We start from the raw sequence: 144179 nt of genomic DNA on the forward strand, positions 1-144179 counted from the left end.
TTGCGTTTGCAGAGCCCCTGATGTGCCTAAACAGTAGAAACCCCCCACAAGTGACCCCATTTTGGAAACTAGACCCTGAAAGGAACTTATCTAGATGTGTGGTGAGCACTTTGAACCCCCAAGTGCTTCATAGAAGTTTATAATGCAGAGCCGTGAAAATAATAAATACGTTTTCTTTCCTCAAAAATAATTATTTAGCCCAGAATTTTTTATTTTCCCAAGGGTTACAGGAGAAATTGGACCCCAAAAGTTGTTGTCCAGTTTCTCCTGAGTACGCTGATACCCCATATGTGGGGGTAAACCACTGTTTGGGCACACGTCGGGGCTCAGAAGGGAAGTAGTGACTTTTGAAATGCAGACTTTGATGGAATGGTCTGCGGGTGTCACGTTGCGTTTGCAGAGCCCCTGGTGTGCCTAAACAGTAGAAACCCCCCACAAGTGACCCCATTTTAGAAACTAGACCCCCCAAGGAACTTATCTAGATATGTGGTGAGCACTTTGAACCCCCAAGTGCTTCACAGACGTTTACAACACAGATCCGTGAAAATAAAAAATCATTTTTCTTTCCTCAAAAATTATGTTTTAGCAAGCATTTTTTTAGATTCACAAGGGTAACAGGAGAAATTGGACCCCAGTAATTGTTGCGCAGTTTGTCCTGAGTATGCTGGTACCCCATATGTGGGGGTAAACCACTGTTTGGGCACACGTCAGGGCTCGGAAGTGAGGGAGCACCATTTGACTTTTTGAATACGAGATTGGCTGGAATCAATGGTGGCGCCATGTTGCGTTTGGAGACCCCTGATGTGCCTAAACAGTGGTAACCCCTCAATTCTAACTCCAACACTAACCCCAACACACCCCTAACCCTAATCCCAACTGTAGCCATAATCCTAATCACAACCCTAACCCCAACACACCCCTAACCACAACACTAATTCCAACCCTAACCCTAAGGCTATGTGCCCACGTTGCGGATTCGTGTGAGATATTTCCGCACCATTTTTGAAAAATCTGCGGGTAAAAGGCACTGTGTTTTACCTGCGGATTTTCCGCGGATTTCCAGTGTTTTTTGTGCGGATTTCACCTGCGGATTCCTATTGAGGAACAGGTGTAAAACGCTGCGGAATCCGCACAAAGAATTCACATGCTGCGGAAAATACAACGCAGCGTTCCCGCGCGGTATTTTCCGCATCACGGGCACAGCGGATTTGGTTTTTCATATGTTTACATGGTACTGTAAACCTGATGGAACACTGCTGCGAATCCGCAGCCAAATCCGCACCGTGTGCACATGGCCTAATTCTAAAGGTATGTGCACACGCTGCGGAAAACGCTGCGGATCCGCAGCAGTTTCCCATGAGTGTACAGTTCAATGTAAACCTATGGGAAACAAAAATCGCTGTACACATGCTGCGGAAAAACTGCACGGAAACGCAGCGGTTTACATTCCGCAGCATGTCACTTCTTTGTGCGGATTCCGCAGCGGTTTTACAACTGCTCCAATAGAAAATCGCAATTGTAAAACCGCAGTGAAATGCGCAGAAAAAAACGCGGTAAATCCGCCATAAATCCGCAGCGGTTTAGCACTGCGGATTTATCAAATCCGCAGCGGAAAAATCCGCAGAGGACCAGAATACGTGTGCACATTCCTAACCCTAACCCTACCCCTAACCCTACCCCTAACCCTAGCCCTAACCCTACCCCTACCCCTAACCCTAACCCTACCCCTAACCCTACCCCTAACCCTAACCCTACCCCTAACCCTAACCCTATTCTAACATTAGTGGAAAAAAAAAAATTTCTTTATTTTTTTATTGTCCCTACCTATGGGGGTGACAAAGGGGGGGGGTCATTTATTATTTTTTTTATTTTGATCACTGAGATAGATTATATCTCAGTGATCAAAATGCACTTTGGAACGAATCTGCCGGCCGGCAGATTCGGCGGGCGCACTGCACATGCGCCCGCCATTTTGGAAGATGGCGGCGCCCGGGAGAAGACGGACGGGACCACGGCTGGATCGGTAAGTATGATAGGGTGGGGGGGGACCACGGGGGGGGGGATCGGAGCACGGGGGGGGGGATCGGAGCACGGGGGGGGGAATCGGAGCGCGGGAGGGGTGGAACGGAGCGCGGGGGGCGTGGAACGGAGCACGGGGGGGCTGGAATGGAGCACGGGGGGGTGGAACGGAGCACGGGGGGGGGTGGATCGGAGTGCAGGGGGGGTGATTGGAGCACGGGGGGGTGATTGGAGCACGGGGGGAGCGGACACGAGCACGGGGGGGAGCGGAGCACAGGGCGGAGGGGAGCCGGAGCAGTGTACCGGCCAGATCGGGGGGGTGGGGGGGCGATCGGAGGGGTGGGGTGGGGGCACACTAGTATTTCCAGCCATGGCCGATGATATTTCAGCATCGGCCATGGCTGGATTGTAATATTTCACCCGTTATAATGGGTGAAATATTACAAATCGCTCTGATTGGCAGTTTCACTTTCAACAGCCAATCAGAGCGATCGTAGCCACGAGGGGGTGAAGCCACCCCCCCTGGGCTAAACTACCACTCCCCCTGTCCCTGCAGATCGGGTGAAATGGGAGTTAACCCTTTCACCCGATCTGCAGGGACGCGATCTTTCCATGACGCCGCATAGGCGTCATGGGTCGGATTGGCACCGACTTTCATGACGCCTACGTGGCGTCAAAGGTCGGGAAGGGGTTAAGAGAATGCCAAGAGTGTGCAAAGCAGTCAACAAAGCAAAAGGTGGCTACTTTGAAGAACCTAGAATATAAGACATACAGTGGGGCAAAAAAGTATTTAGTCAGTCAGCAATAGTGCAAGTTCCACCACTTAAAAAGATGAGAGGCGTCTGTAATTTACATCATAGGTAGACCTCAACTATGGGAGACAAACTGAGAAAAAAAAATCCAGAAAATCACATTGTCTGTTTTTTTAACATTTTATTTGCATATTATGGTGGAAAATAAGTATTTGGTCAGAAACAAAATTTCATCTCAATTCTTTGTAATATATCCTTTGTTGGCAATGACAGAGGTCAAACGTTTTCTGTAAGTCTTCACAAGGTTGCCACACACTGTTGTTGGTATGTTGGCCCATTCCTCCATGCAGATCTCCTCTAGAGCAGTGATGTTTTTGGCTTTTCGCTTGGCAACACGGACTTTCAACTCCCTCCAAAGGTTTTCTATAGGGTTGAGATCTGGAGACTGGCTAGGCCACTCCAGGACCTTGAAATGCTTCTTACGAAGCCACTCCTTCGTTGCCCTGGCGGTGTGCTTTGGATCATTGTCATGTTGAAAGACCCAGCCACGTTTCATCTTCAATGCCCTTGCTGATGGAAGGAGGTTTGCATTCAAAATCTCACGATACATGGCCCCATTCATTCTTTCATGTACCCGGATCAGTCGTCCTGGCCCCTTTGCAGAGAAACAGCCCCAAAGTATGATGTTTCCACCACCATGCTTTACAGTAGGTATGGTGTTTGATGGATGCAACTCAGTATTCTTTTTCCTCCAAACACGACAAGTTGTGTTTCTACCAAACAGTTCCAGTTTGGTTTCATCAGACCATAGGACATTCTCCCAAAACTCCTCTGGATCATCCAAATGCTCTCTAGCAAACTTCAGACGGGCCTGGACATGTACTGGCTTAAGCAGTGGGACACGTCTGGCACTGCAGGATCTGAGTCCATGGTGGCGTAGTGTGTTACTTATGGTAGGCCTTGTTACATTGGTCCCTGCTCTCTGCAGTTCATTCACTAGGTCCCCCCGTGTGGTTCTGGGATTTTTGCTCACCGTTCTTGTGATCATTCTGACCCCACGGGGTGGGATTTTGCGTGGAGCCCCAGATCAAGGGAGATTATCAGTGGTCTTGTATGTCTTCCATTTTCTAATTATTGCTCCCACTGTTGATTTCTTCACTCCAAGCTGGTTGGCTATTGCAGATTCAGTCTTCCCAGCCTGGTGCAGGGCTACAATTTTGTTTCTGGTGTCCTTTGACAGCTCTTTGGTCTTCACCATAGTGGATTTTGGAGTCAGACTGTTTGAGGGTGTGCACAGGTGTCTTTTTATACTGATAACAAGTTTAAACAGGTGCCATTACTACAGGTAATGAGTGGAGGAAAGAGGAGACTCTTAAAGAAGAAGTTACAGGTCTGTGAGAGCCAGAAATCTTGATTGTTTGTTTCTGACCAAATACTTATTTTCCACCATAATATGCAAATAAAATGTTAAAAAAACAGACAATGTGATTTTCTGGATTTTTTTTCTCAGTTTGTCTCCCATAGTTGAGGTCTACCTATGATGTAAATTACAGACGCCTCTCATCTTTTTAAGTGGTGGAACTTGCACTATTGCTGACTGACTAAATACTTTTTTGCCCCACTGTAATTTCAGTTTTTCACACTTTTTTGCTAAGTATATAATTCCACGTGTTAATTCATAGTTTTGATGCCTTTAGTGTGAATGTACAATTTTCATAGTCATGAAAATACAGAAAAATCTTTAAATGAGGTGTGTCCAAACTTTTGGTCTATACTGCACTGTATCAATTATATATTTTGGGCACCTCTTTTTTTCTTATTTGATTGGTCATTGACCCCTTGCGAAGACTAATTGAATTTCTTATTATGGCTGGCTTCCTCACTACTGGAATAGACACTAATCATTGGCTCACGGAGGTCAAGGACATATTTTCTGATCGGGAATTCCAACAAAAAAAGTACACTCCTACCTTTAAGGCTACGTTCACATTAGCGTCAAACGACGCTGCGTCGTCAACGCACGACAACGCATGCGTCATGCGCCCCTATCTTTATCATTGGGGACGCATGCGTTGCGTTGTGCGTTTTCGGTAAAACGCACGACGCATGCGTCGTTTCACCGCACCTGGGTGGCGTCGGAGACGCTACCATGTTGCATTTTTCTAGCGTCCAAAAAACGCACGTGTCGCACTTGCGTCGCTCGTGCGTCGTCAATGCGTTCAATTTCCCATTGAAACCTATTGACAACGCACTTGCGTCGCGGGTGTGCGTCGTGCGTGCGTTGTGCGACGCATGCGTCGTTAGATAAAATGAAACAAAAAAGTGTCTAGACAGTGCAAACAGTGAGAAAAACATCCCCCATATATAAAGAAAATGTTGGATTGTTTGTCACTTCTGCTGCAGGCTACACAACAGACTAGACACACTACTACAATACTGTCTTTTCATCCGCTGTCCAGAGATGTAAGTATAGAATGATTCTGTGCATTTTCTACATGTTTTTTAAAATTATTTTTGCAAGTTGTATATTATATTCTGCACTGTGGTTAAAGATATTGTGGTATTTTTAGTCTGGTTGTGATGTATGGCGTTGTATAGGATGGCGTTTCATTGTCTGCGGCCTTGATTATTGTTCTTTCCAGGATAGATTTTTCTTTTCCATTTTTTGGTTTGGTGGTGTTTTTTGTATTCAGTTGTGATGTTTTATTCTTGCGTTATATGATGGCGTTTAATAGTCTCCGGCCCTGTCGGTTTTATTTTTTAAATTATGGTAGTATAGAATGATTCTGTGCCCTGTTATTACATTTATTAATTTTTTATTGCAAGTTGTGTATTATGTTCAGCACTGTGGTTGTGTAAAGACATTGTTGTATGTTTCTGGTTGTGATGTATGGCGTTGTATGGCCTTTTATTGTCTCCGGCCCTGTCGGTTTTATTGTAAAGTATGGTGTGTTTTATTAATGTTTCTGCCCTTAATTTTTGGGAGTTGTTAATTTTTTCCTTTCAAAAATCTATTGTGTTTTTTGGGTTGCTCCATGCATACTGTACTTTAAAAAAAAAAAAAAAAACTCTTTTGGGATTACTACATAGGGTCTGTTGTAGATTAGTTTTCTTATCTTTAGGCTTTTGTACTCTGGCATTGGGTTGTCTCTGCCATTGTTTCTTTAATTTAATCAATGTGGCCGTGTTGTTTGCTCAGCGTAAAGGTACCGTCACACATAGCGACGCTGCAGCGATACCGACAACGATCCGGATCGCTGCAGCGTCGCTGTTTGGTCGCTGGAGAGCTGTCACACAGACCGCTCTCCAGCGACCAACGATCCCGAGGTCCCCGGTAACCAGAGTAAACATCGGGTAACTAAGCGCAGGGCCGCGCTTAGTAACCCGATGTTTACCCTGGTTACCATCCTAAAAAGTAAAAAAACAAACGCTACATACTTACCTTCTGCTGTCTGTCCTCGGCGCTCTGCTTCTCTGGTCTGGCTGTGAGCGCCGGGCAGCCAGAAAGCAGAGCGGTGACGTCACCGCTCTGCTTTCCGGCTGACCGACGCTCACAGCCAGAGCAGGAGGAGAGCAGAGCACAGCGCTGGAGGACAGACGGCTGTAGGTAAGTATGTAGTGTTTGTTTTTTTACTTTTAGGATGGTAACCAGGGTAAACATCGGGTTACTAAGCGCGGCCCTGCGGTTAGTTACCCGATGTTTACCCTGGTTACCAGCAAAGACATCGCTGAATCGGTGTCACACACGCCGATTCAGCGATGTCTACGGGGAGTCCAGCGACGAAATAAAGTTCTGGACTTTCTTCCCCGACCAGCGATCTCCCAGCAGGGGCCTGATCGCTGCTGCCTGTCACACTGGACGATATCGCTAGCGAGGACGCTGCAACGTCACGGATCGCTAGCGATATCGTCTAGTGTGACAGTACCTTTAGTTCAGTTGCAGTGCAATGTTCTTTGTGGTTTAAATGAATAATTTTTTTTTTTTTTTTTTTTTTTTTTTATATATTGCTGGATTGTGCATAGGAGCATAGGATCAATGTTATTTTGTTCTTTATTTCAGAATTGCATTAGTCATGGCCAGCGGCAGCGATTCAAGCAACACCCCACCGCTGAGGAGTCCGGTGAGTACATGATCTACTATTGCTTACTATATTCGCTGTCATTTGTAGATGGGTCACTCAACTTTTTGGTAAACTATTTTGCAGGCTTCTTCAAGTGAGGAGGAGGACCAGGAGGAACAGAGGGAGCAGGAGCAGGTACCACGGGGCCAAGCTGTGGTTGCAGGACGGAGAGTAAGTTTTTCTTTCAAACCTATTCATTTTTTTTCTGTAATTTTTTTGTTTTTGCGGGTATGGGGGGTGGTGGGAGGGGTTGGTGGTGTTTGTGGTAGGTGGTGTTGGAGGAGGTAGGGACAATTATTTTTTTCTTGCAAACATTAATATTTTCCATTTATTCTAGGTTTCACAACGGGCCCTGGATGAACCATTGGATATTGACATGATGGTGGCATCCATTGAAGCACGGGGCCTTTTGTGGGACAGCCGTGACCCCCGGCACGCGGACCAGGGCATATTGCGGCGTCTGTGGTTAGAGGTGGCACAATCGCTGTGGGATGGCTTCGACAGCGCTTCCCCCAAGGCCAAAGCTAGTTTCCGTAAGTATTTCCAAAATGCTGCTGTGACCCATCATGCCAGGATTACACAACCGTCTGTGATGTCTTCTATTGGGATTGCACACGGTTGCGTAATCGCTTTCAATATATTATCTAAAACCTTTTTTATTTTTTATCTTTATACACAGTTAAACAATTGAGGACCAGATGGCGCTCCATGAAGGACCGCTTCAGGAGGGGCCTGAAAAAGGAGGGACAGACCCGTAGTGGTGCTGCCGCTTCAAGGACCTCGGTGTACAAGTACAACCGTATACTGCAGTTCCTGCGACCGGTCCTTGAAAGCAGAGAGTAAGTATAGTACCTATGCACACACCTAGTTTTTACAACATGCATATTCACATACTACATTCCAGCCACGTAGCTTATTGCCCAGCCATTTATTTTGGCAAGTACAAAGTATAGAAATGAAGAAAAAAAGGCAAGTTCACCGAGGCGTGAAACATAAAAAATACATACTTTTATCCTCTTCAATCATAAGCAGAGGATGAAACATCAGCACAATACAATAGACACTATCTACGCGTTTCAGGAGACAGGGAACATCAGACCTGAAACGCGTAGATAGTGTTTTTATTGTATTGTGCAGATGTTTCATCCTCTGCGTCTGATTGAAGTGAATAAAGTATTTTGTTTTTACTTTTCACGCCTCGTTGACCTCGAATTTTTTATTCATTTCTGGTCTTCTCACACTTGACACAGCGGCTCCCTTCTGGGATTACTACAATGGTGAGCTTGACTTACTAGCAATTTCCCTGAAATCTGAAGTATACAGAACACAGAAAGATAGTAGATTGGCCATGCCCAGCCAATATTTCATAGTGGAGTAGTATAGTGGCTATCCAGGTGTATCCCAGATTTTTTATACACAAAAAAGTAAAATATAATAGATATGGCATACATTCCACTGCAAAGCAGGTTATGTTCCCATGGTTGCTCAGCACACAGGACCTGTGATGACATCTTGGTCACATGACCGTGACGTCATGGCAGTTCCAACGTAAGCATAATTGTCTGGCGTTACAAACCGCAACCATGGGTGACTATTTTGAATAAATAAATGAATTTTTTTTTTATATTGATGGTGCATATGCAGTGTCAATATTAAAAATAGGTTAATATTAATGGCGGCAATGGATACCTGGCGGTAAAGTTTATTAATGACGCATGTGAAATGTGATATTTAGTATACTAATGGTTTCCTTATGTTTTCACAGAACACACAGCAGCACCCGCGAGACTGTCCGACCCTCTGGAGCGGTCCTTTGTGAAGCGCCATCTGAACTGTCGCAGCCATCCCACAGCGAGAGCAGGTCTGCACCACCACAATCTGGCGAACCGGCAACCGGTCCATCAGATGTTCCCCTGGCCGAGGCCTCTGTCCCTCTTTCCTTCGGGTCTTCCCGACAGCGTCAGCGGGCCTCGGACAGGGCGGTCATGCCCGAATTTTTACATTTGAGCACCGTATTTCAGAATGGTTTCAAGGCGCTGTGCGATAAAATGTCCAATATCGAACGGCGTCTTGAAAACATCGAAACGGATCTCTCGAGGCCGGCCAAACATTTTTTTAATGCCATTCACAACGGCATGGTTGAACATCTTACGCCGGAACTCCAGATTTCGGTCATGCAGGGCTGCAACAATGTATATGTCACTGCTCTGCAGCAGGCTCGGGTCATGCAGTCGGCGACAAATGTGCCCGCAGTACCATCGCTGGCTGCCATGACTCCGACTCCTGCTGCAGAGCACCACCACAGAGCTCCACGTGCCGAGGGCCACCGCCACCACAGAACAGAGCCCCAAAGTTCAGAGCATGACAGGCCTTCAAGGGCACACAGACGGGAGGCCGACCCACACCCAGAGGGAGAGAGGAGGAAGAAAAAGAAGAAGACGACGACGACAAGCACTACGACCTTGGCTATGGCTGCTCCCCAAACTACCACCAGAACACAGCCTGGGTCGACCCGGAGCACACCAAGTACCCAGGCTGGGTCTACACGGAGTACACCCAGTACCCAGCCTGGGTCTACAAGGAGTACACCATCTACACAGCCTGGGTCGACCCGGAGCCGGAGTAGCCAGCCAAGGACACTGGTCGTCCCTCCTCCTCCCTCACCTCCTGCTTTGGCAGTCTCGCCACCACCAACTGCCTGGATTGATGTCGGCATCCCGTCTAGTGTGATAGAGTATGCTGCTTCCTCCCCCTCGTCCTCCTCCTCGTTCTCCTCAACACCCCCAAAAAGTGGGGGATATCAATCCCCTTTAATAGCAGATGTAGATACCCCCTAATTACATTTTCCCAATTTTTATTTTGTGTCCCTAAATAAAAATGTTATTTTTTTTTTAAAAAAATGTGTTTTGTCTCAAATACAGTTTGCACCAAATCACACCTTGCGCCGTATACACAAATCTTGTCTTTGTAACACCTGATGTGCAATGTCTGACAATATGTTATCAATTTTTTTTTTCATTGTTTTATAGGGCTGTCGCTCAGTGTACTATCAGATGTTACAAACACAAACAGCATTGCTCAATATGTCAAGTTTAAAATGTACCATCACACAACGATTTCAGTATAGATAAAGTTGGTTTTTGTGTGTAACCAACGTTATCTTTTCTGAAATCGTAAAACGATTGAGCACCTGCTGTGAGATTTTTGGTGTCAGCGAATGATTTGGAATTTTTTGGGGTAACTGATCACACGCTGTCATTGTTGGATCGGCGAGTTAGACACCGATCCAGCGATGTCTTTGTTTTAAACAAGGGAATATTGGGTTAGTAGCGCAGTGTTTTAAACACTCAAATAAAAAGTGAACAATACCCCACAAATATAAAAAGGTGTCAACCACGTCCCTCGCCGTCATCTTTCCGCACTGACACTGTGATTCCCGCCCGTAAAGCTGAGCACACCGTTGACTTAATAATAAACGCTGTGCTGTGCTTTAGGGCTGGCACAGTACGGGAAGCTGACGGCGATGGACGTGTCACACACCGGAATATGTTTTTTTGTATTTTTTAACATTACATTTACAATGGTAAACATCGTGAGTGCGGCCATGCGCTTCATAACATTACCCAGATTACACGGGACTTGCTCTTTTTTGGTCGCTGGAGAGCTGTCTGTGTGACAGCTCTCCAGCAACCAGCGACAACTAAACAACGATCTTGGTCCAGTCGTATCACTGGTCGGTATCGTTGGATAATAGTTTTATTAATGTACCTTAAGAATATTGGTCAGGTGAGGTGGAAGCAATGTTCACAGTGTCGCCACTATTTGACTCTGGACGTATTCTAGCATCCTGAGTACAATAGTGTTAACTCTGTAGAGTTTTGCAAACATGATCGTCTCCCTCCTTGTCAAGCCAGGTTCCATATGAAAATAGTCTGCAGGATTAAAAATGGTTGACAAGGTGGGAGCCGATCATGTTATACGTTCAAAACTATGGTACACACGGCTGAAAAATGTATTTGTTTTGTCACAGTCCATTTGGGTACTGGTGCTCACATAAATTTTGTGGGACACACATTACTTTCACTAAAAATGGATTTTACAATTCTATTACTATGGAAAAACATATGGGAGATTTTTTTTGTGAAAACGGAAAGGCACAAGAACTTTATTTCAAAACACAACGCATTAGAAAATCAGGGGACATAACAATAACCAAACATAGGATGGTTAAATGACATGGACTCCACAGTGTTTACATGACATCATAATAACAAGATGAATTAAACCATTTGATCTTGCCATGAAACACGCCCAACATCAGAAACAAAGTATGCAGCAAATTGGTCCCTCATATGAGCAATCTCCACAGTTGTCCGCAGAGGATGATCTTGATAATCAGGCAATGGATTTGGTATGGGTTCATCGAGTTCCATGTTGACTCTCTCTTTATCAATAATAAAATTGTGAAGAACCACACACGCCTTCACCACCTCATCCACTGTCTCAATTTTCAAATTTATGGCGGATCCTAAGATACGCCATTTGGAGACCAGGATGCCAAAGGCGCACTCAACAGTTCTTCTGGCCCTGGACAGTCTATAATTAAAAATAGTTTTGGTGCGGTCCAACCCCCGACTGGAGTACGGTTTAAGTAGGTTGCCACTCATTTGAAAAGCCTCATCCCCAACCACAACAAATGGCAGGGCCGGGCCTTCGGTGTTGGGAAGAGGTCGTGGCTGGGGGAAATTAAAATTGTTCTCGTATAATCTTCGGCCCATGTCTGACTCCTTAAATGTCCGTGAATCATTTGCACGGCCAAACGCTCCAATGTCCACAGCGAGAAACCTGCAGTCCGCACCTGCAATTGCCATGAGCACGGTGGAAAAGTATTTTTTATAATTAAAAAAAAGAGATCCACTTCTTGAAGGCTTTGTAATCCTAATGTGCTTCCCATCCACGGCTCCAATACAGTTAGGGAAAGAACACACTTGTTCGAATTTTTGGGCGTTGGCCTGCCATATTTCTGTTGTAGGGATGGGTAAAAATTCCTCCCGGAGGTTGTCCCACAATGCGCGGCATGTGTCGGCAATAATACCAGACAGTGTGGAGACTCCAATACGAAACTGGAAATGCAGTGATCTCAAGGTCTCTCCGGTAGCAAGGAAACTGACAAGAAGAAAAAGAAATAAATGTAATTAATTACATTGTTATGAAAGAATTTTTCATTTTTAATTACAATCCCCCACCCCACAAAACAAAAACACGTTACTTTAAAAAATGGCAAGAACATATAAATCCTTCACATTCCATTACGTACCGTAGAGTCACCAGCAGACGTTCCTCGGGGGAAATCGATTTACGGAGCTGCGTGTCCTGCCTGGAAATGCTTCCTTCCACCAGACGCAGCAGATATCAGAAGCTGTTTTGAGACATCCTGGTGTACTCGAAGTATTTCTCCTGGTTGTGATTTAACTCGCCAAACAGACAATGGTAGGCTCCACGACTCTCTCGGACTTCCACTATAGGGTGTAGCCAAAAACGCCGACGACTCCTTCTCCGTAGTTTGTCTCTTTTCCTCTGTTCATGACAGGCAATAGCATAGGCAATAGCAAGGGCTAATTCCAGCTCAAAATTGAGGTAGACACTCTCCATGGAACGATCCATCTTGATGCTCTATGGTTGGAAATAATGTATGCCGGGGTATATATACCACTATTACATTAATACCCACCCTCATCTACCCATTGGTGGCATTATCGATTGTCTAGACACTAGACCCACCCTCTTCTATTCATTGGTGGTGTTATCTAGTGTCTAGACACTAAATTGTGTGTAAAGATATAATCATTGTTTGACAAGGCATGCGTCGTAAAACGCTGCGTTTTTTGTAAAAACGCAACAAAAACGCACAAAAAACGCTGCGTTTTACGACGCATCCGTCCGACGCTTGCGTCAAAAAAGGTGCGTTTTTGCGTGCGTTTCCGATCCGTCGTGCGTTGCGTCGGCGACGCAGCGTCGCATGACGCTAATGTGAACGTAGCCTAATTCTGCTTTCAGGGAACTTAGACGAGTATATAAGAATCAGATTATCTTGTGGTGGGAGGTTCAGGGTTTAGAGAGTTATATCAAGACTGGTATAGTGCCACATCATCTAAGGATTTCTTTGGCACCTGGACTTAGATATAAGAGCCCTGACCTACTCATAAAATGGGAAAGAGAGGCTAAAAATAGTTCATTAAGGCTACTTTCACACTAGTGTTTTTCTGCAGACGTCGAAATGCGTCGTTTCGTGCAAAAAACGCATCCTGCAAAATCTCCCGCAGGATGCGTTTTTTTTCCCATAGACTTGTATTGGCGATGCATTGCGACGGATTGTCATACGTCGTGTACGTCGTACGACGGATGTGTCGAAATTTGGCGACACGTCTTCTGGAAAAAACGTAGATTGTAACTTTTTTGTTGCCGCCTAAAAAATGTGTTGCGACGCATCCTGCGGCATGCGTCGTTGGCTACAATGGAAGCCTATGGACGCAGGATGCGTTGAGACACGTCGTACGACGCAATGTAGCGCTGCAATACGTTTTTTTACACTGAGCATGCTCAGATTCAGGATTTTGTAGCAAATTCACCAGACAACCCCAAATCTTCAACCCCACATATGCCAGCAAGAACACAGAGAATAAGCCTCCAGACAGACTCCAGCCTGCCAGCAAGACCCAGCCTGCAAGACCCAGCCTGCCTGCAAGACCCAGCCTGCAAGACCCAGCCTGCCAGCGAGACTCCTGCCACCATAGAGCCAGTGTGAGTATTGCCCTTTTTGTGTGCACGTGTCTGCATGTCCATGTGTGCGTGTGCATTTGTGTCTGTATGACGTACTGACTACAGCAAGAGCTAAAAACCTGAATATAGGCAGAGGCCTGCCATCGTCCTGCAACGGCCAGCGTCCTGCCAGCGTCCAGATCCACCCTGAGGCCTGCCACTGAAGAGATCCATCTCCAGCCGGAGGCCTGCCAGCATCCCAAACAGTGTGATTTGTGCCTTTTTTATGGGTGTATGTGTGCGTGTCTGTAAGTGTCGTGTTTGGGTCTGCCTGTGTGCTTTTGTGCTTGTGTGTTTGCATAATGTACGTTTCTGTGTGCATGCACCTGTGTGCTGTCAGGCATGTGTGTGTGCGTCTTGTTGATTGCATGAGCATGCGTCCGTGCAGCATGTGGTTTCAATGTGTGTTGTGTGTTTTTTTTTAAATTGTTGTTTTTATTTTTAATCTGATGTATTTTAGTGGTCTGTGCAGCATGTGGTTTCCATGTGTGAGCGTGTTTTTTTTTTTTTTTTTCTTTTTAAAATTGTTTTTATTTTTAATCTGATGTATTTTAGTGGTCTGTGCTGCATGTGGTTTTTATGTGTGAGCATGTGTCTTGTGTGTATTTCTTGTTTCTCTTTAAAATTGTTGTTCTTTTTTTTACTGTTGACACCATTCACTGTTGATGTACTTGTATTTAAAATAAAGAGCATTTTAGCTCCTAATTGTGATGTAAAAAAAAGAAATTAAAAAAGAAATTAATAAAATGTGTTTAAAAAAATGTACGTTGTATCATTTCAGGTAAAGGTAAATTTAAAACTGGTCTATGTACAAATGGCCACACATGCAATACAGAGTTGGTTGAGGGTTTTTTTTTAATAAAGGTAATTTTTAAAATGTTTTTTTTGGGTGGGGGGAATTTTTCAAGGGATATTTGAAAATCAAATATGTGGCAAATACCTTTGAAATGGTGGGTTGACATTTCAATTCCTTTTTTTTTTGGAGGGGGGGGGTGGTAGAAATGGTTAGGTACATCTGGTGTATTTGGTTTTGGGTGTTGGCCTGCATGAACATTGCTCACAACATTTGAGCTGGGTGGTTATTGTTAACATTACCTAGTTCGGGTGGTGGGTCTAACTATAAATTCTTTATACCTACAGATCCACCAGATACCCAAGCCAGCCCACAGGGACCACCCAGACGTCCACACAACTTCATCTATTTCCTTCAATCAATCAATGTGTATAGCAGATTACACGTGTCTTTTTACTTAAAGAGCCAACAGGACCACAGCCACCTCTGCCATCCCACAGGACCACAGCTACCTCTGCCATCCCACAGGACCAGGGACCACAGCCACCTCTGCCATCCCACAGGGATCACCCAGACGTCCACACAGCTTCAACTGTTGTGAATTCTGTGATCAAGCTCCCTCCTGTGGTCACAAGTGGTACTGCGGCTTCTGAGTTTCCTTCCTCAGGTGATGAGGTTAAGTCGTTAGGTGCTGCTCTATTTAACTCCACTTAGTGCTTTGATCCTGGCCTCCAGTCAATGTTCTAGTATTTGTCTTGCTTCCTTCTGGATCGTTCCTGTGGCCTGTCTGCTCAGCATAAGCTAAGTTCTGCTTGTGTTACTTTTGTTGCTATATTTTCTGTCCAGCTTGCTTTAATTTGTTTTTCTTGCTTGCTGGAAGCTCTGAGACGCAGAGGGAGCACCTCCGTACCGTTAGTCGGTGCGGAGGGTCTTTTTGCCCCTCTGCGTGGTTGTTTGTAGGTTTTTGTGTTGACCGCAAAGCTATCTTTCTTATCCTCGGTCTATTCAGTAAGTCGGGCCTCGCTTTGCTAAATCTATTTCATCTCTGTGTTTGCACTTTCATCTTAACTCACAGTCATTATATGTGGGGGGCTGCCTTTTCCTTTGGGGAATTTCTCTGAGGCAAGGTAGGCTTATTTTTCTATCTTCAGGCCTAGCTAGTTTCTCAGGCTGTGCCGAGTTGCATAGGGAGCGTTAGGCGCAATCCACGGCTACCTCTAGTGTGGTGTGATAGGATTAGGGATTGCGGTCAGCAGAGTTTCCACGTCTCAGAGCTCGTCCTATGTTTTTTGCTTATTGTCAGGTCACTTTGTGTGCTCTGAACTTCAAGGTCCATTGTGGTTCTGAATTACCTATTCATAACAGTACTGGAGGCCCAAAGTACTATGCTTCTCAATAGAGGGAAAAAAGAAGTTCTGAGACCATTTTTTTTCCTTTGCACTGTGTTTTGCCTTTTTTTCCCCCTAGACATTTGGGTGGTTCAGGACACAGGTGTGGTGATGGACATTAAAGGTCTGTCTTCATGTGTGGATCTTCTCACTGCAAGAGTACAAAATATTCAAGACTTTATGGCTCAGAATTCTATGTTAGAACCAAGAATTCCTATTCCTGATTTGTTTTCTGGAGATAGAGCTAAATTTCTGAGTTTCAAAAATAATTGCAAACTGTTTCTGGCGTTGAAACCTCGCTCCTCTGGTGACCCAGTTCAACAAGTTAAGATCATTATTTCTTTATTACGTGGCGACCCTCAAGACTGGGCATTTTCCCTTGCGCCAGGAGATCCTGCATTATGTAATATTGATGCGTTTTTTCTGGCGCTCGGATTACTGTACGATGAACCTAATTCAGTGGATCAGGCAGAGAAAAATTTGCTGGCTCTGTGTCAGGGTCAGGATGAGATAGAGATTTATTGTCAGAAGTTTAGAAAGTGGTCTGTGCTCACTCAATGGAATGAATGTGCTTTGGCAGCAATCTTCAGAAAGGGTCTCTCTGAAGCCCTTAAGGATGTCATGGTGGGATTTCCTATGCCTGCTGGTCTGAATGAGTCTATGTCTTTGGCCATTCAGATCGGTCGACGCTTGCGTGAGCGTAAATCTGTGCACCATTTGGCGGTATTATCTGAGCATAAACCTGAGCCTATGCAGTGCGATAGGACTTTGACCAGAGCTGAAAAGCAAGAACACAGACGTCAGAATGGGCTGTGTTTCTATTGTGGTGATTCCACTCATGCTATCTCCGATTGTCCTAAGCGCACTAAGCGGTTCGCTAAGTCTGCCACCATTGGTACGGTACAGTCGAAATTTCTTTTGTCCGTTACTTTGATCTGCTCTTTGTCTTCCTATTCTGTCATGGCATTTGTGGATTCAGGCGCTGCCCTGAATTTGATGGACTTGGAGTTTGCTAGGCGCTGTGAGTTTGTCTTGGAGCCCTTGCAGTGTCTTATTCCATTGAGAGGAATTGATGCTACGCCTTTGGCCAAGAATAAGCCTCAGTATTGGACCCAGCTGACCATGTGCATGGCTCCTGCGCACCAGGAGGATATTCGCTTTCTGGTGTTGCAAAATCTGCATGATGTGGTCGTGTTGGGGTTGCCATGGCTACAAGTCCATAACCCAGTATTAGATTGGAAATCAATGTCTGTGTCCAGCTGGGGTTGTCAGGGGGTACATGGTGATGTTCCATTTCTGTCTATCTCATCATCCACCCCTTCTGAGGTCCCAGAGTTCTTGTCTGATTACCGGGATGTATTCGATGAGCCCAAGTCCAATGCCCTACCTCCGCATAGGGATTGTGATTGTGCTATCGAGTTGATTCCTGGTAGTAAGTTTCCTAAGGGTCGACTGTTTAATTTATCTGTACCTGAGCACGCCGCTATGCGGAGTTATGTAAAAGAGTCTTTAGAGAAGGGTCATATTCGCCCGTCGTCATCGCCATTGGGAGCAGGGTTCTTTTTTGTGGCCAAGAAGGATGGTTCGCTGAGACCTTGTATTGATTACCGCCTTCTAAATAAAATCACGGTCAAATTTCAGTACCCCTTGCCGCTGCTATCTGATTTGTTTGCTCGGATTAAGGGGGCTAGTTGGTTCACCAAGATAGATCTTCGTGGTGCATATAATCTTGTGCGTATTAAACGGGGCGATGAATGGATAACTGCATTTAATACGCCCGAGGGCCATTTTGAGTACCTAGTTATGCCATTCGGACTTGCCAATGCTCCATCAGTATTTCAGTCCTTTATGCATGACATCTTCCGAGAGAACCTGGATAAATTCATGATTGTATACTTGGATGATATTTTGGTCTTCTCGGATGATTGGGAGTCTCATGTGAAGCAGGTCAGAATTGTGTTCCAGGTCCTGCGTGCTAATTCTTTGTTTGTGAAGGGATCAAAGTGTCTCTTTGGTGTTCAGAAGGTTTCATTTTTGGGGTTCATTTTTTCCCCTTCTACTATCGAGATGGACCCTGTTAAGGTCCAGGCCATTTATGATTGGACTCAGCCGACATCTCTGAAGAGTCTGCAAAAGTTCCTTGGCTTTGCTAATTTTTATCGTCGCTTCATCTGTAATTTCTCTAGTATTGCTAAACCATTGACCGATTTGACCAAGAAGGGTGCTGCAAAAATTTCAGGCTAATAAACCTGATCGTTGCCCAGCGGAGAAACTGTTTGTCCCTGATAGGTGGACGAATAAAGTTATCTCTGAGGTTCATTGTTCGGTGTTGGCTGGTCATCCTGGAATCTTTGGTACCAGAGATTTAGTGGCTAGATCCTTTTGATGGCCGTCTCTGTCGCGGGATGTGCGTTCTTTTGTGCAGTCCTGTGGGATTTGTGCTCGGGCTAAGCCCTGCTGTTCTCGTGCCAGTGGGTTGCTTTTGCTCTTGCCGGTCCCGAAGAGGCCTTGGACACATATCCACATATCTCTATGGATTTTATTTCGGATCTCCCCGTCTCTCAAAAAATGTCGGTCATTTGGGTAGTTTGTGATCGCTTCTCTAAGATGGTCCATTTGGTACCCTTGTCTAAATTGCCTTCCTCCTCTGATTTGGTGCCGTTGTTCTTCCAGCATGTGGTTCGTTTACATGGCATTCCAGAGAAAATCGTTTCTGACAGAGGTTCCCAGTTTGTTTCGAGGTTTTGGCGAGCATTTTGTGCTAGGATGGGCATTGATTTGTCTTTTTCCTCGGCTTTCCATCCTCAGACAAATGGCCAAACTGAACGAACCAATCAGACCTTGGAAACATATCTGAGATGTTTTGTTTCTGCTGATCAGGATGATTGGGTTTCCTTTTTGCCGTTGGCTGAGTTCGCCCTTAATAATCGGGCCAGCTCGGCTACCTTGGTTTCGCCGTTTTTCTGCAATTCTGGGTTCCATCCTCGTTTCTCTTCAGGGCAGGTTGAGTCTTCAGACTGTCCTGGTGTGGATACTGTGGTGGACAGGTTGCAGCGGATTTGGACTCATGTAGTGGACAATTTGACATTGTCCCAGGAGAAGGCTCAACGTTTCGCTAATCGCAGACGCTGTGTGGGTCCCCGACTTCGTGTTGGGGATTTGGTTGTCATCTCGTTATATTCCTATGAAGGTTTCCTCTCCTAAGTTTAAGCCTCGTTTCATTGGTCCGTATAGGATTTCTGAGGTTCTTAATCCTGTGTCTTTTCGTTTGACCCTTCCAGATTCTTTTTCCATCCATAACGTATTCCATAGGTCATTGTTGCGGAGATACGTGGCACCTATGGTTCCATCTGTTGATCCTCCTGCCCCGGTTTTGGTGGAGGGGGAGTTGGAGTATATTGTGGAGAAGATTTTGGGTTCTCGTGTTTCAAGACGGAAACTCCAGTATCTGGTTAAGTGGAAGGGTTATGGTCAGGAAGATAATTCCTGGGTCTTTGCCTCTGATGTCCATGCTGCCGATCTTGTTCGTGCCTTTCATATGGCTCATCCTGGTCGGCCTGGGGGCTCTGGTGAGGGTTCGGTGACCCCTCCTCAAGGGGGGGGGGTACTGTTGTGAATTCTGTGATCAAGCTCCCTCCTGTGGTCACAAGTGGTACTGCGGCTTCTGAGTTTCCTTCCTCAGGTGATGAGGTTAAGTCGTTAGGTGCTGCTCTATTTAACTCCACCTAGTGCTTTGATCCAGGCCTCCAGTCAATGTTCTAGTATTGGTCTTGCTTCCTCCTGGATCGTTCCTGTGGCCTGTCTGCTCAGCATAAGCTAAGTTCTGCTTGTGTTACTTTTGTTGCTATATTTTCTGTCCAGCTTGCTTTAATTGGTTTTTCTTGCTTGCTGGAAGTTCTGAGACGCAGAGGGAGCACCTCCGTACCGTTAGTCGGTGCGGAGGGTCTTTTTGCCCCTCTGCGTGGTTGTTTGTAGGTTTTTGTGTTGACCGCAAAGCTATCTTTCCTATCCTCGGTCTATTCAGTAAGTCGTGCCTCGCTTTGCTAAATCTATTTCATCTCTGTGTTTGCACTTTCATCTTAACTCACAGTCATTATATGTGGGGGGCTGCCTTTTCCTTTGGGGAATTTCTCTGAGGCAAGGTAGGCTTATTTTTCTATCTTCAGGCCTAGCTAGTTTCTCAGGCTGTGCCGAGTTGCATAGGGAGCATTAGGCGCAATCCACGGCTACCTCTAGTGTGGTGTGATAGGATTAGGGATTGCGGTCAGCAGAGTTTCCACGTCTCAGAGCTCGTCCTATGTTTTTTGCTTATTGTCAGGTCACTTTGTGTGCTCTGAACTTCAAGGTCCATTGTGGTTCTGAATTACCTATTCATAACATTCAACTTTTTCCTTAAGTACCGTATATACCCAAGATTTTCAGCCCAAATTTTTGGGCTGAAAGTGCCCCTCTCGGCTTATACTTGAGTCACGGTGGGCGGCAGGGTCGGCTGGTGAGGGGGAGAGGGCGCTGAGGCATACTCACCTAGTCCCGGCGATCCTGGCGCTCCCCCTGCCGTCCCACGGTCTTCGGTGCTGCAGTTCTTCTCCTCTTCAGCGGTCACGTGGGACCGCTCATTAGAGAAATGAATACGCGGCTCCACCTCCCATAGGGGTGGAGCCGCATATTCATTTCTCTAATCAGCGGTGGCGGTGGCCGCTGATAGAGGAAGAGGCTGCGGCACCGAAGACCGTGTGACAGGCAGAGGGAGCGGGACGCCGGGAGCAGGTAAGTATGTCATATTCACCTGTCTGCGTTCCACACGCCGGGTGCCGCTCCATCTTCCCGGCGTCTCTCCGCTCTGACTGTGCAGGTCAGAGGGCGCGATGACGCATATAGTGTGCGCGCCGCCCTCTGCCTAATCAGTCAGTGCGGAGAGACGCCAGGACCGGACGCTGGGAGCTGCAAGCAAGAGAGGTGAGTATGGCGTTTTTTTTTTTATTGCAGCAGCAATGGGGCAATACTGAATGGCATAGAGCACTATATGGCAGCTATGGGGCAATAATGAACGGTGCAGAGCACTATATGGCAGCTATGGGGCAATACTAAACTGCGCAGAGCACTATATGGCACAGCTATGGGGCGATAATGAACGGCGCAGAGCACTATATGGCACAGCTATGGGGCAATAATGAACGGTGCAGAGCACTATATGGCACAGCTATGGGGCAATAATGAACGGTGCAGAGCACTATATGTCACAGCTATGGGGCAATAATGAACGGTGCAGAGCACTATATGGCACAGCTATGGGGCAATAATGAACGGCGCAGAGCACTATGGCACAGCTATGGGGCAATAATGAACGGTGCAGAGCACTATATGGCACAGCTATGGGGCAATAATGAACGGTGCAGAGCACTATATAGCACATCTATGGGGCAATAATGAACGGCGCAGAGCACTATATGGCACAGCTATGGGGCAATAATGAACGGTGCAGAGCACTATATGGCACATCTATGGGGCAATAATGAACGGTGCAGAGCACTATATGGCACATCTATGGGGCAATAATGAACGGTGCAGGGCACTATATGGCACAGCTTTATATGGAGCATCTTATGGGGCAATAATGAATGGTATGGAGCATCTATTTTTATTTTTGAAATTCACCGGTAGCTGCTGCATTTTCCACCCTAGGCTTATACTCGAGTCAATAAGTTTTCCCAGTTTTTTGTGGCAAAATTAGGGGGGTCGGCTTATACTCGGGTCGGCTTATACTCGAGTATATACGGTAAGTATTAAAGACCCTAAATCTGCCAAATCAATGTGTATAGCAGATTACAAGTGTCTTTTTACTTACAGAGCCAACAGGGACCACAGCCACAATGTCCTCTTCTGACAGCTCTCCACCAGAGCAACAGCATGTATCCGTAAGTGACCAAAAATTTTAAAATGTTTTTGTTTTTACACTTTACATTTATGTTAATCATTACATGCATTATGTTTAAACAGGAAACTGAAGCGGCCGAGGGCCTGTCAGAAGGGGACGAGACGGGTGGAGAGATGCAAATAGCGGAGGAACAAAGTGTAAGTTGTGGTGAAAAAGTTGCTTCACACATCACAGTGCACCTAACACAAAAATGATCTTCATACATCACTGTACACATAAAACATGTGCCTACATTAAAGATTATTTTCCTTTTTTTCAGTCTGCTGCTGCTGCATCTGAACACCGTGAAGGTCCTCCCAGCCGCTCCCAGAGTCGGCGTCATCGCCGCCGCGGTCGGCCAGCGGTGAGTTGTATTTTTTTTTTTCTTCTATTGGAAGTTTTGTGTTTCAGTGTACTAATTATTTTTTTCTTTAATTTTCAGTCTTCACAGCGTGCTCCCGAAACAGATGAGGAGGAGGGCATGAATGTGGATAGCCTCATTGAGGAGGTCCGCGAGCGGGAGCCGCTGTGGAACATGGCTGACCGCAGGCATGCTGATACCCATGTCACCCGTCGGCTCTGGTAGGCTCTGGTAGGAAGTGTGCCAAAACCTGTTTCCGAGGTGGGAGGACCTTCATCCAAGGCAGCAGAGTAAAGAACGTAAGTATCACTTTTCAGTGATGTTTTGAGCTGAATGTAATGTATTGTAATTAACAATTTTTTTTTACTTAATTCTTGTCTTCACAGGTGAAAGGGTTAGGAAGTGGTGGCGGTCACTCAGGGATCGCTTTAAGAGGGAGTTTAACGAGGAGATGCAGGCCCCGAATGGCTCAGCAGGAAGGAAACATACGAGATATAAACACGGCCCTGCCCTGTCCTTCCTCAGGCAAACCATGCTGAGTCGAGTGTAAGTATTCAACAGCCCATTAAATAACCATGTTAACCAGTCTAACTTTGTTTGGTTTCAGTCAGGGCTTTTTCCTATCAATATATTTTATTTTTTCTTTCACAGTACCTTCAGCAGCAATCGGGCGCCTGCATCGACCTCGGCGCCCTCTGGAGCGATCTCTCAGGAGTCCGCCACCGAGGGCCACGTCGGTAGGCCCCACACCTCTGACCCCTCTGTCCCATCCACTTCCACCGCCCCTGGAGCATCATTGCAGCCTTCCTTACTTGCATCTGATGCTCAACAGTTAGCGTTCCCTTTACCCCACCCCTCTGATCCTGCCACCTCTAGACCACCATTAGGTTCGTGGTGGCAGCGACAGAGGGGTCATGAAAGGAGCTATGCTCCTGAATACTTACATCTGAATGCATCCTTCCAAGGATCTTTCAAAATTTTGGGAGAACAAGTGACTGCTGGTTTCAACATGGTGCAAGCTCGCATCAGTGAAACCAGCAGGGAAACCAGCAGTCGCTTGGATAGGCTGCATTCAGATGTAAGTCAATCTCCAGCCAACCTTTTTTTTCAATCCATGCTCAGGAGCATAGAAAAGCTTTCTTTTGAGCAGCAGATGCGGGTAATGAATAGCTGCCATGACGCTCTTCTTAAGGCCCTGTCCGAACCCCAAACTACCCCCACACAGCCACTACTACATTGCCACCCCAGGCCCCATTTCCACACCACGCCCCATCCCATGCCCGATTTCAACACCAGGCCCCATCCCAGTCCCCATTTCCACCCCAGTCCCCCCATTATCAAACCCAATCCCAATATCCACCCCAGTCTCAATATCCACCCCAGTCCCCCCATTATCAAACCCAATCCCAATATCCACCCCAGTCTCAATATCCACCCAAGTCTCAATATCCACCCCAGTCTCAATATCCACCCCAGTCTCAATATCCACCCCAGTCTCAATGTCCACCCCAGTCACAATATCCACCCCAGTCCCAATACTCATCCCGGCCCACAAACCAAATGCCTTCCCCACTGTTTTCTTCCTTGCCCAGCTTTTCTTCCCCATTAAGTATACCACCTACCCCAACACCACCCCCTTCTGGTCAGCTTCCTGCTCCCCCCCCCTTCCACTGCACCCCAACCCAGTAGGCTTTCCCCACCTATCGACGTGGTCCAACCTTCCAGCCCCTCCGCTACTATCTCCACCCCCCACTTTGAAGACATGTAATGTTGTTTTTTTGTTTGATAATATGTAAATATCTTTCTAAAAAACAAATTAAAAAAAAAAAAAAAAAAGGTTAAATATATTTTTCTGAAAAAAAGTTAAAATATCGTTATCAGATACAAAAGTTTATTTCTTAAAAAGAGAAAATGTTTTCACTTAAAAAAAAACCATTTAAATAAATTGTTTTTTGATTTAAACTCTACTCTTTGTGTCTGTGCCTTCATTTAGGTAAGCTGGTATGGTAACTAATCAAAGGTAAAAAAAAATTCAACACCACACATTAAAAGGTATAACATATTGGGTTTATTACCAAGAAAACCACACTTTTTGAAACTGATTTTTTTTTTTGGGGGGGGTGGGAGGGGGTAAACACAATTTGTACAGAAACAAATCCATGAAACATTACATAAAGATGTCACACAATTGTGTCTTGCCATGGAGCCTGACCGACAGGTGACACAAAATACAAAATACTCCGCAAACTGGCCCCTCATTCTTGTAACAGAACCAGCGGAGCGTACGGAGCTGCTGCGGTAATCCCACAAGGTTGTCTCCAATTCTTCATCATCAACCGAAACTGGCTCCTTTGAAATTACAAAGTTATGGAGCACCACACAGGCCTTCACCACCTCGTCAATTGTTTGGGTGTGCAGTTTGATGGCATTGAGCAGAACTCTCCACTTTGCAGTTAATAATCCAAATGCACACTCGACCACTCGTCTGGCTCGAGTAAGGCGGTAATTAAAATACCCTTTTTGTTCTTGTTAAGTCTCTGCTACCATATGGTTTAAGTAGGTGTGGCGATAACTGGAAAGCCTCATCACCAACACATAGGTATGGCATGGGTGGTTCAGTTGTTCCCGGGAGTGGTCTGGCTGGCGGGAAATCGTATGCATCTCCATAGAAGCAACGGCCCATCGGAGAGTTTTTGAAAACTTGGGAGTCGTTGGACTGGCCATAGGCTCCTATGTCCACAGCCAGGAATCTGCAGTTGGCATCTGCTATAGCCATGAGTACGATAAAGAAGTACTTCTTATAATTGTAGTACTCCGATCCAGATCCTGCTGGTTTTGCAATCCGTATGTGTTTCCCATCGACGGCACCAACACAATTTGGGAAATTGCAAATTTTCGCAAACAGGTCTGCGCTTGTCAGCCAGATGTTCATTGTTGGTTGGGGGATATACTCCTGCTGCAAAGTGTCCCAGATCCCAGAGACAGGTCTCTTTCACTATTCCGGAAATAGTAGAAATCCCAAGCCAGAATTGATAATGGAGTGACGTCAAGGATTCACGCGTAGCAAGGAAGCTGTGAAAAAAAAATAAACATGTTAAAATTAAATTGCACAGACCAACAACTTTTTTTTTTTTTATGGTAAAGTTTTAATAAATGGCACTGTGGAAAGTTTTGTTCTGACGGGACGCACAATAAAAACTGCATTGAACAGGTGTAAAACAGTTGTATGGCCAGAAACAATAAAAAAAATTACCATATATACTCGAGTATAAGCCGAGATTTTCAGCCCAAATGTTTGGGCTGAAAGTGCCCCTCTCGGCTTATACTCGAGTCATGGTCGTCGGCGGGTGGGGGGGGGGGGAGAGAAGACTGTCGCATACTCACCTGCTTCCGGCGCTGTCCCTGCCTGTCCCATGGTCTTCGGGTGCTGCAGCTCTTCATCTGTTCAGCGGTCACGTGGTACCGCTCATTAAAGTTATGAATATGGACTCCACTCCCATAGGGGTGGAGCCGCATATTCATTCCTGTAATGAGCGGTGCCAATGAACGCTGACAGAGGAAGAGGCTGCAGTGCTCGGAGACCATCTGTCCGGGATAAGGAGCCAGGGACGCCAGGAGCAGGTGAGTATTACATATTTACCTGTCCGCGTTCCACCCGCCGGGCGCCGCTCCTGTTATGTTTGCTAATGACAGGTGTTATGAAGGCAATCCAGAAACACAGTGTGCTTAGAAATCAGAGCGCACACAGTGATCTGACAAATACCCAAAAATACAAGAACGAGCTCTGAGACGTGGAAACTCTGTAGACTGCACACCTGATCCTATCCTAAACACAACTAAAAGCGGCTGTGGATTGCGCCTAACAACTACCTAGGCAACTCGGCACAGCCTAAGAAACTAGCTAGCCTGAAGATCGAAAAATAGGCCTGACTTGCCCCAGAGAAATTCCCCAAAGGAAAAGGCAGCCCCCCACATATAATGACTGTGAGCAAGATGAAAAGACAAAACGTAGGGATGAAATAGATTCAGCAAAGTGGGGCCCGATATTCTAGGACAGAGCGAGGACAGTAAAGCGAACTTTGCAGTCTACAAAAAACCCTAAAGCAAAACCACGCAAAGGGGGCAAAACAAAAACCCACCGTGCCGAACTAACGGCACGGCGGTACACCCTTTGCGTCTCAGAGCTTCCAGCAAAACAAAAGACAAGCTGGACAGAAAAAAAGCAACAAAAAAGCAAAAAGCACTTAGCTATACAGAGCAGCAGGTCACAGGAACAATCAGGAGAAGCTCAGATCCAACACTGAAACATTGACAAGGAGCAAGGATAGCAGCATCAGGCGGAGTTAAGTAATGAAGCAGTTAACGAGCTCACCAGAACACCTGAGGGAGGAAGCTCAGAAGCTGCAGTACCACTTGTGACCACAGGAGTGAATTCAGCCACAGAATTCACAACAGTACCCCCCCTTGAGGAGGGGTCACCGAACCCTCACCAGAGCCCCCAGGCCGACCAGGATGAGCCGCATGAAAGGCACGAACAAGATCGGAAGCATGAACATCAGAGGCAAAAACCCAGGAATTATCTTCCTGAGCATAACCCTTCCATTTAACCAGATACTGGAGTTTCCGTCTAGAAACACGAGAATCCAAAATCTTCTCCACAATATACTCCAATTCCCCCTCCACCAAAACCGGGGCAGGAGGCTCAACAGATGGAACCATAGGTGCCACGTATCTCCGCAACAACGACCTATGGAATCCATTATGTATGGAAAAGGAGTCTGGGAGGGTCAAACGAAAAGACACAGGATTGAGAACCTCAGAAATCCTATACGGACCAATAAAACGAGGTTTAAATTTAGGAGAGGAAACCTTCATAGGAATATGACGAGAAGATAACCAAACCAGATCCCCAACACGAAGTCGGGGACCCACACGGCGTCTGCGATTAGCGAAAAGTTGAGCTTTCTCCTGGGACAAGATCAAATTGTCCACTACCTGAGTCCAGATCTGCTGCAACCTATCCACCACAGAATCCACACCAGGACAGTCCGAAGACTCAACCTGTCCTGAAGAGAAACGAGGATGGAACCCAGAATTGCAAAAAAATGGAGAAACCAAGGTAGCCGAGCTGGCCCGATTATTAAGGGCGAACTCAGCCAACGGCAAAAAGGACACCCAATCATCCTGGTCTGCAGAAACAAAACATCTCAGATATGTTTCCAAGGTCTGATTGGTTCGTTCGGTCTGGCCATTAGTCTGAGGATGGAAAGCCGAGGAAAAGGATAGGTCAATGCCCATCCTACCACAAAAGGCTTGCCAAAACCTTGAAACAAACTGGGAACCTCTGTCAGAAACAATATTCTCAGGAATGCCATGCAACCGAACCACATGCTGAAGGAACAAAGGTACCAAATCAGAGGAGGAAGGCAATTTAGCCAAGGGCACCAGATGGACCATTTTAGAAAAGCGATCACAGACCACCCAAATGACTGACATCTTTTGAGAAACGGGAAGGTCAGAAATGAAATCCATCGAAATATGTGTCCAAGGCCTCTTTGGGACCGGCAAGGGCAAAAGCAACCCACTGGCACGAGAACAGCAGGGCTTAGCCCTAGCACAAATCCCACAGGACTGCACAAAAGTACGTACATCCCGTGACAGAGATGGCCACCAGAAGGATCTAGCCACTAACTCTCTGGTACCAAAGATTCCAGGATGACCAGCCAACACCGAACAATGAAGTTCAGAGATAAGTTTATTAGTCCACCTATCAGGGACGAACAGTTTCTCTGCTGGACAACGATCAGGTTTATTCGCCTGAAATTTTTGCAGCACCCGCCGCAAATCAGGGGAGATGGCAGACACAATGACTCCTTCCTTGAGGATACCCGCTGGCTCAGATAAACCCGGAGAGTCGGGCACAAAACTCCTAGACAGAGCATCCGCCTTCACATTTTTAGAGCCCGGAAGGTACGAAATCACAAAGTCGAAGCGGGCAAAAAATAACGACCAACGGGCCTGTCTAGGATTCAAGCGCTTGGCAGACTCGAGATAAGTCAAGTTCTTATGATCAGTCAATACCACCACGCGATGCTTAGCTCCTTCAAGCCAATGACGCCACTCCTCGAATGCCCACTTCATGGCCAGCAACTCTCGATTGCCCACATCATAATTACGCTCAGCGGGCGAAAACTTCCTGGAAAAGAAAGCACATGGTTTCATCACTGAGCAATCAGAACCTCTCTGTGACAAAACCGCCCCTGCTCCAATCTCAGAAGCATCAACCTCGACCTGGAACGGAAGAGAAACATCTGGCTGACACAACACAGGGGCAGAACAAAAACGACGCTTCAACTCCTGAAAAGCTTCCACAGCAGCAGAAGACCAATTAACCAAATCAGCACCCTTCTTGGTCAAATCGGTCAATGGTTTGGCAATGCTAGAAAAATTACAGATGAAGCGACGATAAAAATTAGCAAACCCCAGGAACTTTTGCAGACTTTTCAGAGATGTCGGCTGAATCCAATCCTGGATGGCTTGGACCTTAACTGGATCCATCTCGATAGTAGAAGGGGTAAAGATGAACCCCAAAAATGAAACTTTCTGCACACCGAAGAGACACTTTGATCCCTTCACAAACAAAGAGTTAGCACGCAGGACCTGAAAAACCATTCTGACCTGCTTCACATGAGACTCCCAATCATCTGAGAAGATCAAAATGTCATCCAAGTAAACAATCAGGAATTTATCCAGATACTCACGGAAGATGTCATGCATAAAAGACTGAAACACAGATGGAGCATTGGCAAGTCCGAACGGCATCACTAGATACTCAAAATGACCCTCAGGCGTATTGAATGCAGTTTTCCATTCATCTCCTTGCCTGATTCTCACCAGATTATACGCACCACGAAGATCTATCTTAGTGAACCAACTAGCCCCCTTAATCCGAGCAAACAAGTCAGATAACAATGGCAAGGGATACTGAAATTTAACAGTGATCTTATTAAGAAGGCGGTAATCAATACACGGTCTCAGCGAACCATCCTTCTTGGCTACAAAGAAGAACCCTGCTCCCAGTGGTGATGACGATGGGCGAATATGTCCCTTCTCCAGGGATTCCTTCACATAACTGCGCATAGCATTAAATAATCGACCTTTAGGGAATTTACTACCAGGAATCAAATTGATAGCACAATCACAATCCCTATGCGGAGGTAGAGCATCGGACTTGGGCTCTTCAAATACATCCTGATAATCAGACAAGAACTCTGGGACCTCAGAAGGGGTGGATGACGAAATCGACAAAAATGGAACATCACCATGTACCCCCTGACAACCCCAGCTGGATACCGACATGGAATTCCAATCCAATACTGGATTATGGGTTTGTAGCCATGGCAACCCCAACACGACCACATCATGCAGATTATGCAACACCAGAAAGCGAATAACTTCCTGATGTGCAGGAGCCATGCACATGGTCAGCTGGGCCCAGTATTGAGGTTTATTCTTGGCCAAAGGTGTAGCATCAATTCCTCTCAATGGAATAGGACACCGCAAAGGCTCCAAGAAAAACCCACAACGTTTAGCATAATCCAAATCCCTCAGATTCAGGGCAGCGCCCGAATCCACAAACGCCATGACAGAAAACGACGACAAAGAGCATATCAAGGTAATGGACAGAAGGAATTTGGACTGTACAGTACCAATGACGGCAGACCTAGCGGACCGCTTAGTGCGCTTAGGACAATCAGAAATAGCATGAGTGGAATCACCACAGTAGAAACACAGACCATTCAGACGTCTGTATTCCTGCCGTTCAACTCTAGTCATAGTCCTATTGCACTGCATAGGCTCAGGTTTAACCTCAGGCAGTACCGCCAAATGGTGCACAGATTTACGCTCGCGCAAGCGTCGACCGATCTGAATGGCCAAAGACAAAGACTCATTCAAACCAGCAGGCATAGGAAATCCCACCATGACATCCTTAAGAGCCTCAGAGAGACCCTTTCTGAACAAAGCTGCCAGCGCAGATTCATTCCACTGAGTGAGTACTGACCATTTCCTAAATTTCTGACAATATACTTCTATATCATCCTGACCCTGGCACAAAGCCAGCAAATTTTTCTCAGCCTGATCCACTGAATTAGGCTCATCGTACAGCAATCCGAGCGCCAGGAAAAACGCATCGACACTACTCAATGCAGGGTCTCCTGGCGCAAGAGAAAATGCCCAGTCTTGAGGGTCGCCGCGCAAAAAAGAAATAATAATCAAAACCTGTTGAATAGGATTACCAGAAGAATGAGGTTTCAAGGCCAGAAATAGCTTACAATTATTTTTGAAACTTAGAAACTTAGTTCTATCTCCAAAAAACAAATCAGGAATAGGAATTCTTGGTTCTAACATAGATTTCTGATCAATAGTATCTTGAATTTTTTGTACATTTATAACGAGATTATCCATTGAAGAGCACAGACCCTGAATATCCATGTCCATACCTGTGTCCAGAATCACCCAAATGTCTAGGGGAAAAAAAAAAAAGTGAACACAGAGCAGAAAAAAAAAAAAAAAAAATGATGTCAGAACTTTTTCTTTCCCTCTATTGAGAATCATTAGTTGGGCTCCTTGTACTGTTATGTTTGCTAATGACAGGTGTTATGAAGGCAATCCAGAAACACAGTGTGCTTAGAAATCAGAGCGCACACAGTGATCTGACAAATACCCAAAAATACAAGAACGAGCTCTGAGACGTGGAAACTCTGTAGACTGCACACCTGATCCTATCCTAAACACAACTAAAAGCGGCTGTGGATTGCGCCTAACAACTACCTAGGCAACTCGGCACAGCCTAAGAAACTAGCTAGCCTGAAGATAGAAAAATAGGCCTGACTTGCCCCAGAGAAATTCCCCAAAGGAAAAGGCAGCCCCCCACATATAATGACTGTGAGCAAGATGAAAAGACAAAACGTAGGGATGAAATAGATTCAGCAAAGTGGGGCCCGATATTCTAGGACAGAGCGAGGACAGTAAAGCGAACTTTGCAGTCTACAAAAAACCCTAAAGCAAAACCACGCAAAGGGGGCAAAACAAAAACCCACCGTGCCGAACTAACGGCACGGCGGTACACCCTTTGCGTCTCAGAGCTTCCAGAAAAACAAAAGACAAGCTGGACAGAAAAAAAGCAACAAAAAAGCAAAAAGCACTTAGCTATACAGAGCAGCAGGTCACAGGAACAATCAGGAGAAGCTGAGATCCAACACTGAAACATTGACAAGGAGCAAGGATAGCAGCATCAGGCGGAGTTAAGTAATGAAGCAGTTAACGAGCTCACCAGAACACCTGAGGGAGGAAGCTCAGAAGCTGCAGTACCACTTGTGACCACAGGAGTGAATTCAGCCACAGAATTCACAACACGCTCCGTCTTCCCGTCCTTTGCTGTGACTGTTCAGGTCAGAGGGCGCGATGACGTACTAGTGTGCGCGCCGCCCTTTGCCTGAACAGTCAGTGCAGAGAGACGGGACGCTGAGGAGCTGCGGGCAGCAAGAGAGGTGAGTATGTCATTTTTTTTATTGCAGCAGCAGCATTATATATGGAACAGCTTTATATGGAGCATCTATGGGGCCATAATGAACGGTGCAGAGCATTATATATGGCACAACTTTATATGGAGCATCTATGGGGCCATAATGAACGGTGCAGAGCATTATATATGGCACAGCTTTATATGGAGCATCTATGGGGCCATAATGAACGGTGCAGAGCATTATATATGGCACAGCTTTATATGGAGCATCTATGGGGCTATAATGAACGATGCAGAGCATTATATATGGCACGGCTTTATATGGAGCATCTTATGGGGCAATAACGAACAGTATGCAGCATTATATGTGGCACATCTTTATATGGAGCATCTTATGGGGCAATAATGAACGGTATGGAGCATCGATTTTTGAAATTCACCGGTAGCTGTTGCATTTCCTATCCTAGGCTTGTACTCGAGTCAATACGTTTCCCAGTTTTTTTGCGGCAAAATTAGGGGGGTCGGCTTATACTCGGGTCGGCTTATACTCAAGTATATACGGTACATGCTGCAGAAAATGCAACGCAATATTTCAGCGCAGTATTTTCTGCAGCATGTTACATGACATTAAATCTGAGCAATGAAATAAAAAAAGAGGCAGTGTAATGTCCAGAAACAATAAAAAAAAAAATTACATGCTGCAGAAAATGCAACGCAATGTTTCAGCGCAGTATTTTCTGCAGCATGTTTTACATGACATTAAATATGAGCAATGACATTACAAAAAAGAGGCTTACCGCAGTGTCACCATCAGCCGCTCTGCCGGTGTGATGGCAAGCCTCATCCGTGTGTCCTGCCTCTGGATGACATCCCCAAGTATTTCCAGCAAATAATCAAAATGATCCTGCCTCATCCGAACATAATTGTAAAATTTGTCTGGGTTCTGCCGCAACTCCAGATAGAGGGTTGACTGAACGCCCCGGGTCATCCGCAGTTCATTAATAGGATGTATCCATAGTCTTCTCCGTCGACGTTGCTGCAGAAGAATCCTCCGTCTCGCTTGTTCCTCCTTCTCTCGCACTATAATATCCAGGCGATTTGTCTCGAAAATAACATCAGTTACCACACTCGCAATCCTCCCAAGTACTCCGTCCATCTCTCCAACTTTCTCTAAACCCTTTCAAAGATGGGCTGTAAATACAGTCAGTATGTAGTTTTTCCCTATTTTCCAGTAGCCAATCACATTTGGGAGACTCCCATTTTAAAAACGGATCCGTCATAAAAACGGATGCAACGCATACAGTATTTTGACGGAACTGTTTAGCGGATTTGCGACGGATCCGTCGAAATGGTGTATGCGTTGCATCCGTTTTTTGCACAAAACGACGCATTTTGACGTCTGCAGAAAAACGCTAGTGTGAAAGTAGCCTAAGATTCATGCAGATCTGATTAGATGAAGAGCGGGTAATTCTCAATATACAGTTAGGTCCATATATATTTGGACAGAGACAATATTTTTCTAATTTTGGTTATAGACATTACCACAATGAATTTTAAACAAAACAATTCAGATGCAGTTGAAGTTCAGACTTTCAGCTTTCATTTGAGGGTATGCACATTAAAATTGGATGAAGGGTTTAGGAGTTTCAGCTCCTTAACATGTGCAACCCTGTTTTTAAAGGGACCAAAAGTAATTGGACAATTGACTCCAAGGCTATTTCATGGACAGGTGTGGGGAATCCCTTTGTTATGCCATTCTCAATTAAGCAGATAAAAGGCCTGGAGTTGATTTGAGGTGTGGTGCTTGCATTTGGAAGGTTTTGCTGTGAAGTAAACATGCGGTCAAAGGAGCTCTCCATGTAGGTGAAACAAGCCATCCTTAAGCTGCGAAAACAGAAAAAACCCATCCGAGAAATTTCGACAATGTTAGGAGTGGCAAAATCTACAATTTGGTACATCCTGAGAAAGAAAGAAAGAAAGCACTGGTGAACTCATCAATGCAAAAAGACTTGGGTGCCCACGGAAGACAACAGTGATGGATGATCGCAGAATAATCTCCATGGTGAAGAGAAACCCTTTCACAACAGCCAATCAAGTGAACAACACTCTCCAGGAGGTAGGCATATCAATATCCAAATCTACCATAAAGAGAAGACTGCATGAAAGTAAATACAGAGGGTTCACTGCACGGTGCAAGCCACTCATAAGCATCAAGAATAAAAAGGCTAGACTGGACTTTGCTAAAAAAAAATCTAAACAAGCCAGCACAGTTCTGGAATAACATTCTTTGGACAGATGAAACCAAGATCAACCTCTACCAGAATGATGGAAAGAGAAAAGTATAGCGAAGGCGTGGTGCAGCTCATGATCCAAAGCATACCACATCATCTGTAAAACACGGCGGAGGCAGTGTGATCGCTTGGGCATGCATGGCTTCCAGTGGCACTGGGTCACTAGTGTTTATTGATGATGTGACACAGGACAGAAGCAGCCGAATGAATTCTGAGGTATTCAGAAACATACTGTGTGCTCAGATCCAGCCAAATGCAGCAAAACTGATTGGTCGTCGTTTCATACTACAGATGGACAATGACCCAAAACATAAAGCCAAAGCAACCCAGGAGTTTATTAAAGCAAAGAAGTGGAATATTCTTGAATGGCCTAGTCAGTCACCTGATCTCAACCCAATTGAGCATGCATTTCACTTTTTAAAGACTAAACATCAGACAGAAAGGCCCACAAACAAACAACAACTGAAAACTACCGCAGTGTATGCCTGGCAGAGCATCAAAAAGGAGGAAACACAGCGTCTGGTGATGTCCATGAGTTCAAGACTTCAGGCAGTCATTGCCAACAAAGGGTTTTCAACCAAGTACTAAAAATTAACATTTTATTTAAAATTATTGAATCTGTCCAATTACTTTTGGCCCCTTTAAAAACAGGGTGGCACATATTAAGGAGCTGAAACTCCTAAACCCTTCATCCAGTTTTAATGTGGATACCCTCAAATGAAAGCTGAAAGTCTGAACTTCAACTGCATCTGAATTGTTTTGTTTAAAATTCATTGTGGTAATGTCTATAACCAAAATTAGAAAAATATTGTCTCTGTCCAAATATATATGGACCTAACTGTATCTAATGATACCCTGAGAGAACAGGTTGAGATTACTAAAAAATTCTCAAGTGAACCTGCGTTTGCCACCAAAGAGTTAAATTTACAAAACAGCATTGAGGGCTTCCAGTTTCAACTAAAAGATAGGAAGCATAAACAATTCATCTGAGATCTGCAGGACTTTAGAGATAATAAAGCCTATCTTTACCCTGAGACTCTAGGGTACCTGAAGTAGATTATACATCAACTGATACTGAGGCATCAGATGTTGAGGGTCGTCAAGATACAGAGAGGGAGACAGAGGGGACGTGGGGATAATCGTGGTAGAGGTAAGGGTTATAGACAATCACCCCCTACGCCTTTTTTAGACCAGGTCTACACATTACGGAACAGACTAAACCCAGGGGAGACTCCGAATTTAAACACCAACCCCAAGTCATGAATTTATCATCCAGAATATTGACAGCAGATGAGATGAGTGTTCTAATCAAATTCAAGGGCTTGTATTTTGTTCCATCTGGTGATTTTAATACATTTGAAGCGATTAAAGATCTCCATCTATTTATTCGTAAACTTAAATGGAAAAAACGTCATATTCAGGAGAATAAGAAAATGAGTATGAGTTTAGGGTGCCTGACTCGATGTTGGAGGACATCAGGTTGCGTTATGGTCTAGCAGATGAAGATCTTAATATTAGGGGTGAAGGCCCTTTTACGGATCTTAAAGGGAACCTGTCACCTGAATTTGGCGGGACCGGTTTTCGGTCATATGGGCGGAGTTTTCAGGCATTTGATTCACCCTTTCCTTACCCGCTGGCTGCATGCTGGCCGCAATATTGGATTGAAGTTCATTCTATGTCCTCCGTAGTACATGCCTTGCGCAGGTGCCCCGTCCCCAAACAGACCTAACATCTATGGATATTTTCCTTAATTTGGTGTCAAAAGACATTGAAGGTCTTGATAAATCTCCCTCCTTTGCACATTTCAATTTGACATGACTTGAGATGTCTGCATTGGGTTGTCTTGAAAAGGACCACAGCGTTACAATTAAACCCTCGGACAAAGGGGGTAACGTTGTGGTCATGGACACCCCAGATTACAAACAAATGTGTTTACGTATATTACGCGATAAGAACTGCTATATTGTACTTTCATCAAACCCTACTGAGCGATTCCTTGGTGAATTAAGGGACATTATTACACATGGCCTCTCTGTAGGTCATCGATAAAGCTGAAATGGATTTCATTATACCTAAGTTTCCTATTACAGCCACTTTTATTGCCTCCCCAAGGTCCATAAGGGTCTGTCTCCTGTGAAAGGTAGACCTATTGTATCGGGTATGGGGAGCCTAACAAAAAATTTGGGGATCTATTTGGATAAGATACTAAACCCCGTTGTCTTGGCCCTGAGTTCATATACCAGAGATACAACAGACCTTTTGAGGAAGATTGAGGGCCTTGTGTTGGACTCTGACACTATCCTTGGGAGTATTGATGTACAGGCCCTTTACTCATCAATCCCAAAAGGGATTAGAGGCGGTTGATTATTATCTGAAGAGTAGAGGGCGCCATCTAAAAAATCATAACAATTTTGTATTGGAGTGTCTTGAGTTCCTGTTGACACATAACTATTTCACCTTTGACGGGAAGTACTTCCACCAGCTCAGGGGCACTGCGATGGGAAGTCCTTGTGCCCCTTTGTATGCTAATTTGCTCCTGGGCTGGTGGGAGGAAACCGTAGTCTTTGGTGAGAAAGGCATGGCAAACAGTGATAGGACTTTGCTTTGGCTCAGATTTATCGATGACGTGTTTGTGGTATGGAGAGGGACTGGAGAGTCTTTTTCTGAATTTGTCGGTATTTTGAATTCCAGCAATCTTGGGCTTACCTTCACATTTGAATGGGATCCTGTAAAACTATCTTTTTTGGATGTGATGATTGAAAGGATGCCTGATGGTTCCCTCGGCACCAGTGTTCACAGGAAATCTACCGCCACAAACTCCCTTCTTGGATGGGAAAGTGGACACCCTTTGGCCTTGAAAAAGGGTATCCCAAAAGGACAGTACATGAGAGTACGTAGAAACTGTAATAATAATAACTTTGTGAGACAAGCACATGATCTCCAAAACAGATTCAAAGAAAGGGGTTACCCAGACCGTATTTTGCAAACAACCTTTAATGAGGTTAAAAAGAGAGAAAGAAGTGAACTCCTGACACCGGTTCAAACCAGGGAAGATAAATTCTCTGGTTTGCGGTTTATAACTACATTTAATAATGGTGCAAAGGATCTTAGGCAAATCCTGAACAAACAATGGTCAATATTGAGAATGGATCAGGATATTGGGGATTCCTTACCACCGTTTCCATAGATCACATTTCAGAGAGGAAGATCCATTAAGGATCGGTTGGTACATAGCCATTTTTTAGAGCCACAACAAAATACTTGGCTAACTTCCAATGTAACTAGTTGCTACAGATGTAGTGGCTGTATAGCCTGCAAAAACATTGAAGTAGGCAAGTTTTTCTATTCAACTAACAAAGTGGACAGGTTCGAGATCAGATCCTTCATAAATTGTAAAAGTGAGGGTATCATTTATAGAGCAATATGTGACTGTGACCTCATAGGTTGGCAAGACGATCAGGGAACTGAGGAGGAGGGTTGGAGAACACCTCAGAGACATCACAAAGAAGAGGGACACCCCGTTGGCAAGACCTATGAATGCTGTCCATGGGGGTGACCTAATGGCAGTGAAATTTATTGGGATTAAAAAGGTCACCAAGCCATTACGGGGCGGTGACTGGGATAAATTGATTCTTCAACATGAGACACGATGGATATATAAAATGGGTTCTATTCACCCACTAGGACTGAATGAGCAACTCTCTTTTGCTTCTTTTCTATGAATATGTGAGGGTTTTAACAGGGGATTCTAGTAAGGGTGAGCTGTCGTCGAGTGGGGGCGCCACTGCGCAGGTCTAGGGTGCCAACCTCCGCTGCCAGGCAGGGCGCATGTAGTATAGGAAAAATATTAGGGTAATCTATAGGCTTTTGTAACTCTATTTTTTCCTGTGGTGGTGAGATTTAAATCTAAATGTGTAATTTCCCCTTCCTCATAATCCTCACAAAAGGTTCTTGTCCCTCTGAGACTGAGTTTGTCTGTTCGTGTCGTATATGGGAAGCCAGCCAAAATACTTTTTTGTATACTGATTATATTAATCAGTTTTCTCATGCTTCTGGGTCTATTTATATTCTTTTATGACCTGTGAGCATGTTTTTCTTTGACACAACTGTGTAATGCCCTTCACCATAGCCTGGTATTATTTCTCTCCTGTTGCAATATGCCTAGTTTTTATTGCACTTTTAGCTATATATGTATAAATCCAAAGGCAGAGACATTTATAGGTCTGAAGGATTTGATATGCACATCTCCTGAATATGCGATATATAGAAATTGTGTACTAGTTTCAATGCTATACTGAGAATACAGTGAATATAATAGTCTAATTAGAAAAGAGAGATGTGAGCATTGATCTCTGCCATATGGTGATTATAGATAAGGATCTGGATTTAATATGCTTATCTTCTAAATATGTGACATATAAAGATTTGTGCCAATCTGGAATAGTGTGCGGAGACGCAATAGTTTAATCAGGTTAGGAGACTAATTAATGTGAGCATTAATCTTGGTATATGGCTATTGTGTGGTGGTTGCGGTGTGTGCGCAGGCGCAGCTGGGCGGCCGGTGGATGCACTGCTGTGCTCTGATGTTGGACGGCTGAGCAGTCTAACCGGAAATTGTCATCGGCTTGGCACACACCACTCTTTGCCGCTTGCGTTCCAGGGCTTGCATTGCGCGGTTCAGTGACTCACTGTCTTGAGTCATCAGCGCGCATCCTGGGACGCTTTCTTTGGCGTGCGTTCCACTGGGAGTATGAAGCGCTTTCAGCTTTGAACCCCTGAGCTACCAATGAGGTGAGTGTAATTACTGGGCACCGGCTGGCTAACTGATCTCTGATAGGTTATTGGCCAGCTGGGATATGATGAGTGTGCATTACCCCTGATGAGAGTACCTTATTTAAGAGATGTCATTATGCAAACCACTTATGAGAAGCTCCTTTGGAGATGCCAGTGACGGCGGAGCACTCCATTATCATGACCGCAGATTGACTGCCTTGTCCCCTGATGATTCCCCCCTGGGATGAAACGCGTAGAGAGGTGGTCTTGAATATGGATAATAATCTATGGGATTGCGAGATGACCCACTGAATTTATGTCTAATGCAAGTGAGAGGGACACATTCTTCGTACGGCTTCGTCATGATTTGGTGAGACCGTTCTATTTATTTATGCATTCCTCTCTGTGACAGCATAATATATGGGGGATCATCAGTGGTATTGATATAGTCACCTCTTATATGCTTTTTTTGTTGACAGTAGCACTAATGTCTTTTTTGGATTTGTGCATCTGGTTTTCTTGTGTTACCTACTTAGATGTCTCTGGAATAGAGTCTGTGGTAGAAGTACAGTAAACTAGTCTGTCATTAAGATACATTTTTCTGCCTCTGGACTTGTCAGATTACTGTCTGGTTAACTGTTAGTTAACATACAGGTTTGTCTTTGTGTGTTGTGTCATGTAATTTTAATAGTTCTAAATTAAATGTTATGTTTTAGGTCCCCCTTTTTTTGCTATGTTTGAATTTGTACTGTACACCTAACAGGGGCCTATACATTCTGATTAGTGATGAGCGAATATACTCGTTGCTCGGGTGGTCTCCGAGTATTTGTTAGTGTTTGGAGACTTAGTTTTCATCATGGCAGCTGAATGATTTACAGCTATTAGCCAGCTTGAATACATGTGGGGATTCCCTAGCAACCCCTACATGTACTCAGCCTGCTAATAGCTGTTAATCATTCAGCTGAGGTGATGAAAACTAAATCTCCGAACACTAACAAATACTCGGGAGACCGAGTATTTTGCAGCGGTACGCGTAGGTTTCTTTTCCCACATCTCCTTCCCTCCTCTTTTCCATCGGTACACACATGGCCTTAGCCTGATCTCAACATTTGGATCCCACATGATGTATGTATTTGATTCTTTTTCTGACATGCAGGACCTTATCATACTTTGTGGTCCCTTCATTTAGCATTCCTGCATTGGGTACAGGCGGTTTAGGCATTGATGTTTATTTGCCTGTGGGGTCCATTGTTTTCTATTGATACCTGTAGGGCTATATGGTACTGTGATATTAGCAGGTCTACACTTACGGTATTTGCTCATATTATTGTGTTTTTTTGATCTGTGAACCATGTATATATAACTGTTTTTGTATACTAAACACATTGTATATGTTATACCACAGGCCATTATATTGTATTGTATGACCATGCTGGAGTAGTTGGGGATGTGGGTTGTCACTCTTTTCCTACATTATCATATTAGGATATGACTTGTGTACTAGATTTGTGCTGTTGTTACACTTTTAATGTTTTTATCCGTTTTTCTGTGTGATGTATCTTTTTGTGTGTTGCATTATTTTTTGTAAAAGCTTACTAATAAAAGATTTTGTATTTTTTACATATGGTTGTGGTGCTCCCTTCCGTGTGGACTTGATCTTTTTCTATGGGTTTAGTTGCTATGTTTCCAAGTCCACGGTGAGCCCCAACAGTTATATATTCAGCGGTGCCCTCCGCCCTCACAAATTTATAGTCACGGTCATGTGACTGCGATGTCATCACAGGTCCTGCGCGCCAAGGACCTGCCATGACGTCACGGTCATGTGACCGAGACGTCATCACGTCCTGCGCGAGAAGGACCTGTCGTGACGGTCATGTGACCGCGACGTCATCACACCCTGGGACTGGAAGCTGCCGACAGAACTACAAGGGGCCCTCGGATCTGAAGGGGAGTATGTTTATTTTTTAACCTGTGACATACGTGGCTGGGCAATATACTACCTGGCTCTGTGCTGTATACTACGTCGCTGTGCAATATACTATGTGGCTCTGTGCTGTATTCTACGTCACTGGGCAATATACTACGTCACTGGGCAATATACTACGTGGCTGGGTAATATGCTCTGTGCTGTATATTACGTGGCTGGGCAATATACTACGTGGCTCTGTGCTGTATACTACGTCGCTGTGCAATATACTACGTGGCTGGCCAATACACTACGTGGCTGGCCAATATACTACGTGGACATGCATGTTCTAGAATACCCGATGCGTTAGAATCGGGCCACCATCTAGTCTACAATAATATATACCTGACAGGGAGCCCATACATTCTATATCTACAATTATACCTGACAGGAGCCCATACAGTCTGTATCTACAATAATATATACCTGACAGGAGCCCATACAGTCTGTATCTACAATAATATATACCTGACAGGAGCACATACAGTCTGTATCTACAATAATATATACCTGACAGGAGCCCGTACAGTCTATATCTACCATACTATATACCTGACAGGAGCCCGTACAGTCTGTATCTACAATAATATATACCTGACAGGAGCCCGTACAGTCTGTATCTACAATAATATATACCTGACAGGAGCCCGTACAGTCTGTATCTACAATACTATATACCTGACAGGAGCACATACAGTCTGTATCTACAATAATATATACCTGACAGGAGCCCGTACAGTCTATATCTACCATACTATATACCTGACAGGAGCCCGTACAGTCTGTATCTACCATAATATATACCTGACAGGAGCCCGTACAGTCTATATCTACCATACTATATACCTGACAGGAGCCCGTACAGTCTGTATCTACAATAATATATACCTGACAGGAGCCCGTACAGTCTGTATCTACAATAATATATACCTGACAGGAGCCCATACAGTCTGTATCTACAATACTATATACCTGACAGGAGCACATACAGTCTGTATCTACAATAATATATACCTGACAGGAGCCCGTACAGTCTATATCTACCATACTATATACCTGACAGGAGCCCGTACAGTCTGTATCTACAATAATATATACCTGACAGGAGCCCGTACAGTCTATATCTACCATACTATATACCTGACAGGAGCCCGTACAGTCTGTATCTACAATACTATATACCTGACAGGAGCCCGTACAGTCTATATCTACCATACTATATACCTGACAGGAGCCCGTACAGTCTGTATCTACAATAATATATACCTGACAGGAGCCCGTACAGTCTATATCTACAATACTATATACCTGACAGGAGCACATACAGTCTGTATCTACAATAATATATACCTGACAGGAGCCCGTACAGTCTGTATCTACAATAATATATACCTGACAGGAGCACATACAGTCTATATCTACAATTATACCTGACAGGAGCCCGTACAGTCTGTATCTACAATAATATATACCTGACAGGAGTCCGTACAGTCTATATCTACAATAATATATACCTGACAGGAGCACATACAGTCTGTATCTACAATTATACCTGACAGGAGCCCGTACAGTCTATATCTACCATACTATATACCTGACAGGAGCCCGTACAGTCTGTATCTACAATAATATATACCTGACAGGAGCACATACAGTCTGTATCTACAATAATATATACCTGACAGGAGCCCGTACAGTCTGTATCTACAATAATATATACCTGACAGGAGCACATACAGTCTATATCTACAATTATACCTGACAGGAGCCCGTACAGTCTGTATCTACAATAATATATACCTGACAGGAGTCCTTACAGTCTATAGCTACAATAATATATACCTGACAGGAGCCCGTACAGTCTATATCTACAATAATACCTGACAGGAGCCCATAGTCTAGTGTCTTCACCAGTGAGCTGGCTACACTGTATGGGCTGCAGTCAGGACCTGGCAGGAGCCCATATATTCTGCTGGCTTTAATAATTTATACCTTGAAGGAGCACATACATTCTAGTGTCATGTATGGGCTGCAGTCAGGGCCAGGCAGCAGCCCAAAAAGTCTGCTATGTTCAAGAATATATACCTGGAAGGAGCCCACACAGTCTAGCATCTTCACAGTGAGCCGGCTAGAGTGTATGGGCTGCAGTCAGGAAACCAGGAAGGAGCCCATACAGTCTAGGCTCAACCGAACCGTCGCGTGAAGCAGGGAGATGACACCAGTGGCTGCTAGTAATGACGTCAGAGGGAGAAAGGCAGCGGCATGGGCCGTGCGTGTGCGCGCTAGTCCAGGGCTTCCCTGTGCCTGGGAGGAGCACGGCGCCGTCCTCACACGCCACCGTGTATCATGGCCACTCACAATGTCACCGCTTGTGTGGAGAGTGGGGAGCGCCGAGAGATGCGTCCGAGCCAGCCCCTTCAGCCATGACCCGGAGAACCCGTGACTGCCGGGGGCGGGGTCACATGGCTGAGTGGCTAGTTGTGAGAGGATCACCAGTACGAGGTATGAGGGAAAACAAAATGGAGTAAAAGATTTGGAGGTGGGGGTGATGCTAACATGAGACTGGCGAGGGCGAGCGCTGGGCGGCACAGCAGCTTGGCACTAGTGGGAAGTTTCCTCGGGGAAGTTTGGCTGGCAGATGTGTCCGGTTATGTGGGCATAGTTGTAGGAAACGTGAGCCATGTCCGCCTCACTGCCCACAATGGTGTGTGTGGGAAGTTTGAGGGCGCGGGGCTGGACCTCTGCCCATCACATAGTGCCCGGCAAGGGAACAGACCTTCCTCGGTGCATGTCCCAGTGCCTGGTGCAGTGGTCACTATATCCTGGCCATAGCAGAGGGACGAGTGATACCAGGGTGAGGGGCCATAAGCGCTGCTTGGTCCCCCTTTGTATCTGGTCAGGGCGCAGGGCCTGGTGCAGTGGTCACTAGATCCTGGCCATAGCAGAGGGACAAGTGATACCAGGGTGAGGGGCCATAAGCGCTGCTTGGTCCCCCTTTGTATCTGGTCAGGGCGCAGGGCCTGGTGCAGTGGTCACTAGATCCTGGCCATAGCAGAGGGACAAGTGATACCAGGGTGAGGGGCCATAAGAGCTGCTTGGTCCCCCTTTGTATCTGGTCAGGGCGCAGGGCCTGGTGCAGTGGTCACTAGATCCTGGCCATAGCAGAGGGACAAGTGATACCAGGGTGAGGGGCCATAAGCGCTGCTTGGTCCCCCTTTGTATCTGGTCAGGGCGCAGGGCCTGGTGCAGTGGTCACTAGATCCTGGCCATAGCAGAGGGACAAGTGATACCAGGGTGAGGGGCCATAAGCGCTGCTTGGTCCCCCTTTGTATCTGGTCAGGGCGCAGGGCCTGGTGCAGTGGTCACTAGATCCTGGCCATAGCAGAGGGACAAGTGATACCAGGGTGAGGGGCCATAAGCGCTGCTTGGTCCCCCTTTGTATCTGGTCAGGGCGCAGGGCCTGGTGCAGTGGTCACTAGATCCTGGCCATAGCAGAGGGACGAGTGATACCAGGGTGAGGGGCCATAAGCGCTGCTTGGTCCCCCTTTGTATCTGGTCAGGGCGCAGGGCCTGGTGCAGTGGTCACTAGATCCTGGCCATAGCAGAGGGACGAGTGATACCAGGGTGAGGGGCCATAAGCGCTGCTTGGTCCCCCTTTGTATCTGGTCAGGGCGCAGGGCCTGGTGCAGTGGTCACTAGATCCTGGCCATAGCAGAGGGACAAGTGATACCAGGGTGAGGGGCCATAAGCGCTGCTTGGTCCCCCTTTGTATCTGGTCAGGGTGCAGGGCCTGGTGCAGTGGTCACTAGATCCTGGCCATAGCAGAGGGACAAGTGATACCAGGGTGAGGGGCCATAAGAGCTGCTTGGTCCCCCTTTGTATCTGGTCAGGGTGCAGGGCCTGGTGCAGTGGTCACTAGATCCTGGCCATAGCAGAGGGACGAGTGATACCAGGGTGAGGGGCCATAAGCGCTGCTTGGTCCCCCTTTGTATCTGGTCAGGGCGCAGGGCCTGGTGCAGTGGTCACTAGATCCTGGCCATAGCAGAGGGACAAGTGATACCAGGGTGAGGGGCCATAAGCGCTGCTTGGTCCCCCTTTGTATCTGGTCAGGGCGCAGGGCCTGGTGCAGTGGTCACTAGATCCTGGCCATAGCAGAGGGACAAGTGATACCAGGGTGAGGGGCCATAAGCGCTGCTTGGTCCCCCTTTGTATCTGGTCAGGGCGCAGGGCCTGGTGCAGTGGTCACTAGATCCTGGCCATAGCAGAGGGACAAGTGATACCAGGGTGAGGGGCCATAAGCGCTGCTTGGTCCCCCTTTGTATCTGGTCAGGGCGCAGGGCCTGGTGCAGTGGTCACTAGATCCTGGCCATAGCAGAGGGACGAGTGATACCAGGGTGAGGGGCCATAAGCGCTGCTTGGTCCCCCTTTGTATCTGGTCAGGGCGCAGGGCCTGGTGCAGTGGTCACTAGATCCTGGCCATAGCAGAGGGACGAGTGATACCAGGGTGAGGGGCCATAAGCGCTGCTTGGTCCCCCTTTGTATCTGGTCAGGGCGCAGGGCCTGGTGCAGTGGTCACTAGATCCTGGCCATAGCAGAGGGACAAGTGATACCAGGGTGAGGGGCCATAAGAGCTGCTTGGTCCCCCTTTGTATCTGGTCAGGGTGCAGGGCCTGGTGCAGTGGTCACTAGATCCTGGCCATAGCAGAGGGACAAGTGATACCAGGGTGAGGGGCCATAAGAGCTGCTTGGTCCCCCTTTGTATCTGGTCAGGGCGCAGGGCCTGGTGCAGTGGTCACTAGATCCTGGCCATAGCAGAGGGACAAGTGATACCAGGGTGAGGGGCCATAAGAGCTGCTTGGTCCCCCTTTGTATCTGGTCAGGGTGCAGGGCCTGGTGCAGTGGTCACTAGATCCTGGCCATAGCAGAGGGACAAGTGATACCAGGGTGAGGGGCCATAAGAGCTGCTTGGTCCCCCTTTGTATCTGGTCAGGGTGCAGGGCCTGGTGCAGTGGTCACTAGATCCTGGCCATAGCAGAGGGACAAGTGATACCAGGGTGAGGGGCCATAAGAGCTGCTTGGTCCCCCTTTGTATCTGGTCAGGGTGCAGGGCCTGGTGCAGTGGTCACTAGATCCTGGCCATAGCAGAGGGACAAGTGATACCAGGGTGAGGGGCCATAAGAGCTGCTTGGTCCCCCTTTGTATCTGGTCAGGGCGCAGGGCCTGGTGCAGTGGTCACTAGATCCTGGCCATAGCAGAGGGACGAGTGATACCAGGGTGAGGGGCCATAAGAGCTGCTTGGTCCCCCTTTGTATCTGGTCAGGGTGCAGGGCCTGGTGCAGTGGTCACTATATCCTGGCCATAGCAGAGGGACAAGTGATACCAGGGTGAGGGGCCATAAGAGCTGCTTGGTCCCCCTTTGTATCTGGTCAGGGTGCAGGGCCTGGTGCAGTGGTCACTAGATCCTGGCCATAGCAGAGGGACAAGTGATACCAGGGTGAGGGGCCATAAGAGCTGCTTGGTCCCCTTTGTATCTGGTCAGGGTGCAGGGCCTGGTGCAGTGGTCACTAGATACTGGCCATAGCAGAGGGACAAGTGATACCAGGGTGAGGGGCCATAAGAGCTGCTTGGCCCCCTTTGTATCTGGTCAGGGTGCAGGGCCTGGTGCAGTGGTCACTAGATCCTGGCCATAGCAGAGGGACAAGTGATACCAGGGTGAGGGGCCATAAGAGCTGCTTGGTCCCCCTTTGTATCTGGTCAGGGTGCAGGGCCTGGTGCAGTGGTCACTAGATCCTGGCCATAGCAGAGGGACAAGTGATACCATAAGAGCTGCTTGGTCCCCCTTTGTATCTGGTCAGGGTGCAGGGCCTGGTGCAGTGGTCACTAGATCCTGGCCATAGCAGAGGGACAAGTGATACCAGGGTGAGGGGCCATAAGAGCTGCTTGGTCCCCCTTTGTATCTGGTCAGGGTGCAGGGCCTGGTGCAGTGGTCACTAGATCCTGGCCATAGCAGAGGGACAAGTGATACCAGGGTGAGGGGCCATAAGAGCTGCTTGGTCCCCCTTTGTATCTGGTCAGGGTGCAGGGCCTGGTGCAGTGGTCACTATATCCTGGTCATAGCAGAGGGACAACTGGTTCCAGGATGAGGGGTCATAAGCACCCTTTCCAGCTGTCACTGGGAGCAATGGGAGGTGGTCATACCCAGGGGCCATCAGATGCCATGCTTCGCATACTTCTAGAATAGGCAGATCTGCCTTTCAGCCACTTTCCTCCTGTCCACACTGGACTGTTCCCTATTGCATTTCACTGCAGATTTGCAGTACATTTCTTCCTTTGCAGAGTAAAATCCAGAGGTGAAATCTGCAGGCATTGTTGCTGAGATCTGGAGCATTCACCCACAGCAGATTTTCTTGCAGAAATTTCTACCACTGTCCACTTTATCTTCTAAGAATTTGCAGAAATTCACTTTGCCAGCAAAACTATCATTTGGACAAGTGCAGAACTTTCTGCGTGTTGCAGTCTGCCTTGCATTTTCAGCTTATGGATGCTTGTAGGAACATCCACTGTGTGTGCAGATCCACGAACAGTTCTGGAAGGCAGATCATCATATGCAAGTCTATTGATTTCAGAGACTGTTTCCTTTTGGAAGGGCTTTTTGTCCTATATGCTGTTTGTACGCTATAGTGCTTTTCATTTATTTTATGTTAGGAAATGTAGTTACAAAGCATTTCTCAGATTTTCTGTGGTGCGAGCTATGCCTGTCTGGTGCATACATTGATGGAAAGCAAGCAAGACTCCCCAATGCATGTTACATGCCCATTCAATACATACATCAAGTAGCTGGATTTGTTCACTATTTGGCTATGTTTCCACCGGGCGTAATGGCTGCGCTTTGGATGCAGTGGATAACTCTCTCCACCCAAAGCGCCGCCCCTCTTTGTACGCGCGGTGATTCATTGAACACATGCAGAATCACCACATCCTATCCATAGACTGGGTTATTTATCTTGCGGAGACAGAGCGTCTCTGCAAGATAGACATACTGCGGTCTAGAAAGACACGCCACATGTCCGGATACGCAGGGCCACCGGATGCGACTGTGCGCACATAGTGGAGACAGGATTTCATAAAGTCCCATCCACTATGCTATAACATCTTGACGCTGCGGCTGTATGCAGCGTCCAATCCGCAGCAAATTCTGATGTAATACGCCACGTGGAAACACACCCTTAGGGTTTGTGCACATGACTGATTTTCTCGGACAAGTGCTAGCTGTGGATTTCATGAATAGCTCTTGTACCTATCATATTCTATGGGGCTCTGCACAAGTCCAATTTTTTTTCTTCCTCGTACTGCGTGATTCCAGGAAAAAATCAATGACATGTCCAATTTTGACTCAAATGTCAGTCCATGGCTTCATGAAAAAAAACAGACTTTAGTTGACATCCGAGTGTGCTTCGATTTTCATGAAGTGACAGAATGGAGAAGGTGGAGAAACTTTTTTTTTTTTCTCTCCATATCCGAGAAAAACTGATGCCACGCTGACCAGAGCCTGATTCAGAATATTAACACCGTTTTTCTCGATTGTAGAGAAAAATTGTGTAGAAATAGCAGCATGTGTGGTGTCCTGTGTCAACCTGACCATATAAGCTATTCTTTTGTGAAATGTGTGAAGGGATGGCCTAACAGCAAATCATTATAAAGGACTTGATTCCTATCTCTTGCCTCCCATCAATGCAGTAATTAGATCAAGAGTAAAGATGAATGTCTATGTGGCAGCACTTAACATATTGAGGATTTGTTCATTACAAAAAAAAAATGTGTGATTGACAGGCGAAAACGGCAACTTTAGTAAAATATTTCGGAAGCATAGGTGGGGAATCAGGGGGCAAAAAATACACTATTGTAAAGCACAGCTCAGGCCCTATTTAACGGTATTTTTATCTCATATTGAAAAAACGGGGTGACAGGTTCCCTTTAAACCTACAGAAACTTACAGGGCCAGCAAATGTTAAAACAAACAAACAAAAAAGCTAATTCTAACCTCATTGCTCACCTTCCTCTCCTGTCCCTTTCTTTCTGTATCCACGCACCACATCTCCGGCTTCTTCACTATGGGCCAGGCCTTCCACCTGCATCCAGGACTCGGAGGTCGCTGCATACCTTTTGATGTAGAGACTTTACAACATGCAGTGACCTCCAAAGACTGAAAGCAACCATTAGTCCTGGCCTTTAGTGAAGAGACCAGAGATTCGGCATGTGACAGTGGAGAGACCAGTGGCATAACTTGAAGGTTGTGGACCCCAATGTAGAGACTCCAACGGTTCTCCCAACAAATATATGTTCTTAAAGCGAACCCATTGGCAGGATTGTTCTCAGTAAATACAGTGTCAGGTTGGCACCATTATACTGATTAAAATTATGCCTGAGTTGATGAAATCCGTGTTGTAGTTGTTTAACCTCTTAACGCCCGTTGATACGCCTTTTAACAGCGGCAGTTAAGAGTACTTATTCCTCAGTGTCACTTTTTAACGACGCTGAGAAATAAGTGTATAGCGCCCCCCAGCGTCAGAATATCACTGGGGTCTCGACTATCGAGACACCTGAGAACGTGATTCGGGTCGGTTTTTATCAGTAATCGAATAACGGCGATCACAAAAAAAGGTCAGATTTTCCATTAATTTCTCTTTTTTTAATATGAACAGGAAAAGATCACCATGCAGTCATAGAATCCAAAACAAACAATATTTTATTTATTTAAACACAAAACAAGCAGACAAGCGGTGCCAAGCAGGGCTAAAAGATGACAAAGGAAGCCATCAGCAACATATTGGAGCCCAAGGTACGGTAGTCCCTATATATACAAATAGACTCATATAGGTGAGCTGTAAAGTGCAATAAATAATCATACGGTGATCAATACAGTAGCCACAAATATATAAGAGAATACAGAAGCATGCACATCACCTAATGCTGCTGGTAAGTAACGTAGGGACACCGATCCACCCCGATGCGCCTTTCGGTTTGGTACCTTCCTCAAGGTGCGCATCTTTTTCATTCTGTCTTCCAGGAATCGGAATAGAAAGCTATCAAAAAATGTCATGTGCCTGAAAATGGTACCAATAAAAAAGTCAGTTTGTCCCGCAAAAAACGAGCCCTCACATGACTGTCAGCCGAAATATGAAAAAAATTATAGCTCTCACAATATGGTGATGCAAAAAATAGTTTTCTCAATAAAAAAGCATCTTTTAGTGTGACATAAAAACCTGATATAAATCTGGTATCGCACCAACCCGAAGAATAAAGTCGCCTACTCACTGATGCTGCATGAGGAATCGCATAAAAAATAAAACCAATTCTTCACACATCACAGTAAAGGTACCGTCACACTGAACGATATCGTTAACGATATCGTTGCTTTTTGTGACGTAGCAACGATATCGTTAACTAAATCGTTATGTGTGACAGCGACCAACGATCAGGCCCCTGCTGGGAGATCGTTGGTCGCTGGGGAAAGTCCAGCACTTTATTTTGTCGCTGGATCTCCCGCTGACATCGCTGAATCGTCGTGTGTGACGCCGATTCAGCGATGTCACTGGTAACCAGGGTAAACATCGGGTTACTAAGCGCAGTGGAGAGAGAGAGAAGAAAAAAAAAAAATTAATTACCCATTGACTTTGCATTGTGTTTCGTGTTTCGGTCGATCCCCGACTTTTCGCCATAATCGGCCGATTTCACTTGACTTTAGAGATAGTCGGGTTTCGCAAAACCTGACTCGACCCTAAAAAAGTAATAGTCGCTCAACCCTAATCCCAAGCGTTATGTAAAATTTTTCCAATAAAAGCTACTACTCAATCCACAAATAAAGCTAGTCCCTCTCAGATCTGTCATCTGTTAATGGAAATATAGGGGCTTCTACGTTACTTGTGGCACAAAGACTCTAGAAAAGCGAAATGGCTCACCCACCAAAAGAAATTCAGCAAACTCTTCGCTCCCAAATCCCTCACTCCCTTCTGAGCCCCAGTGTGCCCAAACAATATTTAGCGCTCACATGTTTGGCATTTCTGTAGTGATGAGAGCTCGCCTAACTTACGGGTGCGTCTCTCCAGAAGCATGAGCTGGGCATAATGTACTGGTGAATGCAACATACTGGTCACTACAGCGGTCGTTTGTATTTTTCACTCAGCATCATCTACTGCTGCCTGTTTTTGGAAAACACCAATGGAGACAAAATTGTCACTACACCTGTAGATAAATTCCCAAAGGGTTATAATTTCCAAAATGGGGTCACTTGAGGGAGGATTCTGCTTTTCTAACACTTTATATGAAATCCACAAACTATTCTAGGAAAATCTGCGTTCCAGGAGGCAAATAGCGCTCCGTCCCTACCAAGTCTCTCCTTATGGCTAAGTAGTACTGTACAGCTACATATGGGGTACTTCTACATTCAGCAGAAATTGTTGGACACATTCTGGTGCCATTTGTACCCATTTCCCAGTGTGAAAATGTAAAACTTGGGACTAACGCACAATCTTGGTGGTAAAAATGTAAATTATTTTTTCTTCACTTCCCAATGGTTTAAAAGTTTGTGACACACCTGTGGTGTCAGTATAATCACTGCAACCCTAGATGAATTCATTGAGAGGTCTAATTAGTAAAATGGGGTTACGGTACTTATGGGGATTCTGCTGTGTTGGCATTTCAGGGGCTCTGTCAGTGTAACATGGCACCCTCAAACAAGTGCAGCAAAATCTGCACTGTTATATGGAGCTACTTCCCTTCTGAGCTTTGCACTGTGCCTCAAAAGTAGTTTTCGGCCACATATGGGGTATCGGTGAACTCAGGACGAATTGCTCATCAAACTTTGGGGCCCATTTTCTCCTTTTGCCCTTGTGAAAATCCAAAATTTGTAGTTAAAAAAGATTTTTGTGGGGAAAAATTAAAAAAAATTTTATTTTCGCAGCTTAACGTTGTAAACTTCTGTGAAGCACCTGGGGGTTCAAGGTGCTCAATACACATCTAGATAAGTTTGCAAAGGGGTCTAATTTCCAAAATGGTGTCACGTTGGAGGTTTCCCCTGTTTAGGCACATCAGGGGCTCTCCAAACGCGACATGGCAACCGCTAATTATTCCAGCATATTTTACATTCAAGAAGTGAAATGGCGCTCCTTCCCTTCCGAGCCCTGCTGTGTGCAAAAAACACAACATTTCCCCCTATGGGATTTCCCCGTTTCACATATGGTGTATCGGCATGCTCAGGAGAAATTGCACAACAAAATGGTTCATTTTCTCTTGTTACCCTTGTGAAAGTAAAAAAAAAAAAATAGGTCTAAAGGGAAAATTTGGGAAAGAAAAGTAAATGTTTGTTTTCCTTTCACATTCCAAAAATTCCTGTGAAGCACCTGAAGGCTTAGGCCCCTTTCACGCATCAGTTTTTTGCCATCAGTCACAATCCGTTGGCTCGACGTATCCATTGCAGATTGTGAAAAACTGATGTGACCGATCTGTTTTTTGGAGGGATCCGACTAGCGGATCTTGCTAATTGGATCGGAGCATGCTCAGTTAAAAAACTGAATCCGTCGCCGGATTCCGTCATTTGACGGATCCGGCACCATAGACTTCCATTCTAGCAAATGACGGACGGCGATGGATCTGTCACTGTCCATTTTTTCTACATACACAAAAAACGTTACTTTGTCCTTTTGTCTCCGGCCGCCGGGCAAACAATTTTCAACGGATTCGGCAAATGACAGATGAAATGTGAGGCCATCCGTCGCTAATTCAAGTCTATGAGAAAAAAAAACCGATCCAGTGGCATCAGTCGCCGGATCCGGTTTTTTTTTTCAAAATTCGACAGATTGCGACTGATGGCAAAAAACTGATGTGTGAAAGGGGCCTTAATAAACTTCTTGAATGTGGTTTTGAGCACCTTGAGGGGGGCAGTTTTTAGAATGTTGTCATTTTTGGGTATTTTCTGTCATATAGACCCCTTAGTCACTTCAGGTGTGAGGTGGTCCCTAAAAAAATGGTTTTGCAAATTTTTTTGTAAAAATGAGAAATCACTGATGGGGAGGGAAGATTCAGTGCCACTCATTGTAGAATATTTGCAACAGAAATCCTACTTGTGGCAGTATATATCCCACCACCCTATAATAATTCCATAATGAAGGAGATTACGTCGATTATAGACAAAGTACCTGGGGTCCCTGTGTTATGCATGGAAGATTTTAATAATATTATACACCCATACTGGCATAGATTCAGATCAGGCACAGCTGCCGAGGGCACCCTCATAACCAAGTTTGGGGACCTCCTGTTAGTTATCATTGACTGATACATGGCGTCTCAAATATCCCAAAATACAACAGTTCTCCTGCTACTCTAAATCACATAATACACTCTCACGCATAGACTTGGCATTGGGAACAGAGAATATTCTCCCTCTAGTGGAAAAGGTGGAGTACTTGCCCAGAGTATTGTCAGATCATTGGCCTCTGATGCTGAAACTCTGTCTCCTGCCCAGACTGGAAACTACCCTTACTAGGTAGTCCATGAATCCCTTTTGGTTGCAAATTATAGACACAAACTTGATCACATCAGCACTTCAGAACTATTTTACAGAAGATAATGGCACTGTGGTGCAGAATTCACTATGGAACGCTATGAAGGCCTGCCTGAGGGGAGTTTTGATACAAGCCATAAATAGATCCAAGACTAAAACTAATCAATTTGGGGAATTCTTGGAGGATAGGGTTAGGGTATGTGCACACGTTGCGGATTTGCCTGTGAAATTTTCTGTGCGGATTCTGCATCTCTTGGCAGAAAACGCAGGTCAACATCTGCTCGTTTTTTATGCGGATTTTGTGTGTTTTTCCTGCGTGCAGAAACGCTGCAGAAAGGCACAAAGAAGTGACATGGTCCTTTTTTTTAATCGGCTGCGGATTCCGTGCAGAATTTTCCACACCATTTGTACAGCATTTTTTTACCCCATTGATTTACATTGTACTGTAAATCACTTGCGGTTCTGCAGCTTTTCTGCGTGGAAAAAAATGCTGCAGATCCTCAGGAAATCCACAATGTGTGCACATAGCCTTAAGGTACCGTCACATTTAGCGACGCTCCAGCGATATAGACAACGATCCGACCTAAACTAGATCGCTGCAGCGTCGCTTTTTAGGTCGCTGTAGAGATGTCAAACACAGCAACTCCAGAACGATGCAGGAGCGATCCAGTGACGTAATTATCGTTCTCGCTGGTTGTTAGCTCCGTGAAAAAACATTGCAGGCATCGTTGCTTTTGCTGTCAAACATGATGAATCACGCCGACCTGACGACCAAATAAAGTTCTGGACTTTCAGCTACGACCAGCGATGTCACAGCAGGATCCAGATCGCTGCAGCGTGTCAAACACAACGAGATCGCTATCCAGGACGCTGCAACGTCACGGATCACTGTCGTTCTCGTTGTAAAGTTGCTCAGTGTAAGGTACCTTTAGAATCACGGAAAATAAATTTGTCTTATCAGGTGCAGAGGAGGACCTAATGACTTGGGAAGAGGCGCAAAAGGCATACTCAACACACATTACAGAGAAGGCCTAGAATAAACGTCATATTTTCTATGAAGAAGGGGAAAAGGCAGGGCATTTATTGGCTATGATCGCAAGAGCTCAAATAGGAGCTTTAAAAGACAAGGAAGGTGCAATGGTTAATCAGCCCGATTAAATCTGAAATATTTTCAAGGAATTTTATCAGGACTTATACGGAACCAAAATCCATGTTAGCAGAGAACAAATCCTGACTTATCTGGAGGAAATTGATTTTCCAGCTATCTCTGAGGCAGATCAAAAATAGCTGAATAGTCCCTTGCAATTACAGGAGCTACAAATGCCCACAGCATCAATGGCCAATAATAAATCACCCTAATAATAAATCACCGTGGTTGGATGGGTTCCTTGTGGAACTATACAAGAAATTTGGGGATGCATTATTACCTCAATTGTTGTGCACCTTACCGGAGTCCGCTAAGGAAGGCAATCTGCCCCTATCAATGAGAGAAGCAGTCGTTATACCCAAACCGGGCAAGGATCCATTTCTTCCTGATTCCTATAGGCCTATATCTTTTAGTATCTATTAAAAGTTCTGGCCTCCAGGTTAAATAACATAATATCTAATGTCATACACAGTGATTAATCGGGCTTTATGCCCGCTAGGTCTACAGCCGTTAATATCCATAGATTATTTCTTAATCTCCAGCTACCAGTGGATAATGCAGGAGATAGGGTCATATGCTCGCTTGACGATGCTAACCCATTTGACTATGTTGAGTGAGAATATTTATGGGTAGTTTTGGAAAAATTTGGTATGGGTGCTGAAATTACTTCAAGTTATTATATGAGAGGCCATTGGCATAATTAAGGGTAACTGGACATCTACAGTCTTTGAATTGGAAAGGGGTACACAACAGGGTTGTCCTCTGTCTCCCCTGCTGTTTGCATTGGCATTGAACCATTAGCTGTGATTATTAGGAAGCACCCTGGAGTAGTGGGATTTCGCAGAGGGATTATAGAGGAGAAAATTGCACTTTATGCTGACGATGCTTTATTATTTTTGGCTGAAGTCTCCACAACATTACCAGTAGCTATGGAGACAGTTGAGAAGTGTGGGAAATATTTGGGTTTGGTGATTAATTGGACTAAATCCGTATTGCTTCCACTGGATAATGAGAACATTAATACATCATACTATACTGATTTGGGCTTCCAAGTGGTCACTGAGTTTAAATATTTATGTATTAATGTAACATCTAAAATAACCGACTATGAGAAACTTAACCTTAACCCCATATTGCCGAGATTCAAATGCAAACTGGACACGTGGTCTAAACTACCACTGTCGGTTATGGGTTGCACCAACTTGGTCAAGATGATCTGGATGCCACAATTGCTATATGTATTACATAATGCTCCAATTTGGTTGCCCCAGAGATATTTCTTTAAAATTAACTGGATGTTCAGAGACTTAATCTGGGGAAGACAATCTCCAAGAATTAAACTGGAAACTACAAAGAGATAAAACAATGGGTGGCCTTGCAGACCCAAATCCGTGGGTTTGTTATATGGCCGCTCAGCTCCAGCAAATTCGTGGGTGGGATGACCCTGGAGGGGGAGTTCAACGTTTACTACTCCAATCACATTTTAAATCACTCGGAATCCATGAAGCATTGGAGGCTCTCAAAGTTAAGTTATCCTTTTGTAGAACCCCAACTATACTGTTAATACAGAAGAAACTACAAGGAATTTCACAGTTTACATCATTGTGGGAAACGCCATGGCTCCTTAATCTATATAATTTGGATGGGTTTAAAAATTGGGAGTCTAAAAGGAAAGAAAAAATGCTCTCAATACAAAAGTTGAACCAATGAGAAAGTGACAGGGAATAATTATAATGTAAAATCAGTTTTTATTTAGTAGCAGTAGTGACAAACATTTAAAATATAGTATAAAAATATAGATAAATATAGTCCAAAATGTGCACAATTCAAGCTGCAAATAGCAGGGCGAGCCAAATCCTAATTATGTATCAAAGGATGATATGGCAATCTATAACATATGCTAAAAGGAGTCTAAAAGGAGTAGAAAGATTACACATGTTTTAGAGGGAAATACACTCAAGGAGTTCTCACAAATACGGAATGAATATGGACTACCCAACACGGAGTTTTATAAGTATTTTCAGTTACGACATGCATGTCAGGCAGAGGGTCCCATCCTAAACAATGGAGTGATCAAAAATGATGTAATACAGAGAATAGCCAGCTCACATAACTCTGGAGGACTAATCTCATTACTTTATAGTTATCTGCTGGACCTGGTATTAGAAAAGCACCCCATACGGTCAAAGGAAAAATGGGAGGGCATGATAGGCCCTATTGAAGGGGCTGTAGTCTGAAATACTGGAAAGAGTTCCACAGTTGTCCCTGAGCTAATCCCATAGATTTTCCCACTTACAGGTATTGCACCAGTCATATAGAATACCCCAATTTCTCCACAATATAGGGTTTCGACGTGACCCCCTATGTGCTAGATGTAAAGCATCCCTGGCTAACATGCTTCATATGATGTGGACATGCTCCACTTTGGATACTTTTTGGAGGGATGTACTAGCGATCATTAATAGAATATACTCAGTCAATACAGATCCCTCACCATTAGGCTGCCGTCACACTAGCAGTATTTGGTCAGTATTTTAGAGGAAAAGTATAATATAAACATGCACCACTTCTGCATTTATCACCCACTCCTGGTTTTGGCTGAGAAATACTGATGTAAAGACTGACCAAATACTGCTAGTGTGACGGCAGCCTTAGTATGTATACTGGAATATATAGAAGATCTGAGCACTGACGAACATGGCAAAATAGTGGTGGTAAGCATGATATACAGTGCCTACAAGTAGTATTCAACCCCCTGCAGATTTAGCAGGTTTACACATTTGGAATTAACTTGGCATTGTGACATATGGACTGTGGATCAGCCTGGAAGTGTGAAATGCACTGCAGCAAAAAAGAATGTTATTTCTTTGTTTTTTTTTTTTTTTTTTTAATTGTGAAAAGTCTTTTCAGAGGGTCATTTATTATTCAACCCCTCAACCCACCAGAATTCTGTTTGGTTCCCCTAAAGTATTAAGAAGTAGTTCAGGCACAAAGAACAATGAGCTTCACATGTTTGGATTAATTATCTCTTTTTCCAGCCTTTTCTGACAATTTAAGACCATCCCCAAACTTGTGAACAGCACTCATACATGGTCAACATGGGAAAGACAAAGGAGCATTCCAAGGCCATCAGAGACAAGATCGTGGAGGGTCACAAGGCTGGCAAGGGGTACAAAACCCTTTCCAAGGAGTTGGGCCTACCTGTCTCCACTGTTGGGAGCATCATCCGGAAGTGGAAGGCTTATGGAACTACTGTTAGCCTTCCACGTTTAATAGCAAAACCATGAAGCACTGAGGTAATAAGTGATGAGGAGCAAATACCATTAGCTCTCCCTATACGCCCAACAGGCGTTATCCAACTGGGACTGCTCCAAGCAAGAATCAATACCAAAAAACGGAGCATAAACATCCATAGAACCATAGTTATTAAAAAGGTATAATGTTTATTTATTAATTATATCAAAAGTAATAACAATAATAACACCATTATTAACATCAGACACATATGTCTAATATGGGTGGTGCAGTGAGTGTTGTAAACACTCCGCACATACAGGAAGATAATAAAAAGGAGACATGGTGATGGCCAGAACACAAGGAGGGATAAACACTATCTCAAATGTCACATGTATCTTAATATCATCCCTTATACTAGCATATTTAAATCATTTGTCATTCCAGGGTCCCACCGGTCTCTCTTTAATACAACAAGCACAAACGCATGGTGCCTATAGTGCACCGTATATTAGATCCGGCTTACCCATAGTAAATCTGCTAGATAGAGTGTCCCCTCCTGGTGTGGCTCCCCTGGACGCACGTTTCGCGTTCTGTCGCTCTCTCAACAAGGCCTGGACAGCCTTTGAAAGTTTCCTCCCGTGCCGAGGCCAGGCTTGCCCGAAGAGTCAAGGCTAACCCAAGGACAACAAGGAAGGAGCTCCGGGAAGATCTCATGGCAGTGGGGATATTGGTTTCAGTCAATACCATAAGTAACGTACTCCACCGCAATGGTCTCCGTTCCAGACGAGCCCGTAAGGTACCTTTACTTTCAAAGCGTCATGTCAAGGCTCGTCTACAGTTTGCTCATGATCACTTGGAGGACTCTGAGACTGACTGGTTCAAGGTTCTCTGGTCTGATGAGACCAAGATCGAGATCTTTGGTGCCAACCACACACGTGACGTTTGGAGACTGGATGGCACTGCATACGACCCCAAGAATACCATCCCTACAGTCAAGCATGGTGGTGGCAGCATCATGCTGTGGGGCTGTTTCTCAGCCAAGGGGCCTGGCCATCTGGTCCGCATCCATGGGAAGATGGATAGCACGGCCTACCTGGAGATTTTGGCCAAGAACCTCCGCTCCTCCATCAAGGATCTTAAGATGGGTCGTCATTTCATCTTCCAACAAGACAACGACCCAAAGCACACAGCCAAGAAAACGAAGGCCTGGTTCAAGAGGCAAAAAATCAAGGTGTTGCAGTGGCCTATTCAGTCTCCTGACCTTAACCCAATTGAAAACTTGTGGAAGGAGCTTAAGATTAAAGTCCACATGAGACACCCAAAGAACCTAGATAACTTGGAGGAGATCTGCATGGAGGAGTGGGCCAAGATAACTCCAGAGACCTGTGCTGGCCTGATCAGGTCTTATAAAAGACGATTATTAGCTGTAATTGCAAACAAAGGTTATTCCACAAAATATTAAACCTAGGGGTTGAATAATAATTGACCCACACTTTTATGTTTAAAATTTATAAAAATTTAACTGAGCAACAAAACTTTTTGGTTTGTAAGATTTATGCATCTGTTAATAAATCCTGCTCTTGTTTGAAGTTTGAAGGCTCTAACTTATTTGCATCTTATTAAACCTGCTAAATCTGCAGGGTGTTGAATACTACTTGTAGGCATTGTATATGGCCTGGAAATTGATAGCCCAGCAATGGTTATCAGAGCAGGCGTCCTCAGTAAGAGAATTTATAAATAAAATTAATTGGCTATTAAATCTAGAGCAAAATATGTATTTGAAAAGGAAGGCCATCTCCAAATTTGAAAAAATATGGGCTCCATAGATTGATGTCTCTGGCCTAGTATCTAGAGAACTGCAAAGATTTAGACTAGATCTGTTTTGATTTGTGTATAGATTCAGTTTAAATGCTTGATAGATGCTATATGCCATACTGGGCATCTTTAGTCATGTATACAAATGTGCCAAACCAAGTTCTGGATTCCCCATTACTATTGTTATGATAGTAGTTATTCATAGTGCAAGACTAAAGGTACCTTCACACATAACGATATTGTTAACGATATCGTTGCTTTTTGTGACGTAGCAACGATATCGTTAAGGAAATCGTTCTGTGTGACAGCGACGAACGATCAGGCCCCTGCTGGGAGATCGTTGGTCGCTGAGGAAAGTCCAGAACTTTATTTCGTCGCTGGACTCCCTGCAGACATCGCTGGATCGGCGTGTGTAACACTGATCCAGCGATGTCTTCACTGGTAACCAGGGTAAACATCGGGTTACTAAGCGCAGGGCCACGCTTAGTAACCCGATGTTTACCCTGGTTACCAGCGTAAAAGTAAAAAAAACAAACACTACATACTTACCTACCGCTGTCTGTCCCCGGCGCTCAGCTTCTCTGCACTCCTCCTGAACTGGCTGTGAGCGTCGGTCAGCCGGCCGCTCTGCTTTCCGGCCGCTGTGCTCACAGTCAGTGCAGGAGGAGTGCAGAGAAGCTGAGCGCCGGGGACAGACAGTGGTAGGTAAGTATGTAGTGTTTGTTTTTTTTACTTTTACGCTGGTAACCAGGGTAAACATCGGGTTACTAAGTGCGGCCCTGCGCTTAGTAACCCGATGTTTACCCTGGTTACCCGGGGACCTCGGGATCGTTGGTCGCTGGAGAGCTGTCTGTGTGACAGCTCTCCAGCGACCAAACAGCGACGCTGCAGCGATTGACATCGTTGTCGGTATCGCTGCAGCGTCGCTGAGTGTGAAGGTACCTTTATAATGTGTTGTGGACAGAACTGTGAAATATTTATCTTATATGTTATCTTTAAAAGGGTGACATGTTGTGGGGGGATAGAAGAGGGATTGGGTCCCGTTTATGGTTGTGTTGTTGTTTTGTATTATATGGTTATACAAATAATTTTAATAAAAAAATATTTGATTAAATTAAAAAAAAAGAGAAATCGATGGTCAACTTAATCATTATAACTTCCTAGCAAAAAAAATAAAAATTGTTTCCAAAATTGTGCTGCTGTACAGTAGTCATGTGGGAAATGTTATTTATTCACTATTTTGTGTGACATGACTGATTTAAGGGCATAAAAATGAAAAGTTAAAAAATTGCGAAATTTTCTCCATATTTCAGATTTTTTCACAAATAAATGCAAGTTGTATCAAAAAAATTTTTGTGCTATCATAAAGTACAATATGTCACGAGAAAACAATCTCTCAGAATCAATGGGAATCATTGAAGTGTTCCAGAGTTATGACCTCATAAAGTGACAGTGGTCAGAACTGTAAAAATTGGCCTGGTCATTAAGGTGAAAACAGGCTTGGTCTCAAAGGGGTTAGATCAGATAGTCGTGTCACAGAAAATAGTTAAGTACACAAAAAAGTTTGAAAATTGCAACATTTTTGCGAAAATTCCGTTTTTCATAAAAAAAAAAAAAAAAAGCCAGTCATATCGAAGACATTTTATCACTATCATAAAGTACAATATGTCACAAAGAAACACTCTCCGAATCAGTGGGATCCGTTGAAGCGTTCCAGAGCTATAACCTCATAAAGCGACAGTGGTCAGAATTGTATAAATTGGCTTGGTCATTAAGGGGTTAATCTTTATTTGTAGTTTTCGATTAATTATATGCTCGTGCTTCGAGGGGGCCTATGGGGGGGTGGTCTTTATTTGGTGCTCTGCTTATCCCTCAGTGCCCTGCCCCCTATTTTACATACTGCATATACTATTGTGGGGTTACAAAAAAAATTTCAACTCAATCAAAATGGCGCCTGTGGTGGTGGTGCCTACGCAGTAGCATCTATCTTGTTGTGCGTTTGACAGAGGGAGGGAGTGAGCTCTTCTGTCACCCAATCCCCTCCATCTGCTGTACAAGCGCAGGGTTCTGATGCATGGTTATGGCAACCAAAGGCCTAACCAGGGATGTGGAGTCTGTAAGGCCGCTTTCACACTTCTTTCGGTACGGGTCCGTCACAATGCGTCGGGCCGATGTACCGACGGACGTTGTGGAAGTTTTGCACAACGTGAGCAGCGAATGAAGTTTTTCGACGCATCTGCTGCCCATTCTGCAGTCCGGGGAGGAGGGGGCGGAGTTTCGGCCACAACGGACAAAAAAACGTTCACTTGGAACAATTTTTGTGACGATGTTCCGCCAAAACACGACGGATCCGTCGCACAACGGACGCGACATGTGGCCATTCGTCACGATCCGTCGCTAGTCTATGGGAAAAAAACGCATCCTGCGAGCACATTTGCAGGATCCGATTTTTGCCCAAAACAACGGATTGGGACAGATGCCAAACGACAGAAGTGTGAAAGAGGCCTAAGCCAAACCACTTACTCAGGGAAATTGATGAGTCCAATTAAGGGCAGAGACAGACTTCTGTATTTCTCTTGCGAGAATCGCATCGCAAACATGTTACTGGCTGTCGGCTCTCCTGATCTGAGCTTGACAGCTGCATAGAAATACATCATGATCAGGAGAGGTGCCAGGCCAGTCCGTGCAGTGGGATTCGATTATCACACGAGTTATACGGCCGTCTGGCTTAGCCCTAATAGTCGAAGTTACGTTAGTCCTGACTCCAATTTCGATTCAGCATTGGTCACTACTGAACATGTACCTAAAGTGCATCACAGACTCATCTCGGCTAAAAGCAGAGATCCTTAGATCAGGAACAGAGCAGACCTTTATAGGACACTAGATGGTGGCTCGATTCTAACGCATCGGGTATTCTAGAATATGCATGTCCACGTAGTATATTGCCCAGTCAAGTAGTATATTGCCCAGCCACGTAGTATATTGCCAAGCCACGTATAGTATATTGCACAGTGACATAGTATGCAGCACAGAGCCACGTAGTATACAGCACAGACACGTAGTATATTGTCCAGTCCCACGTAGAATATAGCAGCCATGTAGTATATAGTACTGCCCACGTAGTATATAGCAGCCATGTAGTATATAGTACTGTCCACGTAGTATATAGCAGCCATGTAGTATCTAGTACTGCCCACGTAGTATATAGCAGCCATGTAGTATATAGTACTGCCCACGTAGTATATAGCAGCCATGTAGTATATAGTACTGCCCACGTAGTATATAGCAGCCATGTAGTATATAGCAGCCATGTAGTATATAGTACTGCCCACGTAGTATGATGATATTCGTCCTTCGTTTTCGAAGATGACCATGACTTCAGGGTTAGAAGAGAATTAGTAGTTATGGGTCCGGAGGTGGCTGATGAGTCCAATCCGGGCCCTGAAGGTTCGTCCACATACTTGACATAAGGAAGCAGATGTGGTCAGTACACCAGATTCTACTTGTGCCTTGCGTACCGCACGCTTTCTTTTTGCGTCACAGATTTTCCTATCTTCAGCTGCACGTGTTCCTGAGGTGATCCTGCCCCGCCAACCTGGTCGATCCAGGGCAAGCTCTTCCCATTTATTGGTGTTGACTTCCAGGTTTTTGAGAGACACCTTAAGGCAGTCTTTATAGCGCTGCCCCCAACTGCTCGCTTTCCTTGGCACAGTTCTCCGTACAGCAGTTGTTTTGGTAGTCGGCTGTCAGACATTCTGACCACATGTCCAGCCCACCTGGCTTGGACTTTCAGCATGCAAAGTAAGGCATACACTAACGGCTGGTTCTTAATTGTATATTCATACTAGCATAGTTGTATGATAAGACCAACCTGTATATGGAAAGATATGTAGGACACACTGAAGCTATATAAGCAGAACCACTAGAAAAAATAGTGTATAAGTCCAAAACTGCATATAAAAATATATTTATTTATTTAAACAAACATAACAATATGGACACATACAGCGAGGTAGGAGACGTAAAAACCTCATGAGACGTAGGAAACTGGCAGTGATCCCCTGGTGATACTAGTATAAACACCCCACAAAAAATTGTGGGATGTTAAGGTAGGCACACATGAACACTAATAACATACTGTCAAGGGGCACATAAAAATTGTAACAACATTATTGCATAATAATACAGGTAAAGGTAAATGCCCAAAGACAAGTAAAATTGTGGATAGTAGCAGTGTACATACCAAAATGAATGAGGGGAACACGCCAATTCCAGCCCACCCCAACGCGCGTTTCGGTAAAGTCCTTCCTCAGGGGGGACTTTACCGAAGGAAGGAGGAAGGACTTTACCGAAACGCGTTGGGGTGGGCTGGAGTTGGCGTGTTCCCCTCATTCATTTTGGTATGTATACAGTTACTATCCACAATTTTACTTGTCTTAGGGCATTTATCTTTACCAGTATTATTATGCAATAATGTTGTTACCATTTTTATGTGCCCCTTGACAGTATGTTATTAGTGTTCATGTGTGCCTGCCTTAACATCCCACAATTTTTTGTGGGGTGTTTATACTAGTATCACCAGGGGATCATTGCCAGTTTCCTACGTCTCATGAGGTTTTTACGTCTCCTACCTCGCTGTATGTGTCCATATTGTTATGTTTGTTTAAATAAATATATATTTTTATATGCATTTTTGGACTTATACACTATTTTTTCTAGTGGTTCTGCTTATTGGACTTTCAGCAGGAGAGTGTAAACGCTGCAGAGCCCAGTTTGTTCCAGAATTGCCGTGTCCGGGACGTTGTCTTGCCACCTGATGTGGAGGAGTCTGCGGAGGCAACTCATGTGGAAATGATTAAGCTGTTTAGCATGCCGGCTGTACACTGTCCAGGTCTCGCTAGCATAGAGAAGTGTGGTGAGGACCACCGTGCAGTAGACCTTCAGCTTGGTGGTAAGGCTGAGTCCCCTTCGTTCCCAGACGTTCTTACGCAGTCTCCCGAAGGCGGCACTGGCTTTGGCGATTCTGTTATTAACCTCAGCGTCTATGGTTACTTCATGGGAAAGTGTGCTGCCTAAGTAGGTGAAGTTATCGACTGCTTTGAGGGTTTGCTCCTTCGCCGTGATACGTGGCTCCTTGTACAGTTTTCCTGGAAGCGGTTGATACATGACTTCGGTTTTTCCAATGTTGATCTCGAGACCAAAACTCGAAAAACAGTCCATTTCATGCTGCATTTGCTGTTCCGTGCTAGCGTTAAGTGCACAGTCCTCAGCAAATAGTAATTCACGGATAACAGTATCATGGACTTTCGTAACCACCTTCAGGCATTTTGGGTTGAATAGCTTGCCATCAGTCCTGTACCTAACCTGGATTCCATCTTCACAGTTGTTAAATGCATCACTTAACATTGCAGAGGACAGCATACTGAACAGGGTTGGAGCAAGCACACAGCCTTGTTTTACGCCGTTTGTTACTGGGAAAGCCTCAGATACGTCTCCATCGTTCAGAACCTTCACCATCATGCCATCATGGAACTGCCGGATGACTGAGATGAACTTGCTCGGGCAGACGAATTTTGCCATGATCTTCCACAGGCCGTCTCTACTGACTGTGTCAAAAGCCTTGGTCAAATCAACAAAAGTTACATAAAGGTCACGGTGTTGCTCCTGGCACTTTTCCTGAAGTTGACGTGCTGAAAAGACCATATCTACTGTTCCACGTTTAGCACGGAAACCACACTGGTTCTAGGTAATAGTCCTTGCTCAAGGTGATGTAAAAGGCGGTTGAGCAAGAGACGAGCCAATATCTTGCCTGCAGTGGATGTGCCCTTCCCCCACGTAGTATATAGCAGCCATGTAGTATATAGTACTGCCCACGTAGTATATAGCAGCCATGTAGTATATAGTACACAGTATTTAGCAGTGTGGTCACCATATCCCTGTTAAAAAAAAAAAAAATAATTAAAATAAAAAATAGTTACATACTCACCCCTGGGATCCAACAGCGCTGTGGCGATGCTCGCACCTGCCGCCATCTTCCGTCCCCAGGATGCATTGCAAAATTACCCAGAAGACTTAGCGGGCTCACGAGACCGCTAAGTCTTCTGGGTAATTTCGCAATGCATCGGAATGGAAGATGGCGGCAGGAGCGAGCGGCTCGGCAGACTACGGAGGGTGAGTATAGCAGGTTTTTTGTTTTTTTATTATTGTTAACATTACATTTTTTTACTATTGATGCCGCATCAATCAAAAAGTAAAAAAAAACTCCACATATGCTTTATAATGAAAAGAAACGCTAGACATACAGTAGTTGATATATTAAGACCCAAACTTTGCAACTTTCACAATTTTTATCCTATGCATAAAAAAATTTAAATCCATGAAATCCAGTTGCAAACTTACTGCTTTGGTACATTCTGCATCCCCCAAAAACCTGAAAAAAGTTGTATGTTCCACGATGAGTTTTTGATGAGCTCTTGGTGCTGTGTATTTTCACTCTGTCAAAAATGCAACATCTTAGGCTGTGTTCACACGTTGCGTTTTTTTTCGCGGTTTTTTCGCGGTTTTTCCCGATAAAAACGCAATAAAACCGCAAAAAAAAACCGCATACAATAAGCATCCCATCATTTAGAATGAATTCCGCATGTTTTGTGCACATGATGCTTTTTTTCCGCATAAAAAACGCATACCGCACAAAATCCGGACATGCTCTATCTTTTTGCGTTTTTTTTGCGGATTTCCCACTCCAAAATGCATTGGGAAGTGTCCGGAAAAAAACGCGGCAAAAACGCATCAAAACCGCGGCAAAAACACATGCGGTTTTCTTGCGGATTTCATGCAGAAAATGTCCGGAATTCTCAGGAATTTTCTGCATGAATTCCTGAACGTGTGCACATAGCCTTACAGTTCCATCAAAGTGGGTGGGATTTATAGACATCTCATGCCCACTGTGTTTTGTTTTTACTCAGTGTAAACTTACCAGTGGTGTATGTTTCAAATGTACATGTCAATCTCTCTTGGGCTATATCCGCACGTTGAGTATTTTGCTTGCAGAAATGTCTGCAAGGTTTCTGCATCTCTTGGTGGCAAAAGTGAGCTTTTGCCTCGATTTTTGCTGCAAGTTTTGTATGTGTTTTTTTTTTTTGCATCCGGTTTTGTACAACAATGAAGGCTTTTTTTTTTCTTTTTTTTTTAGCTGAACGAAGATATTTTTAAAAAAAAAAAGTTTTTGTGATGTTATTTCTTGGATACTGGCCTTCTCCAAGACTGAAAACCTCAACTCTCAGCCACCCCAAATCTGGCGCTAAAGCTCGCTCTTCCCACTTGCCCTGTGTGATGGAGAGGTCCATTACTATTCCCATAGTGATATATAAAAAAAGACAAATAAAGTCCTTTATTTGAAATAATGACACATTCCTTTATTGAATCTAAGTTAAACCATATTCACTGGATGCCTAATCCACCGACGCCAACGTCTCCTGCAACAAAACTTAAATAATAAACTACAATATTCCTCACCTGTCTGCTGAGAAGTTAATCCATAGTGTCCCACGACAATCGTGATGACTTTGAGAGCAGTCACTGATGTGGCTGCTCTCAAAGAATGCTGGCGATACACTGAAACGAGGTCATTGCTCCCACAGTGTATAGCACTGAGCTCCTGTGAGAGTTCACCGGAGTTCATCAGCTAATCAGCTCCGGTGTTCTTCCTTACGGCACCACAGCTGTGTGAGAAAGTTCTCACGCATCGGTGGTGCCGTAAGTGAGAGCTCGGAGCTCATCAGCTGATGAGCTCCAGTGAACTCTCTCACGGCAGCTCAGTGATACACTGCAGGAGCGATTATCTCTTTTCAGTATATCTCTGGTGGCCGGGTAGAGCAGTCTGATGTGACTGTTCTACACTTGAGATTGCTGTAGGACACTCATGTGAGTATATGGTGGTTTATTATTTTTTATTTTTTTCTACGAGATGAGGGCATCGGGGATTTGGTGTTAGGTGAGAATAATTTTTTTTTAATTATTTGAATATGTATGCAATTAATTTACATGTTGTGTGTTTTTTTTGTTTTGTTTTGTTTTTTAAGTGTGAGCACAGGTGTCGGCTGACGAGACTACTTCTCCCATCAGCAACTCCTGCTATCACTGTTATCAGTGACAGCAGACCGAGTCTGATGGGAAGAGTAGTCTCATCAGCTCACTTCTGCTGACCTGCTTTTTACCATAGGTCACAGTTTCTCTGCGGGGTTACGCTGACTTCTGACAGCATGACCCCGCAGCACTCTGACCAACGGTCTTACCAGCGGTAATGTTGCTGACGATAAGAACCACCGTGCTGATGACACTCTCTAGCGCCATAGCTTGCAAACATGAAATATGAAAATTGAATTGCATTACCGCACTAGAAATATGAAACATTGAGAAAGCTTAGCGCATAAATTGGCCAATTCATGTGTACCTGGAAGCCACATTAAGGCGTTTCTCTTTTCCAGGTCCTATCACTGTCAATCCTCTCTTTCAGTGCGGTAATGCAAATCAATTTTCATATTTCTTGTTTGCAAGCTATGGCACTACAGAGTGCTGCCTTATTTATTTGATTGTATATGAGTTGGTGACTCTAGGTATGCACCTGTTCGCACCTAGTCTATGTTTGGATGTGACTGTCAGTTTTTTGAAATTTAAAACCTATCCATTAGTAACCCCATAGTGATATTGTATAAAAACACAGACACATAGGATTAAGTCCTTTATTTGAAATAATGACACAGGCTCCTTTAATAATCTTAATTAAACCATACTTACCGAATACCTAATCCATTGAAGCCAACATCTCCTGCAACAAAAATTCTAAACCACAATATTCCTCACCTGTACGCCTAGAAGATAATCCATAATGTCCCACGACAATCCTGATTGCTTTGAGTGCAGTCACATCAGTGATCACCTCCTGTCAGTGTATCGTCGGTGGCCGGGTAGAGCGGTCACATCTCCCGATGTGACTGTTCTACATGTGAGATCGCCATGGGACACTTGGATTACGTGAACTATGGTGGACAGGTGAGTATATGTTGGTTTATTATTTTACATGATTTCTAGGAGACGAGGGTATCAGGGATTAGGTGTTAGGTGAGTATAATGGCTTTTTTATTTTTATGTGAATATGTATGTAATTTTTTCAACTGTGAGCACAGGCGCCTGCTGATGAGACTACGTCTCCCATCAGCTGTACCTGCTGTCACTATTATCAGTGACAGCAGACATAGCCCAATGGGAGCAGTAGTCTCATTGGCCCACGCCTGCAGGTCACAGCTGCAGTGTCACGCTGATATCTGACAGCATGATCTTGTAGCACTCTGACCGACGGTGTCACGGAGTGACCCGACCCAACGGGTGGTCGGTCAATGGACAGCACAACTCACAAACAACATGATGGAAAAGGTGAGACGAAGGCCCTACCCTTAGGGAATGGTCACCACCTGAGCACAAACCTGAGGCTGTCCCTGCACTCCCCTAAAGCCCTATGCGGGTCCATCCCCCTGCTACCGTCAGAATATCTTGTCCCTAACTGTCACCTAACTCTGCCCTGGCTAGTGCACTGGCCGGCAACGGGTACTAGTTTCACCACTGCAGATAATAACACACGGGATAGTGACAAACACGAAAGGGATGAGGAAATAAACACTTTGCTTTCTCTGCTGCAATGCACCACACAGCAGAATAAAGGCATCAGGCTAATGAACCCAGCAGAAGCACCACTGCACCCAAAGGGCTCCTCAGTCAGGCTTGGTCACTGAAGATTGCTCTATCACCAACAGTCAGTTGATGCATCAGGCGACCTTTTAAAGGATGGTAGGAGTGGTCACCACCTGCATCAGCTGACCCAGCAGCACTGGGGGGGGGAAGAAACTGACATTAACCCCTGAATGGTCCAAAAGGAAAAAAAAGTTTTAACCTGAGTGGAATCAGAGCTACCACAAATCCAAATATGGATCATGACAGACAGTCTGCATAACATTACCTTGGGTCACAGTCACGCTGGCATCTGACAGCATGATCCCGCAGCGCTGTGACCGACGATCTTACCGGCGGTAGCATTACCACCGATAAGAACTATCGTGCCGGTGTTTCCCAAGCTATCACACAGATGACTGTGGGAAACACCATAGGAACCGTTAAAACGCAAAACAAAAGCTCAGTAAATCTGCAAACATTTTTATACCTGCGTTTTTGCTGTGGATTTGACTGACTTAATTGAAGTCAATGGGTGCCAAAACTCTTCAGAGACGCAAAAAGAATTTCATGCTGCAGAAAAAAATGCAATGCAAATACAGACGGAAATTTACTGATCATGTGCACAACACTTCAGGATTGTCAATGAATTACCTTGCATAAGGGTTCCATTGCGACCATTTCCACGCGGGGGAAAAAAAAACACCGTGTGCACATAGCCTTAACGTCCGTATGTTTGTCCTTTCTGTTTCTGTAGCGATGAGAGCCCACCTTATTTACGGGTGCATGAGCTGGGTACAATGTGCGAGCACTACAATGCCAGTTTGCAATTTTCACTCCGCAACATCCATTGCTGGTTGTTTCTGGAAAAGACCCATGGAGTCAAAATCATCACTACACCTGTAGATAAAACCCCAAAGGGGTGTAATTTTCAAAATGGGGACAAAAGGGGGATTCTGCTCATCTAGCATTTGGGGGCTCTGTATATGGAGTTCGCAAACTATTATAGAAAATTCTGCTCTTGGGGATGTCTCCTGTATAATAGTACTGCTTACCCATACTGCGAGACTTGTGAGGGACGTATCGCTATTTGCAAATGGTGCTCCCGAGCCTCGCCATATGACTAAGCAGTACTATACAGCCACATATGGGGTATTTCTACATTCAGCAGAAATTGTGGGACACATTTTCGTGTCATTTTTTTTCCCATTTCCCAGTGTGAAAATGTCAAATCTGGGGGTACTTCTCTTCTTGCACCTTAGGGCTCTGCCAATAACATGGCAGCTCAAACCAGTCCAGCAAAATGTGAACTTCAATATTGCGCTTCTTCCTTTCTGAGCTTTGCACTGTGCCTCAAAAAGTAGCTTTCAACCACATATGGGGTATTTTCGTACTCAGGAGAAACTGTACAACAAATCTGGAGTCCATTTTCTCCTGCTATCCTTGTAAAAAATAAAATATTTGGGGCTACAACATTTTTGTGGGGGAAAAAAGTGGTGTTTTTTTTTTAAATTTTGCAGTTCTACGTTATAAAGTTATGTGAAGTAGGGGGTTCAAGATGCTCATCACACATCTAGATACATTCCTTGAGAGGTCTAGTCTCCAAAATGGTGTCACTTATGTTTTTTTTTTCACTGTTTAGGCACATCAGGAGCTCTCCAAACTATACACGACACCAGGAGACCATTCCATCAAAATTTACGTTCCAAAACTTCACTCCTTTTTTGAGCCTCTCCGTGAGCCCAAACAGTAGTTTACTTCCACATATGGTATAAGCATACTTGGGAGAAAGTGCACAAAAAACTGGTTCGATTATTTTTTTTTTTTTTTTTTTTTTTTACTTTTCCTGTTAAGGTACCTTCACACTCAGCGACGCTGCAGCGATACCGACAACGATGTCGATCGCTGCAGCGTCACTGCTTGGTCGCTGGAGAGCTGTCACACAGACAGCTCTCCAGCGACCAACGGTCCCGAGGTGCCCGGGTAACCAGGGTAAACATGGGGTTACTAAGCGCAGGGTCGCGCTTAGTAACCCGATGTTTACCCTGGTTACCAGCGTAAAAGTAAAAAAAACAAACACTACATCCTGCACTGTCTGTGAGCACAGCGGCCTGAAAGCAGAGCGGTGACGTCACCGCTCTGCTTTCCGGCTGAACGACGCTCACAGCCAGTGCAGGAGGAGTGCAGAGAAGCTGAGCGCCGGGGACAGACAGCTGTAGGTAAGTATGTAGTGTTTGTTTTTTTTTTACTTTTACGCTGGTAACCAGGGTAAACATCGGGTTACTAAGCGCGGCCCTGCGCTTAGTAACCCGATGTTTACCCTGGTTACCAGTGAAGACATCGCTGGATCGGTGTCACACACGCCGATCCAGCGATGTCTGCAGGGAGTCCAGCGACGAAATAAAGTTCTGGACTTTCCTCAGCGACCAACGATCTCCCAGCAGGGGCCTGATCGTTGGTCGCTGTCACACATAACGATTTCCTTAACGATATCGTTGCTACGTCACAAAAAGCAACGATATCGTTAACGATATCGTTATGTGTGAAGGTACCTTTACCCTTGTGAAAATGCAAAATTTGGGGCTGACAAACATTTTTGTGGGGAAAGTTTGATTCTTTTTTTATTTTCACGGCTTAATATTCTAAACTTCTGTGAAGCACCTGGGGGTTCAAGGTGCTCACCCCACATCTAGATTAGTTCCCTGAGGGGTCCAGTTTCCAAAATGGTGTCACTTGTGGGGTGGGAGCTCCACTGTTTAGGCACATCAGGGACTCTCCAAACGCAACATGGCATCCGCTAATTATTCCACCAAGTTTTACATTCAAAAAGTCTATTGGCGCTCCTTTCCTTCCAAGCCCTGCCGTGTGCCCAAACAGTGGTTTTTCCCCCACGCATAGGGTTTGGTATGCTCAGGTGAAATTGCACAACATATTTTGGGGTCCATTTTTTCCTGTCACCCTTGTGAAAATAAAAAAAAATTGTGTCTGAAGTAAAATAGTTGTGACAAACAGTTAAATGTTCCTTTTTAACGTCAACATTCCGAAAATTCCTGTGAAGCAAATGAAGGGATAATAAACTTTTGACCACCACGAAGGGTGCAGTTTTTAGAATGGTGTCACTTTTGGGTATTTTCTATCATATAGACCCCTCAAAGTTACATCACATGCAATGTGGGCCCTAAAAAAAAAGTTTGTAAATTTTGTTGTAAATATGAGAAATCACTGGTCAACTTTTAACCCTTATAACTTCCTAACCAAAAAAATGTATTTAAAAAACTGATGCAAAGTTGACATGTGGGAAATGTTATTTATTCATTATTTTGTGTATCATATCTCTGATTTAAGGGTATAAAAATAAAAGTTTGAAAATTTCAACATTTTCACAATTTTTGCTAAATTTCCATTTTTTTTCACAAATGAACGCAAGTCAGATCGAAGAAATTTTGCCACCATAATGAAGAACAATACGTCAAAAAAAATCTCAGAAATCAGTGGGATCCGTTGAAGCGTTCCAGAGTTATTACCTCATAAAGTGACAGTGGTCAGAATTGTAAAAATTGGCCTGGTCATTAGCGTGCAAACAGCCTTGGGCAGTAAAGGGGTTATCCGTATACGGATATATGAATAAGTTCTTATACAGTGGAGCTAGCTTGACGTGTTTGGTCAGGAAAGTGGACCATATCAGATGGACAAATCCTACAGACCTGGTCTATTGCACCAGATTTAGGTATACTTTCTGCCTCTTGCATAGAAGCATTGTGTTTAGTGATAAAGTGTTTGCTGAGAAGTATAAATGTTCGTCACATGAGGATAAAACGTTTTAAAAAAGTGTTATTTCACAAAAATCCAGTAAAATTCAACATTTGGAAACGGAAGAAATGCTTTTCTGATGCGTTTCGAACACACTTGTATGTTCCTCGTTGTAGCTTTTGGTGACTTGACTTTATAGTAGTCCTTGGTGACTTACACTGGGGCTGAGGCTATCACAGACTTTTGTCCTGACCACAACTTTATTGTGAACGAGGTCACTTTGGGAATTATATGTAAGCTAGGAAATTACTGTTGAATAACTGACATGTCTTTTAAAGTGGCAAGAAACCTTTATGTGTAAAATTAGTATTTCTTTGTTTTAATGTAGGTGATTGATACAAAGAAGAAAATGTCGACAGAATGCCTAATGAACCCGGATTTCCTCATAGAGTTCATTGAAATGTATCGGTCTCTTCCATGCTTGTGGAAAGTTAAGTCCTCCGAATATTCCAACAGACAGAAAAAGTCAGAAGCCTATGAAAAATTACTAAGTCTTTGTAAGTCAGTTTGTCCGTCAGCGACTGTAGAACTTGTTAAACATAAGATTGCAAATTTGCGAACAGTGTTCAAAAAAGAATTAAAGAAAGTGGAGTCATCAATACAGTCTGGTGCCTCTGGTGATGAAGTGTATATACCCCGACTCTGGTACTTTGATCTTCTGAAATTTACTATAGACCAAGAAATTCAACCACAGCCACAACCTGTATACCACTATCCAGAAACATACGATGTGCGACAAGAAGAAGAAAACACAGATGACAGCCTAGAAAGTGCCGGGGAATGTGCAAACTTCTCCCAGGTAGGTGGCATCTTTTTTACTTTTTGTTTTAGTGTCATTTAATTGTATGGAGCAATTTCTCAAATTAAGACTCAAGGTAAAAAAAATGACCTTTTTCTTTATATAAAGGAAATTATTCTGTATTGTTCTATCTACCCCCTTTAGAAACTATGGACTCTGTGATCGCTAGAATAAAAAGTCTGTGGTACCCTCGCCAACACTTTGCATGTTTGACTTATGTTGGCTTGACTCTTAAAGTGAACCTGTCAGCAGGATTCCTTCAGTGACCTGCCTCCTATTTTACGGCCTGTCTATAATAGTGTTGGCTTTGAAAAAAATTTTTTACTTCAGCAAAGGGACGCATAGCATTTATCGGCAAGTGATAGATGCTACCGCGCATTTTGTTGGAGGAAAAAAAATTGGCTGCAGCAAAACGCCGCTGCTTGCGCAGTAGTATCTATCGGCAAGCGATATATGCCAATGTGCATGCCTCGTTGCCATTTTGCCGAAGTTTAATTTTTTTTTCAAAGCTAATGCCGCCAATTTGCTGAAGTTTAACCCCTTCACGACCTTGCCCTTTTCCGTTTTTGCGTTCTCGTTTTTCACGCCCCTCCTTCCCAGAGCCATAACTTTTTTTTATTTTTCCGTCAATATGGCCATGTGAGGGCTTGTTTTTTGCGGGACAAGTTGCTCTTTTCAACGACATCATTGGTTTTAGCATGTCATGTTCTAGAAAACGGGAAAAAAATTCCAAGTGCGGTGAAATTGCAAACAAAAGTGCAATCCCACACTTGTTTTTTGGGGGGCTTTTTTGCTAGGTTCACTAAATGCTAAAACTGACCTGCTATTTTGATTCTCCAGTTCATTACGAGTTCATAGACACCAAACATGTCTAGGTTATGTTTTATCTAATTGGTAAAAAGAATTCAAAACTTTGCTAAACAAAAAAAATTGCGCAATTTTCCATTACCGGTAGGGTCTCCATTTTTCGTGATCTGGGGTCAGGTGAGGGCTTATTTTTTGCGTGGCAAGCTGGCATTTTTAATGATACCACTTTTGTGCAGATACGCTCTTTTGATCGCCCGTTATTACATTTTAATGCAATGTCGCGGCAACCAAAAAAACGTAATTCTGGCGTTTCGAATTTTTTTCTCGCTACGCCGTTTAGCGATCAGGTTAATCCTTTTTTTTTATTGATAGATCGGGCGATTCTGAACGTGGCGATACCAAATATGTGTAGGTTTGATTTTTTTTTTATTTTTTTTATTTTGAATGGGGCAAAAGGGTGGTGATTTAAACTTTTGCCATGCTTCAATAGCTTCTATGGGAGGCTAGAAGCTGGCACAACTCGATTGGCTCTGCTGAATTGCAGGCTTGCTATGAGTGCCGACCACAGGGGGGGCGCTCACAGCAGGCCGGCATCAGTAACCATAGAGGTCTCAAGGACCTCTGGTTACCATCCTGACGCATCGCCGACCCTCAATCATGTGACGGGGGTCGGCGATGCGTTCATTTCCGGCCGCGCGACTGGAAGCGCCGGTTAAATGCCGCTGTCAGCGTTTGACAGCGGCATTTAACTGGTTAATAGCGGCGGGTGAATCGCGATTTCACCCGCCGCTATTGCAGGCACATATCAGCTGTTCAAAACAGCTGACATGTCCTGGCTTTGAGGTGGGCTCAGCGCCGGAGCCCACATCAAAGCAGGGGACCCGACCTCTGCAGTAATAGTACGGCGGAGGTCGGGAAGGGGTTAAATTATTTTTTTCAAAGCAAATGCTATTATATGCAGTATGTAAAATGGGAGGCAGTTCACTGAAGGATCAGTGACCTGTCATAAGCCCATACAGGTGCATATGTAAGCAGAGCACCACATACAGGGCTACAAATAAAGATTAAACAACAACCACAAGACGGATTTCATCAAGCAAGGTATAATTTTAATCATTTTAATCACTATAACGGCACAAACCTGAAAATGTTTGTAGGTTAAAGAGCACAATCCTGTTGACAGGTTCACTTTAAAATTAAAATATGTAGATATATTAGTAAATCTTAAATTAAAGGAGTAGCCAATGCTTGGTAATTATTAACCAACTCTGTCATTTTCCAGCAGTAAAAAAGTGTCAATTTCCTGAGATACAGATTCAAAGGTAACAACTAGAGATAAATTTATTTACCTGGAATTGAATTTTACTCAAATAGACAGAACATCCACAATTTTTAAGAATACAGATTTTGTAAAGTTGCGAGTTTACAAAACTGAATCAAGTTAACTTTTGACAGCCAGCAAACATTAAAAACAACAACCTTATACTCACCTGTCATCGCTGTGTAGTCCTTGGTCACACCTGATCTTTTCCCCATTGCAATCTGCATCTCCTGGCCTGTTCACTCTAGGCCGGGACTTCTGGTCACGACCAGGCCTCAGAGGTCTCGGCGTGTCGTTTGTCATGATGTCACTGACATGCAATGCGCAGTGACCCTGTGGTTGATTACACGACAGCAGAGAGTTCTGCTCACTGTCCGCCGTCCTGTGCTGTGGGCTTTTATTCTGCCGTTATAGCTCTGGCCTGTTTACTCTGGGATGGTACTTCTAACTGCGAATTAACTGGCCAGGAGATGTGGCTTGCGATGAGTAAAAGAGGTGCCTCAGAGAGCCAGCCATGAGGCATCGGATAGCGCAGGGGACGGGCAGATGAGTATAAATGTTAATCTTTCTTAATCTGCCATTTATTATGCTTTGGGGCCTGAAGAGACCACATTACATAATAAGGGACGACATTCAATTTGCAGATATTACCTGTAAATCGAGTTTGCGCAATTTGTTGAATTCAAATTTTTGACAGATCTGATCACACGTAACAACAATGTGCCAACAGCTTAGGCTTTGGCTACAACTTTTAGCATCAGATTTACTAATATTACAATTGTGTTTTTATTGAAAATGTAATCAAGTTTACATATTAGAAAGTAGTGGAAAAAATATATATTTTATATTAAAGGGAACCTGTCACCCCCAAAATCGAAGGTGAGCTAAGACCACCGGCATCAGGGGCTTATCTACAGCATTCTGTAATGCTGTACATAAGTCCCCGATGTAACCTGAAAAATAAGAAAAAGAGGTTAGATTATACTCACCTGGGTGGGCGGTCCGATCCGATGGGCGTCGCGGTCCGGTCCGGGGCCTCCCATCTTCATAGGATGACGTCCTCTTCTTGTCTTCACGTTTCGGCTCCGGCGCAGGCGTACTTTGTCTGCTCTGTTGAGGGCAGAGCAAAGTACTGCAGTGCGCAGGCGCCGGGCCTCTCAGACCTTTCCCGGCGCCTGCGCACTGCAGTACTTTGCTCTGTCCTCAACAGGGCAGACAAAGTACGCCGGAGCCGCAGCGTGAAGGCATGATGATGATGTCATCCTATGAAGATGGGAGGCCCCGGACCGCGACGCCCATCGGATCGGACCGCCCGCCCAGGTGAGTATAATATAACCTCTTTTTCTCATCTTTCAGGATACATCGGGGGCTTATCTACAGCATTACAGAATGCTGTAGATAAGCCCCTGATGCCGGTGGGCTTAGCTCACCTTCGATTTTGGGGGTGACAGGTTCCCTTTAAGTAATAGGCGGTTATGTTAATCTAATTTTAAGCTTAAATTGTTTACCTATTCTTTTTTCTTCAGGATTCTGAATATTGACAGTTTGGACCAAGTAGCATTGTAATACAGCTGGTCGGAATTGCACTCTTTTCCATGCTGTCAGGAGAGCCAGTTTTGCCTCTGCAGCAAGGGAGAAGCGTAGAGTGACTGAAGCGGGTCCGATCCATTGACCCGGTCAGCTTCAGAATTGAGCAAGCAAGCTGTAAACTATGGAGCCAGCAAGTGGCAGGCTCTCCTTGCCTAAATACCTGGCCACTGTGAGACTCTAGAGTGGCTGGTAAGTTAGACAACGAACTATACACAATAAAATTATAAGGAGCCTGTCACCTTGTAATATGCTTTTTACCTGCAGATAGAGGGATACTCTGCAGGTAAATAGTATTATAATGTTTCCTGACCTAGAAACTGAAACTGCGACTACCGGAAGAAAATGAACTTCTTTCCTCTTAGGAGCCACTGGCTTTCAGTTATGGGGGCATGCACTGAGTGGCTTCAGTCACCCCTAACAGCACTGCTCACTATACTGTGTTTTATGGCTGTAAGCATGCCCTGACACTTTAGTCAACAGCCTGCTCTGCACAGATGCGCTGCACCACCATCCATCATGGGGCCAGGACATGCTTACAGTGTAGTGAGTGGCTAAGGGAGGGCTTACTGTAATTGCTCCCAGAAATACGTTTTGTTTCTCCCAATAGTTACACTTTCAGTAAGGCGGCCAGTAACATTGTAATGCTATTTACCTGCAGGTGAACCCAATATCTGCAGGTAAGTAGCATTTTGCGAGGCGACAGATTCCTTCTAAGAAAGGAGAGATTATTAGGTAAGTTGAAAAGGTGCTTGTTTTTTACAAGCACTTTTTACAATTTAACCAGTTATGAAGATGTGTAGACTTATAAGCCGTGGGAAATTTAAATATCCTCTTCAGAAAGTAATTAGACTAGAATTGGTGGCACTAGACGTCTAGTCCTAAACCTCTCTCAAGAGGATGTTGGCATATTCTTATACAATAAAAGAAATGGTATGCAGAATCCAAAAGAACACACTTTATCAGACGTTTCCTTATCGGACACAGGAAACCATGAGTGAAGTCTACTGCCATCAGGCTGGTGACACTAATAATGCATCTTAAAAGAAAAAAAAAGTCGTCTCCTCCCCAATGACAATTCTAATATTCCATTTAGCTTAGTGTCACAATATTCTGACCTATTTTCAAGGGGATAGACCATCAAATTTCTTTCTCAGACTAACTAGCAGAGACCACTTTCTGGTTTATTTTGTGTGTACTGAAAAGATGATACTCCAGCCTCCTAAAGAAATAAAACCTAAAAAATAGTGCCCATGTACACTTTATATTAAATTAATGTACAGGTGCACAAATACACTAAACTAATATGCTATGTGGCTAATATACAAACATATACATACACAATGTGCCATCACACTGCGATTTAATGAATACATGAATTCGAAAATTGCTGTGAATGTTAAAAACGTAGGGTACTTAAGCGTTTTTTGATCCAAGCGTGCAAAAGTCATCCATCCATGTCAAGGTGCACCGAAATATGGATGGTCCTCATCACTAATGTTCTAACTATCCATGTGCCAAACCATGCCTCACATGAATGGGGACTAGAAGGAATGTCATGTGTAGCTTGCAATTAAAACCTTGTCTGGGAAAGATGTGTTTCGTTACTAGAGTTTAGGTACTTTAGCTTTGTCCTAGGTGAGTCAAAACAGTGAGCTCAGACCCCCTCAGTAGGACATACTACTCTCTTTTGAGCCAGGCAGGTCTGTGACCACTTCATTGAGTGAGTCAGACCAACCAACAAAGACTTCTTGGTTTGGCGAAGACACAAGACTTCTGGAGCAGTTCTATAATTTCCAGTCAGAATGTTTCCTTTGGAAGAGGCCTCTCTGCTTCGTGTGTTCTGCAAGTAGTCCAGGTAGCCCTAGGTTTTTGTGATGGGAGATAGCTCCCTTCTGATTCAAAATTTTAGCAGGGACTTTTCCTCTAATATCAGAAGCAGAATACTGCCTCACTCAGTATTTTTCACCTTTCAGTGAGGCCTGTTGATGGGTTACCTCTTTAGGGTATGTGCACACGTCAGGATTTCTTGCAGAAATTTTCCTGTCAAAAACCGGTCATTTCTGCAAGAAATCTGCATGCGTTTTTACCGCGATTTTACCGCATTTTTGGTGCGTTTTTGGTGCGTTTTTTTCCCAAGTGCATAGAATTGCGGGAAAAACGCAGAAAATCCACAAAAATAATGAACATGCTCATTTTTTTTTACCGCAATGCGTTTTTTTCGTGGAAAAAAACGCATCCATGTGCACAAAACATGCAGAATGCATTCTAAATTATAGAATGCATAATGTATGCGTTTTTAATTAGTTTTTATAGCGAAAAAACGCGAAAAAATCTGAATGTGTGCACATAGCCTTAGGCTTCTACAGCCAGTAACAATTCTTTGTCGCATCTTAGACTACAGATTAGATACATCAGGATTGACACTTTCAGAAACCCTAGGGTTAGGTCACCTCGTTTCCACTTGACTATCTGACCTATCTAATGGGTTTCATTTTCAGGGAGTTCCCAGATTCTCAGGTCTCGCGAATGCACCATTCCTGGGTAGGGTGCCATTTTAAAGGCATGGAGTGCCCGTTGAAGCCTCCCTTTTGAGGTGGGTTTCTTAGTTGTGTGGTTCAGCCTTCATGCAATCTCTGTCTCCAAGGTAATCTCCACCTTATCTTAATCTATCCTTCCTAGAGTTCCTGGGTTAGAGAATATGAGCATTATTTCCATCAACTTACTTTCTGTTGTGGTGTGCCAGCCAGATCAGTCCCATTCGAGGCTTAAAGCAGGTTGTTCAGACAATCAACTTTTGCTATATTGCCTATACCTTCAGGGCATTTGGAGTTGTTAGGTTCCAAAAGGTCTCCCAGGATGCCTACCTCCATTTGTAGAGTTTTCAGCAGGTGACAAGTTTAGGGTGACGTTCAAGGCCCTTCCATATTCCAGGGGAATATTCGTTTTCCCTACCTGGGCAAGGATCTTTTTCTTTTTTTTTGCCCCATTTCGGACTTTGATTTCCTGCTATAGACATAAGGATGAATGGATCTCGGGGAGATCAAAACATCCAACACCGCGGAGACACCATCACGTGTTTCGCAACGCAGTGATCCAGAACACTGCCCCCGTCCCTTATGGGAAATACTCAAATGCATGTAGAAAAGCCGCGGAGACACCATCACGTGTTTCTCAACGCAAGCAATAAATAGCCAGGTCTTTCACCGGGAAGGAACAACCACGGGAAGGGCAGCATCTATAAAGGAAAACCACCTATGCCAAAACATGGTATCCATCCACAGACAGCTGTTTCGGGGTATTTGCCCCTCATCAGTGTGGATAGGAAACTGGCTATTAGGAGCAGTGCCTAGTAAAAGGACTATAAACATAAGGATGAATGACCTCGGGGAGATCAAAACATCCAACACCGCAGAGACACCATCACGTGTTTCTCAACGCAGTGATCCAGAACACTGCCCCCATCCCTTATGGGAAATATGCAAATGCATGTAGAAAAGCCGCGGAGACACCATCACGTGTTTCTCAATGCAAGCAATAAATAGCTTGCATAGTAGGAAACTAGCTATTAGGAGCAGTGCCTGCTGTCCTCATGGCTCTTCAGGTTGGGGCCAGAATTTTTGTTCTTTGTTACAGATACCCTTGTACCACCCATAGGCTCCAGATAAAGCTTTCCCAGGGTCTCCTCTTTCACCTGACTTCTCGGTTGTTTATTTTCACATTCAGGCTGCATTTCTGAAGGCTTCAAGTCTTCCTGATTAGTTTGATCTGAATAGGATCGGGGCGCAAAGGCCTTAGACGCCATGTTTCGACCATTGCAATTGGAAGGCCAGGGCATGGCAATCTCATGAGTTTCATACAGACTGATCAGAGTGTTAAACTGAGAAACTCTTGTTCAGGTTAGTACATTTGTGCTTAGCAACAGATCATTGTTTAGGTCTTTCTGTTCAGCTATGGTATTGTAATACCGAAAAAAAAATATCCCTAAATCCTAAAAGAAAAAGACAAAAAAAGTGGTGCCCCTTGGTGTAGACTTAAAGGGACTCGGTCACCTGAATTTGGAGGGAACAATTTTCAGCCATAGAGGCGGGGTTTTCGGGTGTTTGATTCACCCTTTCCTTACCCGCTGGCTGCAATATTGGATTGAAGTTCATTCTCTGTCCTCCATAGTACACACCTGCGCAAGGCAAGATTGCACTTGAGAATGGGAGCGATATGACATCTTCATGATCCTTGACCTGTGATGAAGTTAAAATAGAGAATAAATGTTTAAATTCACATGGCAAGGACAGAATATCAATAATCATTAAAACTGATGGAGTAAGACAAGCATCTCCTATTTCTAATACCAAAATGTAAAATAGGGTTTAAAAGGGGATGGGGAGGGGTCAGTGAGTGATATTATTGGGTGAATGATTATATAGTAACTAAACATCAGGGAGAAGCTGACAAACTGCTGATGATGTTGTGTTAAGCGTAGAAATGTAGTGAGGAAGCTGATTGCTGAAATAAGTGTCTGATCAGAGCAAAGGAGATCTAGACTGTGACTGCACAAGTGATGGTTGCTATGGTAATAAGGAAGCTTGCAGCACAGCCAGCAGGAGTCCCATAAGAGTGGCATATGTGTAAGCCAATGGAAGAGCAGTGAAAGTGGAGCTATAAGAACCTGAGGAAATAGGGAGGAAAAAATACAAAACGTCACCTTAGTTTAGTGTAAGCTAAGTAGGCTGTGTTTGGTGTCATTTTATGAAATATTTAACCCCTTAGGCCTCTTTCACACTTCCGTCGTTGAGCTCCCGTCGAAATCCATCAATTTTTTGAAAATACAGGATCCAGCAAATTTTTCTGCTGGATCCTGTTTTTTCCCACAGACTTGTATTAGTGACGGATGACCATCCTTTTCATCCGTCGTGCAGTGGATGCGTCGGAAAATTGCTGTCCGTCGGGCGGGGACAACGCACAGAGGAACGTTTTTTCTGTACGTTGCAAAATCGCTCAGCGACGGATCCTGCGCTGCTCGTCGTTGGCTATAATGGAAGCCTATGGACGCAGGATCCGTCGATGACTGTCAAAAGCAGGAATCCAGCGACGGGTTCCGTCTTTTGAAACTGAGCATGCGTGGAAGAATTTCCAGTCAGGGAAATTCTCTCTCGCTCGCTCGCTCTTTCTCTCTTTTTACTATTGATGCTGCCTATGCAGCATCAATAGTAACAAGATATAATGTTTAAAAAAAAAATCGCAATATTCTCACCTTCCGGTGTCCCGCGCAGCGTTACCGATGCTCCCGGCAGCTGGCGTTCTCAGTAATGCATTGTGAAATGACCCAATGACGTTGTGGTCTCGAGAGACAGCTACGTCATCAGAGGTCATAGCACGCAAGGCATTACTGGGAACGCCAGTTGCCGGGAGCATCGCTAGCATCGGTAAAGCTGCGCTGGACACTGGAAGGTAAAAAAAAACCGCAATATTCTTATTATTTTTAACCTGGGTTGTGTTGTGTATGCGTGTTGTGTATGCGGTTTTCCGCTGCGAAGACGCGTGCACAACAGGTGCACATAGCCTCCTTGGGTCCGTCAGAAAAAGGGCCCAGTGCACCCGTTTTTTACAATCTGCACAGGATCCGTCATTTCAACATTTTGACGGATCCTGTGCAGATTGTAAAAATGGAAGTGTGAAAGAGGCCTTAGTGACAGCCAATTTTGTGCTTAAAGGGACTCTGTCATCTGAATTTGGCGGGACTGGTTTTGGGTCATATGGGCGGAGTTTTCAGGTGTTTGATTCACCCTTTCCTTACCCGCTGGCTGCATGCTGGCTGCAATATTGGATTAAAGTTCATTCTCTGTCCTCCGTAGTACATGTCTGCGCAAAGCAATCTTGCCTTGTGCAGGCATGTACTACGGAGGACATAGAATGAACTTCAATCATATCGGGGTAGCTGAGACCCCGGAGAAATTCTGATGCTGGGAGGCGCTATACAGTCAAACCTCAGCGCCGTTAAAAAGCGACACTGTGGTTTAAAGGGAACCTGTCACCCCCCTCAGGCTATTGTAACTAAAAGAGCCACCTTGTGCTGCACAAATGTTGCATTCTGACAAGGTGGCTCTTTTAGTTATGATTCCTGCACTCTGAAATAAACATTTATAAAATGTTCCCCCTCAGCCGTCACTCCGGGCCTGTGCGCGCCGGGCGCCGCCGCCTCTTGCTGCATTATAGTCCCCGGCGCCTGCGCTGTAAGTACGAAGGGCAGCGCAACTGCGCATTCCCGAAAAATAAAAACTTAATGCACAGGCGCCGGGGACGATAATTCTGCAAGAGGAGCCGGCGCGCACAGGCCCGGAGTGACGGCTGTACTGCGTCTGATTAGGAAGGAAAGTCCCGCCTATGGGACGGTTTCACGGTATGAGGGAGCACATTTTATAAACGTTTATTTCTGCGTGTGCAGGCATCATAACTAAAAGAGCCACCTTGTCAGATTGCAGCATTTGTGCTGCACAAGGTGGCTCTTTTAGTTACAAATGCCTGAGGGGGGTGACAGGTACCCTTAACTGCCGCCGTTAAACGGCATATCGGCAGTCGTTACAGTGTTAAATCATATTCCAAGGCACATTAAAGGATCTATAGCAGAGGTCTCAAACTGCATTCCTCGAGGGCCGCAAACCATGCGTGTTTTCAAGATTTCCTTAGCATTGCACAAGGTGCTCGAATCATTATGTGTGTAGGTGATTAAATTATCACCTGTGCAATACAAGGAAGTCCTGAAAACATGACCTGTTTGCGGCCCTGGAGCAATGCAGTTTGAGACCTCTGGTCTATAGTGACTTATAGGATGCTTCCAACAGGGTGGCGTTATAGTGTTCTAGTCCTCATCGTGGGGATTTCCTAGCAACCAGGCAACCCCCACATGTACGTATGCTGGCTAACAGATGTAAATCATTCAGCTGCGGCATTAAAAACTAAAACTCCGAGCACTAAAAAATTCTCGGAGAACCCCCAAGTATGCTTGAGAAATGTCGAGTAACGAATATATTCGCTCATCACCAGTTAATAGCTCTGGAATGCATCAACATACTCCAGTGATTCTGAGACTGTTTTTTTTTTTGTGACATATTGTACTTCATGTTTGTGGTAAATTTTAGTCGATATGATTTGTTTGTTTTTAAAAAATGTTTTGTTTTGTTTTTAAATAAAAATGTTGCGATTTTCAAACTTTATACATTTTTATGCTCTTAAACCAGATAGTTATACCACACAAAATAGTTAATAAATAACACTTTCCACATATCTAATTTACATCTGCATCTTTTTTAAACATTTTTTTTTGTTAGGAAGTTAGAAGGGTTAAAAGAATATCAGCATTTTCTCACGTTTCCATAGAGATTTACAAAACCATTTTTTTAATAATATAACTCAATGAAATATTTGAAAACCAACAAAACCATTTTTTAGGGTCCTCATCACATTTGAACTGACTTTGAGGGGCCTATCTGACAGAAAAAATTAACAAACAAAAAGTGACACCAATTTGAAAACTGCACTCCTCAAAGTGCTCAAAACCACATTCAATATGTTTATTAACACTTCACATGAATTAAAACAATGTGGAAGGAAAAAGAAACCATTAAACCAGGGCTGTGGAGTCGGAGTTAGTTTTGGTTGGAGTCGGAGTCGGTAGAAATGTACCGACTCCAGCTTTAAAAAAAATGTATTAATATTTCATAATTGAACTTTCATATGAATTTTATAAATGTTACTCAAATATATATGTTCTATCAAACTATGAACAACAGTGATAAGCAGTTCTGCTGGAGATAGAGACATTTCTTACTTGTGTGTCACTGTTCTCCACTGCCCTTATCTAATCTTATACTTGGTTAACCTCATGCTGCCCCAACCTCTCTACTTACTATGTATGAAAATGAAAGTGAAAATGTGTTGCAAATTCTTAGTAGTAAAGCTCCTCCTCTAGACTAGATGTTTGGTATGCGTCTTCCAAGCATCTAACAGCTGCTACTCAGAAGAGGAAGACTGTAAGAAGTATTATCCTTTCAACAAACTTTGCATGTTAACTGTGAGTACATGAGGAATAACAGTATTACTGACCACTATATCAGTTGTACGACCTGGCAATAATTTTGTACAATTGTTTTTAGGAAAAACTATTGTCATTTGGATTGTGAATGCAGAATTAAAAACCTGAGAATGTCAAAGAAGCGTCACATTAAATCAGCTGTATTTGAACATTTCACCATCACTCAAGATAGAAAACATTATGTCTGTCAGTGTATGACAAATGATCCAGACGAAAACAAATGCTGTGAAGCCAAGATCAGTGCATATTCAGGCAAAGATAAAAATGCTCCTACCAGAGCTTCTAATCTAAAGAGACATTTACAGCGCTTTCATCCAGAAGTACTGAAAGCAGTGGATGAGAGACTGCATCCAAACCAATGAACCAGTGTCCAGCTCTTCCAGCCAAACAAAGGAGCAGAGAACTTTGCAGCCATCAGTTGCAAGATATTTTGTCAGTGACAAAGTTACTGTGACAATGACAGTAGATACATTTCAAAATCAGATCATAGAGCTTGTTGTAAAGGATAGTGTGCCTATTTCATTATTTTCACGACCAGCTTTTATGTGTCTGAATGGGGAAATGGCCCGCAAGCTTGGTGTTTCTCTGGAGAGAGAGAGTATTAGAAAATTAGTAATCGAAGAAGCTTTTAAACAAAAGGAAGAACTTAAAAAACTCTCAAGGGATTCTTTCTGTTTCCTAAAATGGATGCCTGCACACATCACAGAGTGAACTATTTTGCCATCAATGTCCGATTTGTTTGTGACAAAAATGAAATAGTTACCAAGACATTGGCAGTAAAAGACACCAAAGCTCTTCACACCAGTGAGTTTATCCAGGTCTTGGTGGAAAAGGTTCTGCAAGACTATGAACTTAAAGGGAACCTGTCACCTGAATTGCCGGGACTGGTTTTGGGTCATATGGGCGGAGTTTTCGGGTGTTTGGTTCACCCTTTCCTTACCCGCTGGCTGCATGCTGGCCGAAATATTGGATTGAAGATTGCCTTGCGCAGGCGTGTACTACGGAGGACAGAGAATGAACTTCAATCCAATATTGATATCCAATCAAATATGATAAGTACTATTAAGCTAATGAATGAGAGTAATGATGGTGACCAGCAGCTAGAAGAACATTATGGGTCCACAGACAAAGAACTGTTTGAAGTAGAGGAACACAGTATTGTAACTGAGGAGCAAACTGAAGTTGCTTCAGATGAACAGCAACATGATAGTTTAGATGATCTTGTTGAAACTGTCAATACGTTCTTTCATTCATCACATGCGCTGTGTTGTGCATACGCTACAGCTGGCTATAAGAGACAGTCTGCAAGAAGGACATGCTGCTGCACTGATTGGCAAGGTGAGAAAATTGGCTACTGTTGCCAGAACCCCTAAAGTTGACTCAATTTTGAAGAGACGTGCTGGAAAAGGGGCAATTATTGATCAAGCCACACGATGGGGCAGTACTTACTTAATGATTCAGCGCTTGGTTGAACTAAAAACCTTTCTTGTAGACATGGCTAACCCTCAAATGACGCTAAATGAAAGTCAGTGGAATCAGGTGACTGAGCTGGAAAAATTGCTAGAGCACCCATTTACAGTGACTAAAAAATTACAAGCAGAGGACTTAACTCCAGGTATTTTCTTAAAGGAGTGGAAGAACCTGATGTTTCGCCTGTCCCAGAGAGGAGGGTTAATTGCAAGTGGCATTGCTACATCAATGAAACGGAGAGAGGAGCTACTATTACAAAATAACATTCGATTCTTCTAGATGATCAACAGCTAACTAAAGGAAAAGAAGCTCTGTTTGAAATAGCAGTAAGGATGAAAGAGTTGCAGAACAGTCAGGAGGAACAAGAAGAATTTGGTCGTCCTGCCACATCTTCACCCTCATCAACTGATGAAGAATTTAATTTCGAAAAATATTTGGATCACAAGGACCGTGCAAAGCGTTCTCGCATAGAATAGTCATCCCCATCAAAGAACACAGCCAGTACATTTCAGCAGAATTTTTCATGTGCACTAAAAGAAATTGAGAAATTTGACCGTTCATCAAAAATAACAGTGCAACAAGCGATTCCTCTGTATCCTGACATTGTCAAAGATGTTGCCCGAGTGGTTACTGCTTTGCCACCAACCCAAGTTAGTGTAGAGAGTTTGTTCTCTGCTCTCAAAATAATTAGATCAGATTTGAGGGCATCCATGAAGGAGGATCTGACAGAGGCAATACTTTTTCTGAGGACAAATTTATAGATTTCTTCTTATTAACTGCATAACAGTGTTTATTGCATATTTACTTAACAAGAGTTTAGAAAAGTTTATAAAAGTTATTTGCTATATTCTAATTGAATTCTAATAAATATAGTTTTTGCTCTAAGTGGTCTGATTACTTATATAATGGTGAGAAACTGAATAAGCACGATGTTAATATTTGACAACAGTAAATTTTTTGTTACGAAATGGCCATTTATGAAGGAGCCGGAGTCGGAACCTGATAAAATCCAGGAGTCGGAGTCGCAACTGTGGCTTACCGACTCCACAGCCCTGCATTAAACTATTTCCAACAAAATGTTTTCCTTAGCTCCAAAATTTTCATTTTCACAATGGTACGCAGTAGAAACTGCATAACAAATTGTGTGGTCCATTTTCTCCCGAGTACCCTGATACCACATATGTGGGGGAAAACTACTGTTTGAGCGCACAAAGACAGAAAAAGGAAAACGGGCATATTGAACCAATATAAAACAAGTAAATGTTTATTAAATACAAAGATAAAAAAATACACAAATACAAGAAACAGATAAGCCAGAAAATACAAAAACAGTATGTGAAGCAGCCAGGAAAAGCACTACACCACACAGTAAAGAGTACCAAAACACAATGGCAATATAAAATGCTATTTATATGTTTAATGCATATAATATCCAACTGAAAAATTAGCACAAGTGGAAATGAGAGACTGATGAAAAAAAAGTTATACTCAAAAATACAGCATTGTAACTAAAATAGACAGTGACTAACAAATAGAGTCTGGTAACTCACGAATAAGCAGTGGGAGAGCACAAGGGTGGCTCTCGCCTGTCACTCTCCCATGGGACAAGGTGATCTTGTGTCTGGCACCCTCCTCTCTCCCTAACTGGTTATCCTCCTTGTGCCTTAATGAGAAAATTGCTTTCTTTACTTATGCGCTCCACTTCTCTTCTCCCTGAGAGGTTCTTTCACAATAGCTGTGCAGCCCTACCTATCTCTCTCGTATCTCCGTTAAAATGTTTGGATGCCTTGTCATCCCGGTAGGCCTTAGCAGAGTTCTCACTGCCAATGATCTCTGGTTTTGATTTGCCTTTGCAGAAGATTGGGCTAAGCCAGGGCATCAACTGCTAGGCTTGGCTCAATATTAGCCTCTTGTGTCGTGTTCCTCTTCGCATCTTTTTTTCTATCCTATAGGGTTGAATCTTAGTCTTCAGTCAACATCTTTGAAGAGCTCTTACCTTTTGCATCAGCAGACACAAGTCTTGGCAGAAGGATGCTGTAAGCATCAGTTGCTCGGGTGGAACATGAAGGTTCACTATTCTTCTAAAATATTCATTTTCCCACCCTAGGGACTACTTTGAGGGGTGCATGGTTTCCTGTGTCTCCTAATAAAGCATCCGAGTAAAGAGGATTTTTGGTTCTCACTGTAAAATCTTTCTTGTAACCCTCTTTGTGCGACACATCATTCTCCTTTGTTTGGGTAGTCTTTGGTTTGGTTATCCAGGCAGGAGAAATTGTTGCCTGTTGATTAAGAGCTGAGTTGTTGTTTTTTTTAAAGATGTATACTTAACCCCTTAGTGACGGAGCCAAATTTTTGAAATGACCAGTGTCACTTTCTGTGGTAATAACTCTGAAACGCTTTAACAAATCCTAGTGATTTTGAGATTTGTTTTTTCATGAAACATTATACTTTATGATAATGGTAAATTTAGGTCAATATGTTTTGTGTTTACCGTATATACTCAAGTATAAGCCGAGAATTTCAGGCTGAAATTGACCCTCTCGGCTTATACACAAGTCATTCCCAGGGGTCGGCAGGGGAGGGCGAGTGGCAGCTGTCTAATCATACTCGCCTGCTCCTGGCGCGGTCCCTGCAGGTTCCTGGTTCTCCAGACGGTGACAGCTTCTTCCTGTATTGAGCGGTCACATTGTGTCACATTGCGCGATATTCACCTGTCTGTCATTCCACCGTTGGGCGCCGCTCTGTCTTCCGCGCCCTCTGCAGTGACGCTCAGGTCAGAGGGCGCGATGACGTGATTAGGGTGCGCGCTGCCCTCTGCCTGAACAGTCAGTGCAGAGGACGCGGAAGACACAGCGGCGCTCGGCGGAGGAACGGGGAAAGGTGACTATAGCAAGTGCCGGGGGCCTGAGCGATGAGAGTTGAGTATGTCTTTTTTTTTCTTTAATCGCAGCAACAGCATATGGGGCATAATAGTCTATGGAGCATCTTATGGGGCCATGTGCAGCATTATATAGGGCAAATATCTCTATGTAGTATCCTATGGGGCCATAATCAGCATTTGTGTAGCATTATATGGGGCAAATGTCTCAATGGAGCATCTTATGTGGCCATAATCAACATTTGTGCAGCATTGTATGGGGCATATTTTAATATGGAGCATCTTATGGGGCCCATCATGAACGGTATGGAGCATTATATGGGGCTCCTGATTCAATATGGATATTCAAAAACACTTAACCTACTGATGTCTCAATTCATTTTACTTTTATTGGTATCTATTTTTATTTTTGACATTTACCAGTAGCTGCTGCATTTTCCACCCTAGGCTTATACTCAAATCATTAAGTTTTCCCAGTTTTTTGTGGCAAAATTAGGGGTCTCGGCTTATACTCAGGTCGGCTTATACTCAAGTATATGCAGTATTTATAAAAAATATCAGAAATTTGAGAAAAAATGTTAAAAAATTAGCAATTTTCAAACTTTGAATGAGTATCCCTTTAATCCAGATAGTCATACCACAGCAAAACATTAATAAATAACATTTCTCTCATGTCTGCTTTACATCAGCACCATTTGTAAGATGTTCTTTTATTTTGTTAGCATTTTAGGAGGTTTAAAAATGTAGCAATAATTTTTCATTTTTTCAAGGAAATGTACAAAATTTATTTTTTTAGGGACCTATCCATGTTTGAAGTGACATTAGGGGTCCCAAATATTGGGAAACCCCCCAAAGTTATACCATTTTAAAAACAGCACCCCTGACATATTGAAAACTGCTGTCTGGTAGTTTATTAACCCATCAGGTGATTTTCAGGAATTAATGCAAAGTGGCATGACAGAAATGTATTTTTACCACCTAAATGCCGCTAAGTTCTGAACAGATTACTACAGCCGTCAGACTCTAAAGCCACTATTTGGTCATGAATTTCCATGGCAAATGTCAGGACCACACAATCATGATCTGAGGGCACCAATTGGGATAGAAAGGAAGCCCCCACACTCCGCTAACCATTTATATGATGTAGTCACTATTGACAGCAGCATCTAAGGGGTTAAACAGATTTGAACAGTGCAAACAGTGATCCAGCAAGTTGTTGGCTATAGTGGACAGCCAACAGCTGCTGGATTGTCACCTGTATGAGGATGCTATTCTCTTTTATTCCTGGTCAGTTAAAAGTCAGTTATTGGCAGTCCTTAAAGGGTTAATGTCAACCTCCTTGTGGCAGTAAACTTCACCCATGGTTTATTGGGTCCTCCAATGAAGGCTACGCGAGAGATTTTACCGTGAGTACTAAAAATCCTTTTTGTTTGCCTTTTTGAGGCCTATGCCAACGTTGCAGTATATGTCAGGAAAAGATTCCAACATATACTGTAGGCTAAGCTCACAGACGCAAAGACAATAAGACTTGCTGCATTACAACCATGCATTAGTAAATCTCAATAGATTGCAGTTATTAAACTTACATGGCTCAATGTCCTAAGTGGCCTGTTTCACATGCTGTTCTATGAATCATTTCATTGGGCTTATTACTGCTGCAATGCTGGACTATCCCTAGAATGCCCAGAGGAGCGTGTGATGCAGGCTGTACATACCCTGTTTGGTGCCAACTCAGGAGAATAGACAGCTGTGAATCACCAGGGCTTTCTCTCCGGTAACTACAGCAAAAATAGATAGTGCGCCACTGATCTAGGCACTAAATGTTCTCATACTTGTGTAGCTACCCTTCTCTTCCGCCCTGCTCTGACAATGGGGCATCACTGGTGGCGTCATATTGATTAAGAGCTGTCTTTCCGCTACCTAAATGCTAGGAGCTAGCTGTTGTAATCTACATGTAACGCTCTATCAACATGACATAACATAACATGAAGTAGGAAAATCGCTGCCAATAGGGATCGTCGCACCTCAGGACAGGCAGGTAGTTAGTACCTGTCGACAACAGCTTCACTAAATAGCTAAAAAAAAGTCCAGGATAACTCTTTTTTTAACCCCTTTACCCCCAAGGGTGGTTTGCACGTTAATGACCAGGCCAATTTTTACAATTCTGACCACTGTCCCTTTATGAGGTTATAACTCCGAAACGCTTCAACGGATCCTGGTGATTCTGACATTGTTTTCTCGTGACATATTGTACTTCATGATAGTGGTAAAATTTCTTTGATAGTACCTGCGTTTATTTGTGAAAAAAACGGAAATTTGGCGAAAATTTTGAAAATTTCGCAATTTTCAAACTTTGAATTTTTATGCAATTAAATCACAGAGATATGTCACACAAAATACTTAATAAGTAACATTTCCCACATGTCTCCTTTACATCAGCATAATTTTGGAACCAATTTTTTTTTTTGTTAGGGAGTTATAAGGGTTAAAAGTTGACCAGCAATTTCTCATTTTTACAACACCATTTTTTTTTAGGGACCACGTCTCATTTGAAGTCATTTTGAGGGGTCTATATGATAGAAAATGCCCAAGTGTGACACCATTCTAAAAACTGCACCCCTCAAGGTGCTCAAAACCACATTCAAGAAGTTTATTAACCCTTCAGGTGTTTAATAGGAATTTTTGGAATGTTTAAATAAAAATGAACATTTAACTTTTTTACACAAAAAATTTACTTCAGCTCCAATTTGTTTTATTTTACCAAGGGTAACAGGAGAAATTGGACCCAAAATGTTGTTGTCCAATTTGTCCTGAGTACGCTGATACCCCATATGTGGCAGTAAACCACTGTTTGGGCGCATGGGAGAGCTCGGAAGGGAAGGAGCGCTATTTGACTTTTCAATGCAAAATTGACAGGAATTGAGATGGGACGCCATGTTGCGTTTGGAGAGCCACTGATGTGCCTAAACATTGAAACCCCCCACAAGTGACACCATTTTGGAAAGTAGACCCCCTAAGGAACTTATCTGGATGTGTGGTGAGCACTTTGACCCACCAAGTGCTTCACAGAAGTTTATAATGCAGAGCCGTAAAAATAAAAAATCATATTTTTTCACAAAAATTATATTTTTGCCCCCAATTTTTTATTTTTCCAAGGGTAAGAGAAGAAATTGGACCTCAAAAGTTGTTGTCCAATTTGTCCTGAGTACGCTGATACCCCATATGTGGCAGTAAACCACTGTTTGGGCGCATGGGAGAGCTCGGAAGGGAAGGAGCGCAGTTTGACTTTTCAATGCAAAATTGACAGAAATTGAGATGGGACGCCATGTTGCGTTTGGAGAGCCACTGATGTGCCTAAACATTGAAACCCCCCACAAGTGACACCATTTTGGAAAGTAGACCCCCTAAGGAACTTATCTAGAGGTGTGGTGAGCACTTTGACCCACCAAGTGCTTCACAGAAGTTTATAATGCAGAACCGTAAAAATAAAAAATCATATTTTTTCACAAAAATTATATTTTTGCCCCCAATTTTTTATTTTTCCAAGGGTAAGAGAAGAAATTGGACCTCAAAAGTTGTTGTCCAATTTGTCCCGAGTACGCTGATACCCCATATGTGGCAGTAAACCACTGTTTGGGCGCATGGGAGAGCTCGGAAGGGAAGGAGCGCCGTTTGACTTTTCAATGCAAAATTGACAGGAATTGAGATGGGACGCCATGTTGCGTTTGGAGAGCCACTGATGTGCCTAAACATTGAAACCCCCCACAAGTGACACCATTTTGGAAAGTAGACCCCCTAAGGAACTTATCTGGATGTGTGGTGAGCACTTTGACCCACCAAGGGCTTCACAGAAGTTTATAATGCAGAGCCATAAAAATAAAACAAAATTTTTTTCCCACAAAAATTATTTTTTAGCCCCCAGTTTTGTATTTTCCCTAGGGTAACAGGAGAAATTGGACCCCAAAAGTTGTTGTCCAATTTGTCCTGAGTACGCTGATACCCCATATGTGGGGGGGAACCACCGTTTGGGCGCATGGGAGGGTTCGGAAGGGAAGGAGCGCCATTTGGAATGCAGACTTAGATGGAATGGTCTGCAGGCGTCACATTGCGTTTGCAGAGCCCCTAATGTACCTAAACAGTAGAAACCCCCCACAAGTGACACCATTTTGGAAAGTAGACCCCCTAAGGAACTCATCTTGATGTGTTGTAAGAGCTTTGAACCCCCAAGTATTTCACTACAGTTTATAACGCAGAGCCATGCAAATAAAAAATATTTTTTTTTCCACAAAAATTATATTTTAGCCCCCAGTTTTGTATTTTTCCAAGGTTAGCAGGAGAAATTGGACCCTAAATGTTGTTGTCCAATTTGTCCTGAGTACGCTGATACCCGATATGTGGGGGGGAACCACCGTTTGGGCGCATGGGAGGGCTCGGAAGGGAAGGAGCATCATTTGGAATGCAGACTTAGATGGATTGGTCTGCAGGCGTCACATTGCGTTTGCAGAGCCCCTAATGTACCTAAACAGTAGAAACCCCCCACAAGTGACCCCATATTGGAAACTAGACCCCTCAATGAACTTATCTAGATGTGTTGTGAGAACTTTGAACCCCCAAGTGTTTCACTACAGTTTATAACGCAGAGCCGTGAAAATAAAAAATCTTTTTGTTTTCCCACAAAAATTATTTTTTAGCCCCCAGTTTTGTATTTTCCCAAGGGTAACAGGAGAAATTGGTCCACAAAAGTTGTTGTCCAATTTGTCCTGAGTACGCTGATACCCCATATGTTGGGGTAAACCCCTGTTTGGGCACACAGGAGAGCTCGGAAGGGAAGGAGCACTGTTTTACTTTTTCAACGCAGAATTGGCTGGAATTGAGATCGGACGCCATGTCGTGTTTGGAGAGCCCCTGATGTGCCGAAACAGTGGAAACCCCCCAATTATAACTGAAACCCTAATCTAAACACACCCCTAACCCTAATTCCAACGGTAACCCTAACCACACCTCTAACCCTGACACACCCCTAACCCTAATCCCAACCCTATTCCCAACTGTAAATGTAATCTAAACCCTAACCCTAACTTTAGCCCCAACCCTAACTGTAGCCCCAACCCTAACCCTAACCCTAATCCTAGCCCTAACCCTAGCCCTAACCCTAACCCTAATCCTAGCCCTAGCCCTAACCCTAGCCCTAACCCTAGCCCTAACCCTAACCCTAGCCCTAACCCTAGCCCTAACCCTAACCCTAGCCCTAACCCTAGCCCTAACCCTAGCCCTAACCCTAGCCCTAACCCTAGCCCTAATGGGAAAATGGAAATAAATACATTTTTTTTTATTTTTCCCTAACTAAGGGGGTGATGAAGGGGGGTTTGATTTACTTTTATAGCGGGTTTTTTAGCGGATTTTTATGATTGGCAGCCGTCACACACTGAAAGACCCTTTTTATTGCAAAAAATATTTTTTGCGATACCACATTTTGAGAGCTATAATTTTTCCATATTTTGGTCCACAGAGTCATGTGAGGTCTTGTTTTTTGCGGGACGAGTTGACGTTTTTATTGAAAACATTTTTGGGCACGTGACATTTTTTTATCGCTTTTTATTCCGATTTTTGTGAGGAAGAATGACCAAAAGCCAGCTATTCATGAATTTCTATTGGGGGAGGCGTTTATACCGTTCCGCGTTTGGTAAAATTGATAAATCAGTTTTATTCTTCGGGTCAGTACGATTACAGCGATACCTCATTTATATCATTTTTTTATGGTTTTGTGCTTTTATACGATAAAAACTATTTTACAGAAAAAATAATTATTTTTGCATCGCTTTATTCTCAGGACTATAACTTTTTTATTTTTTTGCTGATGATGCTGTATGGCGGCTCTTTTTTTGCGGGACAATATGACGCTTTCAGCGGTACCATGGTTATTTATATCTGTCCTTTTGATCGCGTGTTATTCCACTTTTTGTTCGGCGGTATGATAATAAAGCGTTTTTTGCCTCGTTTTTTTTTTTTTTTCTTACGGTGTTTACTGAAGGGGTTAACTAGTGGGACAGTTTTATAGGTCGGGTCGTTACGGACGCGGCGATACTAAATATGTGTACTTTTATTGGTTTTTTTTTTTTATTTAGATGAAGAAATGTATTTATGGGAATAATATTTTTTTTTTTTTTTCATTATTTTGGAATATTTTTTTTTTATTTTTTTTACACATTTGGAAAAATTTTTTTTTACTTTTTTACTTTGTCCCAGGGGGGGACATCACAGATCAGTGATCTGACAGTTTGCACAGCACTCTGTCAGATCACTGATCTGACATGCAGCGCTGCAGGCTTCACAGTGCCTGCTCTAAGCAGGCTCTGTGAAGCCACCTCCCTTCCTGCAGGACCCGGATCCGCGGCCATCTTGGATCCGGGGCTCGAGCAGGGAGGGAGGTGAGGAGACCCTCGCAGCAACGCGATCACATCGCGTTGCTGCGGGGGGCTCAGGGAAGCCCGCAGGGAGCCCCCTCCCTGCGCGGTGCTTCCCTGCACCGCCGGCACATCGCGATCATCTTTGATCGCGGTGTGCCAGGGGTTAATGTGCCGGGGGCGGTCCGTGACCGCTCCTGGCACATAGTGCCGGATGTCAGCTGCGATAAGCAGCTGACACCCGGCCGCGATCGGCCGCGCTCCCCCCGTGAGCGCGGCCGATCGGCTATGACGTACTATCCCGTCCAGGGTCAGATAAGCCCAGGGCACCTCGACGGGATAGTACGTCTAAGGTCACAGAGGGGTTAAAGAAAATCTGTTATCATGTTTTGTTGTGTAATCCAACAGTAGTATGAGGAAGGGACAAAGACCCTGTTTCCAGCGATGTATCTCTGAGTTTACTCGGTGCAGCACTTATGATGGTTATTTTTATGCTGCAGTCATTGCAGAGCTATATAGTGACAGAAAGTGCCGAGGGCATAGTTGGACTATGTTGCCTGAGACCTGTAGTGAACTCCTGCTGATAAAACACCAATTGTATTGAAACAGCAAAACACAGCCCAGTAAGTGACACATCATTGTAATTGCTGTTCTCAGATTACATAGCAAAAATCTAATGACCGCTTATGTAAAAATATCTCTACTATATAAAGTAGAATTATAAGATTTATATAAATTGATGAATCAGAGCCACAGACATTTTATTTTAGACTTCTCAAAATATACACAGTGTTTACGCATTTTCTGGCATAACAACCTTTGAAAAAAAAGCTACATTTTTCTTCAGTTGGATTTCTAAAAAAAATTGTTGTGAGTTTTTGGTGTTTCACAACAGTTTAGGGCAGTTCAACATAAATGGGTGGTGCTGGGAAGGAGACAGGGCATGGCTAGACCTGTCCTTCAACAGTTGCTGCATTTGTGGCAAGGTCACTGATCACCTTCTCCAAATTCATTAGACAAGGCTTCATTTATACCTTGAGTTCCTGATGCCTGATTACCTCTACTTATGTCCCCTCGTGATCAATCTTCCTGTTATCTGCTCTTGAACCCCTTCACGCCGCAGCCCATTTTTCTTTTTTCGTTTCCATTTTTTCCTCCCAGAGCCGTAACTTTTATATTTCTGTCCGCATAGACATATGAGAGCTTGTTTTTTGCAGGACGAGTATTACTTTTGAATGACACAGTTCATTTCACCATGTAGTGTGCTCGAAAATTTGGGAAAAAGTGCTGGGAAATTGTGAGAAAAAAAACCCACATTTCTGACATTTTTTTTTTTTTGGAATTGTTTTTACAGTGTACATTGTGGTAATCATATGCAATATGATTCTCCTCATCAATACAATACCAAACATGTCCAGTTTTTTTTTTATTGTTTTAGTGGTGAAAAAGATCTGATGTTTAATAATTTTGGAGATGTCGCCTTTTTCCGAGACCTGTAACATTTTTTTATTTTTCATCCGATGGAGCTGTATCATAGCTTATTTTTTGCGAGCAAGACGGTGTTTTTTGTACCATTTTGGGATATATGTGACGTTTTGATTGCTTGTTACATAATTTTTTTGTGGAATTGTGGTGGCCAAAGAACACCGTAATTTTGGCGTTGTTGAATTTTTTCTGTTTACAGGGTTCACCAATCTGGTTAATTGTTTTTATATTTTGCTCAGACTTTTCTGAATGCAGCAATATGTGTATTCTTTTAATATCTTTATTTTCACGGGGGGGGGGGAAAGAGGTGTGATTCGAACTTTTATATTATTTTTTTCATATTTTTTAGCACTTTTTTTCACTGATTTTGTTTCAAAGGAGTTCCGTAATTAGTCATGGGGGTCATCAGCTGACCCCGGCTGTGATGACAGCCCATCGGCAACTCATGATCACATCACTGGCACATCGTAGGTTGGAAGTAAAGATGCATACGTTGGTGTGAGTTAAATGTTGCTGTCAGAGATTGATTAGTGGCAGGTCCTGTCTGTAATACATAGCCATCGCCTGCCAGGTATGGGGTGGACTCGCTGCGTAAGCCTGCGCCATACACACGCTTCCGACTTGCGCCATATATATGCGGCGTGTGTCGTGAAAGGGTTAAGCTGAAGTTAGTCCTTTCATTTAGGTTGTGGGGAGGACAACCCTATACCAAGTACTCTGAAAACCAGGTCCCTTGCACTAGTTTTTATTAATTTCTTCCTGCTTCATTTTGTAGATCTAAATTGCTTCCAGTTTGAGGCTCACATCCAAACTCCCGCTGTAGCCATAATGCAATGCTGTGGATGTTGATTTGGTCCAAAAGATGTTGCTATGATAAGGAGGAATTGCTATAATACTGGAGGGCAACATTATCATGACAATACGAAACCAACAGAGAAGCTGCAACGGTCACATTGCGCAAAAAATATTATTGTACAGCTTCCACGTTTCTCATCACTGAATGGACGCTATTTTTGAAGTTTTTCTTTAACCTTTGACACATTGTAATGATCCATATCTTAAAAAAACAATTTATTTAATGTTGGAAACACGGCAAAATTATAATTCATAGTGTATTTTTGTAGGTAACTGTTGCAAAGAAGAAAATGTCTGCAGAGATATTTATGAACCCTGATTTCTTAAAAGAATTTATTGAATTATACCGATCTTTTCCTTGCTTGTGGAAAGTGAAATGCGCTGATTATTCCAACAGACAGAAAAAAGCCGAAGCATATGAAACACTGGTAAATCTTTGTAAGACTGTTTGCCCCGCGGCGACTGTAGAACTTGTTAAACATAAAATTTCAAATTTAAGAACAGTGTTCAAAAGGCAACTAAAGAAAATGGAGTCTTCAAGAACATCTGGTGCATCCGATGATGACGTGTATATACCACGCTTATGGTACTTTGACCTTCTCAAATTTACAATTGATCAGGACGAGCAAATACAGTGTGTATTCAACTACCCTGAGACATATGATGAGCGGCCAGAGGAGGAAAACACAGATGACAGCCTAGAGAGTGCTGGGGAAAATACAAACATAGCCCAGGTATGACATTGCTGAATTTTGTCACAGAACATTAGGGTAATCTGTGTCCTGTACGAACTGTACTTTAGGGATCAGTTGAGATGAACAATTTGATTTAGCTATCTCACGCATGGTCAGTCACTCTGTAGGCTGGATCAATGCTGGCTACGTGACAGCTTGCTATTACAGTTACCAGACCACAAAGAGTTGTTGGCAGTCATTTTCCAGCTGTCATCCAGCATTTTCAGTACTGACTGCTTCCATTTGAATAGCTTAGTGTTGATATTGAAATTGTGTTTATCCCATATACTTAATAATCGCCCTTTAATAACACTTTCTGCTCTTTTGCTGTGGGTACAGTTTTCTGAAACAACATAAGCCAGATATCTGTATTGCACAATACTTAAGCATGCTTTTATTATCCACTTTTTGTTATGGATGCGTTCACTTACTGTATTGACTATTACATCATGTTTACAGCACTACATTTATTCTTTGTAAACTGCCCTGGACTAAATATAATGGGGCTCCTTTCCCAACCTGCCACATTTTGTCTCTAGTTAGCATCTGCTTTACAGGTGCATCTCACAAAATTAGAATATCATCAAAAAGTTAATTTATTTCAGTCTTTCAATACAAAAAGTGAAACTCATATATTATATAAAGTCATTACAAACAGAGTGATGTATTTCAAGTGTTTATTTCTGTTAATGTTGATGATTATGGCTTACAGCCAATGAAAACCCAAAAGTCATTATCTCAGTAAGTTAGAATCCTTTATAACACCAGCTTGAAAAATGATTTTAAAATCCGAAATGTTGTCCTACTGAAATGTATATTCAGAAAATGCACTCAATATTTGGTCGAGGCTCCTTTTACATCAATTACTGCATCAGTGCGGGGTGGCATGGAGGCGATCAGTCTGTGGCAGTGCTGAGGTGTTATGGAAGCCCAGGTTGCTTTGATAGCAGCCTTCAGCTTACCTGCATTCTTGGGTCTGGTGTCTCTCATCCTCTTGACAAAAACAATACCCCATAGATTCTCTATGGGGTTAAGGTCAGGCGAGTTTGCTGGCCAATCAACCACAGTAATACTGTTGTTTTTAAACCAGGTATTGGTACTTTTGGCAGTGTGGACAGGTGCCAAGTCCTGCTGTAGAATGTAATTTCCATCTCCAAAAAGCTTGTCGGCTGAGGGAAGCATGAAGTGCTCTAATATTTCCTGATAGACAGCTGCGCTGACTTTGGTCTTGATAAAACACAATGGACTTACACCAGCAGATTACATGGATCCCCAAACCATCACTGATTGTGGAAACTTCACACTAGACCTCAAGCAGGAGTGTCTGTCTCTCCACTCTTCCTCCAGACTCTGGGACCTTGATTTTCAAGGTCTAGTGTGAAGTATCCACAATCAGAGATGGTTTCGGGAGCCATGTCATCTGCTGGTGTAGGTCCACTGTGTTTTATCAAGACCAAGGTCAGCTCAGCCGTCTACCAGGAAATTTTTCAGCACTTCATGCTTCTCTCTGACGACAAGCTTTTTGAAGATGGAAATTTCATTCTGCAGCAGGACTTGGTACTTTTGGCAGTGTGGACAGGTGCCAATACCTGATTAAAAAACAACAGTATCACTGTGCTTGATTGGCCAGCAAACTCGCCTGACTTTAACCCCATACAGAATCTATGGGGTATTGTCAAGAGGACGATGAGAGACACCAGACCCAACAATGCAGACGAGCTTAAGGCTACTATCAAAGCAACCTGGGCTTCCATAACACCTCAGCAGTGTCATAGACTGATGGCCTCCATGACACGCCGCATTGGTGTAGTAATTGATGCAAAAGGAGCCCCAACCAAGTATTGAGTGCATTTACTGAACATACATTTCAGTAGGCCAACATTTCGGATGTTAAAATCATTTTTTCAAGCAGGTGTTATAAAGTATTCTATTTTACTTAGATAATGACTTTTGGGTTTTCCTTAGCTGTAAGCCATAATCATCAACATTAACAGAAATGCACACTTGAAATATATCTCTCTGTAATGACTATATAATTTGTGAGTTTCACTTTTTGTATTGAAGAACTGAAATAAATTAACTTTTTGGTGATATTCTAATTTTGTGAGATGCACCTGTATATGCTGAAACTGACAATTAGTTGCTACTACAGTTCCTCTTTTCAAAGAGGTAAATCCTTCCTAAGGGTATGTGCACACGTTGCGGATTTGCCGCTGCGGATTCGCAGCAGTTTTCCATCCGGTTTACAGTACTGTGTAAACCTATGGAAAACAAAATCTGCAGTGCACATGCTGTGGAAAATTCAGCACGGAAACGCTGTGTTGTATTTTCCGCAGCATGTAAATTATTTGTGCGGATTCAGCAGCGGTTTACACCTACTCCTCAATAGGAATCCGCAGGTGTTAAAACGCAGGTGAAATCCGCACAAAACCCGCTGGAAATCCACAGATTTTTCAAAAATTGAGCGGAAAAATCCACACAGAAATCCGCAACGTGGGCACATAGCCTTATAGTATCATCCTATTGGTGAAAAGGGTGTGAACAATCTGCAACACTGACTTTATGTGGGTTACAATTATTTGGTAAAACAGACATTTCAGGAGATGTTATAGGTCTTTTATAAATCCACTAGCTTGCAGGAAAACGTCTGATTGTATTTGGTTTACTTGTTCATTCATCTCAGACTGCTATGAAGTCTAAGGCTATGTGCACACATATTCTAGGTCCGCTGCGGATTTACCGCGGTTTTTCTGCGGTTTTCACTGTGGTTTTACAACTACGGTTTTTCATAGGGGCAGTTGAATCCGCAGAAAGAAGTGACATGCTGCGGAATATAAACCGCTGCGTTTCCGCCCGTTTTTTTCCGCAGCATGGGCACAGCGTTTTTGGTTTCCCATAGGTTTACATTGAACTGTAAACTCATGGGAAACTGCTGCGGATCCGCAGCTGCGGAAACGCTGCGGATCCGCAGCAAAATCCGCATCGTGTGCACATAGCCTTATTCTGCTACTGCAGAGTTTTCTGATGCAACATATTTGCCTCTAATTAAACCAGATCACTGAATAGACCAGGCTGCTAAAGATACTGCTTAATAAATTCAGACCTCAGAGCAGGCCGCTAAATAAATTGTGACCACCAGACCAATCCGCTAAATAAATTCAGACCCACTGACTAGGTTATATGAATGTTGTACAAATTCCAGATCCCTATGTCAATTCTGATCCAAAACGTGACTATTTAAAATATACAGACTAGTCCAAGAAAATGGATATGGACCATAGGCCAGAATAAATGCAGATCCCACACGATACCCATAAAACCTACAGATTCCCTAACCTACTGCAGACACCAGATCCCTAAGACTGTGACAAAACTGCAATATTCTTCTAACCTTTGAGGAAAGTTGGGCACTGGGTAGCTGCCTAAATTGCCCATGCTTGTTTGTTGTGCTGTGCTTATATAGCGCCATCATATTCCACAGCGCTTACAGACATTTTCATCACTATCTCCATTGGGGCTCACAATCTAAGGCCACATTCACACGTTGCTTTTTATTCTGCGGGTTCTCCCGCAGCGGATTTGATAAATCTGCAGGGCAAACCCGCTGCGGTTATCCCTGCAGATTTATCGCGGTTTGTCCTGTGGGTTCCGCTGCGGGATTTACCCCTACTATTGATGCTGCATATGCAGCAATATGCAGCATCAATAGTAGTGTTAAAAATAATAAAATAATGATATACTCACCCTCCGACGTCCCGATCTCCTCGGCGCTGCAGGCGGCGGTCCGGTTCCAAAGATGCTGTGCTACCAGGACCTTCGGTGACGTCACGGTCATGTGACCGCGACGTCACCGAAGGTCCTGGTCGCATAGCAAACCTGAGACCGGACGGCCGCGTGCAGCGCTGAGACTTCAGAGGTGAGTATAACATTATTTTTTATTTTAAATTCTTTTTTTTAATACAAATATGGTTCCCGGGGCCTGGAGGAGAGTCTCCTCTCCTCCACCCCGGGTATAACCCGCACATTATCCGCTTACTTCCCGCATAGTGTGCACAGCCCCATGCGGGAAGTAAGCGGATCAATGCACTTCTATGGGTGCAGAATCGCTGCGATTCAGAACAAAGAAGTGACATGGTCCTTCTTTTTTTCCGCAGCAATTCTGCGCTGTTTTTTTCGGGTTTTTCCGCATCATGTGCACTGCGGTTTCTGTTTTCCATAGGGTAACATTGTACTGTACCCTGCATGGAAAACAGCTGCGGACCCGCAGCGGCAAAATCGCAGCGGTTCCGCAGTAAAAACCGCATAGTGTGAACATGGCCTAAGTCCTTAGAGTTTGGGAGGAAACGAGTAACCAGAGGAAACCCATGCAAACACGGAGAACATACAAACTCCTTGGAGATGATGTCCTTGGGATATGAAACCAGGACCACAGCGCTGCAATTGCCAGCGCAAATTACCAAGCCATGAAGGATATGCCTGTATAATTGTAAGCAGATAATTGCAAATACAGGTCCTTCTCAAAAAATTAGCATATAGTGTTAAATTTCATTATTTACCATAATGTAATGATTACAATATAACTTTCATATATTATAGATTCATTATCCACCAACTGAAATTTGTCAGGTCTTTTATTGTTTTAATACTGATGATTTTGGCATACAACTCCTGATAACCCAAAAAACCTGTCTCAATAAATTAGCATATTTCACCCATCCAATCAAATAAAAGTGTTTTTTAATAACAAACAAAAAAACCATCAAATAATAATGTTCAGTTATGCACTCAATACTTGGTCGGGAATCCTTTGGCAGAAATGACTGCTTCAATGCGGCGTGGCATGGAGGCAATCAGCCTGTGACACTGCTGAGATGTTATGGAGGCCCAGGATGCTTCAATAGCGGCCTTAAGCTCATCCAGAGTGTTGGGTCTTGCGTCTCTCAACTTTCTCTTCACAATATCCCACAGATTCTCTATGGGGTTCAGGTCAGGAGAGTTGGCAGGCCAATTGAGCACAGTAATACCATGGTCAGTAAACCATTTACCAGTGGTTTTGGCACTGTGAGCAGGTGCCAGGTCGTGCTGAAAAATGAAATCTTCATCTCCATAAAGCATTTCAGCCGATGGAAGCATGAAGTGCTCCAAAATCTCCTGATAGCTAGCTGCATTGACCCTGCCCTTGATGAAACACAGTGGACCAACACCAGCAGCTGACATGGCACCCCACACCATCACTGACTGTGGGTACTTGACACTGGACTTCAGGCATTTTGGCATTTCCTTCTCCCCAGTCTTCCTCCAGACTCTGGCACCTTGATTTCCGAATGACATGCAAAATTTGCTTTCATCAGAAAAAAGTACTTGGGACCACTTAGCAACAGTCCAGTGCTGCTTCTCTGTAGCCCAGGTCAGGCGCCTCTCCCGCTGTTTATGGTTCAAAAGTGGCTTTACCTGGGGAATGCGGCACCTGTAGCCCATTTCCTGCACACGCCTGTGCACGGTGGCTCTGGATGTTTCCACTTCTCCACAATCTTCCTCAGGGTCCGGTCTCCTCTTCTCATTGTACAGCGTTTTCTGCCACATTGTTTCCTTCCAACAGACTTACCATTGAGGTGCCTTGATACAGCACTCTGGGAACAGCCTATTTGTTGAGAAATTTCTTTCTGGGTCTTACCCTCTTGCTTGAGGGTGTCAATGATGGCCTTCTTGACATCTGTCAGGTCGCTAGTCTTACCCATGATGGGGGTTTTGAGTAATGAACCAGGCAGGGAGTTTATAAAAGCCTCAGGTATCTTTTGCATGTGTTTAGAGTTAATTAGTTGATTCAGAAGATTAGGGTAATAGGTCGTTTAGAGAACCTTTTCTTGATATGCTAATTTATTGACACAGGTTTTTTGGGTTATCAGGAGTTGTATGCCAAAATCATCAGTATTAAAACAATAAAAGACCTGACAAATTTCAGTTGGTGGATAATGAATCTATAATATATGAAAGTTTAATTGTAATCATTACATTATGGTAAATAATGAAATTTAACACTATATGCTAATTTTTTGAGAAGGACCTGTACAGATGGCCCGCAATGACTGAAATGGGGTGAACTTCACCTACATAGATGTGTGGAAGAGCGCCCACCATGCACTGTGCGTGTCATCAATAATAATGAAAAAGGTGACAAAACCTGAAATGGAGTCGTTGAACGCATGTGAAGAGAGCCGATTAACACTATTTAACCGTCGAATTGAGACATAGTAGCATAGTTTTTCTTTGCTGCAAAAGGGACACACTTTAGACATATCTTTAGGTCCTATAGTATTTCACATTATATGTACAGTGGGGCAAAAAAGTATTTAGTCAGTCAGCAATAGTGCAAGTTCCACCACTTAAAAAGATGAGAGGCGTCTGTAATTTACATCATAGGTAGACCTCAACTATGGGAGACAAACTGAGAAAAAAAAAATCCAGAAAATCACATTGTCTGTTTTTTTATCATTTTATTTGCATATTATGGTGGAAAATAAGTATTTGGTCAGAAACAAAATTTAATCTCAATACTTTGTAATATATCCTTTGTTGGCAATGACAGAGGTCAAACGTTTTCTGTAAGTCTTCACAAGGTTGCCACACACTGTTGTTGGTATGTTGGCCCATTCCTCCATGCAGATCTCCTCTAGAGCAGTGATGTTTTTGGATTTTCGCTTGGCAACACGGACTTTCAACTCCCTCCAAAGGTTTTCTATAGGGTTGAGATCTGGAGACTAGCTAGGCCACTCCTGGACCTTGAAATGCTTCTTACGAAGCCACTCCTTCGTTGCCCCGGCGGTGTGCTTTGGATCATTGTCATGTTGAAAGACCCAGCCACGTTTCATCTTCAATGCCCTTGCTGATGGAAGGAGGTTTGCACTCAAAATCTCACGATACATGGCCCCATTCATTCTTTCATGTACCCGGATCAGTCGTCCTGGCCCCTTTGCAGAGAAACAGCCCCAAAGCATGATGTTTCCACCACCATGCTTTACAGTAGGTATGGTGTTTGATGGATGCAGCTCAGTATTCTTTTTCCTCCAAACACGACAAGTTGTGTTTCTACCAAACAGTTCCAGTTTGGTTTCATCAGACCATAGGACATTCTCCCAAAACTCCTCTGGATCATCCAAATGCTCTCTAGCAAACTTCAGACGGGCCCGGACATGTACTGGCTTAAGCAGTGGGACACGTCTGGCACTGCAGGATCTGAGTCCATGGTGGCGTAGTGTGTTACTTATGGTAGGCCTTGTTACATTGGTCCCAGCTCTCTGCAGTTCATTCACTAGGTCCCCCCGCGTGGTTCTGGGATTTTTGCTCACCGTTCTTGTGATCATTCTGACCCCACGGGGTGGGATTTTGCGTGGAGCCCCAGATCGAGGGAGATTATCAGTGGTCTTGTATGTCTTCCATTTTCTAATTTTTGCTCCCACTGTTGATTTCTTCACTCCAAGCTGGTTGGCTATTGCAGATTCAGTCTTCCCAGCCTGGTGCAGGGCTACAATTTTGTTTCTGGTGTCCTTTGACAGCTCTTTGGTCTTCACCATAGTGGAGTTTGGAGTCAGACTGTTTGAGGGTGTGCACAGGTGTCTTTTTATACTGATAACAAGTTTAAACAGGTGCCATTACTACAGGTAATGAGTGGAGGAAAGAGGAGACTCTTAAAGAAGAAGTTACAGGTCTGTGAGAGCCAGAAATCTTGATTGTTTGTTTCTGACCAAATACTTATTTTCCACCATAATATGCAAATAAAATGATAAAAAAAACAGACAATGTGATTTTCTGGATTTTTTTTCTCAGTTTGTCTCCCATAGTTGAGGTCTACCTATGATGTAAATTACAGACGCCTCTCATCTTTTTAAGTGGTGGAACTTGCACTATTGCTGACTGACTAAATACTTTTTTGCCCCACTGTATACTTTGTTTTTCATTATGTTTGCTATGCAAATGAATGACATTGGCTTAAATTCCAGTTACGTCAATCTCTAATGAAACTTCTCAGTCTTAGTCAGAAGGACCAAAAAATTAAAGAAAGTTGGAACTTGTTAGCTGAATGTTCAAGATTCACTTGTTTTTTTGGATAGGGATGAGCTCCATTTTTAAAGTAGGTTTCTAAGTGATAATTTCAGCTAGGCACCAGATTACAAAGTAGAGACAAACGTAATGTAAATAATAAAAAAAAAACATTTTACAAACATGTTTTTGTATCCCTTTTCTGTCTCCTTGTGCAATCCCTACGATGATGTGCTAATTTGCTGCCATTTTACCCTTTGCACTGAACATGTGCATCCCCAGTTACTTCAGTCTGCAGATTTATTGAAATCTCATTCACAATTCCAATATTATGAGAGTATGTGCACACATTGAGTATTTTTCTGTACCAAGAACCACTGCATTGGCAGGAAAAAACGCATAAAATACACAGGTTTTTTACAAGAGTTTTTAATTTAAATTATATTTTCCCATTTAATTGAATGGGTGAAAAATGCTGCAAAAGAGTTGAAAGAATAGACATACTGCAAAAAATGCCGTGGTTCAAATCGGCATGGAAAAGAACAGGTGTCATGAGATTTGAGATCTCATTCATTTCTTACTTACTCATTTCTTAGAAAGTGTGAACAAGGCCAAATTATGCAGAGGGGTTTCCATTTGTAAATGCTCACTGGGAGATCTGCTAGTTTACCCTAAATGCCCAAAGCTGTTTCATATTTTTGAGTTTGACATTTTAGCTAAATATTTTTATGTTGTGCTCTAACATTTACTTTTATTGTGAGACATTCTAAATTTTGAACATTTTATTTGGAAGGAAGGGACTTGGGGAAAAATGAAAAACATTTCCTACATTTCTCAATTTTTCTTATACAATTGTGTCACATGTCTCACAGCAGGGTCCAATTGTTTTAACCTGCCTCCCTGGTATATAGGATACATGTATGTACAAAGCCCAATTATACAGGCATTATTTTGTAGGCATAAGATGGGGTTTAGACGAAAATTAATATGAGGAAGTACTTGATTATGTTTGAGGTAACATTCTGGCACTTTATCACAAGTGAGCATGACTTATGCAAATTGTAGCAATGTTACGACAGGAATTTTTTTTTTCACTTTATTTGTTTTTATTACTGCTTAAACTCTATATATCCTAGGGTTTATTGTAGTAGGAATAATGTATATTATTTTCCTTCCATTCTGTGACATTTCAGTGCAGTAGCAGTAGAGAAATGGGCGATATGTGTAGTATAAGTGTGTATTGACACATTCGTGTCGCACATCCTTACTCTGTTCCTTTTTTTTTTCTTTAGGGTCGCTCGCGGACTTATAATTACATTGGAGATACACACATTTGTTTTGGTTTTTTTAAAACTATCTCTGAAACCGTGAGTTTCGGAGCAAATCCTATTCTCATCCATTGTGCGGATCAGACACGTCCATTAAAGTCTATAGGAATCCTTATAAAATAGATTAAACAAAGGAGGCATACTTTGTACTTCAGATTTCCATCTGTTTTAACGTCTGAACTTATCCATTTGACTCTCATAAATGGATCAGTTAAAATGCAGAGAAAACTAGGACATATTTGATCTTTTTTTTTTTTTTTTTTTACAGGAATCCCCATAGATTTTAATGGCTGAGACTGATCTACAATATAGATGAGAATGGGATATTTTTTGAGTCTCACGGATTGGAAATTGATGTATACATGGATCAATAAGCTCTATGAGTTAGTATACTATTTTGAGGGGAAAAAATGGATAGCACTAGGACTTATCAATACAGCATATACAGTTACATAAAGTAAAGAGAATTAACAAAAGAAAAGAACTAAACCTGACATCACTGCAATGGCTTTAGAAATTAGCAGATGGAAGAAATCCGACTGAAAAACGTGGATCAAGCCTATACAGCGATGTATCTAACGACATTGAACTCGGTTCATAATTTGCCTGGTATTTTTTATCAGAAGTTACACCCACACACCTCACCTTGATGACTCATAACAGGGCTGGTCTTGTGATTTGGCTTCAATTTCAGAAAATTATGATATTCCCAACTTCCCTGATATCTTCACTTCTGATGATCACAGGCATTAAATATCTGTCATATTTTTTTATCAGAATATTACCTTTCCAGAGCTGACAACAGCCATGCCATGTTTTCTCTCTGGCTACTATTGATTTGGGGCTTATTGGCAGGTCTCACAATTATAAAAATAAAATCATATTCTTCCCCTATTAGTCCTGAAGGTGAAAATGTATGTCATATCAATATCGGATCTATACCCAATATTCTTAAGAGTACATTGGAGTCACAAAGTTTGTGGATGTTATTTTATCAAAGTAACTCATCCTGGAGAAGAGCCTACTTCTCCCTCTATCAGTCTTAATTACCTGTCCATACCAGCTAGTGTGAGCTTCAAAAGGAGTTTTAATTAGTTTTGTCACTTCTTAACTACCACCAATTTCCTTTCTGCCCCATATGTCAACTGTGTAATTCTTCTTCAAGGAGAGTTGTAGATTGTAAGCTCTTTCTCCTACTGAAGATAAATTTATGGATTTTTTTAATGTTTTCTCTGACACTCGGGTTTAATATTTTTTGTTTGTGCTTTCAAGTCTGTCCCCCCCCCCCAAAAAAAAAAATGCAAGTTAAACTTCTTGTTAAAAAAAAAAAAAAAATCAGACCTGTAGCTGTAGTATAGAATTTAGTGAATAAGTTACTGAAATTTGTTTTTCCGTATTCAAATAAGGGCACCGTGCACTGTTATGCGCCCTTGATTTACATACTGAGCTCTTTGCTATATAGATTGATCTCACTCAAGCTGGCCTTCCTGAAATCAATCAGCTGCTCTGCATTTCCCCATGGACATTGCAGGAGCCCAGCCACCCTCAGTGCCAGGGTGCACTCTCATCATTGGCACATGTCTGCAATACAGTACTGAGCAGTGCACACCAACAGGAGCCAGCAATGAGCACACATACTCACACTGTGTGAGTAAATAAAGTATCAAAAAAGGTTCCCTAAAAGCAATCGCTAAAATCCTTTTCTTTTGATGTGAAATATTCCAACCCGCTCAAAATATTTACTTTGCCTATTACTGTTACTAATTGTGATATTACCAGGAAGCACCCTATATTTAGGTACTTAGTGTGTGTGATTTTTTTATTTTTTAGAAATGTTGTAACAACATGCATGTAAATGTACAGCTAATGATATGCATTCTATGTATAGTGAATTCAGACCTGAATGACTGGAGTTACATACAGTCTAATATTTCCATATTTTTGGATTATATATTATGAAATTGGTCACGATAGCATGAAAATAAATAAGATTGCAAATGAGTTGATTTTTCTATCTGCTGTTAGCACTTCTGTTATGTCAACTTGCATACTACATGGTGTACAGCTTGTTTCCAAGGCGATCAACCACCAGTATGCTCAATATATAAATTCCAGGCTGAAGAGTTAAGCTCACATGTTCAGTGTTTGGTCATTATTTTACAATTTAGGGGCGGACAATGACAGCTTGGAGCCCCTGTGCAAGAAATGTGTCTGGGCCCCCCTCCTTTTATGGCGACAAAGCTATATATATATAATATATATAGCCACACACACATACATGTATATATATTACATAGTATCCTTTATTATGTATATTGCCGTCCCTTATACAGTGCCCTCTCTTGCTATGTACACCACCGTCCCTTACATATTGGATTATATAGAGCCCTGTTTTTTTTATTACATACTGTCCTCTCTTGTTAGATATATAATGCAATGATGGCTGATGGAGCATATTAAAGCTTATTTCCTAATGGAGGAGATGATGGACTGGTAGTCTGGTTACCGGCTCCTCCATCAGCAATCACTTTATATCTAACAAGAGAGTGGACTATGTAATAAGAGGGCGCTGTGAATAACAAAAATAACAAGAATACACTATGTAAGAGACAGTACTGTACATAACAGCAGAGGAAGCTATATTATTATTATTATTTATTATTATAGCGCCATTTATTCCATGGCGCTTTACATGTGAGGAGGGGTATACATAATAAAACAAGTACAATAATCTTGAACAATACAAGTCACAACTGGTACAGGAGGAGAGGACCCTGCCCGCGAGGGCTCACAATCTACAAGGGATGGGTGAGGATACAGTAGGTGAGGGTAGAGCTGGTCGTGCAGCGGTTTGGTCAATCGGTGGTTACTGCAGGTTGTAGGCTTGTCGGAAGAGGTAGGTCTTCAGGTTCTTTTTGAAGGTTTTGATGGTAGGCGAAAGTCTGATATGTTGTGGTAGAGAGTTCCAGAGTAGGAGGGATGCACGAGAAAAATCTTGTATGCGATTGTGGGAAGAGGAGATAAGAGGGGAGTAGGGAAGGAGATCTTGTGAGGATCGGAGGTTGTGTGCAGGTAAGTACCGGGAGACGAGGTCACAGATGTATGGAGGAGACAGGTTGTGGATGGCTTTGTATGTCATGGTTAGACTTTTGTACTGGAGTCTCTGGGTGATGGGGAGCCAGTGCAGGGATTGACAGAGGGGAGAGGCCAGGGAATAGCGGGGGGACAGGTGGATTAGTCGGGCAGCAGAGTTTAGAATAGATTGGAGGGGTGCCAGAGTGTTAGAGGGGAGGCCACAGAGCAGGAGGTTACAGTAGTCAAGGCGGGAGATGATGAGGGCATGGACTAGGGTTTTTGCAGATTCTTGGTTTAGAAATGTACGGATCCGTGAAATATTTTTGAGTTGGAGGCGGCAGGAAGTGGAAAGGGTTTGGATATGTGGTTTGAAGGAGAGATCAGTGTCAAGGATTACCCCAAGACAGCGGGCTTGTGGGATTGGGGATAGTGGGCAGCCGTTTACTGTAATGGATAGGTTTGTTGGGGAGGTCGTGGGAGATGGGGGAAAGATGATGAATTCTGTTTTGTCCATGTTAAGTTTTAGAAATCTAGTGGAGAAGAAGGATGAAATAGCAGACAGACATTGAGGGATTCTGGTTAGTAGGGAGGTGATATCTGGTCCAGAGATGTAGATCTGTGTGTCGTCAGCATAAAGATGATACTGAAAGCCGTGAGATTATATGAGCTGTCCCAGGCCAAAGGTGTAAATGGAGAAGAGCAGGGGTCCTAGAACTGAACCTTGCGGGACTCCGACAGATAGGGGGCGAGGTGAGGAGGTGGTGTGTGAGTGGGAGAAGCTGAATGTCTGTCAGTTAGGTATGACGAGATCCAGGATAGGGCCAAGTCTGTGATGCCAAGGGATGAGAGGGTCTGCAGCAGCAGCGAATGGTCCACTGTGTCAGTGGCAGAGGACAGGTCCAGGAGGAGGAGGATAGAGTAGTGTCGCTTGCTCTTGGCGGTTAATAGGTCATTGGTGACCTTAGTTAGGGCAGTTTCAGTGGAGTGGTGTGACCGGAAGCCTGATTGAAAGCGGTCGAAGAAGGAGCAGGAAGATAGATGGGAGGACAGTTCAAGATGGACATGTTGTTCCAGTAGTTTTGAGGCAAAGGGGAGAAGTGATATAGGGCGATGGCTAGATACAGAGGATGGGTCAAGAGAGGGCTTTTTGAGGATAGGTGTGATTGAGGCATGTTTAAAGCTTAAGGGGAAAATGCCAGTTGTTAGTGATAGGTTGAAGAGATGGGTTAGGGTTGGGATGAAGACTGTGGTGAGGTTTGGGATGAAGTGGGATGGGAGTGGGTCAAGTGCACAGGTGGTGAGATGCGATCTTGAGAGTAGAGTGGAGAGTCCGTCTTCTGTAATGGTTGAGAAGTTGGTTTTGGAGGTGGAGGGCTGGGTAGTTGGGAGGAAGGGTTCTGGGGGTTGTTTACTAAGACTGTCTCTGATGTTCTCAATCTTCTGCTTGAAAAATGAGGCAAAGTCTTCAGCTGAGGTGAGTGGGGAGGAAGGAGGTGCTGGGGGGCGGAGGAGAGAATTGAAGGTGTTGAATAACTGTTTGGGGTTGTGAGACAGGGAGGATATGAGAGATGAGAAGTCGGTTTGTTTTGCTGTGGCGAGCGTGGTTTTGAAAGTAGTGAGGGACTGTTTGAATGTGATAAAGTGCTCGTTGGAGTGGGATCTTTTCCATCTGCGCTCAGCAGCCCTGGAAGCTCGCCTCAGTTCTTTGGTCAGGCTGGTGTGCCAGGGCTGTCTGTTGATTTTGCGAGCTTTGGTATGTGTGAGAGGGGCAAGAGATTCCAAAGCTGCAGCTATTGTGGTGTTATATAGAGCGGCAGCATCATCCAGATTGTGTAAGGAACTTATGTCTGTGAGAGGGAGGAGGGATTCAGAGAGTGAGTGAAGATCAAGGTGTTTAAGATTTCTGCGAGGGTGTGAGAGTTTGTGGGGTGGGGGTTGTGGACAAGGATTGGAGAGGGAAGAGAATGTGAGTAGGTTGTGGTCAGAAAGAGGAAGAGGTGAGTTCGAGAGGTTAAGGGACGGAACCATATATAACTAGAGAGGATGGTATGTAATAAGGGACAGTGTTGTACATAATTAAAAAGGAAACTAAGTAACCAAGGATGGTGTTGTACATAATAAGTGAGTACACTATATTCTAAGGGACTGTGCTATCTATAATAAGTGAGTACACTATATACTAAGGGACTGTGTTAAACATAATAAACGATAATGTCTTCCTCCACCTCCCTCTGTTCCTAAATCCATTATAAATCCCCCTTCCTCCTTTCCTAATTCCCCACACCCCACATTGTCCTCCTCCTCCCGCATTGCCTTTTCCCCCAGCACCCCATCATTGCTCATTCCACCACCTCCATAATTTCTTCCTCTTCCCCCACCACCCCCATTATTGCCCTTTTCCACCACGACCATCATTGTCCTTTCCACCACCACCATCATTGCCAATTCCACCACCTCCATCATTGCTTTCTCCCCCACCGCCCCATAATTGCCCATTTCACCACCTCCATCATTGCTTTCTCCCCCACCACCCCATCCTTGTCCTTTCCACCACCTTCATCATTGCCTTCTCCCCGACCCTTCCCATCATTGCCCATTCCACCACCTCCATCATTTCCTTCTCCCCCACCACCTCCATCATTTCCTTCTCCCCCACCACCTACATCATTTCCTCTTCCCCCACCACCCCATCATTTACCAATTCCACCACCTCCATGATTTCCTCCACCACCCCTTTCTCCCCCACCACCCCATCATTGCCCTCTACTCCACCCCCATCATTGCCCTCTCCTCCACCTACACACACACACAGCACCACTCACCTCTCCGCACGCTCTCCCGCAGCCACAGCATCACTGCCAGCTTCCCCTCACTGGCACAGTGGCCACAGTGGATGTCATCCAGCTGCACCACTGACTTCTGTGACAGGAAGCAGGACGGATCATTGCAGCTCTGCTGCTATTTTCTCTTGTAGGCAGCGGAGCTGCAGGGATCTCTCCCTGCCTGCCACACATGAGGGCAATCTGGCCAGGGACCCCCCAAAGCCTCGGGGCCGGATAAACAGGCCAAATTGCCCTCATTATTAGCTGCCCTGCAGGAACCCCCCAGAGCCTCTGGGCCCCAGTGCAGCGGCACAGGCTGCTCATGCGGTATGTCCGCCCATGTTTTACATCAGTATTTGTAAGCCAAAACCAGGAGTGGGTGATAATACAGAAGTGGTGACGTATTGCTATTATACTTTTCCTCTGATTGTTCCACTCCTGGTTTTGGCTTACACATGCTGATGTAAAATACAAACCAAATACTGGACATGTGAACATGACCTTAAAGTCGTATTCCTATCTCTAAGATCCTATCCCAATTTGTAGTTGGTGTAATAATAATATTAGCAAACACCTCCAATAAGAAATGTAGTATAGTTCTTCTGATTGGCTATGTTGCTTACCCCATGTGCAGGGCATTGCACTAGGTTAGGCTAGTTTCACACTAGCGTTTTGAGGAGCTGTGGAGGGCTGCGGACTTCCTCCGTGAAGCCCCGCTCTCGGCTGTACCTCCGCCGCTAGCTCCGCCTACTTCTGCATGCGGCCTGCGTACCTATCTTTAACATTAGGTACGCAGGTCGTGCGGCTGTATGCGGAAGCATCCGCATGCGTCATTGTGACGATACGGAGAAAAAAAAGAAATTGCTACCAGCTGCGTCCAATGCTGGTCTCCGCATCGTCAAAACGACGCATGCGGAAGCATCCGCATACAGCCGCACGACCTGCATACCTAATGTTAAAGATAGGTACGCAGGCCGCATGCAGAAGTAGGCAGAGCTAGCGGCGGAGGTGCGGCTGAGGGCGGGGCTTCACGGAGGAAGTCTGTAGCTCCTCAAAACGCTAATGTGAAACCGGCCTTAGATAATCATGGCTGTAGCCACTAACCACTAACTGTCGCTATGTGAGTAGCCGTAACCATGGATATCTAAGCTACTGAAATGCCCTACACATGGAGTAAGTAACATGGCTAATCAGAAGAATTATGTACATTTCTAATAGGAGCTATTTTCTAATATTATTTTTATTACTACACCTACTACATATAGATAGAATATAGTATAGAGGTAGGATCTTGAAGATGGAAGTACCCATTTAACTCTGTCATCTCTCTTCATCTCGTTGATTTCCATACAGCAGCTAGCTGCTTATCTACCCTTCTCTCTCGGCTCCTGATGTGTTATTAGTCCTGCAAAATCACAATCCTGCAGCCTCCTACCATTGTTAATTTTCAGAGTAGTTGTCCTAGTCATTGCTCACTAGAGCCATAAGCTAGTTCCAATGCACTGTGATGTCTGTATAGAAATATAGTGATTGTGACAATGTAGAATCAGAACAATACCCAGACAGATTGGTGATGTGTCACAGTAGCAATGAGAAGTTCAATAGTAGAAGAAAGCTACTGATTCAGACCCGTCACTCAGGGAGTACCCGCACCCCAAGTAACAAAGGCCACAACTCGAGAATATCTGTTTAATAGCAACATTTTTTCTTTCGTCTTACTCCCCGACAAGCGATTGTCACAATTTTCTTGTCTATTTTTTTTTAGGTTTGTATTCGTAGTCCACCCCAAGAAATCATTGAATTACAACACCACCAACAGAAGCAACAGCAGGCGCCCATTCCAGTGCCAAGCCAGAAAAAACGAAAGCCTGTAAACGATGATCTAAGTCGACAACTGCTTTCTGAAGCAGCAGCAGTTTTAAACCAAAAAGAAGATGAATTTGATGCATTTGGTGTAACAGTTGCTGCAAAGCTGCGCAAAATGGATGACAAACAAAGACTATTATCAGAAGTTCTTATAACTGATATTTTGTTCAAGGGGATGATGAAGAAACTCACGGAAGAATCTAGCATTTCACTCTTTCAAATGCCACATTATGCTTGTCAGCCACCAAGTTGCTCTAACTCTATTGACTATAGTATTCAACATCAGGCAATGACTTCTCCTCGGCAAGATTATGTTTCCATTAATCATGAATATAGCTGTAGTCCTACACGGATGAGGGCAAATCAGTCCTTTTGTATGTCTCCGCTGCCCAACTCACATGTAATAGAACCCTCCCAGTACAAAGAAGAACATTTGTAACACTGACATTCAACACTTTAGTGTTTTTATTGGGACACTACAATTAAAGCTGTTCCTTTATTAGGATATAATTTAATTTGTTTTTATTACGAACTTGGCATTTTCTGTTTTATATTAAATTTTATAATTATTATGGCTTTTTATAGTTTCTTAACAACAAAAGGAAAATGGGGTAAGTGGTAATAGAAAACAACTATAAACTTGTACTACCACATATACAGTACTTTGGTAGTGATGACTGTGTACAAAATAATCAGTTTAGTTGACACTAAGCAGTGTATGTGTGCTTGTAGTGCAAGCAGAAACTCGATTGACTATTACAGCAGTAACTACTTTGTGTGCTGCAAATATAAGTAATCTAAAGCCCAAAACACAAAGGTGCCAATTCAAAATTGCAGTGTCACTTGGCTTTTTTTGTCTAGTTTTTGGAGTTTTTCACCGATTTTTCATTTGCACCTTTTTAAAGCTTATTTTGTGTTTACCTAATGGGAATCTTTCACCAGCTTTTCTTACCCCATCTGAGAGCAGCATAATGCACGGGCAGAGAACCTGATTCCAGCGAAGTCACTTACTAAGCTGCTTATTAAAGGTTCAATAATCTCCTGTTGATAAAACTTTAATTTTATCAGTAGAGGGCTAGTTGTCACGTGCTATGTAGTCCACCTGTTATGTGTAACTCGCCCCTAACACTGACAGCTTTTGGTGTACACATTACATTGACAGAAAGTTGATAGTGGTGTATGCGGTGTTAAACAGAGCTCAGCATTCGGAGAATAATTTTATCAAAACTGCACTAAGCAGCGCACTAAGCTCATCCATTGCTGGAAATGGTTTCTCTACCCCAACATAATGCTAATGTCAAATAACATCAAAAACCTGATGACAGTTCCTTTTCATGTTTGCCATTTTAGATAAACTTTTATTTTACGCCAGTTTCAAATTTGTTGCAAATGTACTCTGTTCCCAAACCCCAACTCGCCCCTCTGCCACCCGGAGACATTTTATGTACACAAGGTATGTTAGTGCAAATTTGTACTATCTAGTGAAATGTGCAAATTTTTGTGCTAAAAATTAGCAAAATGGATCAATGACAAAAATGCAGGAACGCAGAATAAACTCAAATGAAAAATCAGGTCCATAATGTATCATTTACTTTCCGCTATATTGCTGTATTCCCTTATAGAAGTAAAGAAGTGTAAGTGCGACAAGTCGATATGCAAAAGATGTATTCATCAATCTAAGAACCGTATATACTCGAGAATAAGCCAACCCGAGTATAAGCCGAGGCCCCTAATTTTGCCACAAAAAACTGGGAAAACCTATTGACTAGAGTATAAGCCTATGGAGGGAAATGCAGCAGCTACTGGTAAATTTCAAAAATAAAAATAGATACCAATAAAAGTAAAATTAATTGAGGCATCAGGAAGTTAAATGTTTTTCAATATCTATATTGAATCAGGAGCCCCATATAATGCTCCATACAGTTCATGATGGGCCCCATAAGATGCTCCATACAAAATACGCCCCATATAATGCTCCATAAAGTTCATGATGGCCCCATAAGATGCTCCATAGAATAATATGCCCCATATAATGCTCCATAAGGGTTGATGGCCCCATAAGATGCTCCATAGAATAATATGCCCCATATGCTGCTCCATAAAGGTGGATGGCCCCATAAGATGCTCCATAGAATAATACGTCCCATATGCTGCTGTGATTAAAAAATGACATACTCGTCACTGGGGGCCAGGTGTCGGTGTCCTGAGCAGGCGGGGACACCGGCGCACTATGGGGGCAAGGTGCCGGTGTTGCCGCTGGCTCAGGCCCCCGGCACTTGCGATATTCACCAGTCCCCATTCCACCACCGCACGCTGCTGTCTTCCGGCTCTCTGCAGTGACTGTTTAGGCAGAGGGAGTGCACTAACCACGTCATCGCGCCCTCTGACCTGTACGTCACAGCCAGAGGATGCATAAGACACAGCCCGGTTGTGGAACGGGGACAGGTGAATATCGCATGGCTCACCCTCCCCCTTCGTACTCACCCTCCTGGCGTGGTTTCTGCACTTCCCTGCTTCTCCGTTGTCCCAGGGCGGGATTCATGTGCTGAGCGGTCACGTGGTACCGCTCATTAAAGTAATGAATATGCGCTCCACACCTATTGGAGTGGAGTCGCGTGCATATTCATTACTTTAGTGAGCAGTACCTCGTGACGCTGAGCACAGGAAGAGCTGCTGGGGCTGGACACCATCTGAGAAGCAGGGAAGTGCAGAGACCGCACCAGGAGGGGGTGAGTATGATGCGACAGCCGCTGACTACTGCCGCTACCCCTCCCCCCCACCCGACCCATTGGGACAATAATAATTTTAATAATTTTTTATTTATATAGCGCCAACATATTCTGCAGCACTTTACAATTAAGCGGGGACATGTACAGACAATAAATTCAGTACAAGTTAAGACAATTTAAACAGTGACATTAGGGGTGAGGTCCCTGCTCGCAAGCTTATAATCTACAAGGAAATGGGGGGGACACAATAGGTGAAACGTGCTTGTTATTTCAGGTCTGGCAATTATAATAAATAGGGATTTTCATATAAAGCTGCATGATCCGGTCATCAACCCGTGTGTTTAAGTGCAATAGTATCAAGTGCAGTTATCATGTGTATGGAGGGTGTGGAGACAGATGAATGTGGTAGGCTTGTTTGAAGAGATGGGTTTTTAAAGCGCGCTTGAATAGGTTGGGGCTAGGTGTCAGTGGGATTGTCTGGGGAAGTGCATTCCAGAGACCTGGCGCAGCACGAGAGAAGTCTTTGAGACGGAGGTGCGAGGTTCGGATTACGGGGGATGTTAATCTTAGGCCATTTGTAGAACAGAGGGCACGTGTAGGGCAATAGACAGAGATGAGAGAGGAGATATAAGGCGGTGCAGAACTGTGGAGAGCTTTGTGGGTGAGAGAGATGAGTTTATACTGGACCCTGTAGTGAATGGGTAGCCAGTGTAATGACTGGCACAAGATGGAGGCATCGGTGAAGTGGCTGGACAGAAATATGACCCTGGCTGCCGCATTCAAGATGGATTGGAGAGGAGAAAGTTTGGTAAGAGGGAGACCGATCAGGAGAGAGTTGCAGTAGTCCAGACGAGAATGAATAAGAGCTACAGTAAGAGTCTTAGCAGTTTCAAAGGTGAGAAAAGGTCGGATTCTTGAGATGTTTTTAAGATGCAGGTGACAGGAGCGAGTGAGTGATCGGATATAGGGAGTAAAGGAAAGTTTAGTATCAAATATGACCCCAAGACCGCGGGCATGTTGCTTGAGAGTTATGGTTGAACCCTCCAGGATAATTTCGATGTTGGGTAGAGTGAGGTTAGTAGAAGGGAAAAACACAAGTAGTTCCTTTTTGGAGAGATTTAGTTTCAGATAGAGGGAGGACATGATGTTAGAGACAGCAGACAGACAATCCTTGGTATTTTGATTTAGGGTAGGGGTGATGTCAGGGGAAGAAGTGTATAATTGAGTGTCGTCAGCATAGAGATGGTACTGGAACTCAAATCTGCTGATTGTTTGTCCAATAGGGGCAGTGTATAGAGAGAAAAGGAGGGGACCTAGGACTGAGCCCTGCGGAACCCCGATAGTAAGGGGACGAGGAGAGGAAGAGGAGCCGGCAAAAGATACAGTGAAGGAGCGGTCAGAGAGGTAGGAGGAGAACCAGGAGAGGGCTGTGTCCTTGAGGCCTATGGAGCGGAGCATAATGAGAAGGAGCTGGTGATCCACAGTGCCAAATGCGGCAGAGAGATCCAGGAGAATCAGCAGAGAGCAATGACCTTTGGATTTAGCGGTTATTAGATCATTAGAGACTTTAGTGAGGGCAGTTTCAGTGGAGTGTAAAGAGCGGAAACCAGATTGTAAGGGGTCGAGAAGAGAGTTATCCGAGAGATAGCGGATTAGACGGGAGTGGACCAAGCGTTCCAGGAGTTTAGAGATTAAGGAAAGGTTAGAGACAGGTCTGTAGTTAGCAGTGCAGTTCTGGTCCAGGGATGGCTTTTTAAGTAAAGGGGTTATGATGGCATGTTTAAATGAGGAGGGAAAGATACCTGAAGAAAGAGAGAGGTTAAATATTTTAGTCAGGTGAGTGGTGACCACTGGTGAGAGAGACTGCAGGAGATGTGAAGGAATAGGGTCACTGTTGTCGGTTGTAGGCCGAGCAGAAGCGAGGAGCTTGGAAACTTCTTCTGAAACAGGCTCAAAGATGTCTAGTGAGCTTGAGGTGTGGCAGTGAAGGGGATCCAGGCACTGAGGAGATTGTGCTGAGATATCCTGATGGATGTGGTTTATTTTTTTCTAGGAAATAAGTGGCAAGATCCTCACCACTGAGATTGGTGATGGGGTCTGTACTTTAGGTTTCAGGAGGGAGTTTAAGGTTTCAAAAAGTCGTTTTGGGTTGTTGGATAGTGAGGTGATGAGGGTGGTGAAGTAGGATTGTTTGGCCAGATAAAGGGCAGAGTTATAGGTTTTGAGCATGAACTTATAGTGGAGACTTTCTCCACTGCCGCTCTGCACACCTCCAGCAACGCTGAAGAAAGCGTGTTTGCATAGTGTTCCAGGGCTGCCGTTGTCTGTGTCGGGTCTTTCTGCCTGTAGAAGGTGCTGCTTCATCTAGGGCATTCTTCAGTGTATTATTGAAGTGTGACAATGCTAAGTCTGGACAGGAGGTGGGGGCTAAAGATGTGTGGAGATTGTCAATAAGCTGCTGGGTATTAATGGTACGTGTATTCCGATAAGTGTGGTAAGTCGGGTGTCCTGGGTGAGGAGACAATTCTTGACAGAGAAGGAAAGAAGGTTGTGGTCCGAGAGGGGGAGTTAGTAAAGTCGTGCAGCGATCTGGGATGGGAGAAAACCAGGTCCGGAGTATTCCCGTCCTCATGCGTAGGAGAATTATTAAACTGTGAGAGGCCGAATGAAGAAGTTAGAGAAAGAAGATGAGAGGCAGATTGGGAGAGGGGATCAGTGATGGGGATGTTAAAGACACCCATGATGAGGGTGGGGATGTCACAAGAAAGAAAGAGAGTAAACCAGGTGGCAAAGTGGTCTAGAAACAGGCGGGAGGAGCCTGGAGGGCGATAAACATCCGCCACTCGCAAGGAGAAGGGCTTAAAGAGTCTGACGGCGTGGACTTCAAAGGAAGGAAATGTAAGTGAGGGAACCGGGGGGATGACCTTGAAAGCACATTGTGATGAAAGGAGCAAACCATCACCTCCACCCTGTCTGTTCTCAGGTCTGGTGGTATTTGAAAATTTCAGCCCACCAAACAGAGCGGCAGCGGCGGTGGTGTCTGAATGCTGGATCCAGGTTTCTGTAATAGCCAGAAGGTTAAGGGAATTAGAGAGGAAATGATTGTGAATGTAAGATAGTTTGTTAGGCCGGAGTCACACTACAGCGAGATACGGCCGAGTCTCGCAGGTTAAAACCAAGCTCAGGCACCGGCACTCCAGAGCGGAGCGTGCGTCTCCATGTATTGCTGTGTGGCCGCACGCTCCGCTCTGGAGTGCCGGTGCTAGAGCTTGGTTTTAACCTGCGAGACTCGGCCGTATCTCGGTGTGTGATCCCGGCCTTACACACAGACCGTGCATTCCAGAGAGCACAGTGGAAAGCGATATGAGAAGGCATGCACTGAATGTTAATAAGATTAGCAGGGTTTCTATATGCAGCTGGAGGAGAGTAATCTATGCTGGTGGAGGGAGGCCCAGAGTTGGGGGAGATGTCTCCTGCAACTAGTAGAAGGAGAATAAACAGAAAGAGCAGGTGGTGGGATGATTTGTATGCACGTTTTGAGTGCTGCATGGAGGTAGTGGCTGGTTTGGAGTGGGTAAAAAAAGTCAGTAGAGCCTCAGAGTTATACATGGGTGAAGGGAGTGGTGGATATAGAGAGAGTGCCCAGAATGTGTCAAAGGGCGGGCGAGTTGTGAGAAAGCAAAAGTAAAAACAAATAAGAAGCAGATTGATATGATCAATGCATAATGTATTATGACTGACCAAGAAGCATGATTGTTTGAAAAACTTAAGCACTTTACCTGTGTCCTGCCCTGTCCAACTGCCATTGTTTAACTGCCAAGCACTTGATCCTGTTGCACTTAATATCTGTTGCACGCGTGCTATCCCAGCCAGACGACTCGAGTATAAGCCGAGAGGGGCACTTTCAGCCTAAAAAAAATGGTCCGAAAATCTCGGATTATACTCGAGTATATACGGTAATTGTAGTCCAGAATTTCCCTGCTGTGCAGGAATAATGTCAATCCTAGCAGGTAAATTGGAAGCATTATTCTTCCTGTTAGGTCAACTTTAGCTGACTCCCCTTTCACTGCTTTTTTTTACTCTGAAATTGACCAAACAAAAGTTGGCCTGTCTTTTAATACACACATTAGATAGTCTTCTAGTTCAGCCAACCTTAGTCTAATATATACAGCCACCTTTAGGCCTCATTCTGATGTCATTAACCCCTTTCTGACCTCGGACGGGATAGTACGTCCGAGGTCAGATACCCCGCTTTGATGCAGGGCTCCGGCGGTGAGCCCGCATCAAAGCCAGGACATGTCAGCTGTTTTGAACAGCTGACATGTGCCCGCAATAGCGGCGGGTGAAATCGCGATTCACCCGCCGCTATTAACTAGTTCAATGCCGCTGTCAAACGCTGACAGCGGCATTTAACCGGCCATCTGGCCGGAAATGAGCACAACACTGACCACGATCAGGGGTCAGCGATGCTTCTGCATAGTAACCATAGAGGTCCTTGAGACCTCTATGGTTACTGATCCCGGCTAGCTGTGAGCGCCACCCTGTGGTCGGCACTCATAGACACCTGCAATTCAGCAACATAGCAGCGATCTGATGATCGCTGCTATGTAGCAGAGGCGATCAAGTTGTGCCAGCATGGCAAAAGTAAAAAAAAAAAAAAAAATGTGAAAAAATAAAAAAATATAAAAGTTTAAATCACCCCCCTTTCGCCCCATTCCAAATAAATCAATAATAAAAAAAATCAAACCTACACATATTTGGTATCGCCGCGTTCAGAATCGCCCGATCTATCAATAAAAAAAAGGATTAAACTGATCGCTAAACGGCGTAGAGAGAAAAAAATTTGAAACGCCAGAATTACTTTTTTTGGTCGCATTAAAATGCAATAACAGGCGATCAAAAGAACGTATCTGCAACAAAATTGTATCATTAAAAACGCCAACTCGGCACGCAAAAAATAAGCCCTCAATTGACCCCAGATCATGAAAAATGGAGACGCTACGGGTATCTGAAAATGGCGCAATTTTTTTTTTTTCAGCAAAGTTTGGAATTTTTTTTCACCACTTAGATAAAAAATAACCTAGACATGTTAGGTGTCTATGAACTCGTAATGATCTGGAGAATTATAATGGCAGGTCAGTTTTAGCTTTTAGTGAACCTAGCAAAAAAGCCAGACAAAAAACAAGTGTGGGATTGCACTTTTTTTGCAATTTCAACGCACTTGGAATTTTTTCCCTGTTTTTTAGTACATGACATGCTAAAACCAATGATGTTGTTCAAAAGTGCAACTTGTTTCACAAAAAATAAGCCCTCACATGGCCATATTGACGGAAAAATAAAAAAGTTAAGGCTCTGGGAAGAAGGGGAGAGAAAAACGAACACGGAAAAACGGTAAATCCCAAGGTCATGAAGGGGTAAATTTTCATGCAAAAAAACTGTCCTTTCATCAGTGTTTGTTTTTATCATCAGTGATTTTTATCATATGAAAAAAAAATCAAAGCTTCTATCCATTACGGAATTAAAGAGCTTTTTTTTTTTTTTTTTACCACAAACAAAGTTAATTTTAATCAATAGATCCTTGAATAATAAGTTCCACAATTGGATGTGTTTGCAAAAAATGTTCCTGTGCTGAGATAATCTTATTATTGTGCCCCTGCTGTGTACTGTGTAATGGGTGTGTCTGACCTTACAGGAACATGGTCTGATCATACCACAGCTCCTGGGCAGAGCAGGAAGCAAAAGAGAGTATAGAGACACTACAGCACAAGATCGTAAATGATTACTTAACCCCTTCACCCCCAAAGCCTGTTCTCACCTTCTTGACCAGGCCAATTTTTTTCAATTCTAAACAGTGTCATTTTTTGAGACAATAGCTCTGGACGCTTCAAAGAAGGATCATAGTGATTCTGAGATTATTTTTTCGTGACATATTGTACTTCACGATAGTGGTGAAATTTGTTCAATACAACTTTTATTTGTGAAAATATCGGAAATTTGGCAAAACTTTGAAAATTTGGCAACTTTCAAACCTTCAATTTTTATGCCCTTAAATCAGAGAGTGTCTGATTGATGTATGTATGATAATAATTGTATGCCACACAAGATAGTTCATAAATAACATTTCTACTTTACATCTGCACTATTTTTGAAACATGACATTTTTTATTAGGAAGTTAAAAGTTGCCCAGCAATTTCTTATTTTGTACAACAAAATTTACAAAACCATCTTTTATTAGGGACCACATCACAATTAAAGTGACTTTGAGGGACCTGTATGACAGAAAATACCTCAAATTTGCATCATTCTATAAACTGCAACCCTCATGGTGTTCAAAACCACATTCAAGAAGTTTATTAATCCCTCAGGTGTTTCACAGAAATTAATGGAATGTGGAGAAAATCAACCAGTATAATCAGGTGTAAACTGGAACATACAAGAGTAACCACTTAAAAAACGATGTGTTTGTTAAAACAAAATCACATTTGTTAAATATTCATAAAACACATATGTTCAATTGAAAAATCAACAAGATGCTAGTTAGAATAAAATCACCACAAGCATGCGGTCACCTAATAGTATGAGTCAACAAGTGTACGTGACCAAATGTATGCATATATGTGGATCCTAACCATCAGAGGACAGTCCTCACCAAATATACAAGAAGATTTTAAAGATAAGTGTTACCTATTGAGTGTAAGGTCCCAGTATAGAGTCCAGCGTTTGTATGTGCGGTGCCTTCCTCCACCCCAACGCACGTTTCGTAATGCCTTCTTCAGGGGGCGCGTATGGGGAAAGGGAAGTGCCAGTTTTTATCCTGCTGGCCAATGGAATCCCAGTGGTGACGTAAATATCAGCGCTCCCCCTGGCATTGCGAGCACTTTCATTTGGCAGAGTGAATATCGGCGCGCGCTGCCCTCTGGGCACATGACTATGAAATGACCCACCGCTTCCGGTACCGGAGCTCAAGCCCGCAGCGCCATCAATAATGAGACGGCGGTGCACTCATGAGCCCCACTGAACCGAAAATCAGCGCAGCCAAAGTCAGTGCGCATACCGGTGCGCGCACCACTCTGCCAAAAACTGTGTGGCTATCCTAAATATAAATGTGAAAATGGAACAAATAACAGCGTGAAACTGTATTAAGAGACCAAGAATGTGAGTGTGGGTACATATCGGCGTGAACATGAATGAGTGCAAGTGTAGGTCAGATAATCACATGACTTAATATATATGTGGACAAGACTAATTGAGGTGAGATAGGCACATTACATAACATTATGCAAATGTCCCAAACCGTTGTGAATGGGGACCGTACAATGGAAACTCCCTCCCAAAGCATTTTAATGGGTGGGAATGATCTAAATATAGCAATCTTAACTATTTGAAATTACATACACAAAAATATAAATATAAGAAGTGCGGAGTTTGATGTATAATAAAAATAAGTCCCGCACTGAAGTGGCCTGTGCTGATACTAAAGAAGCCCGGACTCAGCAATTTAAGATTAGATACCAGAAATATAAAGTGCACAACTTAGTGTGTGATGAATCAGCCCTACACTAAAGTGACCTATGCTAATACTGATAAAGCCCGGACTCAGCAATTTAAGATTACATACCAGAAATATAAAGTGCACAACTCAGTGTGTGATGAATCAGCCCTACACTAAAGTGACCTATGTTAAGGCCGGCTTCACACTCAGCGTATGAAAATACGGTCCGTATATTACGGCCGTAATACGCTGAAATGTCCCGAAAATAGTGGTCCGTAGCTCCTCCGTAGGCAGGGTGTGTCAGCGTTTTTTGCGCATGGCATCCTCCGTATGTAATCCGTATGGCATCCGTACTGCGTGGTTTTCTCGCAGGCTTGCAAAACCAACATACCGCTATAGAAATGATCCATGTGTCCCAAAAAGAAAAAAAAATATATATATACTGTCTATATATATATATATATATATATATATATATATATGTCATTAGACACATATATGTATATATATTAATATTTTTTCCAGCGCTATACAGCTTGAAAGCCGGTAATTCAATTACCGGCTTTTTCTTTCTCCTTCCTAAAACCCGACATGATTTGAGACATGGTTTACATGCAGTAAACCATGTCTTCTCTCCTTTTTTTTTGCAGATTCCACACTACTAATGTCAGTAGAGTGTATCTGCAAAATTTGGCCGTTCTAGCTCTTAAAATAAAGGGTTAAATGGCGGAAAAAATTGGCGTGGGCTCCCGCGCAATTTTCTCCGCCAGAGTAGTAAAGCCAGTGACTGAGGGCAGTTATTAATAGCCTGGAGAGGGTCCATGGTTATTGGCCCCCCCCCTGGCTAAAAATATCTGCCCCCAGCCACCCCAGAAAAGGCACATCTGGAAGATGCGCCTATTCTGGCACTTGGCCACTCTCTTCCCATTCCCGTGTAGCGGTGGGATATGGGGTAATGAAGGGTTAATGCCACCTTGCTATTGTAAGGTGACATTAAGCCTAATTAATAATGGAGAGGCGTCAATTATGACACCTATCCATTATTAATCCAACTGAATGAAAGGGTTAAATAAAACCCAAACACATTATTTAAAATTATTTTAATGAAATAAAAACAATGGTTGTTGGAGTATTTTATTCTACGGCCAATCCAGTCACTGAAGACCCTCGTTCTGTGAAAGAAAAAACATAATAAACCAACAATATACTTACCCTCCGCAGATCTGTAACGTCCAACGATGTAAATCCTTCTGAAGGGGTTAAAACATTTTGCAGCAAGGAGCTTTGCTAATGCAGGCTGCTCCTCGCTGCAAAACCCCGGGGAATGAGTCTAAATATAGATCAATGAGCTATATTTAGCTTCATTTGCGGTGAGGCGCCCTCTGCTGGATGTTCATAGATCGTGGGAAATTTCCTAGAAAGCTCCCAGGCTTTCTAGGCAAGTTCCCACGATCTATGAACATCCAGCAGAGGGCGCCTCACCGCAAATGAAGCTAAATATAGCTCATTGATCTATATTTAGACTCATTCCCCGGGGTTTTGCAGCGAGGAGCAGCCTGCATTAGCAAAGCTCCTTGCTGCAAAATGTTTTAACCCCTTCAGAAGGATTTACATCGTTGGACGTTACAGATCTGCGGAGGGTAAGTATATTGTTGGTTTATTATGTTTTTTCTTTCACAGAACGAGGGTCTTCAGTGACTGGATTGGCCGTAGAATAAAATACTCCAACAACCATTGTTTTTATTTCATTAAAATAATTTTAAATAATGTGTTTGTGTTTTATTTAACCCTTTCATTCAGTTGGATTAATAATGGATAGGTGTCATAATTGACGCCTCTCCATTATTAATTAGGCTTAATGTCACCTTACAATAGCAAGGTGGCTTTAACCCTTCATTACCCCATATCCCACCGCTACACAGGAATGGGAAGAGAGTGGCCAAGTGCCAGAATAGGCGTATCTTCCAGATGTGCCTTTTCTGGGGTGGCTGGGGGCAGATATTTTTAGCCAGGGGGGGGCCAATAACCATGGACCCTCTCCAGGCTATTAATATCTGCCCTCAGTCACTGGCTTTACTACTCTGGCGGAGAAAATTGCGCGGGAGCCCACGCCAATTTTTTCCGCCATTTAACCCTTTATTTTAAGAGCTAGAACGGCCAAATTTTGCAGATACACACTACTGACATTAGTAGTGTGGAATCTGCAAAAAAAATGGAGAGAAGACATGGTTTACTGTATGTAAACCATGTCTCAAATCATGTCGGGTTTTAGGAAGGAGAAAGAAAAAGCCGGTAATTGAATTACCGGCTTTCAAGCTGTATAGCGCTGGAATAAATATTAATATATATACATATATGTGTCTCACTGACATATATATATATATATATACCTATTCTATGTGTACACATTTATTCTACCTATTCTACTGTAAGCTGTCAGTGTGATTTTACTGTACACCGCACTGAATTACCGGCTTTTCTCTCTAACAGCGCTGCGTATTTCTCGCAAGTCACACTGCTTGTCCGTGTGAAATCCGTATTTTTCACGCTTCCATAGACTTTCATTGGCGTATTTCTTGCGCAGTACGGTGACAAACGCAGCATGCTGCGATTTTGTACGGCCGTAGAAAGCCGTATAATACTGATCAGTAAAATACGGCAGATAGGAGCAGGGGCATAGAGAATAATTGTGCCGTATTTTTTGCGAGTTTTACGGACGTAGTTTCTGCGCTCTTACGTCCGTAAAACTCGCAAGTGTGAAGCCGGCCTAATACTGATAAATCCCGGACTCAGCAATTTAAGATTACATACCAGAAATATAAAGTGCACAACTCAGTGTGTGATGAATCAGCCCTACACTAAAGTAACCTATGCTAATACTGATAAAACCCGGACTCAGCAATTTAAAATTACATACCAGAAATATAAAGTGCACAACTCAGTGTGTGATGAATCAGCCCTACACTAAAGTGACCTACTGAAAAAGCCCGGACTCAGCAATTTAAGATTACATGCCAGAAATATAAAGTGCACAACTTGGTGGATGGAAAATGAACCCTGCACTGACGTGACCTGTGCTAGTTCTAATAGAGCCCGGACTAGTCCTACTCCAGTGATTAAATAGCTAAGGGTAAATACAAAGCCCTTATTTATGCAGAGTGACCATATCAGCAAATATAAAGTGATTATAAATTGAAAACTTGTTAAAAATAAAATGACGAGTGCCGAGCCACTTAAAAACAAATGCATGAATACAATTCAGTAAATACAGGTGGATAAGTAAAAATGTCCATAACAAATACCCTTTATTGCTGTGGAGACTGCATGAATCATCCAAAGTAGGGTTATAAGATGACGTGCTAGGTGTACAAATGAAAATAAAATGTCCATAGCCAATAACCTGACTTTGGCTGCGCTGACTTTTGGTTCAGTGGGGCTCCTGAGTGCACCGCCGTCTCATTATTGACGGCGCTGCGGGCTTGAGCTTCGATACCGGAAGCGGTGGGTCATTTCATGGTCATGTGCCCAGAGGGCAGCGCGCCGATATTCACTCTGCCAAATGAAAGCGCTCGCAATGCCAGGGGGAGCACTGATATTTACGTCAATACTCAGATTCCATTGGCCAGCAGGAGGATAAAAACTGGCACTTCCCCTTCCCCATACACACCCCCCTGAAGAAGGCATTACGAAACGTGCGTTGGGGTGGAGGGAGGCAGGGCCTGACTGCCCATACAAACGCTGGACTCCTTACTGGGACCTTACACTCAATAGGTAACACTTATCTTTAAAATCTTGTATATTTTGTGAGGACTGTCCTCTGATTGTTAGGATCCACATATATGCATACATTTGGTCATGTACACTTAGTGCAACTTGTTGATACTATTAGGTGACCGCATGCTTGTGATTTTATCCTAACTAGCAACTATTTATTATATGAATCTATTGTGACCATTGACTAATATGGCCCAGCACAGGTCCATTTGGACATTGTTACTTTTTGTGGATGTTTCTTGCAGGCCTCCCTTACACAAGAGGCATCTTGTTGATTTTTTCAATTGAACATATGTGTTTTATGAATATTTAATAAATGTGATTTTTTTAACAAACACATTGTTTTTGAAGTGGTTAATCTTGTATGTTCCAGTTTACACCTGATCATACTAGTTGATTTTCTTGTTTTTTTCTGACCACAATTATATAATTTGGGACTTGCTTGTGATAACTAGGGTTGAGCGAAACGGATCGGACAAATTTTAAAAAAAATCGCCGACTTTCGGCAAAGTCGGGTTTCATGAAACCCGACCTGATCCTAGTGTGGGATCGGCCATGAGGTCGGCGATCTTCGTGTCAAAGTCACGTTTCGTATGACGCTTTCAGTGCCATTTTTCAGCCAATGAAGGAGGACGCAGAGTGTGGGCAGCGTGATGTCATAGGTCTCGGTCCCCACCATCTTAGAGAAGGGCATGACAGTGATTGAGTGTTACAGGGGCTATAAAGGGGCGTGCACGCCGACCGCCATCTTACTTCTGCCGATCGTAGCATAGGGAGAGGTTGCCGCAGCTTCATCAGAAGAAGGGATATAGTTAGGGAGGGAAGATTAACCCCGAAACTGCTTGTGCTGTAGCGATTTCCACTGTCCAACACCACCATTTGTTTGCAGGGACAGTGGAGGCTAGATTTTTGTGCATCAGCTCTGGAGCTTATTAGGCTGCCTCTAAGGCTCCCTGATAGCTGCATTGCTGTTTGTACGCCGCTGTGCAAACCAACTGCTTTTTTAAAAGCAAAAATCCTGTTGCTCCTTTCTGCACAGTTATCTTGTTTATTTGTCCACACTTGTGTGCAGCAGTCCTTTTTATTGCTGCCATACTTTTCCTGAGATCATTGTAGGGAGATTGAAATTGTACTACAGTCCTTGTATTTTTTCATATATCTTCCAGCCACTTAGATTGCGTTGTTTTATACACTGTGCCTGAGTTTTGGGTCAGTCTCCCCCAAAAAAGGGAGATTCAAATTCTCACAAAGTGGATCTACTGCAGTCCTGTTAGTTTGGTGTATGTCAGCCAGCCACTTTCTGCCACTTAGATTGCGTTGTTTTATACACTGGGCCTGAGTTTTGGGTCAGTCTCCCAAAAAAAAGGGAGTTTCAAATTCTCACAAAGTGGATCTACTGCAGTCCTGTTAGTTTGGTGTATGTCAGCCAGCCACTTTCTGGCACTTACATTGCGTTGTTTTATACACTGGGCCTGAGTTTTGGGTCTGTCTCCCCCCCAAAAAAATGGAGATTCAAATTCTCAACAAGTTTATATACACCTTCTACCTTGTTTTACAGTACCAAATAACGGTTGTTATTTTAGTTAGATTTTCCAAAAAATGAGGAAGTCTCGTGGAAGAGGCCGTGGGCGGAGGTTGCCAGCTGGTACTGATGGTGGTGGTGGTGCATCTGGTGGTAGTGGCAAAAGCACAATAGCACCTAAGGCTAGAGGTGTTGAGCCAGCGGCATCGTCTGGGTACACAAGGCCTCGAAGGCTCCCTTTTCTGGGAGTAGGAAAATGGCTTTTAAAGCCGGAGCAGCAGGAAAAAGTTCTGGCTTTCATTGCTGACTCAGCCTCTAGCTCTTTCGCCTCCTCTTCAGAAAGTTCCAAATATAAAAGCAGCGAGTCTTCAGTGGATGCTCCCGGTCAGGAACAAGACGTTTCCTTGTGTCCTTCACCCAAACGAAAAGTGAAGGATGCGTCAGGCGACACTACAGGTTACTCCATGGAGCTCTTTACACATACCGTGCCTGGGTTAGAACGGGAAATTGTTAACTGCCCATTACAAGATGAATTGGACATGGAGTGCACTGATGCACAGCCACAGCTAGATTATAATGCTGTTCCATTGACTCGGATCACTACATTGCCCTTGCAGTGTACTGAGCCAGAATATGACCCTGATGAGACTATGGTGCCCCGTCCCAAACGCTATAGCACCTTACACGGTGACACAGAGGAAGGTGCACATGACATTGAAGAGGAAATGATAGATGACCCAGTTGTTGACCCACATTGGCAGCCATTGGGGGAAGAGGGTGCCGCTGCCAGTAGCTCTGAAGCGGAGGAGGATGATCCGCAGCAGCCATCTACATCGCAACAGCTGTCATCTGGCAGGCCCGTATCAGGCCAAAAACGTTTATCAAAACCAAAAACAGTTTTAGGACAGCATGGCCATCCTGTGAAAGTAGCACAGCGTGCAATGCCTGAAAAGGTATTCCATAGTAGGAAGAGTGCAGTGTGGCAATTTTTTACCAAGATCCGAATGATCAGTCAAAAGTTCTCTGTAAGAAATGCTCAAAGACCTTTAGCAGAGGGAACAATCTTCAAAATTTTAATACAACGTGCATGCTTAGACATTTAACCAGCATGCACTTGCAAGCCTGGGCTAACTACCAAACATCCCGTACAGTTGGTGCACCATCTCAGAATGAAGGTAGTCAGCAACGCTACATTGCTTCCCTCACTGTAAGCCCACCGGTTAGGACACCACCAGCAGCAAATGTGGAGGTTTCGTCGCAAGGCCAAAGCAGTCAGGGAATCACAAGGTTAATGGTAGGAAACACTGTATGTAGGCCAACATCGAGAATACCATCACCAACCCTCTCTCAATCCGCCATGTCCACCACCACCGCTAGTTCCACCATATGCACCTCTCCAGTCCAGCTCACCCTACAAGAGACTCTGCTAGGAAAAGAAAGTACTCATCCTCTCATCCGCGTACACAGGGTTTGAACGCCCACATTGCTAGACTAATCTCATTAGAGACGATGCCCTACCGGTTGGTTGAAAGCAAAGCTTTCAAAGCCCTGATGTCCTACGCAGTACCACGCTATGACCTATCCAGTCGACACTTCTTTGCGAAAAAGCCATCCTAGCCCTCCACCAGCATGTCAAAGACCGCATTGTCCATGCACTGAGGCAATCAGTCAGTAGAAAGGTGCACCTCACAACAGATTCATGGACCAGTAGGCATGGCCAGGGACGTTACGTGTCCATCACGGCACACTGGGTTAATAGGGTGGATGCAGGGTCCACAGGGGACAGTGTTGTGAATTCTGTTGTCGGGCTCCCTCCTGTGGTCATGAATGGTACTTCGGCTGGTTCTGTCCATGGACTTCCTCTGGTGGGTGTTTCTGAGTTTCACAGGTGATGAGGTTAATTCGTTGGCTGCTGCTCTATTTAACTCCACTTAGATCTTTGCTCCATGCCACCTATCAATGTTCCAGTATTGGTCTGTTCACTCCTGGATCGTTCTTGTGACCTGTCTTCCCATCAGAAGCTAAGTTCCAGCTTGTATTTCTTTGGTTTGCTATTTTTCTGTCCAGCTTGCTATTTAATTTGTTGTCTTGCTTGCTGGAAGCTCTGGGACGCAGAGGGAGCGCCTCCGCACCGTGAGTCGGTGCGGAGGGTCTTTTTGCGCCCTCTGCGTGGTCTTTTTGTAGGTTTTTGTGCTGACCGCAAAGTAACCTTTCCTATCCTCGGTCTGTTCAGTAAGTCAGGCCTCACTTTGCTAAATCTATTTCATCTCTGTGTTTGTATTTTCATCTTTACTCACAGTCATTATATGTGGGGGGCTGCCTTTTCCTTTGGGGAATTTCTCTGAGGCAAGGTAGGCTTTATTTTTCTATCTTCAGGGCTAGCTAGTTTCTTAGGTTGTGCCGAGTTGCATAGGGAGCGTTAGGCGCAATCCACGGCTATTTCTAGTGTGTTTGATAGGTTTAGGGATTGCGGTCAGCAGAGTTCCCACGTCCCAGAGCTCGTCCTTATTATCAGTAACTATCAGGTCATTCCGTGTGCTCTTAACCACCAGGTCCATTATTGTCCTGACCACCAGGTCATAACAGTACAGGTGGCCCAAAGTACTAATGCATCTCAATAGAGGGATAAGAGAAGTTCTGAGACCATTTTTTTTTCTTTGCAGTGTGTTTTGTCTCTATTTTCCCCTTTACCTCTGGGTGGTTCAGCACACTGGTGTAAACATGGACATTCAAGGTCTGTCCTCTTGGATGGATAATCTCACTACAAGGATACAAAACATTCAAGATTTTGTGGTTCAGAATCAGATGTCAGAGCCTAGGATTCCAATTCCTGATTTGTTTTTTGGTGATAGATCTAAGTTCTTGAATTTCAAGAATAATTGTAAATTGTTTCTTGCCTTGAAACCTCGCTCCTCAGGTGACCCTGTTCAACAAGTAAAGATCATTATTTCTTTGTTATGTGGTGACCCTCAAGACTGGGCATTTTCCCTTGCGCCAGGAGATCCAGCATTGCGTGATGTTGATGCGTTTTTCCTGGCGCTTGGATTGCTTTATGACGAACCTAATTCAGTGGATGAGGCAGAGAAAATCTTGCTGGCTCTGTGTCAGGGTCAGGATGAAGCGGAGATATATTGTCAGAAGTTTAGAAAGTGGTCTGTGCTCACTCAGTGGAATGAATGTGCCCTGGCAGCAATCTTCAGAAAGGGTCTCTCTGAAGCCCTTAAGGATGTCATGGTGGGGTTTCCCATGCCTGCTGGTATGAATGAGTCTATGTCCTTGGCCATTCAGATCGATCGACGCTTGCATGAGCGTAAAGCTGTGCACCATTTGGCGGTACTATCTGAGCATGGGCCTGAGCCTATGCAATGTGATAGGACTTTGACCAGAGCTGAACGGCAAGAACACAGATGTCGGAATGGGCTATGTTTTTACTGTGGTGATTCCACTCATGCTTTCTCCGATTGTCCTAAGCGCACTAAGCGGTTCGCTAGGTCTGCCACCATTGGTACGGTACAGTCAAAATTTCTATTGTCTGTTACTCTGATTTGCTCTTTGTCATCCTATTCTGTTATGGCATTTGTGGATTCAGGCGCTGCCCTGAATTTGATGGACTTGGAGTTTGCCAGGCGCTGTGGTTTTTTCTTGGAGCCCTTGCAGTATCCTATTCCATTGAGAGGAATTGATGCTACGCCTTTGGCCAAGAATAAGCCTCAGTATTGGACCCAATTGACCATGTGCATGGCTCCTGCACATCAGGAGGATATCCGCTTTCTGGTGTTGCATAATCTGCATGATGTGGTCGTTTTGGGGTTGCCATGGCTACAGGTTCATAATCCAGTATTGGACTGGAAATCTATGTCTGTGTCCAGCTGGGGTTGCCAGGGGGTACATGGTGATGTTCCATTTTTGTCTATTTCGTCTTCCACTCCTTCTGAAGTTCCAGAGTTTTTGTCGGATTATCGGGATATATTTGATGAGCCCAAAGCCAGTGCCCTACCTCCTCATAGGGATTGCGATTGTGCAATTAATTTGATTCCTGGTAGTAAGTTTCCTAAGGGCCGATTGTTCAATTTATCTGTGCCAGAGTTATATAAAGGAATCCTTGGAGAAAGGCCATATTCGCCCGTCGTCATCACCGTTAGGAGCAGGGTTCTTTTTTGTGGTCAAGAAGGATGGTTCTTTGAGACCTTGTATTGATTACCGCCTTCTTAATAAAATTACAGTCAAATTTCAGTATCCTTTGCCGTTGCTGTCTGATTTGTTTGCTCGTATTAAAGGGGCTAGTTGGTTCACCAAGATAGATCTTCGAGGGGCGTATAATCTTGTGCGTATTAAACAAGGCGATGAATGGAAAACAGCATTTAATACGCCCGAGGGCCATTTTGAGTACCTGGTTATGCCATTCAGGCTTTCCAATGCTCCATCAGTATTTCAGTCCTTTATGCATGACATCTTCCGAGAGTACCTGGATAAATTCCTGATTGTGTATTTGGATGATATTTTGGTCTTTTCGGATGATTAGGAGTCTCATGTGAAGCAGGTCAGAATGGTGTTCCAGGTCCTTCGTGCGAATTCCTTGTTTGTGAAGGGGTCAAAGTGTCTCTTTGGAGTTCAGAAGGTTTCATTTTTGGGGTTCATTTTTTCCCCTTCTACTATCGAGATGGACCCTGTTAAAGTCCAGGCCATTTACGATTGGACTCAGCCGACATCTGTGAAGAGCCTGCAAAAGTTCCTGGGCTTTGCTAATTTTTATCGGCGCTTCATCGCTAATGTTTCTACAGTTGCTAAAGCGTTGACTGATTTGACCAAGAAGGGTGCTGATGTGGTCAATTGGTCTTCTGCGGCTGTAGAGGCTTTTCAGGAGTTGAAGCGTCGTTTTTCTTCTGCCCCTGTGTTGTGCCAGCCAGATGTTTCGCTTCCGTTTCAGGTTGAGGTTGATGCTTCTGAGATTGGAGCAGGGGCTGTTTTGTCGCAAAGAAGTTCTGAGGGCTCGGTGATGAAGCCATGTGCTTTCTTTTCTAGAAAGTTTTCGCCTGTTGAGCGTAACTATGATGTTGGTAATCGTGAATTGTTGGCCATGAAGTGGGCATTCGAGGAGTGGCGTCATTGGCTGGAAGGAGCCAAGCATCGCGTGGTGGTCTTGACAGATCACAAGAATTTGACTTATCTTGAGTCTGCCAAATGGTTGAATCCGAGACAGGCTCGATGGTCATTATTTTTCTCCCGTTTTGATTTTGTGGTTTCGTACCTTCCGGGCTCTAAGAATGTGAAGGCTGATGCCCTGTCAAGGAGTTTTGTGCCTGACTCTCCGGGTGTTCCTGAGCCGACGGGTGTTCTCAAAGAGGGGGTAATTTTGTCTGCCATCTCCCCTGATTTGCGGCGGGTGCTGCAAAAATTTCAGGCTGATAGACCTGACCGTTGCCCAGCGGAGAAACTGTTTGTCCCTGATAGATGGACTAGTAGAGTTATCTCTGAGATTCATTGTTCAGTGTTGGCTGGGCATCCTGGAATCTTTGGTACCAGAGATTTGGTGGCTAGATCCTTCTGGTGGCCGTCTTTGTCGCGGGATGTGCGTTCTTTTGTGCAGTCCTGTGGGACTTGTGCTCGGGCTAAGCCCTGCTGTTCTCGTGCCAGTGGGTTGCTTTTGCCCTTGCCGGTCCCAAAGAGGCCCTGGACGCATATTTGTATGGATTTTATTTCGGATCTCCCCGTCTCTCAAAAGATGTCGGTCATTTGGGTGGTTTGTGATCGCTTTTCTAAGATGGTCCATTTGGTACCTTTGTCTAAATTGCCTTCCTCCTCTGATTTGGTGCCATTATTTTTCCAGCATGTGGTTCGTTTACATGGTATCCCGGAGAACATCGTTTCTGACAGAGGTTCCCAGTTTGTTTCAAGGTTTTGGCGATCCTTTTGTGCTAGGATGGGCATTGATTTGTCTTTTTCCTCGGCTTTCCATCCTCAGACAAATGGCCAAACCGAACGAACTAATCAAACTTTGGAAACATATCTGAGATGCTTTGTTTCTGCTGATCAGGATGATTGGGTGTCCTTTTTGCCGTTGGCTGAGTTCGTCCTTAATAATCGGGCCAGCTCGGCTACTTTGGTTTCGCCGTTTTTTTGCAATTCTGGTTTCCATCCACGTTTCTCTTCAGGGCAGGTTGAGTCTTCAGACTGTCCTGGTGTAGATACTGTGGTGGATAGGTTGCAGCAGATTTGGACTCATGTGGTGGACAATTTGACATTGTCCCAGGAGAAGGCTCAACGTTTCGCTAACCGCCGGCGTTGTGTGGGTCCCCGACTTCGTGTTGGGGATTTGGTTTGGTTGTCGTCTCGTTATGTTCCTATGAAGGTTTCCTCTCCTAAGTTTAAGCCTCGTTTCATTGGTCCGTATAAGATTTCTGAGGTTATCAATCCTGTGTCATTTCGTTTGGCCCTTCCTGCTTCTTTTGCCATCCATAATGTGTTCCATAGGTCGTTATTGCGGAGATACGTGGCGCCTGTGGTTCCATCCGTTGATCCTCCTGCCCCGGTGTTAGTTGAGGGGGAGTTGGAGTATGTGGTGGAGAAGATTTTGGATTCTCGTGTTTCGAGACGGAAACTCCAGTACCTGGTCAAGTGGAAGGGTTATGGTCAGGAAGATAATTCCTGGGTTTTTGCCTCTGATGTTCATGCTGCCGATCTGGTTCGTGCCTTTCATTTGGCTCATCCTGGTCGGCCTGGGGGCTCTGGTGAGGGTTCGGTGACCCCTTCTCAAGGGGGGGGGGTACTGTTGTGAATTCTGTTGTCGGGCTCCCTCCTGTGGTCATGAATGGTACTTCAGCTGGTTCTGTCCATGGACTTCCTCTGGTGGGTGTTTCTGAGTTTCACAGGTGACGAGGTTAATTCGTTGGCTGCTGCTCTATTTAACTCCACTTAGATCTTTGCTCCATGCCACCTGTCAATGTTCCAGTATTGGTCTGTTCACTCCTGGATCGTTCTTGTGACCTGTCTTCCCATCAGAAGCTAAGTTCCAGCTTGTATTTTTTTGGTTTGCTATTTTTCTGTCCAGCTTGCTATTTAATTTGTTGTCTTGCTTGCTGGAAGCTCTGGGACGCAGAGGGAGCGCCTCCACACCGTGAGTCGGTGCGGAGGGTCTTTTTGCGCCCTCTGCGTGGTCTTTTTGTAGGTTTTTGTGCTGACCGCAAAGTAACCTTTCCTATCCTCGGTCTGTTCAGTAAGTCGGGCCTTACTTTGCTAAATCTATTTCATCTCTGTGTTTGTATTTTCATCTTTACTCACAGTCATTATATGTGGGGGGCTGCCTTTTCCTTTGGGGAATTTCTCTGAGGCAAGGTAGGCTTTATTTTTCTATCTTCAGGGCTAGCTAGTTTCTTAGGCTGTGCCGAGTTGCATAGGGAGCGTTAGGCGCAATCCACGGCTATTTCTAGTGTGTTTGATAGGTTTAGGGATTGCGATCAGCAGAGTTCCCACGTCCCAGAGCTCGTCCTTATTATCAGTAACTCTCAGGTCATTCCGTGTGCTCTTAACCACCAGGTCAATTATTGTCCTGACCACCAGGTCATAACAGGACAGCCATAGTGAGGCAGTTCTGCCTAGCCCACGGTCTAGGAAACAGTTGGCTGTAGGCGTTTGCCACCCCTCCTCCTCCTCCAGAAGCGAAAGCTTGTCCACAGAGCGCAGTCACACGACCACTCCATCCGCAACTGCCAGTGTTGCACACGAGGTGTCCAATTATCGAACAGCTAGTGGTAAGCGTCAGCAGGCAGTGTTACAAATGAAGTGTTTGGGCGACAACAGACACACCGCGGAAGTACTGGCCGAGTACTTGCAGCAACAAACTCAGTCATGACTGGGCAGTGTACATCTTGAGGCAGGCAAGGTAGTCAGTGATAACGGAAGGAATTTTATGGCTGCCATAGCCCTTTCAGAACTTAAACACATAGCTTGCCTGGCTCACACCTTGAACCTGGTGGTGCAGTGCTTACTCAAAAATTATCTGGAGATACCAGCCCTGCTCCTGAAGGTGCGAAGACTTTGCTCGCACATCCGCCGGTCGCCCGTACACTCCAGACGTATGCTGAACCATCAACGATCGCTGAATCTTCCCCAGCACCACTTAATAATCAACGTTGCAACAAGGTGGAACTCCACACTGCACATGGTTCAGAGGCTGTGCGAAAAGGGGCGTGCTGTAATTAATTTGTGGGAGGATACACATACACGGGCAGGCAGTTGGATGGCAGACATGGAGTTGTCTGGTGGGCAGCGGTCGAAGCTCCAAGACCTCTGTGAAGTCCTTCAGTGTTTTGAGGAATGCACACGGCTGGTAAGTGCAGACGATGCCATCATAAGCATGAGCATCCCACTAATGTGTCTGCTGATGCAAAGTTTGACACACATTAAGGAGCTGGCGTCTGCAGCCGTGGAGGTGGGAAGCCTTGATGACAGTCAGCCATTGTCTGCTCAGGGAACTCTCCTGGACGAAGTGGCAGATGAAGAGGAGGAGGAGGATGATGGGGATGAATATTTATGGGAGGAGGATGCTTCACAGGGGGAAATAGAAACTGGTGGCGTTGCAAGGTCAGGTACAGGGTTTTTGCGGGACACAAGTGATGTTGATTTGCAAGAAAGTGCTCCTCAACCCAGCACAAGCAGTGAATTGACACCTGGAACATTGGCCCACATGGCTGAGTATGCCTTGCGTATCCTAAAAAGGGACCCCCGCATTATCAAAATGATGACCGATAACGATTACTGGTTGGCCTGCCTCCTGGATCCACGATATAAAGGAAAATTACAAAATATCATGCCACATGAGATCCTTGAGCAAATATTGGCTACCAAACAAGCAACTCTTGTAGACCATTTGGTTCAGGCATTCCCAGCACACAGAGGCGGTGATGGTTCTCACACGAGCCGTAGGGGGCAACATGGCAGAGGTGTTAGAGGTGCACAAATCCGAAGTGGCGTTGGACAGAGGGGTTTTATGACCAGGTTGTGGAGTGATTTCGCAATGACTGCTGACACGACAGGTAGTGCTGCATCGACTCAAAGTGACAGGAGACAGCATTTGTCCAGTATGGTTACGAAATACTGATCCTCCCTTATCGATGTTCTCCCTCACAGGTCATTCCCCTTTGATTACTGGGCATCTAAAATAGACACCTGGCCTGAATTGGCAGAATATGCATTACAGGAGCTCGCTTGCCCTGCTTCTAGTGTGCTATCAGCAAGAGTCTTCAGTGCTGCTGGTTCAATACTGACCGAAAAAAGGAAACGTCTGGCTACCCAGAATGTTGATGATCTAACCTTCATTAAAATGAACCAATCATGGATTTCAAATTATTTTGCCCCACCTTCTCCTGCTGACACGTAGCTTGCCTGAAAAATGTCTTGCTTTTGGCCTCCTCTTACTGACTTCTCCAATTCCGCCATTTGCAGCTGCTGAATGTCCACCATAGGCCATTTTTATACCTCCCTAAATGGGCTGACTCCCACCACAGGGCCGTGGTCATCACCTGGCACAAGCGAGTGCCGCTTGCCTGGACAGGTGGGTGCGCCCACTCTTGGGCAACGGCACTGGCAATGGGTCCCTCATAGTCCAATGAAGTGTCTCTGATGGTGGTGGTGCACAACCAACGTCAGACACACCATCGTAATACGAGGGGCCCTGTGCCAGTACCGCCGCCCACGAGAGAGTGTTCCCCCCAGCTCGAACAGTGCTCTACCACTTGCAATACTTACCTCTCCCTGCTCCACCACTGTGTAGTCTGTGCTGTTAAATCCTTCAATGGCACTGCCAATAAAAATTTGTTGAAATGATAAATGATAGTTAAGATATACAGGGGCCCTGGCCTCCATTTAGACCAGTTAATACTTTGCGCCTACTACCACTGTCTGCTACTCAGCAGAGGAACCAATTTTGAACTGCATTTAGCCTACTTTTGCATTTGGGCCTATTAACCGTGTCTGCTGCGCCACTCATTACAGTTGTCCTCCACTGAACAAAGCTAGGCCGCCTGTTTAGTCCTGTTACCAATTTTGAACTGCATTTAGCCTACTTTTTTATTTTGGGCCTACTAACTGTGTCTGCGCCACTCGTTACAGTTGTCCTCCACTGAACAAAGCAATGCCGCCTGTTTAGTCCTGTTACCAATTTTGAACTGCATTTAGCCTACTTTTTTATTGTGGGCCTACAAACTTTGTCTGCGCCACTCATTACAGTTGTCCTCCACTGAACAAAGCAATGCCGCCTGTTTAGTCCTGTTACCAATTTTGAACTGCATTTAGCCTACTTTTTTATTGTGGGCCTACAAACTGTGTCTCTGCCACTCATTACAGTTGTCCTCCACTGAACAAAGCAATGCCGCCTGTTTAGTCCTGTTACAAATTTTGAACTGCATTTAGCCTACTTTTTTATTTTGGGCCTACTAACTGTGTCTGTGCCACTCATTACAGTTGTCCTCCACTGAACAAAGCTATGCCGCCTGTTTAGTCCTGTTACCAATTTTGAACTGCATTTAACCTACTTTTGTATTTGGGCCTATTAACCGTGTCTGTGCCACTCATTACAGTTGTCCTCCACTGAACAAAGCTTGGCCGCCTGTTTAGTCCTGTTACCAATTTTGAACTGCATTTAGCCAACTTTTTTATTTTGGGCCTACTAACTGTGTCTGCGCCAATTATAACAGTTGTCCTCCACTAAACAAAGCAATGCCGCCTGTTTAGTCCTGTTACCAATTTTGAACTGCATTTAGCTTACGTTTTTATTTTGGGCCTACTAACTGTGTCTGCGCCAATTATAACAGTTGTCCTCCACTAAACAAAGCAATGCCGCCTGTTTAGTCCTGTTACCAATTTTGAACTGCATTTAGCCTACTTTTGCATTTGGGCCTATTAACCGTGTCTGCTGCGCCACTCATTACAGTTGTCCTCCACTGAACAAAGCTAGGCCGCCTGTTTAGTCCTGTTACCAATTTTGAACTGCATTTAGCCAACTTTTTTATTTTGGGCCTACTAACTGTGTCTGCGCCAATTATAACATGACAATGGTATTGTCGAGCCCTGGGTATACCGGGTGACCCCCTTACCTTGGATCACCTCCATTTATTCGATACCTTCCCCCAAACTCATTCCCAAAAAACACAAGACAAGAATTATCTTTTGGAATAATTTGGCCACAGCAGCCTTTTATTTAACACATAAATAAATAAATAACAAACAATTAACCACAATGTAAATATTATCCTGAACTAGGAGGAGTCCTTGAAGCTACAAAGGATCTGGCGAATATCCCAAACATAACTGTGAACATAACCGTAAACACATAATTACTCCCAGCCGTTACCACCCTGGCTCGGGAGCACCAATAAACCCCAAGGGTTTCACTGTTCACGAAAACTTCACGGGGATTCGGCCACCCCAGCCGAAAGTCCCCACCACAATTCACCAGATCCAAAACCTGTTAAACTCCGAAAACAGGGGACCCATATGCCGATGGATCCCCAGAACCAATTTCCACCAACTCCAAGGACTCCCCCCATCCGCCACAGCCGCAATGACCCGCTGACATAAGAACCCCGAACTAAGAACCACCTATCATACCTAAAATAAAGGGGCAGGAGGGCGGGATGCTCCTGAGTCTTGAAGAGCGGGAACTGACAGACTCCACCCCCACCTCTCCCATATTACACCCCATACATAGTCCCTCCTCTCAATCCCCTTAAACCCACCTCCAACCCCTTGTCATGCTGGCCTCCGCTCAGGCCTTGCTGTGGGGGTTGGGCGGCCCTGCTCCAGCCATTACTGTTGTCCTCCACTGAACAAAGCAATGCCGCCTGTTTAGTGCTGTTACCAATTTTGAACTGCCTTTAGCCTTCTTTTTTATTGTGGGCCTACAAACTGTGTCTGCGCCACTCATTACAGTTGTCCTCAAAAAGTGGATGACTTGGAGAATAGATTGTGTCGGAATAATATCCGAATTATTGGTCTGCCAGAGCGCTCGGAGGGCCAGCGGCCTGAGGAATTCCTGGAAGATTAAGGCTTAAGACTTCTCTGGGAGGCGAATTCTCCTCAACTTTCTCTGTGGAG

The 144179-nt window shown here is 44.0% G+C and overlaps 1 protein-coding gene and 1 long non-coding RNA gene across 3 annotated transcripts; one reads left to right on the plus strand and one right to left on the minus strand.

Annotated features, from left to right (window-relative positions):
- Positions 1-24212: 24212 nt before the first annotated feature.
- Positions 24213-33215, minus strand: LOC138681718 (uncharacterized). Its single transcript, XR_011321971.1, has 2 exons — positions 32491-33215; positions 24213-25239 (listed from the first exon to the last, which is right to left on the minus strand). It is a non-coding gene; the product is annotated as an uncharacterized lncRNA (long non-coding RNA).
- A 9750-nt stretch (positions 33216-42965) lies between these two features.
- Positions 42966-117143, plus strand: LOC138681717 (uncharacterized). Of its 2 annotated transcripts, none has more exons than XM_069769501.1 (4): positions 42966-43225; positions 73343-73813; positions 98979-99443; positions 116471-117143. In XM_069769501.1, exons 2-4 carry the CDS (start codon positions 73364-73366, stop codon positions 117008-117010), a joined length of 1455 nt encoding a protein of 484 aa, XP_069625602.1. In that variant the 5' UTR covers positions 42966-43225; positions 73343-73363; the 3' UTR covers positions 117011-117143. The 2 variants fall into 2 exon arrangements, with proteins under 2 accessions (XP_069625602.1, XP_069625603.1); XM_069769502.1 differs by having other exon boundaries at positions 43000-43225; positions 98979-99137.
- Positions 117144-144179: the final 27036 nt, after the last annotated feature.

This window comes from Ranitomeya imitator, chromosome 5 (assembly GCF_032444005.1).
Source record: "Ranitomeya imitator isolate aRanImi1 chromosome 5, aRanImi1.pri, whole genome shotgun sequence".
In the NCBI taxonomy this organism is placed as follows: Eukaryota; Metazoa; Chordata; class Amphibia; order Anura; family Dendrobatidae; genus Ranitomeya; species Ranitomeya imitator.

Bases quoted from the DNA above. Each gene is read 5' to 3' on its own strand.
- LOC138681717 (XM_069769501.1), top strand. From the start codon at position 73,364: ATGTCGACAGAATGCCTAATGAACCCGGATTTCCTCATAGAGTTCATT. The intron at 73,814-98,978 runs GTAGGTGGCATC...GTATTTTTGTAG, and splicing joins AATGTGCAAACTTCTCCCAG to GTAACTGTTGCAAAGAAGAA. The intron at 99,444-116,470 runs GTATGACATTGC...ATTTTTTTTTAG, and splicing joins AAAATACAAACATAGCCCAG to GTTTGTATTCGTAGTCCACC.